General features: G+C 50.2%; 6 protein-coding genes and 1 pseudogene across 14 annotated transcripts; 6 read left to right on the forward strand and 1 right to left on the reverse strand.

The window, feature by feature from the left end:
* Window positions 1-3,441: 3,441 nt before the first annotated feature.
* On the forward strand, window positions 3,442-24,370 carry TPM4 (tropomyosin 4). 4 transcript variants are annotated; one of them, XM_016157768.2, is made up of 9 exons: window positions 3,442-3,708; window positions 8,556-8,681; window positions 13,003-13,136; window positions 15,367-15,484; window positions 16,054-16,124; window positions 17,044-17,119; window positions 18,886-18,948; window positions 19,032-19,101; window positions 20,015-21,766. In XM_016157768.2, the coding sequence occupies exons 1-9, from the start codon at window positions 3,595-3,597 to the stop codon at window positions 20,095-20,097; spliced, it is 855 nt and encodes a 284-aa protein (XP_016013254.1). In that variant the 5' UTR covers window positions 3,442-3,594; the 3' UTR covers window positions 20,098-21,766. The 4 variants fall into 4 exon arrangements, with proteins under 4 accessions (XP_016013254.1, XP_016013251.1, XP_016013255.1 ...); XM_016157765.2 differs by lacking the exon at window positions 20,015-21,766 and adding an exon at window positions 23,059-24,370 and having other exon boundaries at window positions 3,471-3,708; XM_016157769.2 differs by lacking the exons at window positions 3,442-3,708; window positions 8,556-8,681 and adding an exon at window positions 8,961-9,197.
* Window positions 24,371-27,296: 2,926 nt separating this feature from the next.
* Window positions 27,297-46,254, forward strand: RAB8A (RAB8A, member RAS oncogene family). Its single transcript, XM_016157764.2, has 8 exons — window positions 27,297-27,493; window positions 32,038-32,098; window positions 33,962-34,022; window positions 37,385-37,462; window positions 38,966-39,055; window positions 39,612-39,677; window positions 41,105-41,155; window positions 44,930-46,254. The coding sequence occupies exons 1-8, from the start codon at window positions 27,370-27,372 to the stop codon at window positions 45,020-45,022; spliced, it is 624 nt and encodes a 207-aa protein (XP_016013250.1). The 5' UTR covers window positions 27,297-27,369; the 3' UTR covers window positions 45,023-46,254.
* On the forward strand, window positions 43,500-43,618 carry LOC118612761 (annotated as a pseudogene).
* A 2,956-nt stretch (window positions 46,255-49,210) lies between the features above and the next one.
* Window positions 49,211-58,450, forward strand: HSH2D (hematopoietic SH2 domain containing). Of its 5 annotated transcripts, none has more exons than XM_016157827.2 (6): window positions 49,211-49,805; window positions 51,635-52,233; window positions 54,266-54,355; window positions 55,325-55,490; window positions 56,114-56,248; window positions 57,478-58,448. In XM_016157827.2, the coding sequence occupies exons 2-6, from the start codon at window positions 52,109-52,111 to the stop codon at window positions 58,039-58,041; spliced, it is 1,080 nt and encodes a 359-aa protein (XP_016013313.2). In that variant the 5' UTR covers window positions 49,211-49,805; window positions 51,635-52,108; the 3' UTR covers window positions 58,042-58,448. The 5 variants fall into 5 exon arrangements, with proteins under 5 accessions (XP_016013313.2, XP_016013312.2, XP_016013311.2 ...); XM_016157826.2 differs by having other exon boundaries at window positions 52,084-52,233; window positions 57,478-58,447; XM_016157825.2 differs by lacking the exon at window positions 49,211-49,805 and having other exon boundaries at window positions 49,812-51,747; window positions 52,084-52,233.
* An 851-nt stretch (window positions 58,451-59,301) lies between these two features.
* CIB3 (calcium and integrin binding family member 3) lies at window positions 59,302-64,834 on the reverse strand. Of its 2 annotated transcripts, XM_016157676.2 has the most exons (6): window positions 64,784-64,834; window positions 64,535-64,569; window positions 62,748-62,859; window positions 61,640-61,787; window positions 60,620-60,815; window positions 59,302-59,424 (listed from the first exon to the last, which is right to left on the reverse strand). In XM_016157676.2, exons 1-6 carry the CDS (start codon window positions 64,832-64,834, stop codon window positions 59,403-59,405), a joined length of 564 nt encoding a protein of 187 aa, XP_016013162.1. In that variant the 3' UTR covers window positions 59,302-59,402. The 2 variants fall into 2 exon arrangements, with proteins under 2 accessions (XP_016013162.1, XP_016013163.1); XM_016157677.2 differs by lacking the exons at window positions 62,748-62,859; window positions 64,535-64,569.
* A 1,994-nt stretch (window positions 64,835-66,828) lies between these two features.
* FAM32A (family with sequence similarity 32 member A) lies at window positions 66,829-72,496 on the forward strand. The gene is made up of 4 exons (XM_016157771.2): window positions 66,829-66,964; window positions 67,080-67,221; window positions 70,988-71,041; window positions 71,345-72,496. The coding sequence occupies exons 1-4, from the start codon at window positions 66,891-66,893 to the stop codon at window positions 71,411-71,413; spliced, it is 339 nt and encodes a 112-aa protein (XP_016013257.1). The 5' UTR covers window positions 66,829-66,890; the 3' UTR covers window positions 71,414-72,496.
* A 2,134-nt stretch (window positions 72,497-74,630) lies between these two features.
* Window positions 74,631-102,670, forward strand: AP1M1 (adaptor related protein complex 1 subunit mu 1). The gene is made up of 12 exons (XM_016157770.2): window positions 74,631-74,795; window positions 80,550-80,706; window positions 81,311-81,378; window positions 82,982-83,112; window positions 84,030-84,177; window positions 92,264-92,390; window positions 93,243-93,385; window positions 93,876-93,947; window positions 94,606-94,764; window positions 100,913-101,038; window positions 101,677-101,752; window positions 101,856-102,670. The coding sequence occupies exons 1-12, from the start codon at window positions 74,754-74,756 to the stop codon at window positions 101,876-101,878; spliced, it is 1,272 nt and encodes a 423-aa protein (XP_016013256.1). The 5' UTR covers window positions 74,631-74,753; the 3' UTR covers window positions 101,879-102,670.
* Window positions 102,671-103,079: the final 409 nt, after the last annotated feature.

The following is a 103,079-nucleotide window of genomic DNA, read 5'->3' on the forward strand; positions in this document are numbered from 1 at the left end:
CTTTTAGGCCTCCTTCGAACCTCCCCTCACTCGCCACCTCCTCAACAAAGGCTTCCCTGACTTCCACCCAAAGCTCATCAGGACCAGTGTTATATATCCCATTAACATCTTTATTGACACCCTGGGTGCTGCCCAGTCCCCTCAGCTCCCACTATTCCTCACCCCACCCCACTCCAACCCAAGGATTCCTTCTTTCAGCAACTGCAAATCTTGGGGTGGGGTAGGGGGTGAGGGATCTTTCTCCAGTTGCTGAGGCTGTTTTAGCCCAATCGAATGCAGGCCAGAAGTACTAGGGAATTAACAATCCCCAACCCTGCCCAGCCAGAGAGCAGCCTTCAAGAAACAAGGATGGGGATTGGTGGATAAATACCCGAGCTCTCACGCCCCTCAGTTCGGACGAATCTGAAGAATGTGCTCTCTGCTGCCTCCCAGAGGTCCGCGGCGGGACTGCACCTCGGTTATTCAGGGCAGTAACTGGCTTCGCCATTGCTGTTAACTGGCCGCCTTCCTTCCTCTGTCTTGCCTCCCAGCCCCTACCTGTATCTCCTTGGGTTACCTCTCAAATAAATTACTTGCCCCCCAATTCTTATCTCAGTGGCCGTTCTGGGGAAGCCCAACCTCAGGCAGCAGTTTGCTCTATCCTATTGTATTCCGTAATTGTTTGCAAGTATTGGGCATCTCTCCCTACTAGCTTGAGTCGTGTCCACCCTAGTGTCTCCAAAGCCACCGACACAGTGCCTGGCATGGTAATAGATTTTCAGTAAATGATCCCAAGTCTCCTGGCTGTGAAGAGGCCAAGATGGTAACAAGTAGCTCTGGCCAACTCAGTCCAGAAAAGCCCCCGGCTGGAGAGCTACCAGGCAGGGGGTGCTTACTCTTTCCCAGCTATAAATGGCAACCTCCACTTACCCGATATGTGAAGCCACACATCCTGGACAGCTGGGCCAGGGCTCCCAAAGGCCAGGAACCCCAGATGACCTTTCGGGCCTGGCCAGGACTCCTGGGATGTCCCTGAGGCAGGTACACAGGGAGAACATAACTTCAGTCCCAAGACTGCAGGGCAGGGGTGAGGGGGTCACAGCTGGGCTCCAATGCCATCACCAGCTCCCCTCTCCCCTCCCAAGCATAGGATTCTGCCTCTGGGAGCTCCCTGAGCAAGAGGCAGGTCCAGGGACAAGAGTCTGCCCTACAAGGCCATGGAGCAAGCGGGCAACTCCTGGGGGAGGATCCTGTTCGGAGCTGGTGGTGTCAGACCTGGAATTAGCCACACCACCTGTGGTGGTGCGGGGCTCAGGGTCTCCAGGGGGCATTCAGGAGTGGAGAGAGCTGAACTCTGATGACTCAGCCTGAGACAGGGAATGATGGGAGGGAGAAGTGTGGGGGTAGGGGGCATGGGAGGGGTGGGGATGGAATGTCTTAGGACCTCCCCCCCAGCTCTGTTTTAAAGTCAGCTGAGTCTGGTTCCAACTCTGCCACTCACAAGCTCGATAACCCTGAGTGGGCCACTCTGGACCTCAGCTTCCTCTTATGAAATGACAATATAAACAGTCCCCTGACTCTCGGGGTTCAGGGAGGCTGAAGTGAGATGCTGCAAGTCAAGTGCTCAGAATAGCATCTGGCACTTGGTGAGCACTTTGTGAACAGTGTTCCATTATCCACCTCTGCACAGCCAGGATGTGGGGAGGGGTCTGAGCTGGGCCTCCTCAGCTCTTACACAGAGAGAAACCAATGTCTCAAGAGTATGAGCAAGGTTCCAGAATGTTCTGTTTGCTACCCTTTTGGAACCTATGCCTTTGGGTGGGGAAGTTCTCATCATGACAAAGAGAAGGAAGCTAGCTTAAGGGGCAGCGAAAGAATCAGGATGGGGCAGAGGGAAGCTGAAAACTCTGAATCTTGGCCTGACCCCCTAACTCCCCAGGGGCAATGCCCACTGCCCACTGTCTTTATTCCACTTCCTCCGCGGCCTTGGGCAGGAAACACGGAAGCCTCACTACCTCCACTCCATCCTACACAGAAGCCTTGATGCTGGGCTGGGGGTCCAGGGATCTGTTCAGAAGGGCTTCCTGGAGGAGGAGACTTTTGATCTGGGCTCCAAAAGATGAGTAGAAGTTTCCTAGTTAAAGAAGTATGTATGAGAGAGAGAGAGAGAGAGGGAGAGAGAGAAGCATTTTAATCAACAAGAATTTTCTGATCTTGTGGGGGCCAGGTATTCAGGGGCTCACAGAGAAGACCAAGGCACAGGCCTGCCTCAGAGCAGCTCACAGTCTGAAAATGATGATCAAACAATAATAGTAAGAGTACTAGGTCCCACATTTTGAGCATGTGCTGCTGGGGCTCAGCACATGAGAGGCACTCTGTGTTTGTCAATGAATGAGTAAATAAACCTTTCTAAAGGCAGTGAATCCTGCCCCAGTTTCTGGAGGAGAGAGGGAAGTCACAACAGGCAGAGGAGACTGAGGATGCAAAGACCTGGTGGTGGGAAATGGCAGCTCTGCCTGGGAAGCTGTGGGAGGAGCTCTGAGCTCCAAGTTCGGGAGAGCTGGGAGTGGGGGTCGGGGTGGGCAGGAGGCCTGAGTGAGAGGCTGAGGGGCGAAGGCCTCCTGTTGCTGAGGATGCCGGACTCTGAGTGGGGGAGGGAAAGCATCTGCCTTGGCCTCTGAGAGTTGCTGAGGGAAAAAAAAAGCCTAGGTCAATCTCATCTGGTGAGCTGGACCCATAGGAGGTGTGGGGGAGGGGGGTGGATGAGGAGAGAGAGGGAGACATAAAGGAGACAGAGAGAGAGGGAGAGGGGAAACTGAAGAGCTAGAAAGGGAGAGAAACAAAGAGATACAGAGAAAATCAGAGAGAAAAAGAGATGGGGAGACAGACAGAGGGAAATGGGGATAGACGCAGAGACGTGGAGGCACAGAGACACGAAGAGAGATAAAGGGACAGAGAGACAGAGAGATGGAGTGAGACGTAGATTAAAAAAAAGAGATGGAGAGAGACAAGAGACTGAAAGATAGAGACACAGGGACAGTTACCAAAACAGAGACAGAGACAGAAACCCTCCAGAAAGAGCCCCCTAGGGCGGTAGCAGGAGATGGCATGGGGGCCTGACTCCTGATTCCTGGTGGCAGGACCCAGAGGGAAGGAGAAGGAAGGACAAGAGTCTCCCCGGCCCACCCACATGCCCTCTTCAGTCCTTCCAACCACAGATGGGAAAATTGAGGCCAGCCGGCAGCCCACAGGGGGTCCTCCTGGGCCAGCGCTGTGCCCGCATGCTCACACGGGACCTGTGTCACCAGGTTAAAAATGGAAACAAGTTGGACCATTTTTTTTTTCCTTTGAGAAAATCTCAGGCCCAAATAAGGTGCGGGCTGCGGGGCAGCCGGTGAGCTGGCCAAGTCCTCCTAAGCAAGCGAGTGGCGGCTGGCCCGGCTAGCCTGGGCTTGGGCCTCCTCCAAGACTTGCCCAAGCAGGGCGGCACACCCTGGGGAGGCTATAAGGGCTTCCACTCCACCCTGCTGCTCACTCGGCAAAAGCCACAGACCCCGCCACAGACCCTGCCACCTGTGCCCCTCTCGGCTCAGCCGCACCCCTCTCGGCCCAGCCATGGAGGCCATCAAGAAGAAGATGCAAATGCTGAAGCTGGACAAGGAGAACGCCATCGACCGGGCAGAGCAAGCGGAGTCGGATAAGAAAGCTGCTGAGGAGAAGTGCAAGCAGGTGAGAGGCCAGCTGCTGGGCCATGCTGGGCTGCCCAGTACCCGCTCTGCGCTGGCGAGGCTCCAGGCTGAGGGTGGGGGTCTTAGGAACCTTGGTACCTTGGGGTTTGGAAGGAGACAGAGGTTGATGCTCTGGCAGAGAAAAAGTAAGGGATCATTGTCTTCCCTGGAGGGGTCCCTGAGCTGGGAGAAAGGGGTGACAGGACCCACCCAACAGGGTCAGCAAGAGTCAAGTGAGTGACAGGGAGAAAGGGCGTTTGCTAGATGTGTATGTGCAAACATGAGTGTGTAGGTGTGCTGGGATGAGTGTACCAGTGTGGGTGTGTGCACCGCATGGGGAGGCTGGAGGATGCTGTGTGTGCATGTTTAAGGGGATTTGTATGTGTTTGAGCATTTCTGTGTGTTCATTTGTGTCTGCGCCAGAAAGAGTGCAGAGCAATGACGGTGGCTGTGAGAATGTGTCTAGAGAGACGTGTGAGTGTGGCTGTTGAAAAGTGGCCGTGAAAAAAGTGCGGATGTGTCTGCCAGTCCGTGTATGGAGGGTGACGTCAGCGCTGGGTTGTACGTATCAGGGAGAGGCTGGCTGTGCGTGTGCTTGTGCAAAACTTGGCATGATTAATGTCATGCAAGTGTCAGGGCAAGTGTGTGTGTCAAGGTGTCGGCGTTGGCCTGTGTGCCCTTGTCGGGGTGAGTGTTTCTGTTGGGCTGTGTGTGTGCCTGTTGAGGAGAGGGTGGCTGTACAGAGCTCTATGTGTATGTGGGTACCCTGTGCCCATGTGACTGTGAGCTTGTGGGTCCACATGGGTGACTGCCTTGGTGGGGTGGCCAAGTGCGAGTGTGTGGCTGGCTGTGATTGGCTGCAGGGGCAACTGGTTGAGGGTCTGAGATTAGGGTGGGTGGGGAGTTGAGAATCTGGATGAGGCTCTGCCCATCTGGGGTGCCCCTGCCATCCCTGCTCTGAACCCGGTAGGGCGAGGCAGGGCTGCCTGTAGCAGACAGAGGCTCTGGACCCAGAGCTTTGGGGACAAGAGTCCCAGGAGGCTCTGGCAATATGAGTACATCAGGGAGCTAATGGAGGGGCAGTGGCAGAGGTCTGGGCTGGCAGTCCCAAGGCCATGGCTTGGGGCAGAGCAGAAGTCAGTTGTCTGGGTCTGGGTGGCCAGAGCAGCCAGTGGGAAGAGTGAAGGGGATCCTGCCCCCCACAGCGTTCATCCGCACCCCCAGGTCAACTGCTAGGCCCTCAGGAACATCAGGGTCTCAAATAAGCCCCAGGAGCCACCCAGGACAGTGATACCAAGTGCCCGCCCCTGCCTCGCCTGGGCACCAGGCCAGCTTGGCAGCTAAAAGTACAGGCTCTGAGCTCAGACTGGCCCCATTCAGCTGAGTGCCCTGGAGCAAATGCCTTCACCTCTCTGTGCCTTGGTGGCCTCATGTATGAAATAGGGAAGTGACAGTGGTGGCTCCCTCACCGCTGTGAGAGGATTAGAGGTGACTGTGCAGGTAGAGCCCTTGTCCCCACGCCTAGCACAGAGTAAGCACTCAATAAACGCAGGCTGTTTCCTGCCTCGCCCTACTTCCCCTTTGGGTTTCTATCTCCCAGTGTCCTAGGGCCGCCCCAAGTGTCTGTGACACATCCATACAGGTCAGTCAGCTCCACCCGAATGCTCCCTAGCACAAATGTCCCTCTCCCTCCCTGTACCCCTCCCTGGCAAACACAGACGCCCATCCTGTGCTGGCCCTGAGCCGCCTGCTTCCGTCCATCATTCAGCTCTCATCTGAGTGGCTTAGCTAGGGATTCAGAGACAAGTAACTCAATGGCTCTCATTTTCCCTAAGGTGTGAGTGACTGATACAGCATACTCTACCAAGGCAGACACAAGTTCAAAAGGGAAGGTTCCTCAAAGCCTCCAGCCAACTGTGTGGCCAAGGAAGCAGGGACAGGTTATCTGGCTTTCAGCTGGATTTTCATTCTGTTCTTTTTTTTCCCCACAAAGCCTCTCATTGGGGTGGACTTCTGTTCAAATCCAGGTCGGATCATCTTCTAGGTTTGTGACTTAGGGAGCATTACTGCCTCTCTCTGAGCCCTCAGTGTTCTCATCTGAGAAATGGGGCAATGTCTTCCGATGGCCAGGCAGGGAATCCAAGACCTTAGAAGTCCCAAGCAAAAGCTAGAGTCCCATGGGGCCAATGGCCAGTCCTGCCTGGGAACAGAGGCAGGAGGCAATGAGGGACTCAACTTACCCAGAGCGCCTTATGCTTCAGAGGCGGCCAAGCATGGATCTTGGGACCAGCCTGACTCTCAGGGACCCTGCGGCAAAGTCCTATTTCTGGGCTCCATCTGTCCAGTGTGGAAACTTGACCGAGAGACACACCTCTCCTGCTTCCTGCCCACTCCTCTCCCAGGGCAGTGACATCCGTCACAACTGGCCTTTGACCACACATCCTGCCTCTGCCCTGCCCAAAGCCCCATTTACAGGGGCCAGGGTGTGCAGTCCGTGACCCTCCCAGCTGTTTTGCAGGCAGGGAAACTGATGCCCAGAGAAGAAAGGGACTTGTTTGAGACCTCTGAGAGCCAGAGCAAGGCTCTGCCCACCCAGCAAGGTGTCACACAACAGCATATACTTTGTGTGTGGAATTCAGAGGGAAAGGAACCCTGTCAGTCTTATTTTTCATAAGGACTCCAACCACCAAAGGGTTTGGGATTGAGTCATTGATTCATTCTGAGAATTTCCCCCAGGGTTCTTTGGTGAGAGTCATGCCTTGTCCCATGCCAGACAATGCTGGGGCCCAGAGCGACCTTTGCCCCAGGCCTGACCCCCAAGGAGCCCCAGGCTGAGGGAGACAGAGCTAAACATGAAGGGCCACCCTCTGTCTCAGGGGTCCGGGCTAGGTGAGGGTGGGACAGGGACTGGAGGGTCCAAAGGGGCAAACTGCCCAGGGGATGGGGCATTGGTGCTGGGAATGGAAAGTCAGTGGGAGGATGGAGTGCTGGGCAGTGGACATAGCCTAGTGGGTCAAGCAAACCAGCTGGGAGGCAGTCTGACAAGAGTTCAAATCCCTTATCTGCATGGCCTGCGGCAAGTCCCCTCCTCATTTGGGGTCTCAGCTTACCCTTCTGTAATGTGGGCCTGCAGTAACAGGCCTGGCACATTCTAAACACTTCATAGCCCCCAGCCTGCTTTATCCCAGTTCCCCTCCCTGCCCCCAACTGTTGTCTAGATGTTGCCCAAAAAAGTTGTCAAAACACCAATCATCTTTGTATGTACCCAGATGGGGTGCTCAGAAACCATATGTCAAGGCTTCCATTTTGCAGAAGAGGAAACTGAGGCTAGAAAAGGGAACGGGGGTCATACAGCTGGAGTTTGGAGTCAGGCTTCCAGGCTCCTTGCCTGGAGCTCAAGATCAGGCCCTGGAGATCCTGATTTAGGGCTGAGCTGCTGCCACCATCCCCCTCCTCTGATCCCCAATCCCATTCCCGTTCTCCAGCTCAGTGTAGGACACTCAGAGGCCCTGGAATTGGGGGTTTAAGTGCTATCACTTTGGGACAGGGGGCCTTTTAAGAATTTGCACATGCACACATACAAACACATGCTCACACACTTTGCACTTCATCTCAGGGGTGAGCATGTAACTCGCATAGGATTCCGAGCTTGATTTAGAAGCCACAGGCACAGCAGCTTTTACAACATACCCTCTTCAGGAAGGAAGAGAAGGAAGTCAGGGAGGGATGCAGGAAAGCAGGCCTGGCATGAGGGCCTCTTTAGAAATGGGTTCAAATACTGTGCTGCGTGACCTGGGAAAAGTCACTCTAACTCTCTGAGCTTCCTGCTGTGAAGAGGAAGCAGGAGGAAGCGGGGCCCAGTGGGGGCTGCCTGCCCACCCTGGGAGCATGGACAGGTTCAGGGGTCGAACCACCAAACACATAAAGTCAGATCAAAGCATGAGTTGGACTGACCACACTAGCCCAGAATTAGGGGCAGGGGAGGGAGGTGCAACCTGGGGGTGGCAGAGAAGGCTTCCTGAGCTGACCTTTGACCGATGTGGGAGTGCAAGGCAAAGAGATGGAGAGGCGAAAGGGTGTGTGGTTTGTATCCCATTGACCTGAGTTTTTCGACTGAGGGCACTAGGAAATTCTCTCAGGATAAATTTGGGAAACATTGGGGATATTTTTATTAAAATGAACACAAGCTAGATGTATAAGAACTGAAAGGATTTAACCTGAGCCTCAGAAGAAAATGGTCTTTGAGGGGTAGCTCTCTCGCAGCCAAGCCCTCAAAGTCCAGGAGTAGAGGGGTCTGCGCCCTTCAACCCTTCAGGCTATTTTCATGAGACAGTCTGAGGACCACTCTCTCGGGCAATGGGGAGCCATGACAGGTTCCGAGTAGGGGGAAGGCAAACATATTTAGAAAGGTTCTCTGGCAGCTAGTGTGGGAGGCAGAATTAGAAAGGGGATCGTCTGGGGATAGGGGGATGGTCCAGGCCTAGAGTATGAGACTCCCCCTTTCAGTTTAACCCAGATCACAGGAAGGCTGCATCCCCCGGAAACTGGGACGCAAAACTGAATGTGTGTTTCTGGGAAACGTGTCAGGACTCAAGTTTCCCCAAAGCTGCACTGGATTCCCCAAGAGTATTCGGGGACCCTCAAAAAGATAAGCACAGCTGGTCCCAGGACAAGGGAAGGATGCGAAAATCTTATTACTAGGTAGCATTTATCGAGTGCTGCATAGTCTTGTTATCCCTGTTTTATAGATGAGGAAACAGGCAGGGACAGGACTGCTGTGAATGCGGGGGACGCCCCTGCGCGACGGGGACGTGGCCCCCAACTGATGTGCCCCCCTTCTGTCCCCAGGTGGAGGAGGAGCTGACGCACCTCCAGAAGAAACTGAAGGGGACGGAGGATGAGCTGGACAAGTACTCGGAGGACCTGAAAGACGCGCAGGAGAAGCTGGAGCTGACTGAGAAGAAGGCCTCGGACGTACGTGCGGTGGAACGCGGGAGCCCGCGGCGGGGCCGGGCAGGAGCGCCAGGCAGGAGCGCCGGGCAGGAGCCTGGGGCAGGGCGGGAGGAGGAGGAAGAGGAGGCGGTGCCTCCCGGCGCTTTCTCCAAATAAGTCCCGAAAAGGGGCACTTTCCAGCTGCTGCGGCCAGCGGTGCCGACGTCAGGCCCTCCCCCAGCGGTGCTGACGTCGGCGGCCGGGCTGGGTGACCTCATCGCCCCGACGGCGGCCGGGCCGGGGGCGGGGAGGGGCGGGGGCGGCTCCGGCGCAGGCAAAGGCTCTGGGGTCCGGGCGCGGCTGCTGCAGCTCTCACCCGAGCCGAGTCCAGCCCAGCCCAGCGCCCGCTGCGTGCGCCCCCGCGCCATGGCCGGCCTCAACTCCCTGGAGGCGGTGAAACGCAAGATCCAGGCGCTGCAGCAGCAGGCGGACGAGGCGGAGGACCGCGCGCAGGGCCTGCAGCGGGAGCTGGACGGCGAGCGCGAGCGGCGCGAGAAAGTGAGAGCCGCGCCCCGGCCCCGCGCGCCCCCCGATACGGCGGGACCCCCGGTCTCGCACGCCGCGGCCCCGCGCGCTCCCCCGCTCGGCCCGGCGCGTCCCCAGCCTCACGCGCCCTTTCTTCCCTTCTCCCTGCGCCGCTCGCTTCCCGCGCTCTCGCTGCCCCCCCCTTCTTGCCCTCCCCCACGCCATTAGCCCGCCTTCGCGCCCTCGGGCCTCGTCTCTCCCGATCGTGGACCCGCAACACCCCCCTCCTGCTCTCAGGGCCGGCTGCTGAGATCCCTTTCCTCCACCGCCCTCCTTCCCCGGCCTGGGACCGGGGAGGGGGCACCGCAGCCGAGTCGGGCGGGGCCGGCCGAGCGGGAGATGGGGGGGACGAGGCCGAGGAGTTGTGCGATCCCGGAGTGAAGAGGGGAGCGGGGTGGGGGCACCGCGCAGCCATCCGGCTCGAGGCTGGCGCCGGGGTCTGGATGGGGGGGGGGGGAAGGGCGCGCGGCTGCATCTAGGAGCGGGAAGTGAGAGTGGAAACCAGCTCGCTTCCATTGTCTGGGGTTGGACTGGCTGACTCGGAGGCGGGAGGGAGGTTGCGTCGCACTTTCTCGCCTCTTCTGCGGCTTCCCGGCTCCCGCTGAACTTTCCCAGCTGTTCTCAGGGGCGCGGCGGCGACGTGTCTGCTCCCGGCAAGGGGCGGAAGTTCATCCCGGAGCCGCCTGCCTTTCTCTCCCCAGCCGGTCCCTGTTGGAACCAGGGCTGCGGGAGGAACCCAGTAGTCTTCCTCCAGAAGACCCTTGCATTTGTTAGCGCGGGCCATCGACCCCGGATCGTTCCATGTGGCCCCGCTGCGTGTCGCGGGGCCTGAGGCAGATAATAGGGCCTCGCTGCCCTTTCTCCATCCCCTGACTACCCCTCGGGATGAGACAGATTGTTGCAACGCCTAGACCTGGGGAGAGATCTGCATTGGTACTTAACCCTTAGGAGCGAGTCTCCCCATCTGTAAAGTAAGAGTGATAAAAATGGCCACTCCCTAGGGTGGCTGGAGGGCCCCTGCATGGCATGTAACTTGTAATAGGTGCTACATTCCTGTGGGTTTTTTTTTTCTCCCCTCCCTCTTCCCCCAGAGAGCTCACGGTCTAATGGGGGTAAAGGAGACAGACACATAAGCTGATTTGCATTCCAAGGCGTCTCTGTTCTGGGATCATGGCAGAGAAGTGAGTGGCCATCTAGTGGGGCTTCAAAATGGAGATTGAGCAGAATCATACAAAATAAATAAGAATTTTCTGGGACAGGACACTTGGTTGTTCAAAGACTCAAAGGCAAGAAAGGGTGGAGAGGGTGGAAGCTGAGGGACCCCTAAAGCTCAGTGGGGGCCCCCAGAAGTGAAGAAGATTCCCAGCCAGATGGAATTGATTTGAGTATTGACAGGTCTGCGGAATGGCCCCAGACTGCTTTGGGGTTGGCTTGAGTTGCAGCCTTAATCCTGTAAGGGCTGCTCTAACCCTGTGTAAGTCTCCAGCAGTAGCTGGTTTGGCCTCTTTCGCACACGTAACCCTCTCTCTGATCTCATCCCAAGTTATCCCACTAGAGGACAATTACTTCTGCTTAAAAATGACCCTCAGCTGTGAGCCAAGACAAGAGTGGGACAATCCAGTTGGGAGGAGTGATGTTTTTGGAAAGTTGCAGACTTCTTAAAAAGTTCACTTTTCAAAGCATGCTTCTCTTACTTGGTCAGGATGGGAAAAGCCTGAAGAAGGTTCCTGGGCAAAGGAATGGAGCCCAGAGGGGGTGGGGGAACCTCTCAGTCTCTTGTAGAGAAAGCCAAGAGCCAGCGTGTGGCAGACTTCTGGGGCTGCCTCCAACAGCTGGTTTCATTTAGATTTTTGTGTGATTAACCGACATCTTCCTGTTCCTTTGCCACATGTATCTAGCAAGCCTCTTTTACCTTATAAGGGAAACCCTTTGTAGAGTGTAGAAGCTTTGATTACAGGAAGGGGTGGAGCCCAGAATGACTAGCAGTGACTAGCAGTTTTTCAAAAATACATATATATATGTGTGTGTGTGTGTGTGTGTGCGCGTGTGTCCACATGGAGGAATGCATCTCAGAGCTCTTTCACTTCCCGATAGTTGAAAATGTTCCCAAAGTGTGGTTGTCAGGATTCAGAATCCCCCACATAAGGAGCCACTCGCTTTAAAAATAAAAATAAAAAGATATCTCCTAAATCAAGCATCTCTGTATGATCTTAAAAATCATTTCCTTGACTGCTAACGCGTATGGAATTTCTTGTTGAGGTGGCGAAATGTTCAGGACTTAGTGGTGTTGGTTGCACAATTTTGTGAATGTACTTAAAAAACATGGGGGGGAAATTCAGTTCCTGCTCCAGTTGCTGAAGGAGTTAAGATTCATGCCATTGAAAAAGACTAATGGGCACCCACTCATTGGAAGGAGTGGGTGACATTTCTTAAGAGTACATCAGTGGTTTTTAATGGATCCTCCCTCCAAACCAGTTTCAGAGGAGGCCGCCATCAGGCGCACCTGTGGGAGCTTCCCATCTATCTGCTGCTAGCACTCTGGAGCCGAGAAATGTTGCCTGCTTGTCTCTGTTTTGGGGCAGCTCTGGCCTCATTCTAGTGCTCTCTCTTTCTCTCTTTTTTTTTCTTGCTGTATAAGGAGAGGGAGTAGTTTCACTTTTACAGCCTGCCCCAATTCAGAGATTCTTTATTTTGATATGAAGAAGCCAGTGTGGCTTTTGGGGGGCCTTCACTTCTCCCCTCAATTGAGCCCTGTTTCACCCACTCTCAGTATCCCTTCCTGAGTGTTGGTGGTCTCGAAGCCCCCACAGGACTCAGGATGCAGGTTCAGTAAGGGAAGAGCCCTGGGCTGGGGCACCAGGGGCCATTCCCTACCAACTGTGGCACAAAACAGAACTACTTCACCTAGCTGGGCCTCTTGGTTTTCCCATCTGTAAAATGGGTGAGATACGTGAGGAGGATTAAATAAGGCAAAGTCATAGCTGTAAGAGCTGCCTTTTAGTAGGACTTCCCACTTGCCAGGTATAGTGCCTCACCCTTCAACAGGGAGGCTCAGAGTGGCGAAGCAGCCAGCCAGACACCACGTGGTTACAAACTGGCAAAGCACGCCAGCACTTGATGATCCTGGAGTTCTGCTTTTATGCACACCCCACCACTTTACGTTCCTCGTGGGGGGAAACGCCTTGAAAAGCCAGTAACACTGTTCCGACATCTCCATGCCTATAACCAAGATTTCTTTCTTATATCTTTCTGTCCCATCATCTCTTGGCCAGAACTAATTAAGTATGGTGTCCTGTCTGGGCTGCCTCCTCCCCCACAATGTATGACTAGAATTTTTTTCCCCCAGAATTTAACCGAAGGCTCCATCTTGCATTTATTTTGCCATTGAGGTCACCAGGAATAGACATTATATTGCAGGGTGAGCCGGGTCACCGGTGGCCTTGTTCTCTGGGAATTCCATGCATGGAGAGGCCAGCACAGCCTCTCACAGCATAGGGTTTACTTGTCTCTCTTCTATGTCGACTTAACTTCCCACCCTATTCTGGGACACACACCTTCATTGGTGAGTGGCGGGCGTGTGCTGACGTTTTCGGGAAAGATCACATAGAAAATTCACATCCTCCAGACAAGAGTGTGAATTTCTTAACCACTTGGGTTCCTGGGTGGTCTCTGGCAGGGGGATTGGGTCAGCTGAGGGGAGGGTGCCATGTGAGTGGGGAGCTCCTGCTGCTGGCTGGCCTGTTACCTCCTAACCTGGCTGTACCTCTGACCTCCCCAGGCCGAAGGGGATGTGGCAGCTCTCAACAGACGCATCCAGCTCGTGGAGGAGGAGTTGGACAGGGCTCAAGAACGACTGGCCACGGCCCTGCAGAAGCTGGAGGAAGCAGAAAAGGCTGCTGATGAAAGCGAGAGGTAAGGAAGCTTTGAATCCGGTGGCCTTGGCGGCTTCTGGGAAATGGAATGAGAGCAAGTGAGATCACATGACATGCTCACACGTACGTCCATACAGTGTGTGACAAAAACTCCTTATAAACCATCACGCTGTGTAGGTGTTTTGTCAGGGAAAAAAACTCCCAGGCAGAGGAAGGCAGGAAAAATGGACGTATCTTACTACGAGTGTGACTGTCACTGGTGATCAGTTTGCAGAGCCTGAAATCCACTGTGTCTCATCCATGTTTTTAAGACATTAATTTCTCGGGTGATGTGAGATGGGGCAGATGAAAACGTGGAACGGGCCATCTGCATGGATGATTGTTCGTGCTGTCAGGCAGGCTTTGGGCCACTGGACGGTGACAACAGTATGTCAGGGACACGTGCAAACTGGCACCATTGACGAACTTGCAACTGACGGGCTCCTCACTTCCAGAGCATGAGCGCTGCGTTCGGGCCCCCAGCCAGGTGCTCCGTCCTCCAGAGCGTGACATTTCTCTGGCACAGTTCTCTCAGACTGTGATTCACAGAAGCAGCCGTCGCTGAGTGGCGTAAATGGGTTCTGTCTGTGGCAGTAGCGTGGGCCGGGCTGGTGATCATTGTGTGTCTGCCACACCATCCCACTAGAATTCTCACTTGACCAATGCACCAGGGTTTCCAGGATGAACCCCTCCAAAGGATTCATTTCTGATCGTGCCGTTGTGACCATAAACTGGGGAATCTTGGAGATCGACAAATTTCTTCCCATGTATGGAATAGCCGGTGCCGAGGGCGCAGACCCCATGGCAGGGTCCGCTTCAGCCACTTGGTAGAGGGAGAGGGGACGGCCATGGGGAAGTGTGAAGCATCTTGTCACAAGGTACTCGTGGCTGGGCCCGGGGCCTGGCTTAGCTGCTGCCTGTGTGCACTGCCACACTAGCCTGGCCAGATGTCTCACTTCCAGGATGTCCCCAGGACAAACTCTGAAAGTTGAGGAAGGCCTTTTGCCTGTATAACGTCACCAGAAGACTTTGGTGAAACCGTTGTTGGAGGCTGATGTTTTTTGGTTAAAGGAATTTTCTACTCAGAAGCTGGAGAATATAGATTCAAGTCCTTCCACTGCCATATACTGTGTGGCCTTGGGCAGGTCACTTTGATCTCCAGGACCACAGAGAACTTTCTAAGCTCGCTCACCTGCTGATCTAGTGGCCTTGTCCAGGTGTGCAGCGTTGTGACAGTCAGCTGAGAATGATAGTGATAGCCCAAATGGAAGTATTTATCAGACAACAGAAGTATGCGGCCCTCTGCTCCGGGCGGACACACCAAACATTGATATATTATCCCAGGTCAGCTTCTTTGGAGGGGCTGAGCTAACCTGGTCCACGCCAAGCAGCGCAGGTCAGAGTGAGCTCCTTTCATGGTCAGCCAGCTGAGTTGTGGGAGACTTTGGCCACCCCAGGACATATCCTCTTCAGGATCTCCTCATCCCTCACCTCGTCAGTACCTGCCTCTTACCTAGACTTTCCACTGCAATCCATCCATTGTTTTGATTTCCACTCACTCCTGTTTTTGAAACCTTCCAGTGGTTGGTTCCCTGTACCCTCAGCATAAAACCCTTAGCATGTCATTCAAGTGCCCAGCCTGCAGTCCGGCCACCCTGACCTCCTCCCGTGTGTGTCATTCCTCTGGGATTTCTTATACAGCTCCCTCACTGAAGAATAACTTTCCCCTCCTCGTTCACTTGTGTACTCTCTTCTAGAAAGTCTTCCATAACACGTGCATACCCCTTTATCCACTACAACAGACTTTATCTGTCCCGTAGCCAAGCCGGCCCGAATCTCTAAGCACACCGTAGTAACAAAGTACAAGTATACCCTGTTACGAGTTGGAAGCGGTATAGACTGGGAACATTGACTGTAGACGCAGACCACCAGCTCTGAGTCCCAGCTCTGCTATTTACTATCTCTGTAACCTTCCACAAGTCACTTAGTCTCTGTGAAATGGGGACAATGTACCTAGTACTTCCTGGGACGGTCATGAAGTTTGAGGCACTTAGAGCAGAGCCGAGCCTTAAGTAAAGATGAAGTGCACGTGAGCGGCTCCACAGTTTCCTCTCTGGAGTCTGCTTCTTGGCAGATGTCCGAGCAGTGTTTGGATGAGCCAGGGCATGGAGGTGTGTGATGAGGCAGTACTGTGTGTGTGGTGGCGGTAACGACCAGGTTGCCCCTTGCAGAGGAATGAAGGTGATAGAAAACCGGGCCATGAAAGATGAGGAGAAGATGGAGATCCAGGAGTTGCAGCTCAAAGAGGCCAAGCACATTGCAGAGGAGGCCGACCGCAAATACGAGGAGGTGAGTGGGGCTGGCAGATGGCGGCAGCAGCAGGAAGTGGGGAGGAAATGGATGCATGATAGGGAGACCCTGGGGCCACCCAAAGGAAGCTCTCAGCTAGGTCAGCTGTCCATCTGCATCCACATCTGTTTTTCCAGAGAAGCCACTTGGCTGGGAACTGTATCTTCCACAATGCCAAAAGATCCTGGGGAATTCTGTGACGCTTTTCTGACGACTTAGGGAAGTCAGTCGACCAGATAGATCGCTTTTTGTCCCGTAGCTGGGTGTTTAGCACAGTTTGGCTAAAATTGAGGATCATGGTCCCCAGCCATGGGTCTTCAGACAGTGAAAGCTCAGTTCCCTTTCTGCCTTTCTCCCTGGTCTCAGCTCTTCCTTCGCCTCCTGTCTGCCTCACTCGTGGGGTCCAAGGGACAGAATTTAGATATTCTCTAGGACAGAGTTGAAGAAGCAGCAGAAAGCCCCATGCTGGCACATAGTCTGTGCTCAGCCTGGCCGTGTGTATGGGGAGGGTATCCTACTAGATGTGGCTGTTGGGGGTCAGTCTCTGATGTTCATTTCTGTCTCTACAGGTAGCTCGTAAGTTGGTCATCCTGGAGGGTGAGCTGGAGAGGGCAGAGGAGCGTGCCGAGGTGTCTGAACTGTGAGTGGCAGAGCAAGACTGAGTGGGCCCCAGCTCAGCTCTTGGGGCAAAACCGGGGTGAGGGGGGAAGTTGGTTGACACCAACCAGGGCCTCTGGTCAAGTAGATGGGCATCTGGGACACAATGCTCAGTTTTTTCTCCTTGCCCCTGTGGCTGACAAAGAGATGGCGACTTGCTGTCCATGTGTTGACTCTTCCCACAAAAGTACTGGGAAGTAGGAGTGAGACAGCTGATGGCAGAGAAGCTTCATTCTCCCAGAGAAGGTATCTTAGGAAGCTGTGCCTTCTTAACAGAAAGCTGACCTGTGAAATGCAGGCTGCTTCTCACCCATACCCCTCAGTGTTTAAATGCTTTGCTCCTGATGTCATCATTTGGCCATGACACATTCCTGGGCGGAGGGGTCAGGGGCAGTGAGAAGTTTGACCAGAATCCTACAAGCTCCAACACAACAAAAATCCGCTTCCCTGGGCCCTCCAGTTCCGAGAAGCATCCCGCATCCATGAGTGGGATCTAGTTTCACAAATCCGTTCGGAACTTGCTTCCTGCAGTGTCTGGAGTAAACTCTGATTGCGGTCTCCCAGCCTCCTGCTCTCCATTTCATTCCTACACCTTCCGGAGTCGGCCTCATCAATCATAGATTCCACAAGCCCCTGTTGCCTCAGCCTTGGCAGGAGGCCAGGAGCACTCTACAGACCTTCCAAATATCCTTGGCCTGCCTGCCACGCCTTCTCCTGGCATGATAGGGTTATGATATTATGATAAGTACTCAGGCTCTGACCCAGCAAAGGCCATTAACATTTTTCCTACATTCCTCATGGGGGCCCCAGACAGTGTGGTTTCTTCCTTTGGAAAATTGCTTTTAGGGGAATTGCCTGCTGTAAAGGAGGAAAAGACACAAAAATCCTTTGTCGTTGTGCAGAAAATGTGGCGACCTGGAAGAAGAACTCAAGAACGTCACTAACAACCTGAAGTCGCTGGAGGCCGCCTCTGAAAAGGTGGGTGGTTGACCCGAACCGGAGGGTGATTGGCTGCACTTTCTGTTTTTTCTCCCCCGGGGGCTCGGGAGCAGGCCTGGGTGTCAGGGCTTGGACCTGTATTTGCTAATGGTAGCTTTGGGGCGCCCAGCAGCTGGGGTTTTCCTCCCACAGAAAGGGGCATTCGGTGGCTCGATTTCCCTCCTCCTTGGGGTCTCAGCACCACTTTTATCTCCATTTCTCATGCGGGCGAAGGAGGAATGTGAGATGGGTGCCTGGTCAGGCTCCCTGGGGGGATCTGAGCGTAATCCTAGAAATACAGAGCCCCATCCTCACTTGAATTCCCTGATTCCTCCAGAAATAACCTTCTTGAAGATGGAGCAGGAGATATCAGGGGTGGAATTTGGGGATTTTTAGGCTGAAACGGCACCCAGAGCAGTCGCTGCAGGACAGGATCACTGCGGAGCGACGGGCAGTCTTCACGGCGCAGCCCGCCCCGCCGGATGTCCCATCTTCACCTCGCCCTCACTCTCCCTCCTCCTGCTGCCCTCTAGCCACGCCGAACTTCGGTTTCACACCCCTTCCATGTTCTCTCATCACCTCCAGTTCTTTGAACTGGCTGTGCACTCAGCCTGGAGTGGCCTTTCCTTTTCTCTTTGCTTGCTAACCAGCTATTCATCCTTTAGACTTCTGCTTAAACGGCGCTTCGGAAAAGCTTTCCCCGATTGCCCATCTAGGTTGGGCGTTTCTCGGCTGCATTGCCCCACCTATATCTTTCCCAATCATGACGGTGGATCATATTTATCATAATCGCTCAGTTGGATGCCTGTCTTGTTAGATTGTAAACTTTAAAGACAGGATCCATATCCGACTTGTTGAGAGCTGTGTCATTAGTCCTAGCCTTGTGCCTTGCATAAATCCGATGCTAGGATATTTGATGAATAAATACAGTCCAGGTGTGCATGCCAAATGCTTCTCGAGGCCACAGAGATAGAAGTTACAGTGACAATATGGCCTTTGCTCTGCCAGAGCTGAGTCGAGTGGAAGAGACTGACAAGGTAACAGGGTGTTTTGGAACTTCAACAGAGGGACCTTGGAAGGTTGGGAAAGGTGTCATAAGGTGACCTTTCAAAAGGCTGTAGAGCATCATGATGGCCAGGAGCTCAAATTTCAGAGTCAGGTTCCAGTCTAGGCTTGGTCACTTGATAGCCATGTGACCCTAAACAAATGACCTGACTCTTTACTCAAGTATAAAATGGGATTGGGGCTGTCCAGCAACATAGCAAGCAGTCGTTAAGTGTTAGCTGATATTAATTTGAGTTGAGCCTTGAAATACATGATTTCTTACAGTAGTAATAGGGAAAGGAACATTCCATCCTGGGGGTGCGGGGGTGTTCCATCACAGACAAGGGCTGGGAGACGAGAGAGTACACCGGATCTATTGAGGAAGCAGCCAGTGCCATAGGGAAGTTGGCAGAAAATGGGGTCGGAAACAGATGTGAACGGCCTTGAGTAGCCTGTGTTTTCATTTCAATCATCAGCCCCACCTTTATCACACTTCTGTCTCAAGCTGTCCGCTCAGGCCTTCGGATCAGTACCATCCAAAAGAGATTGTCCAAAGGGCCTCTGAGTTTTACACACATTTCTTATTCCTAGAAAGGTGCCTGCCTCTCCTTGACTTCTTGGGCATGTTCATACTTTTCTCCAAGGAACAGGGAACTGGTGTTCTTTTATGCTTTTTTTTTTTTTTAATGTTTTTTAAAGTGGTGTTTTGGTTTCTCCCACAGTATTCTGAAAAGGAGGATAAATATGAAGAAGAAATTAAACTTCTGTCTGACAAACTGAAGGAGGTGAGTAATCTTACCCAGCTGGTCAGGTTTCCCCTGGGGCTGGTCTTGGAAGCAGTCGCAGTGACTCCCGTCTTTTCCTTTAGGCTGAGACCCGTGCTGAATTTGCAGAGCGAACGGTTGCAAAACTGGAAAAGTCAATTGATGACCTGGAAGGTATGAAATTATCATCTGAATATGTTTGCTCTGCCTCCCCCTACCTGACACATCCACAGAGTCGGGGGAAGTCTGTGCAGGGGCAGAGTTGGGCTTTGTTTGCCCTAGGACAGTAAAATGCAGCATGATGCCACATCTGGAGGTCTGGAGCACTGAAATTGGACAATGCAAATCAAATTCAGACTTGGGTTGCCATTGTTTGAGACGTAAAATATTTTTGGTGAATTAGCTCCACATGTGAGTATAGAGACCCAAATATGGCCAATTTAAAAAAAGAACAAGTCTTTAGATAGACTTTCCTTCCATTTCCTCATTTCTGAGGGATGCCTTGCATTTTTTAAATGCCTTGCATTTTTACAGAAGCTCTTTCCCAGAGCGCTCAGAGTTTATCACCATATGAGAAAATGGAAATATAGAGAATGTAGAGACTAAATAAAGACTCCAGTCTACAAGTCTGGTGCCCACAGATTCCAGAATTTCTTGTAGAGTTCCAACTTTTAAAAAAATTTTGTCCTGTGTTCTTCATGAAATAATTCAGGGATTCAGATCTTAGGGTTCAGACAGAATCTCCCGAGCTGCCTGTTTCACCCTTTGAACCAGGTGACATCATTAAAAGTCAGAAACACCCCGGGGCGGGAACCAAATGCTCTGTGCATTTCTGGGTACCACTCTTAAAGGTTCATTACGGCTAATCCCCTGCAGAACCTTTAACCACTTAGAAATCACTCTGTCAATCTTTTGTTTTCTCATTTGTTTTTTTCATAGGATACAACTTCCTCTTAGTTCATGCTTTGTTTTCTCACTTTTTTTTCTTCCTTTCATTGCTCATCTTTGGCACACCATTCCGACCCTCGTGTCCTGTTCCCTGTACCTCTTCTTCTGAACTCTCTCCCCGGGGACCTCCATCCTCTAGATGAGCTGTACGCTCAGAAGCTCAAGTACAAGGCTATCAGCGAAGAGCTGGACCATGCTCTGAACGACATGACCTCTCTCTGAGAAATAGCGCGAGTGTTACCCTCTGTCTTAGCAATACTGAAGTCTGCCTTCTCATTGTGGTGCCTATTTCCATGGGCTTCTAGAAGCTCTCATTTCCTGCCTCCTGGTTTGACCTTCCAAGCCACCTTCCGCTGTGTCTGTGACTGAAATAAAGACGGGCGGTCCTCATCTTCATGCCCTCTCATTTTCATTTTTTCCACTTGCCGCTTTTGAGCCGTAGTGGCTGTGATGCCCTTGACCATGGCTGCAACAGAAAGTGGTGGTTCAGATGAAGAGCTCATTTCAGAAAGAAAATTATGCCCATGTGATTCTTTGATGATATGAAAACAAAAACCAATTTGGCACGAGCTCTCAGATGCTGGGTTAGCTAACTATCTGCATGGCAGTAGCAGTTTTTCCTCATATAGAAATTGTTTTGAGTGCAGCCTCACCCACCCTCTTAAGTAGCATAGAGTTGGCAGAACTTGCAAAAACCAGTAGGCTTGTGTCTAAAAAGAGGCTATCCTTGAACGGGGCTTGCTCTACGGATTCAAATAGTGGCAGTGGCATTTTGGTCTCTTTATTTCCTCCTCTTCACGTTTGTTTCTCTGTGTTATATTCTGAGAATGCCTAGGGGGTTCACTGTTACTGGAACATCTATCCAGCTCCCAATCCTGGGAGGAAATTCACTCATGAGCTCACCTCTATACTTTGCCCTTAAGAAACTACCCTACAGGGAATTAAAGAGTATCCCGTTAGCAGGGAAAGGGAGTAGAAGCTGCTGGAATGCCCAGGAAAGGTAGCAAGGTGATCCTTTTCTGAGTTCCAGAGTTGCCTGAGATGCTAAAGCCTACCTCCCCTCATAGGTAAATTGACTAGAACCAGGAGCCTTGGTTTGGTTGAAAAAAAAAACTTAAAAGTTAACCTGTGGGTGCTAAAAGGTCATGGTTATAGTGACCGAAAGCTCATAGATTTTTCCGAGAGTCCAAATTTCAAATGGTCTATCTAGTTCCCCCCGTACCCCACCACTATTACCTCAGATTGTCCCCAAAACACTAACATGTCGATGGCCGAGCCACATCTGGCATGGAAATCTCCAATTAATGTCATCAATTTTGGGTCCCTATAGCTTTTTATTTCTTATCGTGTGATTTTTGATTCAAGTAGAAACCTGTATCCCGATTCTTCTTTATATTCATTGCTCCAAAATTCATCTCCCCTAAATGACCCTACACCCTTCCACTCCCAGCCTCTCCCTGTTCTTAGCTGCCATCTACTGGGAACTTTTGCATACACCACTCCCTCACATACTGCCATACATTGGTCCCTGGGAAGATTACAGACTGTGTGGGGGTGGGTATTTTCTGTTTGCTCTGTCTGCATATTTCTTCTGGGATTTTTCCAAACATTCGTAGCCTCCATTCTTTGAAAATAACTTCAACCCGGCCTCCGCAGTCACTCTGCCTAACTAAGCACCTAAGTGGAACTTCATTGACAATGTTGGTGGCTGGTGGTTCGGGCTACTTACTACCTGTTGACAGTCTATGGGCCTGTCACGATTCTCAAGGGCAATTAACACTTTCCGGGAAAGTTATTCTATCTCAGACCTAATAAAGTAGATGCCAGGAATCCAGGGGCAAGGTGAAGTCAGGATTCGTAGTCAGGGTATCTGGGTTTAGATTCTACCTCTCCATTAACCAGCTGTGTGACCTCGAACAAGCTACTTTGCTTCTCTGTAAAATAAAGGTAGTATCTCTGTTATTGTGAGGATTAAATGAGATAATGGAGAAATTGCCTCATAGTAGTAGGCACTCAATTACCATGTGTCCTTTTAGACCAAATAGATGTGGGTCACTGTTTTCTCTCTGGTAGAATCCTCCCAGATCGGTGTGGCTTGATTTTTCTTTTTTAAGTGCCTTATCTAATGAAAGGTTCAGTAGTTGAAAGGCAGCTAGCTATCTTGCACAGTCATGTTTTTTTCTCTCCGAAATTTTCCAAGCTGATCCTATCACATTTTATGAGACATTTTGCTTCCCTACAGTATTTTAATGAGTCTTGGCCTAGTCCCTTATCGGCTGTCACTCATGGCAAACCAGTTCTCCCTCATGCTCTTTCATTCATAGCTCTAAATGGCATCTTTTTTTTTTTTTTTTTTAATTTATTTCATCAACTCAATCACTTAATACCATACCCATAGTCTGGCTTAAATTTCAGTCATGTCGCATTTACCTGGGGTTTAACCATATTGCTATGGACACATGGACATAATAACACAATTATGCCTGGGATTTCAACAGCCATTCCAAGAAAGCACCAAAAGAAAGATGGGTTACAGGATTATATTTTCCTCCCAAAAGCTCAAGGACGAATTAACTGGCACTAAGGGAGAAATATATTAAGTCAGCCATATCTAGGACTAAAATCTTATGTTTGTGTAGCACTTCATAAGTTCTAAAGCATTTTTCATTTCTTTCTCAATAACCCCCTTACCACGCATTGGTGATGTTATCCCTATTTGACAGATGGGGGTTGAAACTGAGACCTAGACAGGTTAAATGGCTTACTTCAGTGGCACAGCTGGAGCTCAGATCCAGGTGTTCTGACTCTAGAATTGGCAGATTTAGCAGATTAAAATACAGGATGTCCAGTTAAATTTGAATTTCAGATAGGCACTGAATAATATTTTTTGGCAGAAGTATATCTCATGCAGCATTTGGGATATATTCATACTAAAAAATGTACTTGTTTATCCAAAATTCAAATGTAACTGAACACCCAGTATTTTATCCTGCAATCCCTATCTAACTCCCAAATTTGGTATTTGTTCTCTATTATTTCATAGTGTTCTGTGAAATAATATAATAATTAAAATGCTACTTTCTGCTATGACTTGTTCTGGCAGTGTGGAGTTTAGAAAATATTTTTTCCCTTTAACAACGATATTTATTAATTTATTTTTTTCCTACTCTTAAACCTCACCAGAAAAACTTGCCCAGGCCAAAGAAGAGAACGTGGGCTTACATCAGACACTGGATCAGACACTAAATGAACTTAACTGTATATAACCAAAACAGAAGAGTCGTGTTCCAACAGAAGTTCCAGACCTCTGTGTCTTTCTCTTCTCTTGTAAGAAGTTTCCTTTGTTACTGCATCTGTGCTTTGCTGGAAATGTCAAGCAAATTATGAATATGTGACCAAATATTTTGTATCAGAGAAGCTTTGAATACCAGTTAAATTTAATTCCTTCTTTTCTTTTCAAATGATACCAGCTTTTTCAGCTCTGTTTTTATCCTTAAATTGCATTTATTCCTAAGGTAGGCAGGGTGTTTCCTATTGAACATAGTATCTTAAGACTGAGGGTATTTGGTTCCTGGGCAGTTAGACAACCGCACACTTTCAAATCAGACTCCAATGTCTAGTCACCAGTTAATTTAAAAGGTTGAAGAATAGAACCTCTGGGCCACTGTTAGATACACTACGGGAGGCCATCACATTAAAATGGGTGGGGGTTTTCCATCCAGAGCAAGGTGGGGTGCTATTGCAGGAAACCATAAACCACAGATAGGTTAATCTAATCATTCTGGCTCTTTCCCACATTCGGCCGTTCAGAACAAACATCCTCTGAGGAGTCAGCATGAGAATGCTTGGGAAATAGTCATAATATTTGCTCTGATATGAGGCCATCCACTCAGCAGGAACAAATATAGTAGATTTTAGTCTTATTCAGGGGAGCCATAGCGAAAACTGCTCACCATCAATAATTGAGCAAGAATGCTTTTCTATTAATAAACATTGGGCAGAAGGGGCCTCTCTGGCAGTAGAGATAAAGTAACTGGCCTAACTTCATTTCTTCTGGACTTTAGGGAATGATAAATTGAAGAATTACATGTCTAGGACTTTAATTCCTTCTTTAGGACCAAGTTAATAAAAGACCAGGAAACTCCTGATTAAACTGGATATGGAGTATTTTTGTAGACAGACAGCTGCACATTTTGGCTTTGTTATATTCTTATTTCTCAGTTAACATCTCAGAGCTGAAACATTCCATATTCCTCAGCAGTGTGGGGGGCCAACTCAAGTTTACAATTCTGACTAAAAATCACCCTGCTTCTAGCTTTATCCTCCTCTGTCCCTCACTCCTATTTATTATGCATCACACTACCTAGGAGATACACTAGCAAATTGTGCAATTGAATAAAGCCCACACCTTCATTTAGATTCTTGCGACTGTATCATATGTAATAGTATCACTTTTTCTACGTTTTGGTCAAATAAATTTTTACATAAACTAAAATTTGTGTGAATTTCAGAATGCGTGGAGACATATAAGGCATTTTGGGTCAACGAATGTGAATGGGGTAGAGAGATAACAGCCACAAACTTAGTAAATTTTATTTATTAGCTTTATACCATGACTTCATGATATAAGGATTATGATCTCTTATAGGGTGAGAACACTTTGCCTCAGTAATTTTAAAGCTCTTGTCCTTTATTATCCCCTATCCTGCTGAGCCAGGCTGTGAAGAATGAGTAGGATTTTAATAGATGAGATGGGAGCAGGAAAGATAGTCCCTGTTGCTTGAGTCAGGAAAGGTTTGGGAAAGGCCTGGGAAAGGTTTTCTGTATGTTGCAGATATAAAAGAAAAAAAATAGGAAAGCTGGAAGATAGGCTGGGTCCGTGTTGATGAATTTAATTTGGTCAGGAATGGAGAGCTATCGATATTGGGGAAATCCACTTAGCATTCACTTCAGGAAGGACTAGAAAGGGGTAGGCTAACGGCAGGAAGACCAGTTAGGAAGGTGTTTCCATTAATTCAGGGAGGTGCTGACCATGGAATAAAGAAGTCTGAAGGAAGTTAGTTACTCACAGAGTTAGCTGACTGGATGGCAGAGAAAGAGGACAGCAGTTTCACTACCTGAATTGCTTTGGCATTTGCCTCAAGGTCTAACCTGAGGGATGTGGGTAAGGAATCAAAAATAAATGAAAGCCTTTAAAACACTGATGTAGTATGCAAACAACTTTTTGTTACCAAGTACAGTTGCAAACATTTCCTGCTATTCACCATTTAGCTGACACTGAGTTTGTTTAGGATGAGAATATCGACATAATCCCCTTTTCTAAATCCCCTACCATTACTAGATTGAGGTTCTTTCTACCTCCCCACCCCATTGGACTGTAATCTAACCTCAGGGTACCATTTGTCATCCTTCTGCCTCAGCACTTAACACAAATGTTCAATGTTTAATAAACTGATGTGTCTTAGCTCTTGGGAAGTTTCCAAGTGCCACGAAGTGTGGGTGGGAAACAGAATGTGAGTTTAGGACCAGGTTGTGAGGGCTTTATCTTGCCCATAGACCATGGCTGGATATCGGGTAAGTGCTTTAGAATGAACACACTACAGGGTGGAATCTGGATTAGAGAATGATCACAAAGACCAGTGGATAGATGTGATGATCTGATGGGCAATGGAAATAGAAGAGTAAGATTTAACGGCTATTTAGAACCTTGAGAACCAGGGCGTGAGGGATGAAAGAAAAGTCTCAAAAGACAATTTAGGTCTCAGCCAGATTATAATTTAGGTTTCAGCCAGATGATAATTCAGGACAAGCTAGTGTGAGATGACGAGGTCAGTTGTGGACATGCTGAATTTGAAGTATCTGACAAATCCAAAGGCAGATGCCGAGGAAGTAGTTGGATGTGGAGGGATGGGTGCCCGATGCATTCTCTAAGAAGTGAGAATCACCAACGTGGGGATACTAGAAGCCACCGGGAGTAAGTTCACTCTAAAGTTTGAATAGAGACAGGAAGAACCATGGGAAACACGAACGTTTAGGGTACAAGCAGAAGCCCCAAAAAGACTGCAAAAGAATCTGAAAAGCAACACCCAAAGGGGAGGTGTAGGTGGCAAGTGGAGAAAGGGGCAAATAAAATGAGCGTGCCAAGAAAAAGAATTGCCAGAGTCTTTGGTCAATAGCATCAAATACCAAGCAGGCTGAAACCTACAAAATGGTGTATGGTTCTAGCTGAAGCTTTTCCTAAATAGATTAACAGAATGGGCTGAAGTAAAGGGAAGGGAGCCTCAGAACTATCTCTTGGAACAGCCGGGGCCAGCCTCTAGGTGTCTCTGATGGCTCAGAGGGTTTAGCCCATCTCTAAGAAGCAGGAAACCGTGTTCAAGACCTTGGCCTCTGAAGCTTGTTGGTCTGAATTTGAAACCCAACTTCCCACTTTGGTGTCTGAGAAAGTTCACCTTAGACTCTCTGGCCTCGGTTTTCTCACTATAAAACGTGGTTAAACCGTAATACCTACCTCAGCGGGTTAGGGTGGGAACTAAATATTTTTTTTTTTTTTTTCTTAGTGTTGACACGAATGGCGGGCACATAACCAATGTTCCTAAATGTTACTAGTAATTCTCGCTATCCTAACTCCTTCGGCTGGTTCCAAGCCACTGAGGGCTGACTGCGTTCGGACAGGCGAGGTTCCAGGGGAAGAATTGAAGGCAGAAAGTGGTCTAGACAATCTATAATTAGGTCCGAGGACGTGTTCTGAATTGTCTCGGTGCACGCAGGAGGTGGTGGGGCCAGTTGTATCTGAGTATCTAAACAGGTCCCCTGGCCGGCGTTGAGATCCCGGAGATCGTCTTGGGGGAACCTCGCTTCGAGTGTGAAGAGCCCCCTAAGCTCCTTTCCTCTTCTGCTTACCCAGGCCTGACGCAGAGGCCTCATGAAAATACTACCAAAAACAGCGCCTTCCCGCGCTCGTGCTGGCGGATACTGAGCCTGCGTGGCCGAGAGGCGGGAGCCAGACACCACGCGCGTGCGCCCTCTGCTGGCGCCTAACGGACTCTCCGGCGCGCGTGCGCACGCTGCTCAGATCCCGCCCACGGGTTGCGGGCGCGCGGAGCCGTTGGCGTCGCTCCTCGCGCTCCACCTCCCCTCGGTGTCGGGGCGGGGCCTCCCCAGAGTCGGGGGAAGAAGGCGGGGACACGGGGTGCACGCCCCCTGCCCTGGTCTTCATTTGAAGCCCCTCTACTCTTTACAACTGGCCAATCGTAACCCGCCCTATCCCGAGCCTCGGCCAATGAACTGCGCTCATGGGCCGCTTCCGGCTCCGCTCCCCGTTCGCCCCTTCCCCAGGTCTCCCCGCGACGGGCGGGGCGCGGGGTCGGGCGTCGGCCTCGGTGACGCGCCGCGGGCGGAGAGCCAATGGGAGGTGGGATGGGCGCTGATGGACAGGGGCAGCAACCAGTGGCGAGGCGCTGGCTGCACTTCCCGTCGGGGAGAGAGTGTAATATGGCGAAGACCTACGATTACCTGTTCAAGCTGCTGCTGATCGGGGACTCGGGGGTGGGGAAGACCTGTGTCCTGTTCCGCTTCTCCGAGGACGCCTTCAACTCCACTTTCATCTCCACCATAGGTAGCGGGGCCGGGGAGCGGCCGGGGTCGCCGGAGGCCGAGCTGGGCGCGTCCTTGAGGGACCGGGACTGAGGGAGCAGCCGGGTTGGACGGACCCAGGAATCTGAGAGGGTGTAGGGGGTCGGAGGGGACAAGAGCAGTCGCCTTCACTGGAGTTCGGGGTTCCCAGGACATCTAGGGGAAACCAAGTGCCCATTTTGCAGATAAGGAGACTGAGGCCCCAATCCTCAGTCGCTCTTCGGGGAGTATAGGTCTTGGGCTCAGGTCTTGGCGCCTGTCATCTCGTTCTTTCCTCACAGCAACCCTTGAAGCTATTTTTGGGGTCGTCGTCTTGCAGAAGTGAAACAGACACGGGGAATTAACCGTGGGAAAAGACCCGTGACATCTGACCTTATTGAGAATTTACTATGTGCCAGGAGCTATATGTGTATTATTACACTCTAGTTCTTTGTGTTAGGTCTTTGTGAGCCCATCTCACAGATGAGGAACTTGAGGCTCAGGGAGGGTTGAACTTGCCCAAGGACATACAGTCTGCAGGTGGCAGAGATAGGATTTGAAATCATGTGTATCTTACCACCAAACTTAAGGCACAGCTATCCCAGAAAGTGGGAGCACAGGACAAACAAAGCTGATCCACCTTGGGGCCAGGACTCTAATCCTGACCTCTCCTGCCTCTTTCCTCAGGAATAATAAGGGGTTAAGCTCCTTCTCCCTGACCCTGTTTCCCCCATGGGTGAATATCCTCTAGAAGGAATGGTGAGAGGAAGTCCAGAACCTTTCCCTCCCCAGCCTTCCATCCCACTTGAGGGTCACAGCAGTGGCAAGTGACAACAGCCTTCCCGGGGGCCTGTCATCCTCAAAGAGGTGCCAGATAAAAGCTTCAGTGAGAAACCAGAATCAGCTGCTGCCACAGAAAGCCCTGACTTCCCTATCGCGAGGCCCAGACAAGGCCCGGGACACTGGTTGTCACTTTGCAGAGCAGTCTTTCCCGCAAGACCAGCCCACATTGTGGTTGAACAGAATTTGCTTGTTGCTTTTCAGTTCTGACTGCCACAAAAGTGGAGCTGACTTTTCTCCGTGCCACAGAAACAGCTCTTGTGCACGTGAAAGGTTTGGCCTGGGAGTAACACCGATCTATGCAGCCTTGCTCCTTGCTCCGCAGTGGGGAAGTGGGAAAACTGTTGCCAAGCCAAGGAATTGATTCTGAATGGAGAAAATCTAGGGAACAGACTGGGCCTTACCCCTGTGTAAGTTGAACCCCATGAAGTTCTCTCCTGAACTCTATGGTGAGCTGCTGACTGCCCCTCAGGAGCTGCACTTTGCAAAACAATTAGGTGCCAGGTGCAAAGTAGAAGAAATCGTCATGCCTGATTTCCAGCTGTTGTTCACCCTTGAATAGTCACTTCACCTTTCTGAGCCCTGTTTCTTTAGTTTAGGAGTGGCGCCCTGTGCCTTGCGCAGTGCCTTGGGTGGTTGAGGATCAGAACTGTGTGACAAACAGCAGGTTGTCACCACTGCCAGAGGCTATCTAGAGAAAGCAGAATGGCTCCTGTAATAATAGCATTCCTCCCCAGGGCACAGGTGTTTCTGATTCCTTCCCCTACCCCACTCCAAGGTCAAACCTTGGGATAACCCTGTGTACCCACCAATCAGGAAATGATGTTAACACTTGGCAGGCTATGGGTCTCAACTCACATCTCAGTTTCTCAGCATCAGGATCTTCCTGTTCAGCACAAGCACTAGTGGGATCAATTCAAGGGTGAGTTTTTGGTTTGGTTTCTGATTCTTGACTCTTAAAATTCAGGCTGGCATTTAGGGCTCCAAGGAGGCTGACCTCCACTTGAAGATGAGGACATGATTTGGACAAGGTCACCTAGGGAGGTGGCACTTGAACCCAGGATCCCTCTCACCCACATTGTATTGGTCTCATAACACTCGTAGCCTTCCTGCAGGCCTCTGTCTTCTAGGAAAGTTTAATTCACCCTGACTTTGAAGTTACAGCCTCATAATTCTTAGGTCTTGTAAAGTTTACACTTCCTAATTAAATTTGGTGTGTTAATGAAATTCAGAAGGAGAACAGGGCTGAGTGATGTTGTGGGGCCCTGCTGATTGAATGGTGCTTCTTGACTTCATAGGTCCCTGTGGATATGTGACAGGAAGTAAGGGATGATTTAAGAAAAGGAGACACTTGGCTGCTTTGTACTGAAATACAACTTAATGCATAAAGGGGATTCTCCATTGGCACTGAGTGTGCCTCTGGGTTTTCTTGATAGATCAGGGATTAAGTGGCTGTTCATTTTCTGCCCGGGTTATGTTTTGCCAAAGCCTGTTTCTATAAGCTCTATCGATTGTTTGTGGTGTGTACTTGGCCTTGTGGCTCCCAGAATTGTTTTTCTCCAGCCTGGCTTGGCGCTCACCGCTTCCTCAGGGCCCCATTCATTCATTCCTTCAGGGGGAATGGATGATGTAGGTGAAAGTGCTTTGTAAACCACGCATCACCAGGGAGATCCTGTTGCCCATAATTCTTTCATTTAGCCATCTTTCCCTTCTGTGTGCCAGTTATCTTGGTATAGGGGCTGCAGAGATGACTTCGATGAATCAGGGAAGCAGAATTGTAACAAGGCCTGTAGCAAAGTGTGTGTGTATGACTAGGCAGTTGGCTTCTAGAAAATAGGTATTCAGCCCCTGCCACGCTTAGTCACTGGATATGTAACCATAAAACTTCTGAGTTTCTGCCCTCCTGGAGCTTATGGTCTAGTGGGCACAATTCAAGTGTAGGCTTATATTCTTTGTGGTCCCCAGGACAGCTCCTGAGGCAGGTAGGGACAGAATTAGCATTGCCATCATGGATTCTGAGGGGTCAAGCTAAGCCCGAGCGTCAAGCACAACAGTGATTTAGAACAAAACCCTAGGGGCAGAGACTGGGTTTGGCTGTCTTCCCTTCACACAGGCCATTCTGATCAGGTTTTGCTCCTAAGATTCATGGAGCAAGTAATCAAATAGACAATGTCAGGGAAAAGTACATGAAGAAGAAAAAGCAGGTAAAGGGAAAGAATGAAGATGGCAAGGATGCGGTGACTTGAACCAGGGACCTGAGTAAAGTGAGGCAAGAGCCAGGTGACCATGAAAGAAAAGAAAATTCCAAGAGCAGGAAGAGCAAGCATGAAAGCCTGAGGCTGGAGTGTGCTTGAGATGGTTAGGAAACAGCCATGTGGGCAGGGTGGCCAAGGCATGGCCAGAGGGTGGGGCATGAGCTATGGGTGCTGACAGTTGACCAGATTAGGCAGGACCGTGAAGCACGCAGGCAATTGTTTTCACTTTATTCTGGGGCCAAGGAGATGGTGGGAAGCCATGGGAAGGTGTTTTGAGTTTTTATAACAGTTTTAATGAGGCGTAATTCACAAGCCATATAACCTATGCATTTAAAGTGTGCAATTTGATGGCTTTGAGTATATTCATAGAGTTGTGCAGCTGTCACCACCATTAATTCTAGAACATTTTCATTATGCAAAAAAGAAACTGCAAATCCCTTAGTTATACCACCCCACTCCACCTCACCCCAGTGTTCCATCTCATTCCTCCTGCAGCCTCTGGAAACTGCTGATCATTCTGTCTCTCTGGATTGGCTTGTTTTGGACATTTCATGTAAATGGAATCATACACTTTATAGCATTTTGTGTCTGGCTTCTCTCACTCAGCATAATGTTTCCAAGGGTCATCCATGTTGTAGCGTATGTCAGTACTTCATTCCTTTTCACGGCTGAGTAATACTCCATTGCATCCACATTTCGTTTATCCATTCATCCGCTGATGGGCACACTGGAAGGTCTGGGACAGAGGTTAGCTTTGCGGTTGAGTGTGTGTTTTGGAAGCTGGGGAGGGGACTGAGGGAGCAATCGTGGAAGCGTGGAGAGCAGCTGTGGAGGCTGAGAGGTCACTCTGGTCCTGGGGAAAGGGACTAAAACTGGTGGGTGGGAGAGAGGAGAGCAGAGTCAGGAAGGCTTCTTGGGAGGTGACCTTTGAGCAGCTCTTTAAGGAGAGAGAAGTTTGCCAGGCCCACAGGTGGGCAAGATGGGAAGGAATAGTATGTGCAAAACCAGAGGCCTACCTGCATCAGTGGCGTCTTGGGGCCTAGCATCCTGTATGCTTGGAGGGCCAGGGCAGGGTGGCAGGAAGCATGGCTTTCTGGCCAGCAAAAGGCTCTGCTGGGCCCACTCTGTGAGGATGCCTCTTGGGGTGGGGAGAGAGCAAGGCTTTGGCACCTGAGCTACCTAGGTTTTCCCGTCAGCTCTGCCAGCCTCACTCCAGGCAGCTCCTGTCCGCCCTCTGAGCCTCAGCTTTCCCTTCCATGAGAAGAGAAAGTTCTCCCGGTCACTCTAGATTTGTTGTGGGGATTCCAAGATCCCACATGCCCAGTGCCAGCCAGGTGCTCCATAAACCATGGCAGCTGTAACCTGCACATGTTGACAGCACCCTCCTCAGACATAGCTTGGGAAATGGGGCTGACACTGATGTGCCCTTTTCTTTCTTTTTTCTTTTTTTCAGGAATTGACTTTAAAATTAGGACTATAGAGCTCGATGGCAAGAGAATTAAACTACAGATATGGTAAGAGTCACTGCCTTTGTCGGTGCTTTCACCTAGCGAGCACTTGAGCAGAAGCCCTTGGTGCCCTCTCCCCCTCCCCATGACCACAGCCTCCATCTTTTCGTGCCTTGCCCAGGTACTTTCTTCAGAAGCCCAGGAACTATGCTAGCCGCTAGGGCCCAGAGTCTGTGTCAGTACCTTCTGGGGATGGAGCTACAAGTCCTCAGCTCATCGTTTTGATGTGGGCACAGCTTGGGTCTGGGCTTTAGAGCAGCCTGCTCCTATTAAACTTGGAGAGGTCCCTGTGAGCCTGGCGGTGGTGGCTGCCAGGACGGTGAGATGCCTCAGCTGGCATTTCCTTCTCAGCCTGTTAGCTCGCTGAGGAAGGTCGACATCACTTCCTCTTTTCTCTCCTGGGGCAGCCCAGGGCTCACTTCCTAACATGCAGACCTGAAACCCCAGAACCAAAAATAAGCTGAGGCCAGCCCCGTGGTGAGACTCGTTTCCATTTTGCTCACCTGGGGCTGGCTTCTGTGCTACCTAAAATTGGAGAAGTATGAGTTCCCAACTCTGATGCTAACTGGTCTGCAGCCCATGGCTCTGGAGCTCAGGCTGAGCTCAGATGGTCAGATGTAGAGGAGGCCCACCCTACAGCCACATCACTTGCAAGGAAGCATGAGCCCCGAGCAAAATAGAGAAGTTGTATTTGGGAGGATAACACCATCCCTCCCATCTAGGCAAGTGCCTATAGGTGTGAGTGAGAGGGAGCACCGTAAGATGGGCTGCAAATCCACCCACTCCCCACTGCAGCTACCCCCACCCTCCCAAGTCTTAGAGCACGAGCATCATCCCCTTTGCTTCTTGGGCCTCCTCAACTTCACTGGTGTTCACTTCTGAATCTGATTTCAGAACCAAAATCTGAATGAGGCCTAATGCCTTGTCCATCCTACAGAGCTCCCTCCCAGTCAGTTGGCTCTGGCTGCCTTATAAGTTACTGCCTTGTAAGTTACAAACTACACAAGTTCTTCCACTTCCAATCTTGGCTCCTCAGTAGCCTCGGTGCCCAAGTCCAAAGTGACACTGTACCAGCGAGCAGTTTCTCTTTCCTTTCCTCCTGTCTTCCTGCTCTTGCTCTTAGTCTCAGTGGGGTTAGAGACTTTTAAAACTCTTATAGACTAGGCCATGGTTGAGAATAAAATGATTGTAACTATGAATATTGCCTGTCCTGGTGTCAGAAAGTCACCTTATCTTCAAGTGAGGCGTTCTGTACAGTTCAGAAGTGTAGAACTCTCCCAGTGCAGACTCACAGGAAGAGCCCTGGGCCTAGAGACAAAAGATATGGCCCTGGCTCTGCTGCCAATCTGTTAAGTCACCTTTAAGCCAAGCACTGACTGCCCTTCGTGCTAGGAGCTAGGCTGGGCATGGACCTGTTTTACCCAGGTGTCCCCTCCATATCAAGGAAGGACTTTCCCCCTAGCCTCCACCGATGGCATGAAAGTGCTCCCTGAATCCTTGCTGAAGTCCTCAGCTCAGCCCACCATCATGAGCTATGTTCCCATGCCACATGACCATCCCCTTCTACATGTGCGACCTCAGAATTTTACAAATAATAACGTCTGACTTTGGCTCTTCTGTGACCCAGAAACTCCAGGGAATCCCCAGGAAGAGGGTGGATTTGTTGTGTCCTCAGCTAGGAGCCATCAGTAGGTCCTTGACCTGTCTGAGCCACATTTTTCTTTTCTGTAAGGAGAGTAGGGGGTGCTGCCGATAGCAGGACAACGAATCAGAGATGACCCACGGGAAAGCGAGGTGTCCATCCCAAGTAGATGCCCCTTGTTACCACTGTTACTATGTTGCTAATATCCCTCTACTTCTTGGCTTTAGGGACACAGCTGGCCAGGAACGGTTTCGGACGATCACAACAGCCTACTACAGGGGCGCAATGGTATGGATTGGTGCTTTTGTTTTTAAGTGAAAATGAACATCACAGCTTGGATACCGAAACCTGGCCATTTCTTAGGCACCTCGTGCTCTGGCTCCTCGGGGAGTCTTTGGTCTTGGGTTAGTTTTAGGAAAAGGCCATGTGCTTCTCCCCCACATACATACATCCCCTTCTGGTTTTAGAGACAATGCAGGGTTTAAGGAAACTTCATTCTTTGGGGATGCAGGAAGACACAGGAAGCCGGTTCTTCCAGGTAAAGTCAGTGAAATCAGAGATGGCATGCCCCAACACTTAGCATTCACATGACCTGCGTCAGTCTCTGTGGAATTTGCTACCGAAAACTTGAAGATGGTCCAGGAGCTTACTTGTTCTGGGCTGTTGGCTGTTGACATTTGTTGCGTGGGCCTGAGGCAGAGTGATGTGATCAGGAGACTGGTTCGTTATCCTTCAAATATTTTTACTGAGCGCCTTCTCCAGGCCAGGCTTGAACTGGATGCAGAGGGAGACCTAAAACAGGCCAAAGCCTGCCATTGAGGGCCCTAAGCAGGTTATGCATGTGTGAGGGATATGCAAAGCAGGCCGCTTAGTCCAGAGGGAGCAGACACAGACTCCCCAGGACCTAGCTTAGCACCCCAGTTCACCCTCTGAGCTCCATCTCTTTACTTGGAAGGTGGAACAGAGAACAGGACTATGTTCCAAGCACCTGGGAAGATAGATGGTCATCTCCCCATTTCCAGATCCCACCCCACCCTGCCCTTTCCATGGCACACCCCATCATTTAACTGCAGAGACACCTGTTTTCTCCACTAGGGCATAAGCTTTGTGAGGCCAGGGCCACATCTTGGTCATTGCCACATGCCCTGTGCCTGGGACTGTGCTAGGAGTATGTGGTAGAAACTCAGGAAATGCTGGTGGACATCAGAAATGATTGGAGACATTAAGTATTTAGTAACCCACATGGCATCTGAAACATAATAGAAACTCAATCACAAGGGTTGCAACCTTAGTGCTCCTCATTAAAATTAATTTACTAATTTTCTCTTTATCTTGCTGTGCTCTGGTGAGGTGGGGCACTCAGGGCACTGGAGTCCTGGGGGAGCTTCTGTGTGGCCTCATCCCTCTCTCCCTCCTAGGCTAAAATGCACCCCACACCTCCCACACACACACCCCATTCACCAAGCACTTCTGTGTGCCAGGCACTGGGCTCAGGTTTTGGCCAAAATCGGGACTACCCTGAGCTTGGGTTCCACAGTTATCCCCATCACACAGACGAGGAAGCTGAAGCTCAGTGCCATTCACACAGAGGGTATACATCTGGGTCGGTCCTAGTGGGCTCTCTCCAGTGCCCATATCTTCAGCCCACTCCTGACCAGGCTGGACTGAGCCATCTGCAAGACCCTGTTCAGCCCCAAGACACTTGTGGCTTATGATCCTCCTAGACCTGCACTGACGCATTTAGAAGATGCTAGCTATTTGAATTTAAGTCAGTTAAAATAGGAAATTCAGCCCCATAGCCTCACCAACTGCATTTCAAGTGCCCCAGAGCTGTGTGTGGCCAGCAGTGACCTTGCAGGACAGTGCAGAGAACATCGCCACCATTGCAGCCTCATTATCATCTCTGTCTGTGTGGTACTAAACCATGGGGTCTCAAATATGAGAGCATTTGATGTCTGGTATCCCCTTCTGAGCTGAGAAACTGCTATGGGAGCTGTGCCCAGATGGGGGCCGGGGAAATGGTCACTGGGAACCCTGAGGGGAGTTTCAGGGAGGACCTGGAATAGGTGACACTATTTTCCAGGTACTTCTGCTCTTTCTTGATAGAGAGCTCTATGCACTGCCCCACTCCCGTAAGTAAAAATCTGGGACCTTGGAATCCCGTGGCATCCGGCCCCTGGTCGCGGGAGGGCAGCTGCTAAGCAGAGGCCCTGTGTTTGACTAATGGAGTCTGCCCACCAGTGTCCTCTGCTCATGCTTGCTGGCCTTGGTCCGAGTGAGGTAGACATCATGGCCACTGAAACCTCCGAGGCCTCCTGTCAGCAGTCTGTAAGTTCCCCCAGGAGAGCCCTGAATGAGACCCCCAGACGGCATATTTTTGAGGGGTCGTGGCCATGGCAGGTTATAAAGCCACCACGCGTATCCTTAAGGTCACAGTGGGGGTTTGGGAGTGCTGTGGTTTCCTTGCCCTGTCTCCATGGTGTTGTCACACACCCTCACCCCCGTGATTCTCTGCCCAGTGCACACGGCCCTTGTTCCTACTGTGCAAACTCAGGCAGCCTCAGAGACAAGGTCTCAGCCACACCAGAGTTGTGGACAAAGGGCTGGGCTGCAGGAGCGGGCGGCATGAGGGAGTAGAGTAAGCTGCGCCTGGGCAGGACGGCTGGGGCCGTGTGCCTCAGGGCCCAGGTGCTGGGCTGCACAGGGAGCTTGCGACGGCGCTGTAGGCGGGCTCACTGTGGGCACCCCTCAAGTTGTCTAGCGGTGGCCCTGAGCATTGCTTGGTCCTAAGGGGGGCCCAGGGAGCTTCCTTGCAGAAGCCAGTGTCATCAGCTCCTCCAGGGTTAGCCCCACCTGGCCTTGCCTCCGAAAGGTCACTTCTCTCTGTACCTCAGTTTACTCTCTAACAAACGGTGATATTTGCCTCTCACAGTGATGGTAAGATCATGGGCTCAGGTGGAGGCAGAGTCACTCTGCAGCACTCTTGGGACCCAGGGATTGTACCCCAGTGCTCATATATTGGTTATGGAACAACAGAAGCCTCAGTGTTGCTGAGTGGAGGTGGTGGGACCACCTGACCTGGGCCTGTGAGGCTTCAGGGAGACCTCACTGGAATGCCTGGCACACAGTAGATGCCAGATGAGGGACAGGCTAGGGCGCCCAGAGGAAGTAGCACTGGCCAAGCCCAGGAGGCAACTTGGGCCAGAACAGGGGGTTAGTGAGGGTATGAAATAAGCTGAGCACAGCCGAGGGTTGGTGTTGGGGAGAAGCACAGCGGGCACCAGGGCCGTGGAACACAGCATCCAGGGCGAGGATCTGCAGGACGTGAGGCTGGGAGGTTGGCAGGACCCAGGGCTGCCAGGATGTGTGGACCGTATTTATCCTGCCTACAGCAGGGAGCCAGCAAGGCCATTGTGAGCGTGGATGTGGTGGGACCTGGTCTGTGGGGCGAAAGGTCACCTCAGTGGCTGAGGGGGCCATACTGGAACCTGGGAGACCAGGGAGAGGCTGGCGCTGGAGCCCAGCAAAGGAAGAGCCCCAGGGATGGAGTTGCGGGGAAGGGTATTATGTCAGGGTCCCGTGACTCCCCTGCGCTGAGCTCCCCCTCCGAGAGCTCACAGCTTGTCTAGAGCACAGCTCTGTCTCCTCAGGGCATCATGCTGGTCTACGACATCACCAATGAGAAGTCCTTTGACAACATCCGGAACTGGATTCGGAACATTGAGGAGGTAAGGCTTGCAGGCCCCATTTACACACAGGAATGTCCCACCTGTCCTCTCCTTGGTCCTCACCCTAGAGTCCCCTGGTTTATGGACGAGATCACTGAGGCACAGAAACACCAGCAAGGAATTTGCCCAGAGCCGCATAGCTAGGGACACAGCTGGAGCGGGGACTGAAACCCAGGTGGTTGGTCCCGGAGACCATGCTGGCCTGGCCTCATCACAGAGTGCCTCTGAGAGCCCATTTCCCTGGCTGGGCTGTTGGGTTTGGAAATGTCTTGGTTGAAAGAGATGATACTCAAGCTCTTGGTCACTGTGAACATTTGGTACTTTTCTAGTAAAGGAAGGTTTTAGAATTGGCATAACCCTTGTATTTGGAGGGCGTGGTGAGAAGCTGTGCCAGGCGTACTTTGAGCAACAGTAGAATGGGGTGTGAGCTGGCGTGTCTTCAGGACAGCAGCACTTGTACCACATCTGGCTGTGAAGAGACTTTGAACCCTGGAGGGAAAGGGAGGTGGCCAGTTTCACCCCCCCACCCCCACCCCATCCCCAAGCCAATGTCATTACCTTCCTGCTCCCCAAGGAGCTTACCTCACCTCCAATGCCTTCCTGGATGATGGAACTTGCAGCTTTTGGTGACTCACCAGGTGGGGCATCAGGTCTGAGGTGCGGCCAGAGAACTTTACCCTCCTGGGCAGCCACGGCATGTCACTCACTCTTGGCCCAAGGATTATAAGCCGTAGCATCGGGCCACCTCCCAGATGGCCTTAAATTTGCTGGCGGGAGGCTGCACCTGGCTGAGGAGGAGGAACTGCCCGCACTCATGGTGTCTTTGGAAGCTCTGTTTCTGGCCAGCAGGCAATAGGGCCCTCCAGCTGGCAGGAGGCTAGGCACGGAGCCATGCAGGGCATTTCAGTGAGAGCAGGTCTGAGCTACAGGAAGAAGAAGGTCCTGTCTGGTGCCAGAGGCCTTCAGGAAGCCAGGGCCACTGCACTGAGAAGGGACAGTTGGGACAAAGGCACCATTTTCGGGTGTGAGGGCAAAGTTAAGTGATTGCTGAGGGGTGGCGAAGAACCCAGGCCTGTCACCACCCCAGGCACGGCCCATTTTCAGAGCCCAAAAAGAGTGAGCTGGAGCAAGGCAGAAGCTTCCAGGATAGGAGCCTGGGAAGGAAAGAGTGAGGTGAGTGGGGGAACCTCCCATAGACCTCACCAGGATCCCAGGGACTGACCCAGGAGCCTGTGTGACGCAGAACATAGAGAAGCCATCTTCAGCAGCCATAAAGTGTGTGTTTGGGCACAGAAGCAGCCAGAACCCTGGACTTGATCCTGGTGTTGGCTCTGTGACATCGAACAGGTCACTCAGCCTCTCTGAGCTTCAGCCAGTCATCTGCACAGGGGTGTACTCAGCAGTCCTGACTCCACCATTCTGATTTTGGGGGTCAGGCTGCAAACTGGCCTGTGGGCCAGCCTGACCAGCATCTCACCTCCTCTGTGTGCTCCCTCCCCCCAGCATGCTTCTGCAGACGTCGAAAAGATGATACTTGGGAATAAGTGTGACGTGAATGACAAGAGACAAGTGTCCAAGGAACGGGGAGAGAAGGTGAGCACGATGGCTAACTTAGGCCTGGCACTGCCAGGCACCTCAGGGCAGAGGGACCTCAGGATTTGGGGGTTCCCCGCATGAAGGCCATCCCTGCCCTGCCCCACAGGGCCCCTTAATTGCTCGCTGATGAGAAGACCAGCTTTGGGGAAGAACCTCTTAGAATCTTCATGAACATAAGGTGGCCCACCATCCTGGCTTGTCCAAGACTGAGGGTCTCGGGATGAGGGACTTTGCCAGGCAAACAGGAATGAATCAGTTGCCCAGTGATGCCTGTGCATGGGAAGAGAGAGTGGGAGACACACGGCCCTCGGGCTTCTAGGCCATCCTCTGTGGGTTCCTACCTGATGCCTCAGCAGACCCATCGAGGCCATAGGGAGCAGAGGATGAAGCCGTGGTTTGAGCCAGGCCTTCTCCACCTGCTGTCCACGGGTGACTTGGAACAAATCCACAGGCCTGGGCCCTTCCCCCATCACTATTCCCCCTTTAGCGTGCTTCCTGGGGGTCAGGGGCGCCTGGTGGCTGACATGTGCATGTGTGTCTCCCTTCCTCGCAGTTGGCACTGGACTATGGAATTAAGTTCATGGAGACCAGCGCGAAAGCCAACATCAACGTGGAGAACGTGAGTCCCAGGCCCACAGCACCAGCTGCTTCGGCCTGAGGGTCTGGCTGCACCCTCCAGACAGGCTCTGCCACAGGGACCCCCAGCCACTTCGGCCTGAGGGTTTGGCTGCACCCTCCAGACAGGCTCTGCCACAGGGACCGACCACAGGCTCTGGGTTGCCCTATCTGCCATTTGTCCAAGGGGCACTTCCTGGGCAGGGCCGTGTGTGAGGCCCCAGTGGCCCGGGGGTAAATGGCCCCCATATTCTGATGTCAGTAGGTTCGGGCCCCAGTTGGGCACCTAGGACATTATCTCACTGGCTCTCGGGGAGCCCTGGGAAGCAGGCAGGTTTTGCAGATGTTGAAACTGAATCCCAGAGAGTCCCAGCTGGCTGGTACCCAGGCCCAGCTCCAGGTTGGTGCTCTTGGCTATGCCACCCACACAGACAGGTCCTAGTCACAAGGCCAGATGGAGTAGGGAGTGCTGGCCAAGCCTTGGTTCAGGCTGCCCTCTCCTCCCCATAGGCGATGCCAGCCTTGCAGCTGACCCACCTTCCCCTCTATCCTACCACCCCAGTGATCTTTCCAGAACAGATTATTCATGTTGCCCCTGGCTTCAACCCCTCACTCTTAGCTCAAGAGGTCCTCTTTAGCCAGCCCCAGCTGATGTGTGCCACACACAGATCAGGCCTTGCCCACCACTGTCCATGGCAGGCCACCTCCAAGCCTTTGCTTGCAGTCTCTTCCCTCACACCCCCTTTTCCATCAAGGCCCTGCCTAAGTGGCCCCTCCCCAAGGGAGCCTCGACCATTCCCAGACCCTTAGGCCTACTGCTTGGATCCCCAGCACCCTAAGCCCCACTCTATGACAGAACTTTTTGTGTCACCTGAGTGTTTGTTGAAAGAATAGACGAGGGAAGGGAGGAAAGGGTGAAGAGTCTGTGACAGAGGCAGCAGCCTGGGGTCAGGCCAGCTCGCGCCTCTGCTGTCCCTTAAAGGACCTTTTCACCCTATTCTGACCTTTCCAGACCTCTTCATCTGGCAAGAACCCAAAATGAAACTTTTTTGGCCAATGAGCCACTTGTCTTTCTCTGCTCTGCTCCTCACCTTCAAAAAAGGGGCAAAGTGGGCAGACAGCACAGGAGCAAGGGATGGGTTCTCTTCCTGGATCCTTCCAGATTGGTCATTTAACCACTGGGCGCCTTGAGACAAGTCACTTAGTCCCTCTGAGTCTCAATTTTCTCCCTGACTAGTCAAAGGTGATCCCACCTGCCAGGGTTGTGGGCTCCGGGGAAGTGGTTGTCTTGGTGGGCAGGGGTAGGAGATAGAGCTGGACAGGTGAGACCCCTGCCCACCCCACTGTCCCACTCCACGTGGGCGCCGAGGAACCAGCGGGTGCCCATCTGCTTCCCATTGCTGGGATGCTAACAACATCCTTATTCCGCAGGCATTTTTCACTCTCGCCAGAGACATCAAAGCAAAAATGGACAAAAAATTGGTGAGTGTCCTTTCTGTCCCCCACATGGTTCCCTCTTGGAGCCTGCCGTCTTCTGCCTCGGTGGTGTGACGCAGCCCTGGGTAGATCCTGCATTTCAGGGCCCAGCTGGACCCAGCAGGGAAGGGGGGAAGAGGTAGCAGGTGTGGTTGGGGCATCGGCCGCTGGACGCACTCACCTGCTTCGTTCTTCTTCATGGCCCTGAGCTGCTCAGCTCCACGCCGTACCCAGGCAGACAAGCCCTGCCTGCTGAGCATACAAGCAGGCAGGGGACACATAGCCTTTTCCATCTCGTTCTGAAGATGATGGCCACGAGCAGCACCCATCTGAGTCTGGCAGGTTGATAGCTGTTTTTCTCTAGCCCCAGACTCTGCAGATTGTGATGGCTCTCTGACATTCAGTGGGTCCCAGGGCTGAGGCCTCCAGGAGGTCCTGCCCAAATCCCTCCCGTCCACCCTTTCATTCATTTCTAGCTTTTTTGCTCACCACATGAGCATTTCATAGTTCTAGCACTCAGCATAACTTGTGCTTTCTCGGTCCAGTCTGAATGCTCAACCAAACTTCAGGTGCGTTTAACACTCGAACACTACTGTGTCACCTGGGAGCGCTTCAGTTCCAGCGGCCACTCTTTCCTGGACAGGTGATCCTGTCCGTTGCCTGATTAGGAGGATGAAGCGTTCCATTTGTGGTGCACTTTATGTCTCATCACACGAGAATACACATAAAACATAGAACACCATTTAAGTAGTTCACACCTGATTAAAATGAATATATTTTCATAATTCTAAGTTACCGTGAATTGGATCGTAAGGCACAAGATTGATTTAATAGCAACTTTTTGACCCAAATGAGAAGCAGTTCATGTAAACTAATGTAGTTTTCTTAAATTTTCTTGCAATTGTGATTTTCTTAATGATTTTTTTCTCTTCGGTATAATGGTAAAAGTTTGATTCTTAACAATCCTTCTGACTCACTTTTGCCCACTGGCAATTGCACTGAGCATCATGGTGCCACTTGGCCCACGTTTTGGATACTGCCCTGTTGATGGCTTCCAGAATGTGCCGCATCTTTCCAGGGCACAGATTACAAAGTGCTTGTGCTCAGCCAAAGTCCTTGTGATTTTGCTTTTTCTTAACTGAATCACACATCACTGACAGTTAAATTCCTACCCATTTCCTGCCACCTTTGTTTGTATTCAGAGTTGTAGCCCCATACCATTTCACGTTTATCTTTTTTTAAAAATTGAAATATAACCGACATACAACGTTATGTAAGTTTGAGGTATACAATATTGGTTTGTTGGTACATTAATATATTGCAAAATGATTATCATGGTAGCATTAGCTGACAACTCTATCATGTCACATAATTTATCATTATTTTTGTGTTAAGAACAATTAAGGTCTAGTCTCATCAATTTTGAAGCTCATAATATAATATTATTGGCTATTATCACAGTCAATAATTAGATCCCCAGGAGTTCTTTATCTACCATTTGCAAGTTCATGTCTGTCTTTTCCATCACTGTTAGAGCCACCTCTGCCTAACCCTATCTTCTCTCTCGGAAGCGTCACAGAAAGCTGGGCTCTGCCGATGCCCACCCCACCTCCGGACCTCTGGCATTCTTCCGCTTAGCACCACCCAGTGCTTCTCACTGCATTTGATAGCAGACCCCATACCGCCATTCCAGGCCGCCTGGGCCTCATGCTCTGGCTGCTGCCACCCCTCTTCCTTGTCACTTGGCAGTTTCCTTGTCACCTCTGTGATGCAGCCAATGCTTTTCTTGTTCTTGGAGCACCCCATGTTGGTTTGGGCTTTCCCTCCACCTGGGGTCCTGCCCCCTCATTAGTTTCTTCAGGCCGCGGTAACTCATTCTTGTAACAGCAGCTTACACCACACACCCTCATCTTACTGTCTTGGGGGTCAGGAGTCCAAAATGGGGCCCACGGGGCCCGGATCAAAGTGTCAACAGGGCTGCATTCATATCTGGAGGCCACAGGGAAGAATCCATTTCCTTCCCTGTCCAGCGTCTTTAAAGCCAGAGCCACTCCGCATCTTTCTGACCCTGTTCCATCGTCACCTCTTTTCCTTGGACCACAACTAAGAGGGTTTCTCTGCTTTTAAGGATTCACAGGATTAGATGGGGCCCACCTGGATGATCCAGCACGCTCTCCCCATCTCACCTTAGTCACATCTGCAAAGTCCCTCTTGCCACGTCAGGTACCATATTCAGCAAGTTCCAGAGATTAGGACATGGACGTCTCTGACGGTGTTTCTACTGATCATATGTCTGGACTGTCCCAGTCTTCACTCCCTCCGTGAGGTCTCTGTTCAGACATCACCATCAGTCTATGGCCATGCCACCCTGAACAAGCCCAATCCTGTCTGATCTCGGAAGCTAAGCAGTGTCGGGCCTGGTTGGTATTTGGATGGGAGACAACCTAGGAAGATCAGGTGCTGTAGGTGTAAAAAATTTTTTTTAAATAAGAGATTATAAGATGACAAGGTCCTTGCAATCTGTGAGATCAACCAAGGGTTCCCTCGCCTAAAAAAAGAAAAGGTGGTAATTATAAAAACAAAACAAAACAACACATCTCTTTCAAATCACATGTCCTCCCTTCGCCCTGCCTTTCCTCTCCTTCCTCACTGCTGGGAAAGCACCGCACGTTTGTTTACCCGTGTGACTTCTGGCTCCCCCTTTCAGTGGGAGCGTCCCAGGGCAGTGGCTCTTGTCTACTACTGCATGCCCAGCGACCACTTAGGAGTTGACCATAACCCTGCCAGAAGTGTTACTGTTAAATCAGTTTTTGCCTAAGAGCTGCAAAATGAGAAGGAATTAGTCAAAGCAAAGAGAGCTGAACCTTTCCCAACAGGGTGACGTGGGAGAAAATAGGATTTACGTCCCCAGGGTCAGTAGGGGCCAGATCACAGAGGCTCCAAATGCCGGGTGACATATTTGGTGCAGTCCTCAAAACGGGGTCATTGAGGGGCACTGGTGTGTTTTCAGTAAGGTTTGAATGGATAAGGCTAGAGTCGAGGGTTTGTACGACCCGCAGCAGGGTGTAAGGTGGACTGGGCGTGAGGTGGTAAGCCAGGCCTCAGTACAGAGATGTGGAAACCAGCTGGATGTGAGCGCCATTAAGACCTTAAGCCCAACACCCTCAGCCCCCAAATCCCAATAGTCTTTCTGCTGCCCCTTGGCTGCCTTGCTGGTAGGTGCTAAGCACAGAGGGGTAGAAAGGAGGAGAGAAGGGTGTGTGAATAGAGAGAAGAAAGTAGAGAAAAGAGCAAGATGGGTAAATAAATGGAAAGGAGTTGAGGGGACGGATGGAAAGGAGTAGGTGGGTAAGTGAATAAATGATTGAAAGGATGATGATAGGAAGAGTGGGTGGGTACTAGATGAAAAGTATATTTGGGTTTGTGAAGGGTGAATTGTCAGTTGGAAGGGACAGTTGGATAGATGGATGATGGAGGAGGATGATTGGATGGAAAGGAATGGACAGGTGTATGATTGATAGGAAGGGGATGGGTAGATGTTTGGGAGGTGACGGATGGATGGATCGAAGGAAGGGACTAGACAGGTGGTTGGTTAGCTTGAGGAAGGAACGTAGAAGTTGGATGGATAAATGGATGGTTGGTTGAAGGTGATGGATGAGAGGGGAAGGATAGACCTACAGGTGGACGGTTGGTTGATTGGTTCCTTGGTTGGCTGACTGGTTGGTTAAGACAGAATGCTGATGCTCAGCCATAATCTCAGAAGACCTCTTGTGATTTCAGGAAGGCAACAGCCCCCAGGGGAGCAACCAGGGAGTCAAAATCACACCAGACCAGCAGAAGAAGACCAGCTTTTTCCGATGTGTTCTTCTGTGAGGAACGCCGCCTTACTCTGAGCCTTGCTCAGCCGAGCTGACTGTGCCTGTCCTGAGTGAGCACCTCACTCAGCCGGGGCCCTCCACCCTCCAACGTTCCCGCTGTGGCCACCGGGCCCACGGCCACCGGGCCCACGGCTGCTGGGCCCGCGGCCACCAGAACACAATTGAGAAATCGTTTATTTTAGTAACTGTCTGATCTTTTTCAAGTTTGGAGATGGAATAAGTTAAGAATTTGGTATTTTTCCTGTGACATCTGCCGAACTGGCCCACACATCGTGAACCTAAAGAGAAAGATGAGACAACATGACCAACATGACCGTCAGTAGCGACCAATGTGGAGGGCCTCCACCTCTGGGGTGTGGCACAGCTAAGACCCCACCAGAAAGCCCGTCTACATCCCCCACTGTAGAAGCGAGGTCCTCAAAGGCCAGTGATGGTTCCAGGAGTGCCTAGCTCCGTACCCTCAGTGAGGTGACCCACACCAGACCTGGGAAGCATCTGCTGACATATCTGACGCCTGCTTTCACCTTTTCTCTCAGTTTTGGACAAGTGACAAAAAACATTGTTTCTTCCCCACCCGCCCCCCCAGTTTTTGACTCTCAAACCAAAGGGAAGCACAAATTAAGGAAATCCTGTGTAAAGCGTTCAGCAGCGGAGGGGCCTTTCCTGTTCACAGCCAGGCCTTGGGCGTGGTCAGCGGGCCTCTCAGCAGTCCCCGTCTGATCACTGGAGGGGCACCGCGTGTCCACGGGTGACCCCGAAAATGCAACCACACACTGTCCACCTGTGATTGGGGTGTCGGCCTTCGCTCCCAAACTGTTCCTACCCCTCTTTGTCCTTCCACAGTCTCCAAATTGGATGTTCTTTCTAGCTGAGATTTTTATTTTTCCAGATCTGTAGTGCCATGAAGTGATTTTGTCTTTGATTTCCAGCAGCAGACCCAGGTGATGGGACACATGCACACCTGTGGCTGGATGGGACCAAGAGCTCAGAGTGTCCCCAACAGTAGACCGACCACAGAGCTGTCTAGGCTGGCTTTTAACTGCTGTCACTGGTTTTGTTCTGACAGCTCTGCCTTCCCAGAGTGCAATTGGGACCAGGTCACCAGGTCCAAGGGGTGTTCAGGGAGCCTTTTTCTTTTTCTTACCCCTCCCCGCAAAGTGCTGTCAACCCAAGCCATTGGCGTCATAATTTTTTCTTTTTTGAATTAAAACCAACATACCAGCCATAGTCTGTTCTCTCCTGAAATCTCTTATGCTCTGTTTATATCAGTAAACAAACACAGTTAAAGAAAACAAATTAAAGCTCATGTTCACAGATTTTCACGTCCACATTTTCCCCGTAGGTAGATGGATGTGGGCGGGTTGTGGGTACTCAGGATACCTCTTAATTAAAATAGCCCATGCCACTGGGGCCTTGGGGCTGGACAGGATCAAAGTGGAGGCGGTGGGCACCCTAGGTTTGAGGAGATGACACTTATTAGAGGACTGACTTGGAAAATTAAACTTCTCACCCCACCCCACTCAGCTTTGTCTCAACCCACAGTAAAAGAGGGGTCCTTACTCAGTGCCACTTGGGTTTACTGTGTACCCTGCTGAACTTAACACAGTCGGTATCAACCCATGATGCAACCAAGATTTTCTCTTGGTCCCTGCTGGCACCCATTTGCCAAATTGCACTAGGCTTTAAGCCCCCTTCCTCACCTCTCGGGGTATCCTCACCCCCAAGATCTCAATTCTGTCTGGCTTTTGGCACATGGCTCGGCCACTGTTTGCCTCTTCTCCAGACTGGTCCCACAGTGGGTTTCTTCTACTCATTTGGGATCCCCAAGGCCACCCTCAGTTCAATGGGTCACTGGAACTCAGCATATAGCTGATGTCTTAGAGCCAAAGGGCAAGGAAAATGGACTTGGGAAAAGGTATGGGGAACCATGTCTGAGGAAAGCGGGCACAAGTTTTAGACTCCTCATGCAGGCTCACACAGGACGCACTTAATTCCTTGATTGCCAAGCTGTGACAACTGTGAAGCGTCTGCCAGAGTGCCCAGGGTTTTATTGGGGCCGGTCACATAGGAGCCTCCGTCTGGCAGGTACCAAAATTCTAGCAGCACAGAAAGCAGCTGTTGAGCATAAACCACATCGCTTGTACAAATGTTTAGACACAGTTGTGAGCCACTCATGAAGAGAAGGTTACATATTAGTGTAGGAACCTTCACCAGCGAGGTTCCTAAATGCCAGTCAATGGCTAGTCTCACCAGCAGATCTTTGGACATGCCAGTGATGTCCACACTGCAGATCTACCCCAGACCCCAATCCGAGCTCCAGATGCCCTCATCCACCTGCCTGCTGTCTTCCAATTCAGATGTCTAATCACCATAACTGTAACAGCCAAGAGAGCTCTGACCTCGGCCTCCATCATCCTCCTGTCCCTGTAGCTGCCCCCTCCTATGTTGGAGCCTTTACCCCATTGACCTTTGTCCCAGCCTCCCCTTTGTCCTTCAGTCTGTTTTCAGGGTATCCTTAAGATACAGAAATAAGATGGTGTCATCACCAACTCCCCCTCGTACTCAAATACAACTCATGCTTCACTGTGGGACGTGAGCCCCTGCACGCTGTGGCCCTGCCCACCCCTTCCCTTTTCTCTGCCATCCTTTGGCTCTTCCCTCTCTCCAGCACCTCTCCTTCCTTACTCTCCTGCTTTAACCCACGCCTTTGCAACTGCTGTACCTTTGCTCTGGCAGTCCCCTGAAGTCTGCACAGCCGCCCACTGTCCTGTCAGGTCATGACCGTCCAGGGCCACCTCTGCAGGGAAGACCCCAACCACTGACCCCCTTCTCTTGCCTCATCTCTGTAGCATCTATGGAAACTCACTTCTCAGGGCTAACTCTCGTCTCACCCCTCAGCATGGAAGCTCTGCGAGCCTGACTTCACCCCTGACAACCATGATGAGATGGCACTGTAGTGGCCAGCCCCAAGGGCCACCCCACATGGGGCCATGGAGATCCCAATCACCAGCTGAGGCCTTCAATGAGAAGTCGTGGTGTCAGAGGGGAAGGGGCCTTGGAGTCCCGGCCCCAGATCTCCCTGCTGGTCCCCTCTGGAAGTTCCTCTGGGGGCTGTCTGTCTATTCTCAGGTTGAAGGACTGTGTTCATCGAGGAGTGGGGGGATGATTCTGTTGTGATATTCTTAGGGGAGGACATTCGCTTGTGGGAGATCACAACCCCCAACGTCGAGGGAGTCAGGGTGCAGACCTCTGTGGTGGGGCCTTAGGGCCAAGCATGTGGTAGACAGAAAGGACCCATGTTCCTGGAGACTGAACTCCATGCAAATGAGGTCCTGATGGGCAGGCTATCTAAATGGGGACCTGTGATCCCCTCCCCAGCAGCATTGCTCCGCATCGTGGAGGCTGGGAGCCAACCCATTGGGCTGTGGAAGCCATGGAGGATCAGAGTGGTAAAGTGAGTCGCCCAGGATGGCCCAGCTTGGGATGCCGGGAGCCCAAGCCTGAATCTCCCCAGCCAGATACAAAAGCATCAGATTAAGTCACAGTGAAGGGTTCTGATACCCTTAACTGAGTCCTGTTCTGCTTGACTGAAGGTTGTCTCTGCTATCGTCACGTGGCTAAGGAGGCCTATTATCATGAGACTGACTTCACAGATGAGACTGAGTCCCAGAGAGGTTGAGCAACTCACTCAAGGCCACATAGTGGGTGAGCGAGAAACAGATTCCTTGCATCTCCTGCTTGGGGCTTGTTGACCTGCAAACTCCAGACAAACCCCACCTTCATAGCAGCATAGCACCCCTGGGGGCACTCAGCTTGAGCTTACAATGGGGCTATCTAGACCTGCTGGGCCAGAGTGATAGGGCTACAGCGAGGGCCGCCTCCGCCCCGCCGCCCCAGCCCTGAGCTCAGCCATGAGGATCTGGGTCACTCTGCCTGAAAGAGGAAGACGTGGTTTTGCTCATGTTCCGGTGGGAGGGGAGGGCAACAGCCAGCACACATCCGGGCCGGTGGATCCGTTAGGCACAGGTTCCTACACTCAGGGCCCAGGATGTACGTAGAGGCCCCCGAAATGTTTTATTTATTTTTTTAAATCAGGAGAAAAAAATGAATATAATAATGAATATATAATAATGAGGCCGATGCAGTTGTAAAAATATAATTTTTAATGGTTTGGGCTTTTTTTACAGAAGTCATGATGTGGCCCCCTGCACACGGCGAGGCTCGGCCTGCCCAGGCTCAGCTCTGCTTCAGGCTGCCTGTGCTGTTCCCTCCACCTAGAGCAGGGTGTCCCCGGCCCTGGGCCCTGATCGAGGCGACTCCTCCTACCCGTCTCCAGGAGCCCCTTCTTCCAGATCAGTTAGGCCTCCTCTGGGGATTCATGCAACTCCAGGCCCCCCTTCCTGACCGATTGTTCCCTTTGAAATAATGAAGTTAATAATTTCTCCCTCTTTATTACTTGCTAGATTATAGATGCCAGTAGGGTGGGGACTCTCCGAGTCTCTTCTCTATCTCCTGAAGGTATGGCACACAACAGGTGTTCAATAAAGGCTTTCGAGGTCTGGGTGGAGCAAGGGTGCCCCTCCACCTGCAGCTCAGTGGCTTTGTTGGTGCTCAGACAGAGGGCGAGAGGGGTTGTCCAGGTCCCGCCCTGAGGCTCACCTGCTTAAGGAAACAGGAACTGCTCTAGGGCAGTGGCCCCGCCCCACTGACGTGCAGACCCTGAATTGAAACCTAGGCTCCTACAGGCACCGGGGACAGCCAGAGCGAGGGCTTCTCAGGTATGTTCCCTGGGTGAGGACTCCTCAGTCAGCTATGCACCCACCTCTATGCCTGCCCCATGCTGGGTGAGGCTGGGGCCACCAAGAGACTCAGCCTCAACCCAGCTCTCTGAAGGACAGAGCATGGAGGCCAGACTAGGCTGGAGAGAGGGACAGGGCTGTTGGGGATCAGAGATGCATGAGGAATTTTCTGGAGACACCGGAAGGTGACCATTGAAAAATGGAGCTGGAATTGAGGAAAAAGGCATTCCTGGCAAGGAACAGCATGGCAAAGGCATGGAGGGGAGAGAGAGCTGGATAGTTTTGGGTAGAGCAAGGATACGGTTAGGGCTGGAACATGGGACATGAAGAGGTGGGGAAGGCCCTAATGCCAGTGTCAGGAGTTCGAAACTTAGTATGTGTTTATTCATCACTAAACTGTCTATTCATCAGCACACACCCTGTACCCTCCTCTGCGTCAGCCAAGCCCCAGGTGATACTGGGGACCCAGAAAAACCCAAAAGAAACTAGCCCTGGGCCCAGATTTTGGGAGCCCCTAATATGGAGGAGACAGAACCAGACAGAGACACTCTAGCTCCATGAGGAAAGGCTGGGCCAGAGGCAAGTACTGTGGGGAAGGTGGGAGACAGAGAAGGAAGCCAGTGCTTTGTCCAGGGGAAGAGGCAGGAAAGCTACCTGGAGGAGGGGGCATTTTAGCTGGGTCTTGAAGGGTAAGTAGGAGGTCGTCCAGCTAGGAAAAACAACAAGCCTGTAAATATTACCCCATGCTAGGTCATTATTGAACTCATGAACATTTATTCTATACATACAGGTGTTTTGTACTGGTCTCAGCCTATCAATAACCAGTGTGTGTCTGGACCAGCCGTTGTGATTCTTGTTATGATTTCAAGACACACTTCAGCAATAACCATCAGGAAACATTTAAAAAAGGTTTATTTATTACTTACAGGACCTGGAAACTATACAACACACCTAGGACCAGACAATGAGGCCACAGGTAGAGAGCAAGTGCATGCGCAGGGGCAGGTAGCCCGAATGGTCAATTATTGAATTCAACCCAGATCTCTGAAACAAAGGAGCCTCAGTGGGAGAAGGCAGCCTGGCCCTTTAGTCACAGGGGGCTGGCAGTGTTTATTCAAGATCGCCATCTTTGAAGTGGATGGCAATCAAAGCTTAAGTCAGACACCTCTATTACAAACAAAGAAAGAAAAAACACACTGTCAAGGCTTACACTGCGCCAGGTAAATGTTATCATTATCCCCAAATTGCAGTTGGAAATTCAGGCACAGAGAAGTTGACTTGCCTAAAGTCACACAGCAGCTAAGTGTGAGGGCTGGGATTTGAACCAGAGTTGTCTGGCTTCGATTCCAGGTTCTTAAAGTCTTTCTCACCCTGCTTTATTAAGCATTTCTTAATAGATTTAATTGCATTTGCCCTCAGAGTTCCTTTGGGCTGTTCCCTGGGAGGCGTGCTTGGTGTTTGTCCTATGGCAGGAGAAAATCAATATTGACTGAGTTGGTCCACAGGCCCTCTCTCTGTGGAATCAACCTGTACCAAAGGCCTTCTGCATTATTGAAAAATTAGATGGGGCCAGTGGGAGGGATCAGGGCCAGTTTGGGGACAGAATTAAGGGTGAATGTGAGCGGTCAACCCAGCAGGGCATAACCCTTTTGCTGGCTTTACACTGACTCCATATCGTTTGGCAAATGGGTGCTGGTTTCTTTCTCTGTTTTCCAGCGAGGTGTCATTAGATCAGGAAGTCCAGTGGTACCTGAGCCTAAAATTGTTGAGAATGAAAGTAAATTGACCACACACTTGATATGTTACAGGTGTCCCATCAGTGGCAACATTGGTGGCAGAAGCAAAAGTTTGGGTCACATGTCTGCGGTGTTTAATGAAACCATGGCAACCCTTTCTGGCGCTCGCTGCAGGACCACTGCAGGTCACTCATTCACTTACCATCTCCTCTAGGGACATCAGTAGTTACTTAATATTTAAGTAAACTCAGTTCTTCAACTTAAAGACATATGTTTATAAAGGGAACTTTCCAGCATTTGCAGTAATAGCATAATAAGAATAAAGGAAAAGGGAAAAAATCTCGAAGGATGTGTGTAAAGCGCTGGCACATAGTAGGTGCCCAAGAAACTTAAGCCAGTTTAAACCTGTTGCTCTGTCCAGCCTGGAGGGCTTCTCAAAAGAAGAGGCGCCATGAGCTGCAAAAACAGGACAAAAATGGAAGGCGAACCAGGCTTGACTCTCTCCTCTTTGCTGCCCCCAGGTGACACCTTCCTCCCTAGGAGGCCATGACAGAGGCCAGAAAGCTGCCCCCACCACTGCCCCCACGACTGGACTGGTTCGTGCAGACACAGATGGACCAACTGGCCCAAGGAGGGGTCCCTTCATGGTTCCATGGTGCCATCTCAAGACAGTGAGGTCCCACCCACACCTTTCACCCTGCCCTTTGCCATCTTTCTTTGTCTGCCCCAACCCTGGGCAGGTTTTCACTGTGGATTTCTGGGCTCAACTCAGCTAAGTGTGCTAAGAGGGTGAAAGGAGCTCTGGAGTCTGGGTTTGAATGTCGTATCCACTATGAACTTGCTGTGTGCTCTTGGGTGACTCACTTTCCCTCTCTGGACCTCAGCTTTCTCTATACAAGTAGCCACCAGACTAGCACTGCCAGGGACCTGGCATGTCCCCACATCCACCCTCAGCCAGGCCAGGCATCACCAATTAATGACAGCAGGACGTAGCCACAGAATCCATCTTAACATGACTAAACAGCTCCTCTCAATCCATCGGGTATGCAACTAACGTGCATTTTCTACATCAGCTTGAGCTCTGAAGAGATGAACAAACTCACCTAGTTAGTTACCCCCAGGGCCTGGATCTAATTAATGGAGTAAAGTACATTTATTGTAGGAAATTGAGAGAATGTTATGAAAGCCATATTCTGCAAAAAGGCAGGCTTGGTCATGGTTTCCGAGTTAGGGGGCATGCCAATAAAATATGTGAGCCACACACTGCAATTTGAAATGTTTTAGTAGTTATATTTTAAAAAGCAGAAAGGAGCAAGAGGAATTAATGTAATTGTATCTTTTATTTAACTCAGTATACACAAGATATTATTGTGTCAACATGTAATCTACTAAAGATCATTCATGAGACAGTATATTTTCCTCTATTTGTAATGTCTTTAAATAATTAATTAGTTAATTTTTATAATGAAAATTTATATTACAGTTGACATACAATATTATATTAGTTTCAGGTGTACAACATAGTGATTAGACATTTATATAACTTACAAAGTGATCATACTGAAGAGTCTAGTACCCATCTGACACGGCAATAGTTATTACAATATTGTTGATTATATTCCCAATGCTGTGTACTATGTCTTTAAAACCTGTGTGTATCGTACACTTAAAGCACATCTTGATTTAGACCAGGCGCATTTTAAGCACTCAGTAGCCACACATGGTCCAGTGGCATCTGTACTGGACAACATGGATCAAAAGTCTCCCCATCTTGTCCCCACTTTATTCTCTGTGAACCCTGGAAAAGTAGTAGTAATGATACTAAATGATAGTAATACCGTCAACCCTTGAACAACACGGAGTTTAGGGGCGCTGACTCCCCGTACAGTTGAAAATCCTTATGTAACTTTTGACTCCCTCAAAACTTAACTACAGTCATTTCTTGGTATCCGTGGGGGAATCGGTTCCAGGACCCCTTGCAGAACCCAAATCCACGGATGCTGAAGTCTCTTCTATAAAATGGCGTAGAGCAATGCACACAGTCAGCCCTCTACATCCACGGATTTCCAAACACAGATGGAAAATACTGTGCAGAGGACTGATTTATATATCATTGAAAAAAAAATCCACATATAAGTGGACATAGCAGTTCAAACCCCTGTTGTTCAAGGGTCAACTGTAATAACAGTGAACTTTTGTGAGCATGTACCAGGTGGAGGTTCCCAGACTCAATGGTGCACATGTTTCGTCTGTCCTCACATTGGCCCTGGAAGTGAGGGTTTACTGTCCCCTTGAGGAAGCTGAAGTTAGAAAGGGACTGACCCTTGCCAGGGATCACACAGCAAATGAACAGCAGAGCTGGGTTTGGAGCTCAAATGCATCTGAGAACAGCTTCTGCTTTGTTACCTGTCACACCTGGATTGACCGAAATGTGCCTTCCTGGGGGGATTCTAGGCACTGGGAAGGCAAGAAGAGGCTGTGGGAGATGGGAGAAGGTGTGCCTTCAGGTCGAGGTCATCAGAGGCCTTTGTCATATCCATAGGAACATCCCTGTCCCTGAATATCCCAAGGTCTGAAACAACCGAGGGAAAAAATGGTTTTAGGCTGTTTGCTCCGACCCGAGATGACTGGTACGCAAGGGATCTGGGCAGGACGCTGGGCAGCCAGACCTCAGCCATCTCCCTCCTGTGTGTGCCTTTCCAGGGATGCAGAGAACTTGTTGGAGCCACAGCCACTGGGATCCTTTCTCATCAGGGTCAGTCACAGCCATGTGGGCTACACACTCTCCTACAAGTAAGGCCTGGGCTAGGGGCCAGGGCAGGGGCAGGAGGGCTCTGTGGCTTTCTTTGGGGGGGCAAGGGGTGCTTTATGCCACACCTTCTCAGAGAGCAACCAGATCCAGCCAGATACGGTTGAAGAGTATGCAGCTGCAGGTCTGGCTGTAACCAGCCGACTTGGGCCTGGTGGTAATTGAGACAGTGTGTCTGAGAACAAGGGCTACTGCCCTTCCCCTCACCACCCCTCTCCCATCCACCATCTACTTGGCAGCTCTCTGACTCCACCCAGGAGGACATGTTAGGGAAACTCAAGGCAGTCCAGCTCCTTGAGTCCTCAAAGCCTGATGTGGCGTCCCCGTGACAGGCTTCAGCAGCACAAACTACTTTTCAAAAGGATTCCAGATCAGAGAAATAAGAAGCAATCCAATAGCTCCAGAGTTTCCTACAGCAGGAGAAGCTTAGGCCCTGAGTCCCACAGTCTGGCATATTGTGTGACCTTGGACAAGTTACTCAACCTTTCTGTGCTTCCCTCAAAGTCCTCACCTCTAACACAGGAATGCTAAAATTAATTTACTCTTGATGTGAGGATATAGTAAGCACGTAGCGGACCATTAATAAGTGCATCCATTCATTAATGGAGCAGAAATGCCAGGCACACAGTCTCAGGCTGGAGCCTGATTGAAATTTTCATCATCGTTTCCATTGATCACTTACCCCTAGTCAGGGACCGAGCTAAGCTTTTCCTACAGTAGTTAGTTTCATCTTCATAAGAACTCCTTAGGTCAGCCTTTGTGGCCCCATGTCATAGGTGGGGAAACTGAGGCATAGTGTGATTCGTCACCTACTAAGTGCCACATGGCTGATGAGAAACCTGCAGGGGAACCTGGGCAGGTTGCAGCCACAATGCTGCGGGGGCGGCGTGGGGGGCGGCGTGGGGACGGCATGAGGGGCGTGGGATATCCCAGGCCTGGCCGTGTCTCCACAGAGCCCAAAGCTGCTGCCGCCACTTCATGGTGAAGCTCTTGGATGATGGGAGCTTCGTGATCCCCGGGGAGAAGAGGGCCCACGCCTCGCTGGACGCCCTGGTCACCTTCCACCAGCAGCAGCCGCTGTGGCCGCACGAGGAGCTGCTGAAGCAGCCCTGCGGGCAGGCGAGTGCTGGGACCCAGGCGGGACGCAGCTGCCCTCCCAGGGGCCAAGCCGCCCAGACTCCTTGTGCTCCCCCCAACCCTTTTAGCCTCTTGTGATTCTGTCACTCTCGTGGTCCTCGTCCCCCCGCGACTCCACCCCTCCTGGGCTTTGCTCCCCTTGGCCCAGGCTGATTTTTTACAAGGGCTCATGTGCCAGGTAGAACCTTGGCTGACCTATAGGAATAGCATATTTCTTTCTAAGCCTCAGTAGGTGGGGTCTAGTTCTCAGAAGCAGCCGTGGAAGGAACATATTTCCTTATAAGGATTGATGGGCGTGGCGTAGGCCCACGTAAGCTGCTGTGGGTGGGGCATGTTTCCTAATAAGGATCAGGGGGTGGGGCCTAGGCCCTAAGATGTTGCTGTGGGAGAGAAATACCTCCTTATACAGGTTTATGGGCATGACCTAGACCCACATAAGTTGCTGTGGGCGGGACTTGGCCCTTGGAAGCTGCTGTCGAGCATGCTTCCTTCCTAGGTTTGTGGGTAGTGCAGCCCCTGAGCTCTGATTATCCAAGCATGGGAAACCCAGCCCCACCTTTGTCCTCCTCCTTGGGGCTGAGCTTCAGGTCCCCTCTGCCCCACAGAAGGATCCAGAGAACGCGGATTACGAGGATCTTTTCCTTTACGCCAATGCACTGTCTGAGGAAGGTGCCAGCGCAGCCCATGGCCCCAGTGAACATGGGAATCTTTCCTCCCATCCCATAGCTCCACTGAAGAAGGTATGTGATGGAAAGCTCTCACCGCCAACCTGGGGGAGGAGTCGGAGCAGCGGTGGCCAACAGCTGGCAGAGGACACTTTCTAGAATGAAGATTAGGTCCTGTAACTCCAAGCTTAAGCCCTTCCAGTGATTTTCCAAGGAACCAAGATTAAAATCTTACCTGTGACCTCAGCTCCTCCTTCTGTCCATTGCCAGCTCAGCTTCAGCCCCTCTGCCCTCCCTTCTTGTTTTCAGACACGTTAAGCTAACCTCAGGGCCTTTGCACTGCTGTGTGCTCTGCCCCTAGATTTCCCATGCCTGGCTTCTTCTATCAGTTCTTCAAGTGTCTTCTTTTCACCTCCAGACCTAAAGTAGCCCCCCTGCCTTCTCCGTCACATCACTCCGTTTATTTGCAACAGAGCACTCCTCTCGATTTGAAAAGCCTTGTTTATTTATGGGTTTTCCTGTTTCCTGTCTGTCTGCCCCTCCAGTCATGGCCCTTTAGGGGACGAGGGTATTTATCCTCCAACTTCCATCAGTCATTGGTCAAGCCCTGTTCCTGGGAGATTTTGATTCTCTGGAACTTCTGGTCTGTTGCGTGGCCATAGCGGGTGCTAGTGGCCAGAGAAGGTCCCCAGGCAGGGTCCCCGGTGCTGCCTTTTGGAAGTGGAGCTGGGGGCACTGAAGTGCTCAGGGCAAAGGGGATATGGGTGGCCATCAACAGCATCTGCCACACCTAAAACCCAAGATTTTGGCCTGAACAACCCGGTAGATCAGGGGTCAGCAAACTACAGCCTGAGGGCCACATCCAGCCTACTGCCTGTTTCTGTATTGCCTGACAGCTAAGCATGGCGTTTATATTTTTGACTGGTTGGGAAAAAAATCAAAAGTAAAATAATATTTCATAGACTGTGAAAATCAAATGAAACTCAGATATCCATGTCCATCAAGTTTTGTTGGAACTCAGGCCCACCCTCTTGGCAACAGCAGAGTTGAGTGATGAGTTAGAGACCGCATGGCCTGCAAAGCGGAAGATATTCGCTCCCTGGCCCTTTACTAAAAAGTTTTGCTGACCCGGGGGAGCTAGTGAAGCTGTTTACGGCGATGGGAAGGATGGGCCACGAGATTAGTTCTGGGGATTCACATGGAAACATTTCTCAGAGCTTCTGAATGGGACCCAGATCCCAATTTCTGGGGCAGATTCGGAGCTCTGGTGGGTGGTCACAGGTCTCCCTCGCTCTTGGTCTCAGGCCTCCATGAAGCCAATCCAGCTCCATTGGCCAAAGGAAGGGAAGCTGTCGGCAGAAATGGACAGAGGGCCCTTGGAAGAGGCCACTTCCTCCTGCCCTCCAAAAGCCCCTCTTGAGGAGGCCTGCCAGAAATTCTGGAAGAACCTCAAGACGCTTCCCCAGACAGGCAAGAGGGTCCAGCAGCAGTTGAAATCTCACCTGGTAGCCGTAAGCTTGCCATCACTCCGGGACTTGAAACCATCAGAGGTGACTCATGGCTTGGGGGCCAGGGTTGGAAACAGGGCCTGGGACCATAACTTCGGCACAGACCCCATGGCGGCCACATCACTCAGAAGCTTGTCGCAGCCCCAGGATGGAAGAGACAGAGACAACTCCTCCAGGAAAGCCTTGAGATCAGCCAGCTGGAGTACGGAGACCTCAAAGGCCAGGGGCTGGCACAAAGTGGTAGCGAGAGCTCTGTCTTCACAGGCGTCTAAACCGGAGCCAAGGGACTTAGAACCCCAAGAGGACTGGCTCCCAGAGGAGTACAATACCCCGCCACCCTTCGCCCCTGGGTACTGCTAGAAGTTCGCCCTGGCTCTGGGACTCTTGCGGCCAGGAGCTGCTCACACCTGGACTCCTTGCTCGCTGCCCACCAGCTCTCTGGGACCTGAGAAATGTAATAAACACGTTGCTTGGGTTTGGTCTTGCAATTGCCGGTGGAGTTATTTGAATAATAATTATCAGTTAGAGCAAAGGTCTGGGACACCTATTGTGTCAGACTCTTTGGGTTCATTATTTCTTTTACACTGTTGAGCAGACCCATCGGGTAGGCTCCTTTTGCACCTTTTAAAGAAGAGACTGAGGTTCAGAGAAGAGGAGATGGGTCGCCAAGGTCACGCGGCTATGGGAGGAGGGGCGTTGGTGCCAGGATTGGAAATGGCAGAGTTTGGAGCCTTTTTCCTCATATCCCCAATACTAGGGCTCAGCTCCCAGTGTGCCCTGGCCACTCCTTCCTCCAGAGTTCTCATGCAAATGCAGGAGATGAGACTGGCGGAGGGCCTAGCATGTAGCAAGCACTCCCTGACTCCAACGTCAGCTTTAGGAGAAGCACATGTGTTGTTTGCTTTTAAAAGGGAGAAGTGACCCAGGGCATGATTGAGGTGAGTGCTAGGGGAAATCCTGGATCACAGGACTGCGTGACCTTTGGTGAGTCACTAGACCTCTCTGAACTTGTTTCCTCATCTGGAAAATGGGGAGAAGAGCAGTCCCTCTTTCTCAGGATGACACAGCAGGATATGCATAAAACCTGGGGCTTTGGTGCACAGTAGATGCTTAATAAATGGGGGTAAAGGTGGGAGTGGACTCTCTAGAAATGATACACAGTAGGGGTGTCTGGGGAGGCCCCTGGGCTGCTCTCGGTTGTAAGAATGACCACTCTTTGGACTGACTGGGGTCATAGACAGGGTCCCTAGGGTAACCACCTCCCCTGGCAGCTCCAATGAATCAGCAAAGAGTTAAACCTTCAGTCCCTTTGAGGAATTCCAGTATTGAGGGAAAAGGACACTTGAGCAGCAAGGGGTAGGGTTCAGCCTTGTTGGGCTTCGGGGTGGGACAGCATGGGCCTTGTCTCCACACCTTGTCTGCCTACCAAGACATGCAGTGAGGCACTTCCAGCCCTAACAGTGGAGGGAGATCGGGAAATCAGCCTCTTCCTTGTACGAAAAGGGAGGTAATGGCTCAGTAGTCGCATCTGGGGTCACACAGGGAGGGCGGAGAAGAGATTCCAGGCTTCCTCCCTCCCATCTGCCCGGTTTAAGGTAGAAAACGTGTCATCCCAGCAGGTGTGACTCAGTGATGTGTGTTTATTCCTAGAGCCCGGATTCCTCGGTGGGGTGAGGGGTCATCCTGTCCTCCTCTGGCCCAGCTCCTCCTCTGAATTATCCTCAGATGCGGATGTGGAAGGTGCTGTGTGCAAAGAGGAAAGGAGTCAAATGTCATCAGCCAGACATGACCCTTCTGCATCCTCTACTCCGACACTTTTTTTGGGAGTCCCCAAGGCAGGCCAGGACCCACCTGGGGAGATGGATCCCTCCCAAGAAGCCCCAGGCTGTGGCCATCCTGACCCCCATCCCCAAGGGTTGGGAGCACATTTCTTTGGACTGGAGTTTACATTCTGAACTTGCTGTGGGACTCTGAGTGAGTGGCTGCCCCTCTCTGGGACTCAGTTTGCTTTCTTATGAAATGGGGATAATAGCTGTCCCTCCTTCCTTAGGGAGTATTGAAGGCTGAGAGCAGAACACACAGAGGGTCCTCCATCATCCCGTTGTCATTATTCATGTCCACATCTGCCAGGAGACCAGTCTTGCTTATCCAGGGTAGAGAAAAAAGGCCTTTTGTGTGTGCAAGGACACCACCAATAATAACGGCCACACCAGCAACCACAGCACACAGTTATTGAGCACCTACTGTGTGTCAGGCACTGCTCTAAATTTGTTCCATGTACTCACTTGGGGGTCAGCCAACTTTTTTCTAGACTAGAAAAATAGTTGATATTTCCAGCTTTGCTCAACGACTCAGCTCTGCCTGATAGCTTGAAAGCAGCCATAGACAATACAGGCACAAATGAGCGAGGCCGTACGCCAGTAAAACTGTGGAAGCACCTGGAAATTTCGATTTCATATTACTTGTATGTGTCACGGAGTATTATTATTCTTGGATCCCCCCCCTCTCCCCAACCATTTAAAAATGGAATTTAAAAACTATTGTTCATGGGAGGTACAAAAACAGGTGGTGGACAGCCCCCAGTACAAACTCAGGTAACCCTACTATCCGCCCCACAGTGGGGGCTCTGATTCTCCCCAGGCTGCCAAGTATGGCCGGATAGTCTGTTTACTACAAAATGTTCAGGCAAGTGAGCGCTGAAGTCCAGCCATGTTCCATTCACCCAGAAAGCTGTGACTACCCACAGGAAGTGCCCATGGGATCCTTAATTATCCCCATTTTAAAGATGCAGGGACCGGGGCTAGGGAGATCGGGAAAGTCCCCCAAGGTCACAAACGAATAAACAAAGGAAACTTCACAAACGAAGCCTGTGAACTAGTTTTGTAAGATCCCTTCTCACGCGTGGAGATGGGTTGTATGGAGCAGTGAAGAGTGTCACCTGAGGAAGTCGGGTGCCCGCAGGATCATGTTCTGGAAGTCTTCTAGGGACAGCCGCCCGTCGTGGTCCCCATCGGCCTCATCCAGCACCTTCTCGCATACCAGGCTCACCTCCTCGGCGCTCAGCTCCCCCCGCGTCAGCTTGGTCACTGTCTGCTCCAGGTCCCACATACAGATGTAGTCATCATTGTTGAAGTCTGCATAGGAGGATGGATGGGGATGTTAGGCGGACAGACAAAAGGTGGCAGGTAGGCTGGGCGAGCATGGGCATATCTTGTCCCCATGTCACAGAGGAGGAAAATGAGACACTCAGGGCACCCAAGACCCCGGGGGGAAAATCAGGGTCTTGCTTGTGAATTAGGCAGGGACAAATTCATTCATTCATTCATTCATTCATTCAATGAGTATTTTTTTGAGCACCTACTATGTGTCAGATACCATGATAAGTTTGTCATTCATTCACTCACTCAACAAGTTGTGTGCCAGTCACTGTGAAACATTTTCATTCACTCATTTAACAAGTATTTATTAAGCATCTACTATGTGCCAGGCACAGGAGACAGATGGTGAACCAAACAGATACTGTCGCTGCCCTGGGTCATCTCAGAGAGAAAGTCAATAAGAAGTGAACAGATCAATGTATAAGAAATTAAGCAGCATTTCTCTGTGTTAGAAGAGAAATAGGATGGGGCAGGTGGAGAATGACTGGGAGCAGGAGCTACTTTTGGCCTAGACTTCAAGAAGCCAGGGGAAAGGTGCTCTGGGCAGAGGATACAGTGGAGGCAAAGGCTCAGAGGCAGAAAGAGTTTGATGTGTTGGAGGAAGAGCAAGGCCAATGAGGCTGGAATAAAGTGAGCAAAGGGCAGAGGTCAGGAGGTATGGGGAGGGGTGGAGGACAAAGCAAAGCTGGGCCTCAAAGCCCTTGGGGAGACGTTGTGACAGCAGGGCAGTTCCTAGTCCTGGGCCTGGTCTTGTTCCCACTCCCTGCCCCCCACACCCCCACCCTGGGCCTTATAAGCACCATAGATTTTAAAAGCGTAGTAGGCTTTGAGGTCACGGGGAGCCATTTCACTCATCACGGAAAACATGTCCAAGAAGTTGTCCAAGGTCATGTGGCCATCCCCATCTTCAGAGAAGACCTGGGCAATCCTCTGGCGAAATGGGTTGTCCTGGGAACAGCAAGCAGGGAGGTCATCTCTGACCAGGGTCTTGGGGGCTCCACGTGGTCTCACTCTCAGCACCCACATTCCTAGGAACCTCCAAGTACCCGCCACCAAGACTCCACCCTCCCATGATCTTTGAAAAGGACTTCAGGCAACTCTACTCTCTGTCCCCGTGGTCTGCTTGATGTTGACCCCCTTCTAGCTACAGAGGCAGCCACGTGACCTGGGTGAGGCCAATCAGAGATTTCCCTCCACCTGGCAACTGCGATTGACTCTGGGATAGGCACGTGACTCAAACTGGCCAATCAAAGGCTGCCCTGGGATATTTTTTGAAAAACTGAAATGTAGGGACCTACATTCCACCGGTTGTAGAGCTGACAAGAAATCTGGGGCCATCGAGGGTTCCCTTTACTACCTCAAGAGAACAGGCTGCCTGAGACTAAAGCCTCTTCCTGGGAGGAGCTAAGAGATGGAGATTCCTGAGCACATCCTCAGAGACCCTGGTTTCAGCCATACCTGATGCTATCCCTGCCCCTGGATTTTAGCTCATGTGATCGATTCTGTCCTTCTTGAAGGAGGTTTATGTCCCTTGTGATACAATAATCTCTGTGCATAGTCACTCACTCTACAAGTACTCTCTGGAGACACAAACTACGTATCAAACATCCAGCCAAGAAGAATGTGCATTTAGCAACTCCTACTATGAAAAGAACTAATGTCCCCTAAGTACTTGCCATGCAACAAGCCCTGTGCTAAGCCCTTTACCTGCATTATCTCATTTCATCCTCCCAACAACCCAGGGTTTGAATCCTCTCTCTGTCACATCCTGGCTGTGTGGCTATGAACGAGTGTCTTAACCTCTCCAAACTTCAGTTTTCTCATCTGTAAAATGCAGCACTCACGTCATAGAAATACAGCAAGGAACATCACTATTATTTCCCCACCTCCCCCACGGCCCAGGCACACCTTCAGCTCAGGCATCCTGCTGATGAGCTCGTAGGGCACCTTCACATCAGGGGAGCTGGTATAGTCAAGGGGGACGAGCTGGGGGGCCAGGTCCTGGTAGCGATAGAAGAGCCTGGTGTAGGGAGGAAAATGCCGGGAAGGGCTTGAAGATGGAAGGGAGGGGACTTGTCCCTCCTCTCCCACTCTCACAGCTGCTCATTCCATATTGAAAGATGTTAGGTCCCTGGGAGCTATCGGCTCTGGGCCCAGCCTTCAGGTACACAGAGCCACACACAGGCACCCCTATCTCTTTGGGGGCAAGGTTAACATAAAGAGAGCCCAGAGCCTGGGGAGACCAGAGTGGGGGAAGCAAGCCAGGGAAGGAGAAGGACGTCCTGGAAGAGGGGGCATTGGTCCTGGGCTTTGAAGCATGAGTAAAAGCCCATTAGCTAAATGATCTTCGCAAAAGGGAGAGCGCTTAAGGCAAAGTCATTTCACAATGACCCGAGACAACTTATGAATCTCTGGACATCACCACATTATCGGCAAGACCATGACTCTAAATATCCCATCCTCGCATTTTCCTTCTCTCTCTCCATTATGGGAAGCAGGGTTCTCTCAATGGGGCACAACAAAAACAAAAGCTAATATTCAAGTTTTTTGATAAGGTGACTAAAAGACATTTGGAAAACACCAAAAGTTATACACATTATCTTGATTGGGAAACCAGCTCTCAACTCTGATGCCCCCACCTGGTGACATCATACCTCCATTGGAGCATGTTGAGCAGCAGTCATGTAGAGACCATCCTTGATGAGTCAGAGATCCCTAAGCTGCTAGGGACTGTCTTGGAAGGAGACAGGAACCCTTGGGTCCTATGATGACTAGCAACTCAAGGAGAAAGTATCTGAAATTCAGTCTTGACCACCCAGTTCCCTATATGGGTCCCTTTAGAGAACAGCTTGAGTTTCTGTATGTCCTTGAGCAAGTCTCTCTTCTCCTCTGAGCCTTAGTTAGCCTATCTGACAAGTGAGAAGCTTGGGACAGACAAAATGTCCGCCCTCAAATTCCTTGGGACTCAGCCCATCGGCAGAGCCAGGGTCAGCCTTCCCTGTCTGAGCCTCAGTTTCTCTATCAGTAATTCAATCATCATGGCCAGGGTGACCCTGAAAGCTGCTTTCACTTAGACAATGGGGCTCATTGGTGAAAGGTGTGGCCATCAATAATGGATGTGCTGTGCCTACACAAATGGGCCCTTAGCCCCGATCACTCTGCAGCTGAACCCTGGCTGCTTGGGTTTCATGGCTCCAAGTTCCTGGGTCAGAGACTCTGGACAATAGCTCCATGGGCTGAGTAATGACGTGGGATACCCGTCCATGCCTGTCTCGCTCACACTAGGAACTTGAAGCAGCCTCAGGGCACCTCCCTTTATCCTTACCTTAATGCCAACCCCACAGTCCAGAGCTGGCTCTGTACTCTGCCCCTGGGCTCCCAGCCTCCAGTCCCGGGCTCTTCACATTGGCCTTAGGGGAAGAGGGGGTGGTCCTTCTAACATGCTGATCTGTTTCTGTCCTGCTCACACCCTCTCCATGACTCCCTGCCATCCTTGGGAGAAAGCCCAAGCTCATCAGCCTAGAGCATGACAATATGGTGAGATGTGACTTTTCAGACTTCTCATCTTTGTCTCTATACACTGACCATTAGTTCTCTAACTGCCATGAAGCGCTGGGACTTGTCAAATTACAAATATCCTCTAGCACCATATAGAAAGTTGTGTCAGGTCTTCCCCCCATTCTCCCCAGACTGACCTCATGATTTCCTTCCTCGTGAAGAAGGTACAGTCCTGCAGAGAGAGATGTTGGCTTGACCCAGACCCTGCCCAAGGGCCTCCTTCCTCTCCCCACCACCCCACACTCATCTCTGCCAATGCTTCACACAGAGCTGCACCAGGAACCCTTGCTGACGGCACACCCAGGACCAAGGGAAGCGGTCCCCAGTCCTCAGACCAGAAAAATTAGGCTGCCAGACCCACCGAGGGCCCCACCCATCATTCGTACCTGATATGCTTCCAGCTGCTCATGAGTGAAGACTGTCTGCTTGTTGCCCATGGTAAAGGCCACTGCCAGGAACAGGCTCCTGAAGCCCCCAAGTCTCCTCAGGGCCACGCGGTTGCCAGGCTGCCACGCACCAGTGTCTGGGCAAATCTCCCTGCCCTGGCTGTCACCTGCCCACCCGCCCTGTCACCCCCAGCCTGGGTGAGACTCAAGTTACAGCCGAGCTCTCTGGCCAACAGTTTGAGTATGTCCATGACCACCAGGGCAAGGTCAAAAAGCCTCAGACAATATCTGCCACCAATAGGTGATCCTGAGCGGAGGGGGCACCTTCCAAAGACAGGCAGGGAGGTAAAGAGACTGCAAGAATACCCCAGCTCAAATGCCTGTTCTCCATTGACTAGCTATGTGGTCTCAGGCAAGTCACCTGACCTCTCTGAGCCTGGTTTTATAAGATGGAAATTATTTTTGTACATAGCTCAGAGAGTTGTTTTAAAGATCTAATGAGGTCATTAATGCAATAAAAAGATGGGACTTACTAATCGCCTGGCATAAAGTTTTAGTCAAACAAGATGATTAAGCTCTAAGATCTGCTGTACAATATTGTACCTATAGTCAACATTAATGTACTGTATACTAAAAAATTTAAGAGGATAGATCTCATGTTAAGTGTTCTTACCATAATAAAATAACAAAACATGCAGTTCTCATATGATCCAGCATTCACACTCTGGGACAGTCCCAGAGAAGTGAAAACTATTTCACACAAAAACCTGTAATAGATGTCTTAATAGCACCAAATGGGAAACACCCATATGTCCTTTCTCCTTATAACATAAATCATCAATGGGGGCAATATTACCCCACAAGAGGACAAAAATGGATTTAGGTGGGGACAAAGAATGTTAACTATTTCAATGGTTTCTGGCTCTCCAAAACAACTCTATTCATTGGTAAACTTTTCTCATTAAATTAAATTAAAATTAAAGTGTTTTCTTTAGGGGGAGATATGAAAAAAATGTCTTAAAGGTTTATAAACTAATGACTTATTTACAATGGATGGCTTCATAGTGACCTGATGAAAGCGGCATAGGTTGGATTATGGTTTGTGCCTCAGTTTCCCTACATTTAAAGTCAGGATGGTTTATGGAATAGGGTGGCTGTGAGAATAAATGAGATGACCCATATAAATTCATATAAAGTATTAGCTGTTGTTATCATTATTCCCATTCTATGAGGAAAGCTCAGAGACATCAATCCACTTGCTCCAAGGCACACAGTCTTGGAAGAGCCAGAGACAAGCTCCACAACTGCTGAGTTGGCTGGGGAGAACAGCTTTCTCCCGCTGAATCTGTCCTGTCACTCTCTGAAGAGCTGATTCTGTCATGCACGGCCCCACGAGGAAGCTGGCACAGGCTGTCAGGCCCTATCGTTCTCTTTTGGCGCTCTCATCCAATTCTGGAATGCCAAAGGGTGAGCCTATATGGCTGGAGAATTGGGCAGTCGCTTGCTTCCCCCTGCAGGTAGAATTGGGAAATGCAGGCACGGAGCCTTCCTTTGTCCAGTGTTGTTCAGATTTGGGGGATCGTTGCTTTTGCTCCCTCCTATTCTCCTTCTCTATACACTGACCATTAGTTCTCTAACTGTTACGAAGCGCTGGGACTTGTCAAATTACAAATATCCTCTAGCACTGTGGCACAATTTGGTCGACAGTACAAATTAAAATGCATGCTACCCATTGGACATCCAAAATATGGCGTTAAAAGAGAACAGGACATCCAAAGGCACATAAAACACGAAAAAAGACGCTGAGTTTTAAGAAACGGCGTTTGTCAAATCGTTTCCCCTTGTCTACAGGATCCCAAAGTCGGGAAGCCCGGAAGTGGGCGCCAAAGCCGGAAGTGTGGCAGGAGACGGTTTGCAAAGGAGGCGTAGCGCCTGACTCTCCAGGCCCCTCCCGTAACCGGAAAAAGCGGCGCGAGTCCAGATGCCAAAGACGCATGCGCACTGCTTCGCACTGCCACTCAAAACTAAGTGAGGCGGGAGTTCTGCCGGAAGTAGTGTTCTCAAACAGGAAGTGTGGCAGTTTAGGTACTAACTGCAGACAGGCGCAATGGCGGCCTACGAGCAGGTCCAAAAGGGGCCCTTGAAGCTGAAAGGCGTCGCAGAGCTCGGTGTTACCAAGCGGTGAGTTCCAGGAGCGCGCGCGGCCCTATCTTTTGTCCCCTTAAGTCTTTTCGAGACCCCGGGCTCTCGTCTTCTGACTCACCCTTACCCCATCTCCTACCGCCTTCTCTCCCAGGAAGAAGAAAAAGAAGGACAAAGACAAGGCGAAACTCCTAGAAGCGATGGGAACGAGCAAAAAGAACGAGGAGGAGAAGCGGCGCGGCCTGGACAAGCGGACCCCAGCCCAGGCAGCCTTCGAGAAGATGCAGGAGAAGCGGGTGAGGCGGATGGGGAGGCCGGGGATGCCGCGAGCAGCGGGCTTGGGTCTCCAGCGGGTGGGTGCCTAGGAAGGGCCTGGAGACTCGAAAGCGGTACTGTTCCAGGATGCTCGAAGGAGCAGTCAGAGAAGACTTGAATTCCGGGGAGAAGATGATGAGTGAGAGAGGAAGAGCCCACAGCTGGGGGAGTTCCGATGACAGGAAGCCCTTCAGGCCTGAGTAGATGGCAGAGTTAGAGATAGCGTTGAAAGGAGCCAGAGCCGAGAATCGGGTTTGGATTCCAGCTTTGTCACTTATTTGCCCTGTGACACTAGGTCAGTAACTTAGCTTCTTTCCGTGCCTCAGTTTCTTCATCTGTAGGGGTCAGGGTAGTACTTTTTCCTAAGCGGAATGGGAACTTTGTAAAGCAGGTAAAGCATTTGTCACTAGGTGTGGTATAAAATCAATGCTCAGTTGGTGTTAGCTGTTGATACTAAATGGCTATGCTCCCTGCTGTAAGTCACCACAAAGTCTGTTTCCATGACGACTTTGTTGGCAGATTCAAACATGTTGTTTTTTAAGGCTTTATTAAGTTATTTCTCTCGATATTAAACACTTAATAAATGTGCGTAGTGGGGATAGGAGTGGTCAGCGTTAGATAGATAAGCTCATGCTGCGGGGGTGGGAGGGTAATCAGTCTAGGTCAGTGGTTCTCAACTGGGAGCTGGTTTTTCCCCTACTTCCATCCCCAAGAAGTCATTTGGCAATGTTAGGAGACACTTTTCTTTGTCAATAGTCAGGCTGGGTTCTAGTGGGTGTGGGGTCAGAAGGCTGCTCAACATCCTATAGCGATCGAATTAGCGCCCCCTACAGGAAAGAATGATATGATCCAAAATGTCAATAGTGCCCAGGCTGAGAAACTCTAACCCAGGACTGGGTGAATTTCTCAAGTTACATTGGAGAAAAGTTTATTCATTGCTCTCAGGCCTAATTCAGTTGTACAAAACAAAACAAAACAAAACAAAACAAAACAAAACAGAACAAAACAAAAGTGAGATGCACTGGCTTTGGTAAGACAGAGTTGAGTTCTACTCTGTCTCTATTTGCTTGTTGGTGGTGTAACTCTGGGCAAGTTGGCTAACCTCTCACACCTCAGTTTCTTCATCAGTAAAGTAGGGCTGAAGTCCCTTCATAGGTTTGTGGCGAGGATTTAACAAGTGAATGCACATACTCTCTTCCCTAAGAGGCAGGGATGGAGTGTTACTCCTGGAGCAAGCATGGGGTCGAGGGGAGGCCAGTGCAGCCTACAAGGTGACTAATAATGGCTGCTCAAAGTCAGGCACTAATAGTGGAAGTGATGGAAGTTACCGAGTTTGGAACAGATTTTGAAAGAATAGCGGAATCAGGTGATGGATTGAGTGTGGACTGTGAAAGAAGAATCAAGTATGACCAAGAATTTTGGCAGGAGAAGCTGAGTGAATGAAGGTGCCATTTACTGATAGAGGAAGAACTGTAGGTAAAGCAGGTTTATAAAGGGAGGGATCAAGACCTTGGTTTTAGAGAAGTAAAGTTTGAGATGCCTGTTAGAAATACAAGTGGAGAATTCTCGTGGACAGTTTGACTTCTGAATCTGCAATTTAGTGGAGAGGGCTGGGCTCCAGATAAACATTTGGGAATTGCTATGGGACCAGATGATCTCCTTGGAGGAGGTACAGTAACAGAGGTCTAAGGTCTCATCTCTGGTGATTAGGTGGTGTCAGAAAAGAAATTGCAAAGGAGTATGGGAAGGAACAATACCAGGAGAGAGTGTGTGCCTTTAGGATTCGAGCGGAGAAAGTGTTTGGAGGAAAAGGAAGTGATCAACCGTGTCATATCCTGCCAAGAGGTCTCTTGGAGTGAGCATTCAGAGCCCATTGTTGGCATTTGGAATGAGGAGGAAGAAAGGCTGATTAAATATAACAGTGTATGTCAACCATAATTAAAAATAATTTAAAAAGAAAGACGGATTAGAGTAGATCCAAGAGAGGGTGGGGAGAGGCAGAGCTGGAGACAAGGAATAAAAATGATTCTTGGGAATTTTACTGTCAAAGGAAACAGAAAAATGGGCCGAAACAGAAAAATGGGCCTGTAGCTGGAAGTGATAGAAAGTCAAGGGGAAGTTTTTGTTGTTAGCATTTAAAACCGGAAGTACTGTTGCGGCTTTTGTTTGGAGTTTTGTTTGACCCACAAGAGAGAGAGATGAGGCAGATGAGAGAGAAGGGAGAAGGTGTGGGCAGAGCTAGGTAGTTGGTCATTGCAGATTCCCTTGTGGAATGTGTTCGATTGAGTATGGGGAGCATGAAGGCTGGACAGCTCCTGGCTCTTGGGGGCAGGGCCTTTGGGGTGGGGCCCTGGCCTGGTGGAAAGTATCAGGGCTGAGGATCTCCAGGCCCATCACCCACTGTGCACTCTGGTCTAATTTTCTGTGTGTGTGATGTGGAGATGGTGACAGCCCCTAAGACACCCTGTGAACTTGATGCATGGAGTAGGGAAAAGGCCTGATATTGGCGACAGCTGGTCAAATTAGTTTGGCCCCTTTTTAGGAGACACTGGCCTCATGTGGGCTCATAGCAGCATAAAGAGAGTCAGGAATGGACAGAGTAGACACTTCAGGGGGAGAATCAGCCAGGTGGGAGCTGACTCGGGGCAGAGAGATGAGGCAGCAAAGGAGAAGAGGGGCAGGGAGGAGCAGCCAGGTGGCAGCTGACAGTATTATTGCATGTGTCTGCAGATTGACCAGGCTCAGCTGAGTGGTTCTGCTGACCTTGCTTGGAGTCTGGAGCAGTCCCATGGCAGCTGGGGCTGGAGGCCCAACTGGGCTAGAACATTCAAAATGGTTTTGCCATCACAAGTCCACTGCCTTAGTGCTCCTTCTCTGGCCTCTCTCTCCACATGTCATTTCATCCTCCTAGTCCTTTCTGTGTAGTAAGGTCATCGGTCTTCTACATGATGGCTGGCTTCCAAGGGCACAAAGCGAAAAGGTGCTGGGTCTTCTTAAGGCTTCAGCCTAGCACTGACACTACATTCTGTTAAGTAAACTGAGTCACTGGGCCAGCCCAGAGTCATTGTGGCAGATGATGTACAAGGCCATGAATACCAGAAAATGCAGTTCATGGACACATAGGGGTGTGGAGGGCCACCAAAGTGAGTCAGCCATAGCCAGCCAGCTAGTAGGTATAGAGCCAGGTGCAGCCTCAGGTCTGTCTGGCTCTGCATCCCATGCACTTAACTCTTACCAGGTATGATCAGGTATTGGGAATGAGGGGTGGAGCCAGTCATGTTGGTGTTGGATGCATATTCCAGAGTCGCTCGTGAAGGTATTTGAATCTTATAGCCCTCCTGGCACTGTGTCAGGACGGATACTCTCACTCGGGCACCTACTGTGTGTCACATCCTTTCTTCATTTGTCATCCTTCCTCCAACCCCATCAGGGACTTCTTTTTCTGCAAAAGGGAGATTCTGTCAGTTGCCCAAGGAAGCTGGAAGCACTGGGAACTTGTACAGTTCCCAGCAGAGTCTACCCAAGTCAGTGCTAGTACATTTCCTGCCACTCAGACCAAAGGGCAGCTGACCTTGGTTTCTGGTGGGATATGTTGTAGCAGACGAGCCTGAGTGGACTCAAGGGACCTGAGACCTCCAGCTGTTCTAGGTGTGAGAGCCGGGCTAGCTGGTACTCCCATCTCCCATCGTGTAATGGCCTGGGCTGTATCGAACATGTGACTCACGTGCCTTTTTCTCTTCTCTTCAGCAAATGGAAAGGATCCTGAAGAAAGCATCCAAAACCCACAAGCAAAGGGTAGAGGTAAGTCACATGCCCCGTTGGAGAGGCTCAGCCATGTAGGTGCCTGCTAGGTCTGGAGGCTTGGAGCCTGGCAGAGAAGCCATTGGAGTGTCAGCAGGGGTGGGTGTTTACCCAACCTCTCTGGGGTCATTAAAGGGAGAGGCTGGGGTTCTGGTGACTATAAGGCCTGGCAGGGTGGCTTTGAGCGGAGAGGGCTCACTGAGGGGAGACAGGAAAAGGGGAAGTGAGGGTGAGAGGTGCCACAAGTCTCTAGCACCCTGCTTGGCACTGTGCTGACATGGGCTTTCTCCTTGGCATCCCCAGGACTTCAACAGACACCTAGACACACTCACGGAGCACTATGACATTCCCAAAGTCAGCTGGACGAAGTAGCCTCCCTGCCTGCAGTATGGAGTGGCACCAAGAAGAAGCAGAAGGCCAAGCTGGGGTTATGTTTGGCGCCTTTGGTATTTTCCAGAAACATCCTTGTACATACACCCTGTGTCTTCTGCTGGGACAGTGCTTTTCAAAGCAGTGTGCCCTCATTCCAGAACATAATTAAAGTAAGACTGTCCTTTTACCCTATTTTCATTTCTCAGTAGCACACTGAAGAGGAACCTTCTTGGTTTGGACTGGAAATTATTGAGAGTTTATCCACAGATTAGGGTTATTTCTGTGTAAATACCAATGAACAGTGTTTTTATGCCCAAGTTGCATCTAACTAATTTTCACAGCCAGCCAACTATATTTGGCTGGATGGAACTGACTCCAGAGGAGAAGGAGCTGCAATGTGCATACTCTCTGGGGCTCTGCGTGGGATGTCCTTTCAAGCTCCCTCTAGCTGGGGGCTTATGCTGTTTCATCTGGGGCCTGGTGAGGCCACTTGCAGCTTCATGGCCTTCAGACTACCTCCTCAGCCACCTGGCCAGAGAGAATAACTATCCAACGCAAAGATTGGAACAAATGCTTTGTCCTTCTCTAAGTTGAACTGGTGGCCGGCACATAGCCTATTGCCCCAAATTCCCCATTCCAGACGTGTCCAGTGGGTATTGCCATGGCCGACATGGCCAGACAAGCACTGCATTCTTTGTAATGGAACCCGGATACCGCCTCGCTACCCTCAACCCTGGGCTCCAAGCAGCTCCCCATGTTTATTCTGAGTTGGCACATAACATGGAACCTGTTTGGCATTCCTGGCCTAAGGACACCTCTGGCTGATGGGACCAGAGCACAGCTCTAGCACAGACAGACATGGGTGCATTCAGAGTAGGACCTAGGTTCAGTGCTGTAGAGCTGGGGTGTTGGAGCCTTCATGTCCTTGCGGGATGAGGATTAGACTGCATATGCTACAGGGAAAAATGGCCTCTGTTGACGCAGATTGAAACAAGAACAAAGAAGAGGAAAATGTGTTAAATGTTGGGTTTGGGCTGTCATATGTGAATGTAAAATAAAGCAAAAACCAATTATTAAATATAAGTCTGAGTATCTTAATTATAGGCTGTTTATTACCAGAAACACTGCCTTTTGGATTTATTGCACATGAAAAATGTGTGTACTACAAAACGACTATTTGCTTTCGATTTGGAGAAAAATTGATGACATGTTTCCACCTGTGGTTCAAAACCCACCCGAAATAGGTGACATACTCTCATTAGCAGTGGCTCTTTTGGGCAGACTCCCCTTTAGCCTCATGGCGAAAAGTCATATTCAGCTCTTTTCTGTTCACGAGCCAGCAGTTGGGGTCTGTGAGCATGACGTGGTGCTGTGAAGTCAGTATGGTAGAAGATTATACAATTGTCCCTGCCTCACAGACTACTCCAAAATGGAATGGCTTAAAACCACAGGATTTCTCTCTCACTATTCTGTGGTAGGTTGTGCTCAGTCAGATGGTTCTTCTGCTCCACGTGGTGTAGTTTAGTTCACTTATATTGACTTGTCCAGAACCAGAAAGTCCAAGATGGCATCTCATCCACCAGTCTCCTCCCACATTGGCTTTTTCATTGGCCAATACAAGTCATGTCTAATCTGGGAGAGAACCACCTAAGAGCATGAACGCCAGGAGACATGGTTTATTGAGGGCCATCGCTGTTAATGGTCTACCACAGTGGCTCTCAAATTCTGCCATATGTGTAACAGCAGAATTTGACACTGCCTGGGATGGGGTTTGGTCATTGAGATATTTTTTTTTAGAGCTCCCCAGGGACCCTAATATACATACAGCAAAGTTTGAGAAACCCTGATCTACCACAATAAGTATGGTCTTTTCTGAGATACTGCAGAGGTTAAATCTGGCTTACATATTAAATATAAATGCCAAGGATTAAATTCAGATGTGACTCCAATTCCCCTACAAAAGGAGAAAAGGTTACAAGTAAATTATGTGTGAGGAGCGTTTACCGTGACAATCCTCTTGGTACTTCGAAATCTTCCTCAAAAGACATTCTCCTATCCCTTAATAGTGTATTAAACATCTAAAACGCCCCGAGCAAGCCTGAAAGGAAATGTTCCATAATGAGAGGTCTCCTCTCCTGGCTGGTTTTTCTTGCCTTATACTTTTTGTTTTTCTTCAGTGAGATGTATAGTTTTGCAATTTTAAAGAGACATATTTTGCTGTCACAAATTGGGCAAAGTATGAGACTAGGTACAACAGGGTTTCTTACAAGAAAACTGTCAAAAAGCCTCTCTTGGCTGCTTTGTGCAAGAATGCTTCCAGCTCAGGACTGACTCAGCAGTCCTCAAATATTCCAGTGTTCTCTGGATTTTCCTGCACTTATATCTTTATCCTAAGCATAGGTTATATTGCAAAACGCCATCTTTCAAAACACCAGGTGGAGATAGGAGGGAAGATCAAAAGTCAGAGGCAGGCAGCACAAGTAAATGGTTCTGATACTATAGAGTTGGGATCCCCAAAACACTGATGGTTCCTTGGCACAGAATCCTGGCATTTCTCCACAGCTCAAAAGTTCATAAAATCAATAAAGATAACAATCGGTTGATTAATCAGGGGTCACAATTTGCACTACCCACCAGTGACCATTAATTATATAAATAAAACAAGTGTTTTTCGCTCAGGTTCAATGGGGCGTGGTTTTCGGATCGTTCCAAGCAATAAACAAGCACGCTTGTTGACTGATTAATGCTCGCCCTGACAGGTGACAGAAGTGACTACTGATAAGGCTTGATTGCCATTCAGAGAGTTTGTTTGCCCTCTTTCTAAGTAACCACCACTTTAACCCGCATCATAAAGCATATGACAATTGGTGACGACGTATTTATTTACTAGACTCCACCACCAGAATAGGACTTCCACAGGGCTGAGCCCTTGGTGGGATCCACCATTGGGATCTCTCACCTAACTTGGCTCACAGGAGGGAGTTTCCAGCTGCCAAGATCTCGTCGCCCAGCGGGGCAGATAGAGGGTGCCCTGCATCAGTCGGCTCCGCCCGGCCCTGACCCTCTGGGTCTTATTTCCGGGATGCTGTAGCTGGGAGCGGAAAATAAGGTCACACGCGGTGTATTGCACCGGCGCACACTCCACCCCGCGCCTGCGCATTCCTCACGGCTCCTCCTTCGACCGGACATAACGGTCCGCGCGCGGCTCCGCGGCCCGGAAGTGGAGGCGAACCGTCGTGGGGCGTGCCCGGCCTTTCCCAACGCCCGGCAGTTCCCGCCGTCGCTGCCGCCGCTCCGGCCACTGCCGCCTCGGCCACTGCCGGGGCTTTCCGCAGCCGCCATGTCCGCCAGTGCCGTCTACGTGCTGGACCTGAAGGGCAAGGTACGGAGGACTTCCCACCCTCCTCGTTGCCAGGCAACTGGCGGGGACCTCGCCCTTGGAGGGGGGAACCCCACCCTGTTGCTAGGTAACCGGCCAATAGGACCCACCCTGGTCCTAAATAAAGAAGCCGATAGGTCTCATTTGAGGGGTCTACCTTGTTGCTAGGTTACTTGGCAGGGGTCTCCGGTTTTTGAGCCCCACCTCGTTGCTAGGTAATTGGCTGCATGACCTAGCTCTCGCTGTGGGCAGGGGCTTCAGGTGTTCCTGGGGGCCGTGGGAAGGGCGACCCTTAGCCGGCTTCGGAGCCTGGCCCAGCGCCGAGCAGCCGCACGACCCTTGACCGAAAGTGGCAAAGCGTATCGGGGCTAGTGTGCCCTCGAGCCAGTCCCGCCCTCTGGGAGCGCTGGAGCTTCTGTTTATCTGGCTGTTTCTCTGTGCTAGTCTCTGAATTTCTTAACGTTCGTTGTAACATTACGTTACAAAGGTTAGGTGAGGCGGGTGATGGAAGAGTCATTTTGCCGAACAGAGAAACTGAGGCACAGGGAGGTTCCATAACCCGCCCGCAGTCACACTGATCACAGAGAAGTGGTAGGTTTAGGAGTCGAGTCCACAGTCGTTTGTTCATTCAGCTGGTAATTAGAGGAGCACCTCCTAGGTGCCATGCAGGGTGCTACTTTGGGTGAGCAAAATCAGTCGGGTGCTTCTGGAGCTCACAGTCTGGTGGGGGACAGGGACACTGATCTCAAAAAGCACAGATAAATGTAAATGGCAATGATTTAGCAGTGAGGACATAATAGAGAGTCAAATTCTGCTGGGTGTCAGGGAGGGCTTCCCAGAGGGAGTGACAAATTGGACTGAGACATGAAAGAGGAGTTGGACAGAACTAGGACCCAGGTGCCTTTCCCAGGGCTATCTGAGAAAGCTGCTTAAAGGAGGGCTCTTGAAGTCTTTCAGAAGTGGGTTGCTGCCTTCCCCCAGTCCATTCTGCTGGGTGGAAGGCAAGTGAGTATCTGGCCTCTCACATCTGGGAACAACAAGAACAGGTCCAACAACATTAAACTTTTAAGTCCCACATAGCTCAGTGAGAGAACTGTGGGTGTTGGGCCTAGGTGGGGTGGGCATTAGTTAGCTTACAAACAGGGGGAATGAAGATGAAATGGCTGCCCCTTCCTGCCCCACTCCCCACCCCAAGCACTTTCCCAGAGTCCTTTGGGTGAGTTTCCTGCTTTGAATGCCAGCCAGAATCAACTGGTGAGTCCCGGTGCTGGGCTTCCTTCCCTGGCCTTCTTAGAGGCAAGGAAAGACACAGGGCATGCCTGGGCTAGGTGGGCAGTGTTTTCTGAGTCCTGATAGCACATGTTCTTGCTTCCACCCTGGCCACTGTGTCTCCAGAGGCCCCACAGGCTACCTGTCACAGCTCATGTGTTCCTTCAGCACACATTTCAGCAGCACCTAGCATGCACCAGGCCCTGTGGTGACCATCTCACCATGACTCTGGAGTTAGGGCTGAGGTCCGAACTCATCTCTGCCACTCAGGGATGTCACCTTGGGCAAGTGCTTTCACTATTCAGAGTCCGCAGTCCATGTTAGCCTTCATGGGCCTAGAGGTCTGGCAGGGGAGACACATGACTCCAGATGATCAGATCCAGTTAGCCACAAGGGCATGCACAAGGCCCCAGGTAATGTGATTACCTAACCTCAGTTTTGGCTGGAGATGTGGTTATAAAATGTTTCCTGGAAGAGCTGGAAAGGTGACCAGGTGGCAGTTAGGCAGACAAGGAGACATTGCAATGGGGCCAGGGGATGAGAAACAGCCAAAGTCCTGGAGGATGGTGCCAGGAGGACTGTGGGTTTTGAGGATCTTCAAACAGGAGAGAAGGCCAGAGGGGACCATTTCGATCCCAGGAAATAGAAGCCACCACAAGGAGATTGTAGCCTAGGAAAAGCATGGTCGGTGCTGCCTTGTGGGGAGCTCCAAGGCCAGCCACCAGCTCCCCTCCCATCCTCAGCAGCCATCATGTCATTTATCATTCCACTCTCCACAGACCTCATGTTTCAAAAGTTTGCCTCCTGCACAGACTGCATTTAATCCAAAATAAGGTCATGGCACATCAAGAAATATATGACCACACGTCCATCTGCTAGCCGGAGCCTTTGATCCAGTGTGGCCACACATAGCTGATAGAAATCTCTCCACTACATTTCTCTTTCCTTATCTTTCTTGCTTTTCTCTAGTTTCTGACACCACTACCACTCTCTTCAACAGGCTTCTGCTGGCCTCCAGGTCACTGCACTCTCTGCCTCTTGTTTCTCTCACTGGCTGCCGGCCCCACCTCTCCTGCCCTTCCTTTAGATGTTGGCCCCTCAGGCTCGGGCCTAGGCATGCCGCCCGTACTGTCCTCTCCTCGTGCTGGCTTTGATTCATGTCAGTGTGCTAACGACTCAAATTCGTACCACAATCCAGAGCACTTAATCTGGAAACCCACTGGCCTCCAGGACACAGTGAAGGTCCCACGGGCACCACAAACTCGGCATTTCCCAAATGAACTCCTACCACCCCCTAGACCTGTTCTCTCTCTCCATCTTAGCGAGTGACACGCCATCCATGGGACTGCCAGTGTTGAAGACCTGGGCATTATCCTGGCCTCCTTTTTATCACCCCACATTCATTGTACAGACATTTGCTGAGCAGCTACCACGGGCCAGGCTCTGTTCTGGATGGTGGGACACAGCTGTGAATGAGACGGAAGTGGTCCCTGTTTTCAGGGAGTGTTAGAGTCTGGTAGAAGTGACAGATGATAAATGAGGATACAAATGAATGTATAATGCAGCCATGATGTGGGCAGTGAAGGTAAAGTCAGGTTGGGCGTAGATCTCTCAGCCAGAGCAAGCAGGAAAGATTTCTTGGAGGAGGTGCCATTTGAACTGAGGCTTGAAAAGTGAAAGGAGCCAGGCCAGGGCATTCTGGGTAGAGGAAATTGCATGTGCAAGGGCCCTGAGGCAGGAGCATATGTGGATTGCTCAGTGGCCATTGACGGGGCCAGGATGACTGGAGTGGGGTGAGCCAGGGGAGCATGGACAGAGAGGGTTTGGAGGGGTTGAAAGAGCCAGACGGCCATGGGGACAGACTTGCAGTTCATTCCATGTGAGGGGAGCCTGGGGTGGACAGCATTTTCAGGGGAGAGACATGATCTGACTTCTGTTTATGAAGACCCTTCTTGCTCTTTGTGGGGAAGGAATTTTGGGTCAAGAGCAACAGTACGAGTAGGAGATTGTCACTTTAAAGTTGCCTGCCTCCTCCAGTCTGTCCTTTCTCCTGTCTTTGTCTTCTCCTCTGGGACCCACCTCCAAGACTATCGTCATTCCACCTAACCAGTGCTCTTAGGTTCCCCCAAGGACTATGTCTCCCAGCTCATGGCCTCAGCCTTGCTTGTTTCTCTGCCTGTATCCCACCTATCCCTTCAGGTCTCAGTTTGAAGGTCATGTCCTCAAGGAGACCCTTAGTTTCCCCCAAGCAAGTTTCTCAGTATAGGGACCCTATCTGTCTTGATCACCTGTGTCCCTAGGCCCAGCACAGTGCCATCATAGAGAGACGTTTGGTGTGTGCTTGTTGAGTGAGTGGACCTCTGTGCATCCCTGGTGAGAGTGAGCAGATAAATTGCTCACTGCTCTGAGCACTCTGGGGGCCTGAGGACTCCATGCCAGCAGCAGCCCCCAAAAGTGGATACCTGGAGAAGAAGGTGGGCTTTGGGAAGCCCAAAAACCTGTTTAGCAAGCAGAAGTGACCCTGCAGGGAGTGAGAAGTGAGACTGAAATCCTGACTCAGCTTTGCTTGCTTTGTGACCTCAGGCAGGTGGTACCACCTCTCTGGACATCATTGTCTCTCTAAAAATAGCAGTCCTATCTCATGGCTGGGGCAGTGTATGAGACAGTATATAGTCTTGGCAAGGAGTATATGAAGGAATACCTGGAAGCCCTCAGCCAGGGCCTGGTCCAAGTGCTCATGAGCTTACCCACTGGGTGCTGGGTCCCTAAAAGGCCTGAGCCTCAGCAGAAAGAGGGCACAGGGTCACTTGCCCACAGGCTATGAAAGAGAAACTGGGAAAGGAAGGTGGTCTCTCTCTCTAACTTCATTTCTCTTGTTTCCAGCTTGAAATGATAAAAACAGTGATATATTTTATGAAACTGCATGTTCCAAGGTGAAGGGGTCTGAATGTACTTATCTGCTTTGGCTGAAGCAGTGTCTGAGTAGAATACGCTCCTCAAAAGAGCCTGCAAAAAAAAGTATACACACTCCCTAAAACAGCCACTATAGTTAGTCATTCCTGACCACCTTATACTCTCTGTTCTACTTATCTTACAATGCTAACAAGTTCCCAAAACACAAAGAAGAACTGCTACAAATAACTAGTTGTAGTTTTAACTTTTATATTCTGCTGTGCCTATAAAATAAACAGACCTAATAAACAATGGCTCCTGGCTACATGTCCCCTGCGTTTGTAAAACAACACAGGTCAGGCCGCCCTCCCCCCCGCCCCGCCCTGGCAGACTCTTCACCAAGGCAGGTGGTATCCAGGTCGTTCAGCTCATTGATGATCTCAGTGCATTGCTGAGTCTTGCAGCTGGCTGTCCTCCTGGGTCCAGGAGGTAGCTCTAGGTGGCATCTTCAAATAGAGCCTTGCCTAGGTTGGCAAAACCTTAGACCTTTTTATTTCTTCAGGGAGGTGTAACTTATATGTAACAAACTGGCTAGAGTTTGACCAGCAGACGTCATATATACCCATGAAGCCATGAGCACACATTCTGTCACCCCCTAAAGACTCCTCATACCTCTTGTGTCCATCCCTCTGCCCATCCTATCTCCAGGCAGCCACTGATATGTTTTTTTTGTGACCATTTCCTAAGATTTTATAAAAGTGGAATCATGCAGGATGCGCTGTCCATTGTCAGGTGTCTTTCACGTTACCCAGCCATCCTGAAATTCTTCACGCTGTCACGTGTGTCAGTGGTCGCTTCTCTTCATGGCTGAGGAGTGTCCCATGGTGTAGATAGACATGGTTTGTGTCTTCGTTCACCTGTGGAAGGACATGAGCATTCTCTCAGCCTGGGCCCATTTAAAATAAAATCGCACGAGCATTCATGGCCGAGTCGTCACATGGACACATGGTTTTGTTTCTCTTGGGTGAATACCTAAGAGAGGGACGGCTGGGTCATAAGCTGGTTTAGCTTTGTGAGAACCTGCCAGACTTTACCAGAGTGGTTGTCCCATTCTGCGTTCCCATCGGCAGTGGATGAGCGTTCCGGCTGCTGCGTATCCAAACCCACACAGGCTGTGAAAGAGAGAAGGGCTTCTCTTCAGGCCATGGGGGTTCTAGCAAATGTGAAGTCAGCAGTGTTCCCCAAACAGGCACCCTGACACAGGCAAAGAGCAGGGTGAGTCAGCACAGGAAAGACTCTAGAATGTCTCCAGCGAGAGGCTACAGGTCGTTGCTAAGCCCAGTGTCTCCCGAGCATTTCCATCCTGGGCCCTTGCCCCATTCCCCTCCCATAGGCCCCCGTGAAGACCCTGCTGGCCCTGTGGAAGTTCCCTTGGGAAACACACTCCTTGGAAACTCCTTGGGGGATGGGGATCAGGTATCCTTTGATGGACAAGGGTGTGATTAGAGTCCTCTGAGGGAGAGAAGCAGGTGGGTCTCACCCTCCACCCCGGGCACTCAAAATGAAAGCGTCTTCCCTCCTTACCACCCCACCCAGGTGCTCATCTGCCGAAACTACCGCGGTGACGTGGACATGTCAGAAGTGGAACATTTCATGCCCATCCTGATGGAGAAGGAGGAGGAGGGGATGCTGTCACCCATCCTGGCCCACGGTGGGGTCCGCTTTATGTGGATCAAGCACAACAACCTGTATTGTATCCCTTTTTGGTGGAGCTCCTGGGGGACTCCTTTGTGTGCGCACACACGTGCAACCAAGAGCTGCCAGCTCATGCCCTGCCTGGCCCAGAGCCGGCTCAGGCACTGCGGGGCCAGAAGGCCCTGCCCCGGCCCCTAGGAGCAGCCTGCTGCCAGAGGAGATGGGCCGAGAACACATGATGACAAGGGCAGTGGGTGTTAGGAGAGGAGCAGATGTGATGGGGATTTCATCTAGTTTGGGGACCCAGGAAGGCTTCCCCAAGGAGGTTGACATCCTGGAGGAGACTCGCAAGAAGGCAAGGTGACTGCAGGCACAGGGGTGGATGGGCCCAAGGAACACTAGGCCTGGGAGAAGGCTCTGCATGGGAAAGCGAGGCTCACTCCAGAAGCCGTGGCACGGGTGGCTGGACCATGGAGGAGGACACGTGGTAGGAGCAGGGCCCCAGCAGTCGGCAGAGCTCACACTGCGGGGTCTCCTAGACGTCCCCTTCATTGTAGTGGGACGTGAACAGCTGGGGTGGGGCCGGGGGAAGCTCCGAGCCCGGAGTGTGCAAGGTGGTGGCCCAGGCCTCCGAATGCTCCTTGACTGTGGCCGCCGTACAGTGGTCGCCACCTCCAAGAAGAACGCGTGCGTGTCGCTGGTGTTCTCCTTCCTCTATAAGGTGGTGCAGGTGAGTCGAGCCGCCGGGGCCCCAGCGCGGTGTCGGTCACTCTGGCATTGCCGTGTTTCTCCCTGTGCCAGTCACCCAAGGCGCTGCAGCAGCCCCAGGGAGTTCTGGGCTGAAACCCCAGGAAATGGGCTAGGGGAGCTGCAGCTGCCCTGTGTGTGGGAGTCTACGGCCGTAGTTGCCCGCCCCCACCCTGGTGAGGAGAGGAAAATGGACAGGAGAAGGTGAGGGACAGGTATGCCCTTCAGGTGGTTGTGGAAGGGTGGAAGGTGACCAGCCGAGTCAGGGGTTGGGAAGGCGAGGTAACCAGGAGGAGGGCAGAGCTAAGCTCTGCTCAGAATCTCCTCAGGGGCCCTCAAAGTGCAGGTCCTCCATGGAGAGAGCTAATACATGCCAGGCCTAGGCTGACAGCGAGATGTGAAGGCATAGAAAGCAGCACGTGCAAAGGCCCTAGGGCAGGAGTAGTCAGGCCAGTATGCCCAGGACAGAGGGAGCCAGGGACAGCGTGTGGGGCTGAGGTCAGCACTGTGGGCAGAGCTGGACCACGGGAGGAGGTTGAGGGAGGCATGCAAGGCCTAGTGAGGAGCGTAGATTTCATTCCAAGTCTGAAGAGAGATGGCGGAGGGCTTTAGGCAAGAGACTGCTGAGACCTGGTCTGAGTTAAGACATTCTCTTAGTGTGGAGAGAATGTGAGGACAGCAGGGAGGCCAGTGAGGAGGTAGCTGCAGCTACTAGAAAAGAGACGGAGGGGCTGGGTCGAAGCCAGGCCCGTGGGGTTGAAGGAAGTGGAGAATTGGCCCCAGGAGGTCTGAGGTGGGCTCAGGAAAGCTTCTTGCCTTTGGTGGTGCCATGTGCAGCTAGTGCAGGAGCACCAGTGCCGACCCTTGCGGAATGGGCTGGTCTGGCCGTGAGGGCGTTGGGGGAGAGCAGCAAGTGGCCCTTCAGTGTGGAGTGGTGGTGCTGTCGCAGCCAGGGCCTGGGAGTGGGGAAGTGGGAAGGAAGCAGGTCTCCCGCCTGGATGGAGTGTCTTACAATTTCTCTGCTTTGGTGACCTCCTTTGGTGTTTGTGGTAATGGAAGGTTCTCCCTTGAGCCTCTTAATTTCCTGTTGAAATGGGGAAGATGGGTCTTTCTGCATAGCTGTACAGATAGGCAGCTCACGGAGGTCGGGGAGTCTGGGAGGATCACTTGTCCTGTCCCCAGTGGCTCTTGCCCCTCACCTGAGTCACTTCTGACTCAGAGGCCAAGGGTGACAGTTATAGTGAGAATTAAAGAGAAGCTGGGAAGGGGTCCCAGGCCTGGAGGTGTCTGTCAGGGAGGGGAGGAGAGCAGTCTTCAGGGGATGCGGAGCTTCTGACCAGGCCTCAGGATGCCTGCGCTTCCCCAGCCTGGTTCCCATTTCTCAGGCGGCCACATTGCTACTCTTATTTCCTGAGTCAAAGGCCTAATCCGTAGCACGTCACAAAACCTGGGAAATGGGCAAATGCAGCATGTGGGCTGTTGTCTCCAGCCTTGGAGTGTGAGGGGCACACGGATTTGAGCAAGTGCTCATCCCTCCCGCATCCTTCCTCTTGCCCATCTGCCTGCTTCCATCACCAACACCACAGGTATTTTCAGAGTACTTCAAGGAGCTGGAGGAGGAGAGCATCCGCGACAACTTTGTCATCATCTACGAGCTGCTGGATGAGCTCATGGACTTCGGCTACCCCCAGACCACAGACAGCAAGATTCTACAGGAGTGAGTGGGCGTGGTAGGGGGTCTGGGGGGCTGATCCCAACAGTGACAGTTTGGGATCGTTTCCCATGTAGCATTCCTGCATGGCATGAGTGGTTTCCTATTACTAGGTCTTAATTTTTCATCCATGAAGGTATACTAAATGCCTGGTTGTTAGGGAGTCACCTGCCTTTGTTTTAACAGCCACAAAGGAGTCTGTGATTAAAAAAAAATATTTTTTGCCTTCTCTGGAATCCTGCCCTTCAAATAATGGCCACCATGGGTTAAGCACTTCTTATGAACAGGGCCATTTACAGTCAGTTGATTTATAATCTGAGGTGCTGTCTCCCATTGTACACGGGAGGAAAGGGACTCTCAGAGAAGCCATGTAATTTGCCCACATCTCATGCCTGTTGCTCCCCAAGTGGGAGCGGGGTCACCAGGTTACTTTCCCAGGGCGGTCAGTCTCCTCTGCATACCAACACTGGTTTTCCTCACTGTCTCTGTCTCCTTGGACTCCCCAAATGAACGCTGTACACGAGTGGTCCTCAACCTTTTTGGCACCAAGGACCAGTGCTCCTATGAGAGTCTTAATGCCTGATGATCTGAGGCGGAGCTGAGGCAGTGATGCCAGCGCTGAGGGGCGGCTGCAAAACAGAGGACACTTAATTCACTTGCCGCTTGCCTGTCGCTCACCTCCTGCTGTGCGGCCCAGTTCTAACGGGTCACTGACTGGTACCAGTCCACAGCCCCGGAGCTTGGGGACCCCTGCTGTACACTCATTGTAACTCAAGTTTATTGGTTTTTTTCAAAATCATAAGATATTCTTAAATAGTCCCAGGTGAAACCAGAGCCTGCCTTTTCTGGAGCCTGCTACAGTGAGGGGCTGTTTTCAAGAATGCCAGTTCCTGGGCATCTTAAATCTGAGTGTGTTCCCTTAGGTACATCACTCAGGAAGGCCACAAGCTGGAAACGGGGGCCCCGCGGCCACCAGCCACTGTCACCAACGCAGTGTCTTGGCGGTCCGAGGGCATCAAGTACCGGAAGAACGAGGTGTTCTTAGACGTCATCGAGTCAGTCAACCTCTTGGTAGGCTTCCTTTCTTTCTTCTTTTAAAATTTTATCTTCTCCATGATTGTTGTGGGAGCAAGTAGACTTTAAAACTATCGAAGCCCTAAGAAATATTTAGGTTCCATGTGATAGCAAATCAGCAGAATTCAGTTTTGGCCACTCATTGCAATGCGAGCTTGTTTTATCTTCATTAGCTTTTGTTCTTATTTAGAATCAATACATGTGCATTGTTTAAAAAGAAAAAGCAATATATAAAGTTAGAAAGTGAAGGGCTCTAATCAGAAAGACTGCCTTGCTTAAGAAGTCATTGTCATCCTTTGGGGCTTCATTTTATAGCTGTATAAACGTACATTGTTCTACAAATCTGGGAGCATAAGATGTGGTTCTGCAAAATAACATTTTTTGTTTCTGTTTCGGGTTTTTGTTTTACTGTTTTGTATATCTTTGTTTTTTTCTTTACTTTAACTTTTTAAATTATCATTAGGTAAATTGACCTATGCATTTTAACCCATGCACAGGGTTGTGTACCCACAATCAGTTTCAGGACACTGAACCACCCCGTCACCTTGGAAACCTCCTTGTGCTCTCCCTTGGTGGTGGCACGGTCCTGCCCGTCCCAAGTTCCTTGCTACCACTGATCTGGTCTCTGTCACTGTAGTTTTGTCTTTTTTTTTTTTTTTTTGAAATTGTCATATGAATGGAATCCTACAGTATGTGACCTTTTAAGTCTGACTTCTTTTATTTAGCATATCACCTTAAGATTCATCCATGTTGCTACATTTTTTGAAAGTTTGTTTCTTTTTACATTTATTTATCTTTATTTGTATTCTGATCCGCAGTGTGTTTATCCATTCACCCACTGAAGGACGTTGGGTTGATTCCAGTGTTTGGCAGTTGTGAATAGAGTTGCTATAAATGTTTCATGTACAGGCTTATGTGTGGACAGTTTTTGTTTCTCTAGGGCAAATATCCAGGAGTGGGATTGCTTGGTCATATGTAGGCGCATGTTTACTTTATAAGAAACTGCCAAACCATTTTCCAGATTGACCACGCCATTTTTCATCCCCACCAGTAACATATGAGAGAGTTGGTTACTCCACATCCTTGATCAGCGTTTTTATTTTTGTCATCCTAATAGTATGTTGTGGTATCTCATTATGGCTTTCATTTGCATTTCCCTAGTGGCTAATGACATTCAACATCTATTTATGTACTTCTTTGTCACCCATATATTCTCTTTGGAGAAGTATCTTTTCATGTCTTTTGAGCATTTTTTAATTGAGTTGTTTGTTTTCTGATTGTTGACTTTTGAAAGTCCTTTATCTATTTTGGATATGAGTCTTTTGTCGGACGTGCCATTAGAAAATGTTCGCTCCCGGCCTGCCACTTGTCCTTTCGTTCTCTTGGCAGTGTCTTTCAGAGAGCAAACATTTTTAATTTTGAGTAAGTCCAATTATCAATTTTTTAAAAATTGTGCTTTTGTTGCAATGTCTGAGAACTCACTCATTGCTAAACCCAAAGTCATATATATTTTTTTCTGAAAGTCTTATAGTTGTACATTTAGGTCTGTGATCAATTTTGAGTTAAATTTTACATAAGATATGAGGTTTGTATCTGTTTTGTGCATATAAAACAATTTTTGCATCTCTAACATTTTTTGAAAAGACTATCCTTTCCCCATTGAATTACGTTAGCATTTTGTCAAAAATCAATGGGCATATTTGTGTGAGTCTACTTCTGGGCTCTCTATTATGTTTCATTGATCTGTATGTCTGTTCCTTTGCCAATACCATACTTCCTTGATGGCTAACTTTGTAGTAAGTCTGAAAATCAGATTATGTGATTCCCCCAACATTCTTCTTTTTCAAAGTCTTTTTAACTAGTTTAGTTTCTTTGTATAGAATTTTAGAGTTGGCTTGTCTATATCTACAAAAATGTCTGCTGAGATTTTGAGTGGTATTGTGTTAAATAATTTTATTAATCAATTTGGGGGGAAATTGATATCTTTAGTAAGTCTCATTATTTATGAAACAGTATGTCTGTATATTTAGGTCATCATTGATTCTTTTCTATTAGCATTTTGTAGTTTTTAACATGTACATGTCTCGTTCAATTTATACCTAAGTATTTCACTTTTTGAAGCTATTTTAAGTTGTATGTATTAAATTTTATTTGGTAGTATTCACCAGTGAAACTATCTGAGCCTGGAAATTTCTTTTTCAGAATATTTTTAATTATTAATTTCAATTCTTTAATGGTTATAGGATTATTCAGCTTTTCTGTTTCATCTTGAGTGAGTTTTGGTAGTTGGTTGTTTTTAAGAAGTTGGTCCACTTCATCCAAGTCATTGCATTTATATGCATTGTGTTGTTCATAGTAGTCCCTTGTTATCTTTCTAATGTCTGCAGGGTCTGTACTGATATTCCGGATATTGGTAATTTATGTCATCTTTCTTATTTCTTTGTCAGTCTTGTGAGAGGTTCATCTATTTTACTGATGTTTACAAAGAATCAGTTTTTGATTTCATTGATTTTTGTCTATTGTTTTTATTTTCATTTTCACTGATTTCTGCACTAGTATTTCCTTCTCCATGATTTGGGTTTATTTTGGTCTTCTTTTTCTAGTTTCTTAGGGTGGAAACTGAAGATAATGTTTTAAAACCTTTCTTTTTCTAGTATAAACATTTTAATGCAATAAATTTCTCTCGAATCACTGCTTTAGCAGCTTCCCAAAATTGGTATGTTGGATTTTCATTTTTGTTCAAAGTATTTTCAAATTTGCCTTTGAGATTTTCTTTTTCATCCATTGGTTATTTAATATTGTATTGATTAGTTTCTAAATTTGCAAATTTTTATTTTGTTGGAATTTTTAATTACGCTATTGTCTAAGAATGAACTTTGTATAATGTCAGATCTTTAAAGTTTGTTAAGGTTTGTTTTAATGGCCAGAATATGATCTTTCTCGATGAATGTTCCATGTATGCTTGAAAATAAAAGTATATTCTGTTTTTGTTGGATGGAGTGTTCTATAAATACCAGTTAAATCTAGTTGGTTGAAGGCATCATTTGGTTCTAGCAATTCTCACTGATTTTCTGTGTATTAGTTTTATGTATTACTGAAAGAGGAGTATTAAAATCTCCAACTGTCATTGTGAATTTGTTTATGTCTGCTTCGTATATTTTCAAAGTCTGCTGTTAGATACAAGCACATTTAGGATCCTTACGTTATGTTTTCTTAGTGAACTGAGCACTTTATCATTAATTATATAATGTCCCTCTTTATCTCTGGTAATCTTTTTGTTCTGAAGTCTATTTTACTGTTAATAGTGTCACTCCAGAGTTCTTTTGATTAGTGTTTACATGGTACATATCTTTTTATCCTTTTACTTTTAAAAAAAAATTCTTTTATTTTTAACAACTACATCATATTTGAAGTGAGTTTCTTGCTGGCAATATATAATTGGGTGATTTAAAAAAATCCATTCTGATAGTCTGTCTTTTAATCAATATATTTAAAGCATTTATACTTAACCGTGGCTATGAATTTTTTGGATTCAAATCTACTATTTTACTGTTTGTTTTCTTTTTGTTCCCTCTGTTTTTCATCCCTTTATTTTCCTTTTCCTAACTTTTCTGTGGATTATTTGAACATTTTTAGTACCCTATTTTGTTTCTTTATTGTGATTTTTACTATATCTTTGTTTAGCTTTTTTAGTGATTGCTGTAAAATACATACCTTTTCACGGTCTACTTTGAATCAGTATTTTACCACTTTAATTAAAATTTAGAAACTTCACTACCCCTTTATGCTAGAGTTGTTTTATATATTTATCTACATGCATTGAAACCCCACCAGACAATCCATGTTAAAGTTTTGTTTTCAAGTGTTAAACATTTACTTTAAAAAATTCAGGAGGAGAAGAATAGTCTACCGTTTTTACCCAGATATTTACCGTTTCTGTTGTTCTGCCTTCATTCCTGATTTTCCAGGTTTCCTTCTGTATCATATCTCTTTCATCTAAAAGCTTCTTTTAGCAGTTCTTCTAGAGCAGGTCTACTGGCTACACATTCCTTTGGTTTTACTTTATCTGAGAATGTCTTTATTTCACCTGAATTCCTAAAGGAGATTTTCACTGGATGTCGAATTCTGGGTTGACTGTTTTCTCTTTGCGCCTTAAAAATGTGCCACTTCCTTCTGGGCTCCATGGTTTCTGATAAGAAATCCACAATCACCTGGATCCGTATTCTCCAGTTGGCACCATGTTATTTGTCTCTGGCTGCTTTCTAGATTTTTTTTTTTTTTTTTTTTTTTGGCTTTAGTTTATAGCAGTTAGATTATGATGTGGCTAGGTATGGATATGTTTGGCTTTCTAACATTAGGGATTTGTTTGACTTTTTGAATCTGTAAGTTTATGTCTTTCACCAAACTTGGGATATTTTCATTATCTTCTCAAATTTGTTCTCATTGTTTCACTCTTTTCTTTCTAAACTCCAGTGACATGAATGTTAGACCTGTTATTGCCCCATGGGTTCCTGAGGCTCTGTTCATTTCATTCTGTATTATTTTCTCTCTGTTGTTTTAGATCGAATAATTTCCTTTAACCTATTTTCAAGTTTACCGACCCTTTACTCTTATCACCATTCTACCATTGAGCCTATCCAGTGAGTTTTTGTTATTGCATTTTTCATTCTAACATTTCCATTTGATGCTTCTTCATATCGTAATTATTTGCTGAGATTTTCTATTTTGACATTTTTTGTAAGAGTTTTTGCAGTTTTTATCATAGCCGTTTACGGTGTTTGTCAGATAACCCAGATCAATATCTAGGTCAGTGTTGGTGTCTATCGATTGTATTTTCCATGTGAGCTGAATATTCATAGTCTTTGTATACTGAATAGTTTTAGATTATATCCTGGACTTTTTGAACATTATCTTATAAGATTCAAGGTCTTATTTAAATTATATGGAAAACGTTGGTATTTTTGTTTTAGCCAACAGTCGACCTGGCTCAGTTTAGGCCACAAGTCCCCACCCGACTCCGTAGGCCATAAGTGTCAGTCAGTTCAGTTTTCAAAGCCTTTGTGCCATAGGTAACTTGAGTCTCTCCCAAGTATACACTGCCCAGTGGTCAGTCTGGGACTGGGAAGTTTGGTTCTCAAAGTTTTTGGGGTGCTAACGAGGATCCTGTCCCTGTAGCCCAGTTCTAGAGTGCTCTAGAGACATGAATAAGTCCATGGGGTTGCTTTCCTGAACTCCTCACTCTCCGCCAACTGTCTGGTACTTTCGGGCTGCTTGCAGCTTCTGTTTTTGGTTTTGTGGCCAAACACTTGGGGCTGCAGATCCCTACTCTGTCACACTTATCCACACTTGGGCCCGAATCCTGAGCTTGCTCTACCCTCTCTGAACAGCGGCTGGATTGCCTGGGGCCTAGGATGTAGAGAACAAAGAAGAGGGGGGAATGGGAGATGTCTGTACTCCCCGAGTGACGAGTGACGAGAGTGACGAGTGACGAGTGACGGAAGTTTCCCTCCTGGCTCTGGAGCCAGAGTTGGAGGCTTCTGAGAGCTCCGCGCTCACTTCCACTTCTGGGTTGCTCTGTGCTTTCGTGGCGGGGAGGGGCACCGCTCGGTCTGGCCTCCTTCCGGGTTTGCCTGCTGCGCTTGTCAGTCTTCCCATAGTTGCCCATGCCTGAAGGTAATGGCGGAGAAGGGATGCAAGCCAACTCCACCTCACCTTCAGCCTGCCTGTCTGCATCAGGGATTGCCCCACCTCCACTGTGTGGGTGGCCTGTGATGACTGGGCCAGTCCTGTTGTGTGCTTCACTCAGATGTGCCCATTCCGACTGTGACAAATGGCGAAGAAATGAGCATGCTCATGCATCCTCAGACATGCATTTTAGGTACTTCCCTTACCTGGGCAGGATTTCTGGAGGCTGAGACGTGGCATTGTTAATTGTGCTTCCCAAAGAGATAGTCCCAGGCGACTTAACATAACTGTATTTCTTCTTATTAAGCCTAGGGGCGAGGTCATGGCCTCGCTAACTGTGTTCCCCTCCTGCCTGAGGACCTTAGTCTGAATTGTTCGTTGAGCCCAGAACATGGTCCATCTGCCTCTGAGGTGTCCTGGATGGAAAAGCAGATCCCAAGAGCAGGTTACAAACAGCTGCATGGGAAAGCATAGAGAGTTCACGGCACGGGTTCAGAGGTGTCCCTATGTGTGGCTGTACCTGAAGGACACTGTTCCTTCATACATGAGGCAGCGTGAGGCAGGTATGCACATCCAGGCAGGTTAGAATGCCTCCTTCCTAAATGTGTTCGCAGAGCTGGCAGCTGTGTCAACATTGGCCTCTAGATTCCAGAAATCTGGATGGAGTGGTACGCTTAAGAAGCCAACCCCTTGGCAAACACCTCCTCTATGCCCACCCCGAGGAAGGCACCGGCTTTGGAACACTGCTCATGCCTCAGCCGAGAAGGACAATCTATTCTGATTGCTGTGCCCAGGGTCAAAATTAGCCTTGTGGGCTGCATGGCTTTTTGTCTCCACTTCCTGGGCCTGCCTTCCCAGTGTTTATGACCTCATGTGTTCAGTTACAGAAGACCATATGATTCTGACTCCCCAAGGGGGAGACAGTCCCCCCAGAGAAGGGGATTTAGGGACAGTCACCATGGGAGGGCGCACAGAAGGCCCACAGAGTTAGGCGGGTGGGAGTGGCAGCCCGCCAGAGCCCAGACAGTGAGGACCCACATCTACCGTGCTTGCTGAGGGCCTCCTGCCCTCGGGCGCTGGCTCCGTGCTGACCCAGCAGCGAGCAGCTTGGCACAGCCCCTCGCTAGAAGGGAAACAAGCCAGGCAGACGGGGCTGGTGAGAGACGGCAGCCGCTGTGCACTGTGGGGCCAGGGAGCTGCCTGCTGGGATGTGGACAGCGAGAGGCCAGTGCGGCCAGAGTATATTGAATGACGGAGGTGACCGAGCCAGACCCTGCACGGCCTTCTGTCCTGTTTTGTAAATATCTCAGGGCTGTCATCCACTCGGTATCTGTTCTTCGTTTGTCTCAGAAGAAAAGGGCTTTCGTGGGGGCACGCGGTGCTGTTGGGACCCTCAAGTTGAAGACTGGACAGACTTTCCTGCTTCTCCGCAGTGATAGGAAGCTTGGGCCCTCTATCGTTGGAGCGTGGCTGGTGCCTCCGAGGAGTGGCTTGGGTGGCCTCAGTCTCGCTTGCTGGGGTGAATGGCAGAGGGCCTCTCTGGGGTGCTGGTCGGGGCTGTGCCCCCAGCGCCTCTGCCATCTGCTCTGTGCCACAGCTCCCGCCTCTGGGCTTCTGTGCCTCCTTATCTCTAAAATGGACATGAAAGAGTAGCTCAAACAGCCTGGGACAGTCTCAGGGTTGTGAGTTTTAACTGCACTCTAAGATACCTCCAAGTTGGCACATGAGTTGCAGGGTGGCTTAAGTCATAGCCCCACCCCACAGACTATTGAGGGTGCGGAGAGGGCCCCTGGTGCAGAGGAACTGCTCAGCTTGGTCCGTGAACATCATAACCATATCTGTTCAAGTGCATTGCTATTTTGTATCTGTGGTTTTTAGACTTCAGGGTAACCCAGGGGACTGGGAAGGGTCAGGACCCAGGGAGCACCATCTTTAATGAGCCGTTGGGCACTTGGGCCTGGTGACCTCCCTAGTCACCACAGGGAGAAACAAAGGATCTGGAGAAAAGCAAATCTGGCCGCTCCGAGAGGCCTGGCCTAGGCCAGCAAGTGCACGGCCTGGCAGGGCAGACCCGGCACACGGATGAGGCACCAGGTCTGCCCCAGGCATTCAGGGCTCCTCAGAGGGCCTGAGAGATTCCTCAGACAGGATTCCAGGCCCAGGTCAGCAGGCCTGCCCATGAGGGAGGAACCGCTGTGGCCTGAGGCCTAGAGGGTGGGGCCCACGACTGTCATGGACCCTGGCACAAAGGCTGGATGAGACGAACGAGGCTCCCCCAGCTCAGGAGACAGTGAGAAGGGAGCTGAGAATGGGGGTGGCTAAGAGGGTCAGGCAGCATGGTGGGGGACAGCAGCTGGCAAGTCGGAGCCTCCCCTCACGCCCAGATCTCCCCCCTCAGGTCAGCGCCAATGGCAACGTCCTGCGCAGTGAGATCGTGGGCTCCATCAAGATGCGGGTCTTCCTCTCTGGCATGCCCGAGCTGCGCCTGGGCCTCAACGACAAGGTCCTCTTCGACAACACGGGCCGTGAGTAGCCTGGGCCGAAGGGGCCTTATGCACAGAGCAGCCCTTGCCCCCAAGGCAGCTTCATCCTGGGCTCAAGTTAGAGCTGAGGGAACGTTCACCTGAGCGAAGGAACACGATCTCAAGCATGTTATTTATAAGACAGTTATGAAAATTAATACCTACAAATGGTACCTACAATTAATACCTAATAATTAATAGAAGGGACCTGGCCTGGAGGTAGCACTTCCTATGCTGGGGCAGGGCCAGAGCAGCCTCCGGGGTCCACATTGCTGGGGCTCCATGTTTGCCAACTGCACCGCCCGGCTCCCCCTGCCAGAGGCCCAGCATGGCGGGAGCAGTGGCCTGCGTTGTCAGTTATCTCTGCAGCAGCAGAAGCGAGGGCTTCTCAGGGGTTAGCCCATCAGGGGCTGGGTTCAACCCACGCAGCCCCTCTGTGAGATGGGAAACCAAGATAGGACCCCAAGACCCAATAGGCAACGGGGCCAGGGCCCTCAGGAACCCTGAGCTATCAATAGGAACCCCTGGCTGGGTTTATTAGTCATTAAACAAACGTCTCCGAGCAGCCATGCTACTTGGGGACTTGGTGTAAAGCAGGCCGACCAGCCCTGCCCTCAGCATGAGCCCAATGCCAGGAGGTGAAGGGGCCTCCAGGGAGTGAGGAAGGATGGGAGGGTGAAGTTGGGGAGGTTTGTCTTGGAACCCAGCCCCTTGGGTGTTTGTGGCCCAAGATGCTTTTGCAGATTTGGGGGCAGCTCTGCTTTCTGCCAGGGGTGGGCCCCAGGCAGTGGGAGTGTTGCTGAGAGTGACCCCAAGGCCTTGGGTCTGTCTCACCCTCACCCCACCTCCCGTCAGGAGGCAAAAGCAAGTCAGTGGAGCTAGAGGACGTGAAATTCCACCAGTGTGTGCGGCTGTCCCGCTTCGAGAACGACCGCACCATTTCCTTCATCCCGCCCGACGGCGAGTTCGAGCTCATGTCCTACCGTCTCAACACCCACGTGAGTGCTCAACGCCCAGGTGCCCCTCCTCTGGGGCTGGCTGTCACCGCTGGGCCACCACCACCATGCAGGCTCCAGCAGGCTCCTCCTGCCTTTTCCCTGGGGTGAGACAGTCCCCATCCAGGGTGAGTCTCGTGTCCATGAGGTGACACCCAGGGTGGGATGCATGGAGCCCGTGTTTGAAGACCTGGGGCTCCGAGCTTCATGAGGGGCCAGGGCCCTTTGGCACCACTGCCCGCCCCTTCCCGGGCAGCCCCACCAGCACAGCCACAGTGAGGTCCTCCACGTTCCCACAGAGGCCCTTAGAGCTTCCTGCTGCTTGGGTCTGCACTCCGGCCTTCCCTAGTGCAGCCGCAGGCCACAGTGTGCCAGGCTCATACTGGGCTCACACCTGAGCAAATGGCCTGTCGCCCCGGGCCTCGGTCTCTGTCTGTGAAACGGGGCTTTGTAACACAACTGATATAAGTGCCATCTCCACCCTCCCCGGCAGGTCAAGCCCTTGATATGGATCGAGTCGGTGATTGAAAAGCATTCCCACAGCCGCATCGAATACATGATCAAGGTGCGTGTACATCCTGTGCGAAGTGTCAGCCTGGGAGACAGGGCAGTGACGGGGGACAGGGCACAATCCCTTCTGTTGTGTGTGTTCCCCTCCAGGGCCTTTGGTGCAGAGTTCTAACCCAGGGCTGGGACTACCATAGGGCTCTGTGACTCCCATCTTGAGAGGTGAGGCCCTTGGCTGTCATCCTCACTGCCTCACTGTGAGCTCAGATTCCCAGGTGGGACCAGGGCACCAAAAAAAGACACACCATTCAGGTCCTGGGTGCGGCCACTGTGTCGGGCCCATGGCCAGGCATCCAGAAGGGCTGCTGCTGCCTGCCAAGTGGAGTACTCTTGCCACTCAGTAAACCCTGTCTATCTCCAGCCTTGGGGATACAGACCTTTAAGTCCCAGGAGGCCGGGGACGGGCCAGAGGGAGGTATGGGGAGCCCCAAAAGGCTGAGTGAGCAGAAAGGCAGAGACTGAACTTCCAAAGTCAGGCAGGGAGAATCTCACGGTGAGAGGGGCATGAGCAGTCCCTGAGAATAATGAGGATCAGATCGGAGGAGGGTCCCACAGGCCAGGCCGAGGGGCACATAGCCTTTGTTGGGGCAGGCTGAGTGGGTCTGGGCTGTTTCACCTTCACCCTTCACAACCTTGACTATGGGCCTCTTCTCCAGGCCAAGAGCCAGTTCAAGCGGCGGTCAACGGCCAACAATGTGGAGATCCACATCCCTGTGCCCAATGATGCCGACTCGCCCAAGTTCAAGACAACAGTGGGGAGCGTCAAGTGGGTCCCCGAAAACAGCGAGATCGTGTGGTCCATCAAGTCTTTCCCGGTGAGCACTCGACGGGGCACCCCCTCTAGGATTCACCCACATCCCACGTGCTCCCTGTGCCCATTATAGTGCTGTGGCCTGGAGGCTGCAGGATCCTCCCCACAGCCCTTACCCCTGAGGCTCAAGACAGGACACTGGGCCAGAATCCCAGCCTGGGCTTCTGGGAGGGTCAGGAGGCGGTGGGGGCTGGAGAGCTAAGGAGGGAAAGCTGGAGCCTTCTAGGAAAGCAGAGGGCGGCTCAGCCTTGTGGGCCCCTGGCCACCTTCCCCTCCAGCGTTGGGCACACCCCTCCCTTCTTCCCTCCTTCCTTCTTTCCCCTCTCTGATACGCTGGTTCATGTTCCCCTTCCCTGGAGAGGAGCAGACCGCCTGAAGCCAGAGCAGCACGGGCTTCAGGAATCTAGCTCCAGCTCCAGGAATGTGTAGCGCTTTGTGCCCTGTGCCAGCTCTGCCCGTGGTGTGGCTGCCTGGCTTGTGTTCAAGATTTTGAGCACTTGAGTTTGGGTTTCTGGGAGTAGTGCCCGGAGAGCCTGGAGGACAGGTATGCGCCTGTGCTGATCACACCGTCCTCAGCTGTAACACAGGTTCTTGGCCAGCCACTGCTTTCCCACGTTCTCCCCTCTGTCTGGACCCTGGTGGGGCTCAGGGACAGTCCCGACTGAGTTAAAGAAGCTGGACATGTAGCCATTCAAGGGCCTTGAATTTTCATATGTTAGTAGTTTTCCTCAAAACCATAATCTAATCACGTTACGGAAAATGTAGACAATAGAGGAAGGGGAGAAAAAAAGACCATAATCCCGCCACCATAACAGAATTGCTGTTAGGCTTTTGGTGCCTTTGTGTGTTTTTGTTTGACATTGTGAACAGGAGTAGAGCCAGCCCGGTGTCCTTTGTTCCCTCAGCCTTGTATCAGAAGTATTTTCTAGGTCATCGACTAATATTCTTGGTAGTCAGTTTTGGCAGCAATAGACTGTTCTACGGAGGACGTGATAACCATCCTAGATTGTTGACTGTTGCCACTGTTTAAAATAGCATTTATGTTAAACACACACACATACACAATGGGAGAATAAATCAGAAGAGAAAGCACATGGTTAGCTATAGGGGAGGGAGAGACATGGCCAAGGGCTAGATGCCAACCAGTGTGGACTGTACCTTATTTTGTAGCCTGTGTTTCATTGCGTTTCAGTCTAATTTTTGAAATTTTCATTTGACTTTGAAACCATTGACATGTTTTTCATGAGTATAAAATCAGAATGGAAAAAAACCCACAAAAATCAAAAGCCAAAAGAACTTACCAGTATATCAAGGTGAAAACCACACAGAGATGAATTACTTCAGGTGACATGCCCCCAGAACTCCAAAAACCAGTCTTACATACATACATTGCTACATATCCATTTCTCCACATCACCAATTCAGTATATGCTTGGATTCGGGGTCGGATTTTTAAATTCAGTTTTTAAATGTGTAAAACTCTTAATGTAATTCAAAAGTCAAAACTATCTAAAAGAGAGGAAGAGACCCAGAAGTCTCCCTTCTACTCCTGTCCCCTCAGTCCCTCTTCTCATTGTGGAAAAGCCTGTTCGTTTGTGTCTTAACCTTTGGAAGTGTCTTTTGGTACAAAGAAACAACTGTAAGTGAACACGTTACTATTTCTCCACCTTTCTTGCCCAAAGGAGGAGAAATACTATTCTGTCCTTTGCTTTTTTCTCCTAACCATTTAGAAGAAATAACATGAGATCTTCCTTGTTCTTTTTTTCAACTGTATAGTATTCCACTGGGTGGCAATTATTCTGTCTTTATTCAGTCACCCCCCCACTGAAGGGCATTTTAGTTATTTGTCATCTTCGGCTTTAGCAAGACCGCTCTGACCAGCCCTGGGCCTGCTGGCTTGGAAGCGTAGCTCCAGAGTCGCTGCAGAGGTGGAATTGCTGGGTCGCAGATCTGGGATTTTGTTAGACTGTTCCCAGTTCCCTACACGGGGCTTGTGCTGTTCTCTGTTCCACCAGCGCAGTCTCCTAAGCTTAGAGCCACCGCCTGTCTGTGCCATTTCTCATTACCGACAAGGCGGAACGCCTTTCCTTATGCCTGAGGGCCATTTGCATTTATTTCTCTGGAAATGTAGTAGCTGTCTCTTGCTCATTTTTCTGTCCAGTTTGGTCATTTTCTTCTTAGTTCTCAAGAGCGCTTCACACATGGACAAGATTACACTTTTTCTCTGATATAAGTTGCGAATGGCTCCCCCCCAGTGTGGTGTTTATCTCTTGACTTTGCTTCTGCTTCTGTTTTGCTGTGTAACCTTTTTGGATTGCTTCTTTGTTTTATTGTTGTTGTGTAATGTACTCAGATTTCTCAGTCTTTTCCTTTCATCATGTTTGGATTTTAAGTCATGCTTTGAAAGGCTTCCCCATTCCCAATTATAAAGGAATTCACCCGGTTAGCTTCTAGAACCTGTCCAGTAGCATTTTTTACCTTAGATTTTAGTCCCTTTCAGGGCATGGTCTGGTAAACCGGGTGAGGTACACATTTAATGTTATCTTTTTCCAAATGACTATATAGTTTCCTACTAGCATTTTCTAGAAAGTTAATCTTTTCCCCAGTGGTTGGAAACACCATATTGATCACATGTCGAATTTTTGGGCAGCATTAGGTCTCTTACGGAACATCATCTCGTCTGTCTCTGCAGCAAGGCCACGTTTTAACTTGGGCTTTATTCTGTATTTTAACACCTGACAGGTTTCCCCCCACCCCTATTCCTTGTCTGTTTCCTGGTGATTCTTTCTTGTTCTGTTTTCCTTATGAATTTTAGAATTGGTTTGTTTGCACTAAGTGTGTAAGTTAGTTGGGAAGAATTAACACCTTTACAAGGCTGAGTTTTCCTATCCAGTAGCTTTGTCTCACTGTCACCTTTGTGCTTTTGGGGAATGTTTTAATGTTTAACTTTAATGCCACATGTGGCTTTCCCATAGTTAAAAATATGTACTTTTTATTGAAGTATAACATGCAGAAAAGTACACAAATGAATTGTGATGAATTTTCTCAGAGAGAACACATCTGTGTATCTGGAACCATCAGTCAAAGCCACAGGACATTTCATGCCCCCTGGATCCCCCAGGGCTTACTGACAGTTTTGCATATTTCTCATTAAGATGACTTTTAAGTTGATGTTTTGGTAAATGGGATCTTCTCTTCCATTCTATCTTCCAACAGTTCACTTATTTTTGTGTGGCAATTTTGTGTCCTGGTACCTTATAGGAATTTTTGTTTGTAGTAGTTTTTTTGATTATCATAGGTTTTCAGATATTCTTTTTTTTATCATTTGCAGCCAGATGCAAGTTTTTCCCTTTTCTCTCCTATTCTTGGGTATTTGATGGCTTTTGGCATCATTGCTTCTGCCCCCAGGGCTCCTACGTGGTGTGAAGAGAACAGCCCCTTGGCCTTGCCCTTGCCTGGAACCACCAGGGTTTCCCCTCCAAGTTCAAAGCTACTTTAACTGTGGACTCGGTCCAGTCCTATTTTGCTGTTTTTAACACAAATGGGCAAGAAATTTAGCCAACTGCCTCTTCAGTGTCTCTTTCAGTTCAGATCTATTAATAGGATGGCTCTCAAACCATCTGTACTTTCTGGTAAGCTCCACCCGATTGTGGTATATTTTATTTTTAATGCGCCATTGAATTCTGTTGGTTAACGTTGCATTTAGGATTTTCGCATTGCTATTCATAACGGAGATTGATTTTTTAGTACAGTCTCTATCAGGTATCAGTGTTATCCCCATTTCATAACTTTTTGTTTCCCTTTCGCTTGCTGCTGGACAGTTAAATAGTCTTGAGATTGTCTGGTCTTGAGATGGTCGATAGAATCGAGTGTGTGACCATATGGATCTTTGCTACTCTGTCTCTTGGAATAGAAATTGGGCCATTTAGAGTTTCTGTTTCTGTCGGAGTCTGTTTGGGTAAATTATATTTTCTTATAAAATGATCCATTCTAAGCAGGTTTTCAAATTTGTCCACACAAAGTTATAGAAAGTGGATCCCCCCCCCTTCTCTTATGACAGTTACTTTTCTCTTGTTATTTCTTATTTTGTATATTTGTGTCTCCTTTTTTCCTTAATAAGGTCATCTAGTGGTTTGTCTCTTTTTTTTTTCAGCTTTGCTTTTTAACTTGTAATATTTTCCCATTTTACAAGTTTTTAATTTTAATTTCTTAGTCTTTTTTCTAATTCTAATTTGCTGAGTTAAATGTTTTAATTCAATTTTTTTTTTATATTTGTTTTTAAATTCGTATGGTGTATTTGAACCACAGATGTTCTTCTTGAGGCAGGGGCCTTAGCTGTATAACCCACAGAATCTGACATATAATATTTGCTATCATCATTATCTAGAAATTCTGTAATCAAATAGAGAGTTCTGATTTTTTGGTTTTGTTTTTAATTTCCTGATGGAAGGTCCTTTTGTTTTTCATTTTCTCCTCACTCTATAGGTTTAGTACCTTAAAGTCAAAGAATGTTATTTGTACTGTTACGACTTTCAGAATTTTTAGAAGTGTTTGTTGTGGGCCAATATAAGATAAGAGTTTGTAAATAACCCATATGGACTTGAGAAGAAGATAAGGCTTCTGTTATTCTAGTGGAAAGTTTGTCACATGGTGCCCACGAGGTCTGCCATTGTGGCGTGACAACATCCCTTAGAGAGATCTGGGTTGGCTCTGCCTCCCTCTGGTTCCCTTCTCATCTCCTGCAGCATTCGCTTTACAAAATTGCTGCCTCGTTACTTGGTACATAGATACTCATAACTTTTATGCTTCCCTGTGAATCATAGGACTCATAGGGACTGTGGCCTGTAATTCATGCCCTGAACTGTCCCTGTGGCAGCACCCCCCACTCCATTTTGTTTGCCTTTGCCTGTTCTTCCTACTGGTTTAGCCTTTTTCTGCTGTGGCAGCATAGAGTTGGGTTTGGTCTGCGAGCCAACCTATAAGTGTTTCCCATTAATAGAAGAGTTAAACCCCCATATTGTCAACGTGACCGACTTGAGGTGAGTGTGCAGACTCTCCCGACCCTCCAGAAGGGCTGCTTCTCTGCACGATCTTTTGCTATCATTTTTCCTTGTCTTTATAGGTCTCAGGTTTTTGGTCTGGTTATTGTTTCATACACGTGCTGATGAAGCTGATTTTTTTTCTTTGCCGTTCGCTTTGTTGCTGAGACCACGTCATCCTCCCCTCATTGTCTCAGAGCCTTTACTCAGCACACGTCAGACTCAGGCAGAGTCCCTGCTCTCACACAGGCCCTGGCGGCCGTGAGCAGAGTGAGCACACCATCCCGGGGAGGGAAGCACGAGCCCAGCACTGGGAGCCGTGGCGCGAGGACAGCCCCAGCTCTGGGGCAGAAGCAGCCCTGGTTGGCAGCCAACCCTGCTGCCAGAGCCCCAGAGATCCAAGATAGCAGCGTCCCACGTGTGACAACACCTGTGCTCTGCCCGGTCCCCACTGCTCTGGGCAAAACGTTCAGGGAGCATAGACGGCCAGTCCGAGGCTCCTTACTCTTTGTGGCCAGGACTCAGGTTCCAGTCATTCCTGGCCCTGCTCCAGGACCCATCCCTAGAGTCATTGCCCAGCTTCCGGGGCCAGAGCCACCCTGTTACTTGCCCTCCAGGAACAGGACCTGGGGCCAGCTCCTTGGTCAGCCCCCAGCCCTTATCTCTTGTGTTGCCATTCCCTGTTCCCGTTTCTCATTCTGACAGCTCCCCCTTGCTGCCGCACCATCCTGACACTGGGCACGTGGGCGTTCACTTGGCCTCTTGTCCCACGGCAGCCAGCACCTGCGTTCTCCCTCTCTCTTCTTTCTTCCCAACACCAGTTGGTCTCATTTTCCTTGAGGCAATTAGTTTTCTCTCCCTTGAAGCTTGTGAAACTTTCTCTTGACCCTTAGAATTCTAAGCTATTCCCTAGCGTGGCCTCTGGTCTGCCCAGTGGGACTGGTGGGGCAGTCCATGAGGCCTGGTGGATCCGTGTATGTGCATTGGAGTTGCTGAGACCCTGAGTGGCTGTCGGCCACACAGGAAGGGCTTCGGTGGCCGGGCTGACAGCCTTTTGGCCAAGCCGAGTCAAGGCCTTGGCCTGGTCATCCCCACTCTTGTCTGCTCCCCCAGGGCGGCAAGGAGTACCTGATGCGGGCCCACTTTGGCCTGCCCAGCGTGGAGGCTGAGGACAAGGAGGGCAAGCCTCCTATCAGTGTCAAATTCGAGATCCCCTACTTCACTACCTCCGGCATCCAGGTACGTCCGCAGGGCTTCCAGGACCCAGAGCAGTTGTGGACAGGCCCCACAGGGCCTTGCAGGACCCAGAGTCAGTCCAGGCCTCAAGGGTTGCAGGTGACACACAGCAATGCAACCAGCTTAGAAAAGCATTCTTGTCAGCTTGTCCTAGGCGCCATGGTCCTGCCCCAGCTCTGCCTCCCCCATGGGCAGCCTGGGCCCCAACAGAAAGAGGCCCACACTTACCTACTCAGACCTGCCCCGCGCTTCAGCTCCAAGCCCAACGATGCATTTGGCCCCCGAAACTGGAGTTTGAGCCTCTAGCGTCCACACACTTATCCCAGTGGGGCCCATCTTCCTGGGCCCCTCTGGGGAAAACCTACCAGGGGAAGAGAACCCTGGACCCCTCCTCCAGGAATCTGCTCAGTGCTGCGCCTGTGAGCACATCCTGGCTCCCGGCTGCTTTTTTCAGACGCGCTCTGCCCTCCCACACCCTCAACGCGGCGCAGATAGACTGATGCCTTCCTCCCCCTTCTCTGGGCTTGGGGGCCTTCGCTCGCCTGCTCACCACAGTCTCTCCCCCAACCCTGGGGAAAGTGATTAAGAGGGGACCGGGGGAACAGAATGGCATGCTCAGGACCCTGGTGTGTGTGCCCCAGGTGCGCTACCTGAAGATCATCGAGAAGAGCGGCTACCAGGCCCTGCCCTGGGTCCGTTACATCACTCAGAACGGAGGTGCGTGCAGCCCCCTCATGGGGCGGGGGCGAGAGGGTCCCGAGAAGGTCCCCGGTGGCCGTATGGCTGCTCCGGGGTGGCGCTCACACATCCTCCCTCTTAGATTACCAGCTCCGGACCCAGTGAGGGCACAGCACCCCAGCTCTGGCGTGGAGGCTCCTGGTGGAAGCACTGGGAGGAAGGCCTGCCAAGCCGACCGGAAGGAGGAGGGCACCCCGACACCGGCCACCCTCTCAGCCCTGCTGGGAGACCCTCCTCCTCCAGGCACACCTGTTCTTTCATCACCACTTGTCGCTGAAGCCCCTTCTCCCAGAAGAGGCTCGTCTTCCAGATGTCCTGTCTCTGCCCTGAGTCAGTCTGGGGGAAAGGAAGTAGAATCTTTCCCCCAGAGGTCACCTGCAGCCTCTGGGCCGTTTACCTCCCAGGCACCAAAAAAGGTCGGGAGACACTTGCCAGGCTGCAGCAGGGCCGCCGGCCCTGTTCTGCTGACCGTTGTGGTTTATGAGGCTCCGGGGTTTCGTCTTCTTCCTTCATCACTGTTTGTGTGAAACTCGCTGTCTGCGCCTCCTGCCCCTCACCCTGAAGCTCTTGGGCAGCACTTAGGACAGGGTACCCCCTGTTCCTTGACCTCCTCCCACAGTGTGTTGCCCTCCACATCGGGCCAAAACCCAGCACTTTGGCCCCTTGGGGCCTCCTGGCCTGGACCCATAGCCTTTGACAAGGCATGTCTCCAGGGCCAGCCTGTGCCACATGATGCTGTCACGCGGCCACATTAGCGTTTGTCCCATCCGATGAGGTGGGTGCAGTGAGGGCCACTGGCCTTGGAGCGTCGGGGGCACGAGTCATCCGCATCTGCGCTTGGTTACCACCGTCTGTGTTCATGTCATGATTGCATTAAATTTCATTAATTAAACCTGCTGCCTGCCTTCACTCAGATGCAACATGTTACGGACACCTCTTGGGTGACTGGGGACCAACCTTCGTGTGGCCCTGCTTGTGTCACCGGTTCCCAGCGCCTTTGTTCCCAGATAAAAGCGGGAGCAGGTGATCGGTGGACGGCAGAGCCACTGCACTGGACCACCAGGCCTGGCCCTCCTGGGGGGCACGCAAGCAAATTATTATCCTCCTATCCAAGGTGACCGTTGTGACCCCCAGCCCTCAGATTGCCAACAACTTGCCGCTGTCCCTCCCCAGCCTGATGGTCTTCCTCAGAGTGTGGTCCTCTTACCAGGTTCACGGGTCCAGTCTGACCTGCTGGGCAGAGTCTCAGCACGGGGCCCAGGAGACTTGTTAACGTGGTCTGTATGTGCCCTGAAATATGACAACT

The sequence above is a fragment of the Rousettus aegyptiacus genome, unplaced genomic scaffold, assembly GCF_014176215.1.
Source record: "Rousettus aegyptiacus isolate mRouAeg1 unplaced genomic scaffold, mRouAeg1.p scaffold_m13_p_16, whole genome shotgun sequence".
NCBI lineage: Eukaryota > Metazoa > Chordata > Mammalia > Chiroptera > Pteropodidae > Rousettus > Rousettus aegyptiacus.

What these genes read in the sequence shown, in the direction of transcription:
- HSH2D (XM_016157827.2), top strand. Translation starts at nt 52,109, where the DNA reads ATGACAGAGGCCAGAAAGCTGCCCCCACCACTGCCCCCACGACTGGAC. An exon ending in CATGGTGCCATCTCAAGACA is followed by an intron (nt 52,234 to 54,265) that starts GTGAGGTCCCAC and finishes GTGCCTTTCCAG; the next exon opens with GGATGCAGAGAACTTGTTGG. An exon ending in GGCTACACACTCTCCTACAA is followed by an intron (nt 54,356 to 55,324) that starts GTAAGGCCTGGG and finishes GTGTCTCCACAG; the next exon opens with AGCCCAAAGCTGCTGCCGCC.
- TPM4 (XM_016157768.2), top strand. Translation starts at nt 3,595, where the DNA reads ATGGAGGCCATCAAGAAGAAGATGCAAATGCTGAAGCTGGACAAGGAG. An exon ending in CTGAGAAGAAGGCCTCGGAC is followed by an intron (nt 8,682 to 13,002) that starts GTACGTGCGGTG and finishes TGACCTCCCCAG; the next exon opens with GCCGAAGGGGATGTGGCAGC. An exon ending in TGTCTGACAAACTGAAGGAG is followed by an intron (nt 18,949 to 19,031) that starts GTGAGTAATCTT and finishes CTTTTCCTTTAG; the next exon opens with GCTGAGACCCGTGCTGAATT.
- RAB8A (XM_016157764.2), top strand. Translation starts at nt 27,370, where the DNA reads ATGGCGAAGACCTACGATTACCTGTTCAAGCTGCTGCTGATCGGGGAC. An exon ending in CCAACATCAACGTGGAGAAC is followed by an intron (nt 39,678 to 41,104) that starts GTGAGTCCCAGG and finishes CTTATTCCGCAG; the next exon opens with GCATTTTTCACTCTCGCCAG. An exon ending in CAAAAATGGACAAAAAATTG is followed by an intron (nt 41,156 to 44,929) that starts GTGAGTGTCCTT and finishes TTGTGATTTCAG; the next exon opens with GAAGGCAACAGCCCCCAGGG.
- CIB3 (XM_016157676.2), bottom strand. Translation starts at nt 64,834, where the DNA reads ATGGGCAACAAGCAGACAGTCTTCACTCATGAGCAGCTGGAAGCATAT. An exon ending in ACGAGGAAGGAAATCATGAG is followed by an intron (nt 62,860 to 64,534) that starts GTCAGTCTGGGG and finishes TCCCTACACCAG; the next exon opens with GCTCTTCTATCGCTACCAGG. An exon ending in CGGGCACCCGACTTCCTCAG is followed by an intron (nt 59,425 to 60,619) that starts GTGACACTCTTC and finishes CTTTGCACACAG; the next exon opens with CACCTTCCACATCCGCATCT.
- AP1M1 (XM_016157770.2), top strand. Translation starts at nt 74,754, where the DNA reads ATGTCCGCCAGTGCCGTCTACGTGCTGGACCTGAAGGGCAAG. An exon ending in CAAGCACAACAACCTGTATT is followed by an intron (nt 80,707 to 81,310) that starts GTATCCCTTTTT and finishes GCCGCCGTACAG; the next exon opens with TGGTCGCCACCTCCAAGAAG. An exon ending in GGTCCATCAAGTCTTTCCCG is followed by an intron (nt 94,765 to 100,912) that starts GTGAGCACTCGA and finishes CTGCTCCCCCAG; the next exon opens with GGCGGCAAGGAGTACCTGAT.
- FAM32A (XM_016157771.2), top strand. Translation starts at nt 66,891, where the DNA reads ATGGCGGCCTACGAGCAGGTCCAAAAGGGGCCCTTGAAGCTGAAAGGC. An exon ending in GAGCTCGGTGTTACCAAGCG is followed by an intron (nt 66,965 to 67,079) that starts GTGAGTTCCAGG and finishes CTTCTCTCCCAG; the next exon opens with GAAGAAGAAAAAGAAGGACA. An exon ending in CCCACAAGCAAAGGGTAGAG is followed by an intron (nt 71,042 to 71,344) that starts GTAAGTCACATG and finishes TGGCATCCCCAG; the next exon opens with GACTTCAACAGACACCTAGA.